The 144,179-nt window shown below is 40.7% G+C and overlaps 1 protein-coding gene and 1 long non-coding RNA gene across 2 annotated transcripts; one reads left to right on the top strand and one right to left on the bottom strand.

Moving 5' to 3' along the window:
• Positions 1–3,369: 3,369 nt before the first annotated feature.
• LOC121902423 lies at positions 3,370–6,464 on the top strand. The gene is made up of 3 exons (XR_006097543.1): positions 3,370–3,509; positions 4,453–4,547; positions 5,638–6,464. It is a non-coding gene; the product is annotated as an uncharacterized LOC121902423 (long non-coding RNA).
• A 19,712-nt stretch (positions 6,465–26,176) lies between these two features.
• Positions 26,177–139,240, bottom strand: LOC121901717 (protocadherin Fat 4). The gene is made up of 17 exons (XM_042418623.1): positions 133,632–139,240; positions 77,420–77,551; positions 71,000–71,261; positions 69,898–70,248; positions 66,650–67,572; positions 64,535–64,709; positions 52,445–52,625; positions 49,796–50,046; positions 45,174–49,523; positions 43,489–43,593; positions 42,861–43,168; positions 38,914–38,999; positions 37,237–37,416; positions 36,654–36,778; positions 34,781–34,998; positions 31,282–31,543; positions 26,177–29,353 (listed from the first exon to the last, which is right to left on the bottom strand). The coding sequence occupies exons 1-17, from the start codon at positions 138,732–138,734 to the stop codon at positions 27,444–27,446; spliced, it is 14,922 nt and encodes a 4,973-aa protein (XP_042274557.1). The 5' UTR covers positions 138,735–139,240; the 3' UTR covers positions 26,177–27,443.
• Positions 139,241–144,179: the final 4,939 nt, after the last annotated feature.

The following is a 144,179-nucleotide window of genomic DNA, read 5'->3' as shown; positions in this document are numbered from 1 at the left end:
GTCGGATCCAGTCCAGGAATAGAAGCTTCCGCATGGCTGCATCTGCGCTGTGAAAGCGAAGGGATTCCCTTATTCGCCATAAAACGTGTTATGAGCTCATGATTATAAAGTGTTCAGCTGTTGTTCCATCATGTATGAGGTAATATGCTTCTTAATCACCACATTTAGATGCATTCAATTAACTGAGGTAACCTCATTGTACCAGATTGGATGTGAAACTTCACATCCTTTTCTTTCAGGTTTTTTTTTTACAACAACAACATCTTATTTGCCCATCTCCCGGGGTGCAGCGGGGTGTGCATTTGCCCGGACATCTGAGCTAATTAGCGCTTTCTTCCGGGATGGAGGGGGGGTTGGGTGGTGGGGGTACGGGTTCTTGATCTATAGCTCGATTCACAAATCTCACCTCTGGGGCTGTCGTGTGTGAGAACCAGCGTTTCAAACTTGTTTTGAGGCAAGTTCAAAGTTATTGAGGAAGGATGGCGCTTTGTGTCCCCTTTCATTGCACTGAAGAGACTGAACGGAGTGAAAAGCGTCACCATGACGAGCTCAGTCATCTGTGAAAATAAGTGCCGGTGTATTTTCACTGTAATTAACATGTAGCCGCACGTTATGATGCAGTAAGGTGTTTACATAGTGTCGGATGATCTTGTCTTGGTCTTATTTTGTCAAAAAAAAGTTGAAAAAGTATAGATTTTATATAACTATACTGTGGGTATAAATGGAGATGTTGGGTAGTTTGACAGCTGGTGACTTTAGGTATTAATGGACCATCTTATTGGATATTACACAACAGGATATTCAGATTAACACCTTCGTGTCAAACTCTTTCCACTAGTTTATTTTGAGTCTTTATGAAAATACAGAGAATTCAGAACAGATTTGGACTGAAAGTATAGCAGAGTGCATGTTACCAATCCAGCTTTCAGTTTTATGATAGAAAACATTTGACACGAAATGAAACAATAACAAAATGACACAAATAACTTGTGCATAATGAAACACTATGGACCCAATCAACTTTTATGCAAGTACAAGCCCTGGTTAAGTAATGTACAAGGCTTCAAAATGAGACTCAAATGCTCACACATGCTGGAGTAACTGTGGTAGCTTTTGATGTCCTGAGCATCTTACAAGCTGATTAAACACAAGCTTTACGAGGCCTGTGAAACACTGGAGATGTCTCTCCACAAACTGAGCGGCATGTGGTGTTGCAGTAATTAAGTTATTAGGTCCTTGAGTTGAATGTCCATTCTCTGCAAGCTGTTGCGAGGCAAATTTATGGCTCAAATTAGATCCACAGCTTATTACAGCCTGAGTGGTATGGAGCTAATTTAGCATGGCGAGCAAGAAGTCGGGAAAGACGTCGACCAAAATCTCAACAAGTGTATTTGTCCATATGGACCTGTTTAAGGCTGAAATGTGTTCCTTACATGGCGCAGCGCTCAAAGAGTTATGAATTAGCCTGTGACATGCAAACAGGTGCACACCGCCAGAAATATCCACCGGCTAAGCTAATGTTTACTCTGAGTGAGTCACACCAGGCGTAATGATTATCATTCCACACCCTGTCCAAGATTCCCCCGTACTGTATTAGCAACATTACCAATCATAATGTCATGCTCCGTGTTGATATCCAATCAGCTCGTTTGAATAGCATCAAGATGTGTTAATCCCAGATGCTGAGAGGGGAAAGAGGTTGAAGGGCCGGGGGCCAAAAAGTGCACCGATATTTGAACTTTTGATTTTACTTTGTCTTATAATTTAGTTCCTCCTCACGGTTTTTCTTTTTCCTTTTATTTAATCAGTTTTATTTTGATCATTATGACCTTACAGTACTTGAAACAGAACTCAGTTTTTTTTTTTTTACGTAAAACAAACTCAGCCTGTCATGCTTCACTATAATTATTGTTAAGTCTTTGCATTGTAAAGAATTGGAAGGTTTTATTTCCATACATCAAATTTTGCAGGTAAATACTGCATGAAATTTATACATTTTGATAATAGATGTAATAATGTATGTGTGCCATGTTGCCCTGTTACTAACTAGGTGATTTGTGTTCACTTTGTTTACACAAAATGGGAGAAACTAGTGAGCTCTGCAGGATAATCATGACACCAAACCAGAAATAATGTGCAGAAACATTTTGGAATCTACACCACAAATGTAAAAACCATGGATAAATGAGTAAGACTGTTTGCTCCCTTTTAAAAATGCGACTGCCAGTAACATTACCACAACAACCAGTCTGGAGTCATCTGAGGTTAGCTTTGACTCAGGTCAAACACTGCACATGAATGGAACAACATCAATAGGCATTGGGTTTCGTTTGTGTTACGTCATTTTTTTTGGAAAGCGGTACAGCCATAATAAGTAGGACAAGTTTATTTTAAAATGCCAAAACAATACATGTGTTTCAATACCAACACTATTTTTAACACCTTAGTTTGGGGAATATAAACAGAAAAGTTTCTGGATTTGAATGAGGAGATATCTGATGACAGAATAAGCAAACAAGCCTAAGAATCAGACAAAGCGTTTAGTACTTGACACCAAGGATGCGCTGATCCAACCCACTGGATCAGTATTTGAGCCAACGCTGACCTTGTTAAGCAGATCAGGTACCAGACAGACATGATGGATCCACATTAAATACAGTTTCCTCATCAAAAGTGTTATTTCCATTGTCTCTATCAGTTACATTCATTAAGTCACAGTGGGCTGACAACTCACTTTTTAGCGCCACAAAATTTCCAGATCTTGTGTTAAATTACATCAAAACTATCCCAATGACTTCTACACATTGTTGTATACAGATTTGGAAAAAAGAGAGCACTAGTATCAGATTGGTAATCAGAATCTGCGGATAATATTTCGCAAGAGAGAAAAAATTGGATCGGCGCGTCCCTATTTGACACGTTTCAGTTGGTAGTAAAAGAGTATCGAGGTTGCTTTCAAGGCAATTCACTCCTCTTCGCTCTGCTGATGATTGCAAGATGGCTTCATGATGCTGTGCAGACATCAAAATGATGAAAATTAAATGGGGTGTCATTCAAGTAATGTTATGACAATTTCCTGCTTTCTGTTAAAGTACCATTAGCATTCTCATGTGCTGACATTATCTCAGAGCAGGCTGACGTGCCAGCTGAGTCGGCGTTTGGCAGGCTGACCCACTAACCCAGACCCGCCCTTGGCACGTCTCTCTCAGCTACTGGTGAGATTTACTACAGCCAGAAACTGGCCGGGGCTTTCCGTTTAAGTAGGAGATCACAGCTCTGGTCAGTGGATACAAAACCTCTGAGTTATGACAAGAAGATAAGTATCTGCTAAAGTCCTTGTATCTTTTAAATCATACATGTTCACATCGAAGTTTTTCAGAGGATTCAAACGCTTGAGGGTCGATGCATATTCAAAGATCAAACTTCAATCGCAAAAACAGTCGGTGTTTACAGTGAAAGCAGCAAGAACACATTCCAAACATAATGGATGCTTCAATATCCATCTGAAGGTAAAGGATACTGGGAGCTGAAGAATGCTGCCATGTGTCCTTCTATTTACTTTTGATCTTATCTGTCATGCCAACATCTTAATTCACGTATGCAGAGCTGGCGGACAATGTTTTTACTACAAGATACTATACAGCTTCCCTGGAGATCCACTCGAGTATGACTTTTTCATGTGAAGTGAGAAAAAACAACTTAAGGATTTAGTTTTAGTGCACAATTACTTGGTTGTCATACAGAAATCTGACAAAATAGGCTTCTGCAGCACAGGAATGTAAAAACAGCACTCTCAACTACATTGGGAAAGCCTTCTGGCAAGCTCCGATAATTTGGTATCACAAGTGTGCTATTTAACTTCACGGGAGTGAGATGTGAATTGTAAAGTGTGTGAAACTGAGGAAATAACAATGATTTATCGTGACATGAAGACTGAGGCGGAGCCATCACTGAAAAATGTGAAGGAAATAAAGTGTTAGGAGTCAAAAACATGTCCAGGTTTGAAGCCAGAGATCCTCCTGTAAATGATCTGTTATCTCTGCAGACTGGTTGACGGAGGGCAGGAGGTTAATCAAGATGATGGAGTTTTAGAGATTGCTGTCCAAACATTAGACTCTTAAACTGATTTGTTTTTATCTCTAGGTGTCTCTGCCCACATACTTTGTGCCTCCCAGAAATTCTGCAGCTAAAAATAAATGTTAAATAAATTGTGCAAAGATGTGCAAGATGGGCTGCGATGTGATTTTACATTTCACAATTTTAAAGTTATTTAAATTGCAAACCACATTTAAGCTGCATATTTGACTCAAATCTAAGGTGATATCACAAAAAAAGCACGTGAATGAAGGCACGTTTTTATCTCTCCCTCAAACTGACTACATATTTTGGACAATCTTAGGGTCATTTTTTTTTTCATACGTTTCCTGACTCCTGCCTGCTCTTCTCACTAAGGTTACCCTTGACATTTGGGAGGGAGGTCATGAAGTTTTTCATGGACTCCTGGGAGAGAGAGCGACACAGCGCTGGACAGGCAGGACTTCTCCAAGGTGAGGGATGTGATGTGTTTTCCAGAAGTGATGAACTTTAAACTGTAAAACAGAGATGCTGACATGCATAAGAAGTAACCTCAGTGAGATAAACAAAGTACCTACAAACTAACTTCAGCCGCAGAGTTACAGCGACACTGTATCTGTGCCATCTTTGATCTTTTCTCTGCTGTATTTGTGGTGTTCTTAGTTCTAGCAGATACTTTGCTGCTGCAGTGACCCAGTTTCCCCTCAGAGATCATTTAAGCTTTATTATGACTAAACTTATCTGCAGATCTGGATAAAAAGAGTGCTTTACTGTATTTTTAGAAATCTTTTTGGTGTAATTTCAGGACATTCATTGTGTTTCTGGTACTGAAATAATAATATTTTAATCCAGTTTTAGTCCATTTAAGATTCTGACAGACGTCGAGTTTTCTGGAGCTTTTTTTTTTTTTTTTTTGGCAACTTTTTGGGATCTGATATGCTGAAACGTCTGCAACAGTGATTTGTACTCTAACACTATCCAATAAAAGAATTATTTGTTATTTCTGTATTTCTGCTGGAGAGAGAACAAAATCTATCAATCTATCACTCGTTAAGTCCTGTAACAGACCTTAGTGGCATTTCAGCGGTACGCCTCATTCACAAGCACTGTATACTGCGTAGAGCAAATTGGGACTTGCCGCCTCTTAAAAATCGCAAAACTTTATATAAACAAGTATATTTTTAAAAGTGTGTCGGATGCACTACGGCCTGTTTTAAGCTCAGTCAGCCAACTGAGATTTTGACATGTCACAGTAGAAAAAGCACAGGTGTAAATAATTATATGAATGATGGCTGAATTCCATTAAGCTGCTGTGGTTTCGGGGGCCTGATATTGTACATGCTGGCCCACTGTCATGGATAAGCCATTGTTAATGTTAAAAGTAACACCGGAGGTTTTCCCATTATGATAAGTCAAAGTGTCTGCTGTGAAAAAGGCATATTATGTAAATGATTGTACAGTGTTAATATTTGGTGACTAGGCTCTGACCTCGTTGCTCCCCACAAGGGAGTAACCTACCTCTTCTTATTTTCTCCTCCATGTCCTCTTTTTTTTTTCTCTCAGGCCTCTCCCTGTTGAACCATCAGCCGTCCTGGGACCGCTCTCCTTCCCTTGGCTGTCGGTGCCATTTCCAGACGTTTTGCATCTGGAACTTCATCGTTCAGGAGACTTTGCCTCTGCCTCTCTCTCTCTCTTCCTTATGTGTATAGTTTCCTTGTCTCTCCCCCTTGTGTGTGTGTGTGTGAATGGTGTGATGTGAGTTTTTCCCTGAGCGTACGTGTAGTCTGTCCTCTTCCCAGGTATCCATGGTGATGGAGGTCATGTGGCTAAGGTCCTATCTCTGCTTGGTGGCACCTGGAAGTTGTTTGAGACGTCCTCCCAGTATATTCTTCATATATGTTATCAATCTATCTATAATTTCGTCATCCTGATTTTCCATACTGTAATTTTTCTATCTGGTCTATTCTATAAAAATATCTATTGCATGTCCATCTGTCTTGGAAGAGGGTTCCCTTCCCTGTTGCTCTTCCTGAAGTTCCTCCCCGCCCCCCAATTAAAAGGGTTTTTGGGGAGTTTTACCTTTTTGGAATCAAGAGTTTAAGGACCAAGGATATTGTATTCTGTACAGCTTGTAAAGCCCCCTGAGGCAAATGTGTGATTTGTGATATTGGACTATACAAATACACATTGACTTGACATGACTTGAACACATCCTGAACCTGAAAGGATGCCATTTCTGTTCATTGATTGGCTAATAATGTCAGCTTCCATTATTAAATCTCATTAGCTGAGATTTGGACATACACTGGAGTTTCCCACTTTTTTTGTGGTAGTTTCAATTTCCAACAGTAGAGATCTGTTAATCTGTTCCCATTAGGAAATAAACTGGAACTTCCCTGTTATGCCTTGGGCTGGCTGAATGAACCTGGAATTAACACAACAGGGATGTAATAGAAAATGTGATTTTACATAAACTTCAAAACTAGGTAACAAATTAGCCTACTTTTGGCAAAAGTATATCAGCCAATACAATGGCCAGTACAGTACGATGGAGGTGAGATGGGATTTTGCTTTATTGGATTTTATTTTATTTTACCAGGTTTTCTGTTGCCAGTTTGTAAAGCTGACAATAAAACCGGCTGTACTTTGCCTTAAGAAGCTGCTAACCCATCTAAAAATTTCATTAGTTTGTTGTTGATAGATTTTCCACCCTCCCAAGAATAAAATTATGGAGGAAATAATGAATCCACTGAATGTCTTTGAAAGTTTATGGCAGAAAGTGGTCAAAATTATACAGAATTTTGGCACCGATTATAAGCATTTGGCAACTTCACTCTTAAACTATCACTGTCAGTATCAGCTTTCAAAGCTATTGGTTTAACAATTACTCAGCCTGGCCTGAACGTACAACTTTCCTGGTAGACTTTTCTGTTTAGTTCCATTATCACAGTTTGGAAGTTGGAAAAAGAGTAGAGCAAGCACATAAATCCTATTGGCTGACGGCAAGAAAGGCCTTGCTGACTGAGTTTTGCCACTATTTCAGCTTCCATTTATAGTGTGGCAGCACTTCCTGCTATTGTGTGCCAGGAAAACCCAGGCCTCTTGGCTGCTCTCTAATGTCCTGCCTCTCTTATCCAGCCTGAAACTTCACACAGACACACACCAACCAACACAACCACACACATACACTGAGTTCTTGGTAGAGTGCCTCTTACCACTAACCAGATTAGCGAAGAGGGCTCTTGCTTGGACACAGCTTACAAAGTGCTTTCTCGAGTCGATAAAAAACTGATGTTGAACTACTCAAAATCAGACCAACGGCCAGAGGTCCTCGACCAGGAAAAGGTTCTGGATCCCCAAAATCACTTGAGACTATAATTGGGACTGGAAAGTTTTTCAGTTGGGAAAACTCCTGGCGCTGGATATCACAAACAGGCAGCGCTGTCAGACACACTATAGAGGAAGCATTTCATTGCTGCACCTCATCAATGAGCTGCACAGAGTGCGGATTACAGATTCAGACTCCAGGCTTCACTCCTTTTCAGCTTCATTCACGTCTCATCCATCTGAGCAAATGGCAGCACAGACTCCTTTTGTCTCCGACGCCAAGGTCCTGGAGTTGGGAAAACCATCAAGACACTGTAAATCATCTCAAGGGCTGAGTGTCAGCCAAAGTATCCGCAATTACTGGACCACATCTTCGTGGATCACAGTTGCGGTCGACCTCTCACTGTAAATGTCTTTTAACATCTCTCTCGTCTCTTAAGTGGAAGGCTAGGCCTCTCAGCTTGAAAATGTGTTTTTGGAGATGATCTAATTACTTTCTCAGACAGCTGATACTGACTGCAGAGTGATGAGCCACAGCCGATGAGATGACATTGGAGGGAGTGTATTTATTTACATCTATGTCCTGCCCCCCTCTTCCTCGGGGAGTAACGTAGTCCTCTAATTTAGCATAGGCACTCCTATAACATTGTCTAGTCTGTCTGTAGTCTGTTTTATTCCAAGCATTCTTCTTCCTTGTTAAAACCTGGTGCCAGTACTTGTAATATGAACAAAAATGATCTGAATTCAAGCTGTTGTTGGACACTTTTAACACATTTAATTTAGTTAAAACCTAGATGGAGCCATTTAGTGTTAATAGTAAGTGGTCCAGTCATGGATAACCAGCTAAACAAGTGTATAAATGTATATAGAGCTGCAACGATTAGTCAATTATTTGATTAGTCGATCGACAGAAAATGTGAGAATTTTATGCTTTCCTTTGTTATGATTGTAAAGTGAATATCTTTGGGTTTGGACTGTTGGTTGGACAAAACATGACATTTGAAGATGCCAAACTGGCATATTTACTGACATTTAACAGACAAAATGATTAATCGAGAAAATAATAGGCAGATTAATCAAAAATGAAAATAATCGTTAGTTGCAGCCCTCGAAGTGTAAATGTCTAACTGCAAAGTTAGTGTCAGTATAACAGATGAATGTTTTAAATGGGTTTCTATAGAAAACTACACATAGGTTCGGCTTTAATGCCTCTTGAGGTATCTTCATCTTGGTCTCCTCAGACCAAAGAGAACTGCAAATACAGCAAAACATCTTTCCTACTGAATGCTGGAATGCAAAGTCAGCAATAGGGTTTTTCACAGTGTGTGTTTTTTTTCAATTTATAACCATCAGAATTTACCTCAACAAATGAAAAAGTAAAAAAAAAAAGGGGAAGGACAGATCTAGAATATCTTAATGGAGCTAAAAAATGTCATGTTTAAAGGGTCAAACAATGCACAGCAGAAACATTGTAGAAGCAGTATAATAAAGCATTATTAGATTTCAGTTACTCCCGGCAGCCAACTCATGTGGAATGGAATAATAGTGTGAATAGTTATCTACAAAGTTGATATTTCGCGTCTAAGCTCTGGCATCATCACTTTCCACAAGCATACATCAAGTTCAGCAGAGCAGAGATTGGGGAACGTTTGAATAAACTTCTCTCCCCGAAAGCCCCATTACACACAACTCAAGATGCCAGCTATTGTGTAGAATGTACTGTGTGTGGGCCGGCAGCACCAAAAAACGACCTAGTAGGCACTGCAGACCACAAAGGGAATGTGAGAGTCAAGCTGCCATGTGGATATTCCCCAACAGATCATCTCCAACTATTGCAGGACAAAATAATATCTGGAGAACTGAAATGGATAAATGTGAAGCCAAACAATCCACATCATATGAAGCAACAGGCTGAGACATGACAGATATGTTTGTGCACAAAAATGAATGGCTTAAAGCAAAAAAAAAAAAAAAAAAGTCTATCAGTACACTGATCACAGTCAGCTTAATGTTGGCAGGATGTAGAATACAGCACAGTGTAGCTGCAGTGTAAAGTGTACAACAGCAGTTTAAATGTAATTATGTCATGAGGAGTAAAGCAAAGTGACACATGAAACCACTGCTTTTGAGTAGAAGTACTTCAACTTAGCTGAACATAAATTGCGTGGAGAAGATGTGAATTTTGACTACATAGCTAATGTGTTAATAGCTATGTTGAGATTTCCAAAAAAGCCAACATCACAGGGAACTCACAGCGTTTAAATATGAGTTTTCATAGCTCAGCATTACTAAACCAACCTCATTAAAGCATTACAATGGAGGTCCAATGCAGCCAGCAAAATAAAATCTGCTTAGTCACATCAAGAAAAGACACAAATCCCAATTAATATCAATGCAAATATATTATAAATACAAATATATTTGCACAAGAGCAAAAATGAGCAAGCAATAGAGGCCGAAATGTGTTATGATGCTCATAATAGTTGCAACCTGAAGTCGAGCAAAGCATATAAAACGCAAAATGAACAGAGCCAACACCAACTCACAACATCAGGTTAGCATAAGCAGAAAATAGACAGCTTACTTTGTGAGGTAGTAGCAGCTCAGCCAGAGAGTAAATCCTTCAGCAAGAGGAAATGCAGTCCTGAGCTGCTAACAAGGCCACACAGAACTCCAGCTTCTGGGTTTGAGTGTGTGTTTGAGGTCGACAGGTTATCACCGCCAACAGTATGGATTATGCCTACACAAAAGATCCTGAAGAAACTTAACCAGACTGTTGGCTAGCAAAGTTTACAGTTAAAGTCTAAATATCAGTCTAAGCTAATGTTAGCAGTATGAATGATCAGTGGGCAGGGCGCTGAAAGTTTAAAGGACCAGTGTGTAGAATTTAGTGGCATCTAGCGGAACGGACTTGGCAGAAATGAAATATAATATTCATAAGTATTCTTTAAATAGTGTATAATCACCTGAAAATAAGAATTGTTGTTTTTTTACGTTAGCTTAGACTGAGCCCTTTATACCTCAATAGAGAGCTGGTCCTCTTCCACAGACCCCGCCATGTTGCAAAGCCATGTTTCTAATTTATTATTTGACATTTATGTTTTTTGTAAATTAACAACCGTGAACCTAAATATAATGAGTGGGTACTTACCAACTAAACCAACAAATCAACACTTTTTTGCATTTTTCTTATAATTTGTACCAAACCGCAACACCCTTTCTGTAAAATTAACTGTTAAATATCTGCAAATTACTCAGAGAGTGTCCTGGAAATTAATATAAAATTAAATGACCAATAAAATAAAGTCTTACAGAGCCTTCTGTCTGACCTAGCTTCCTGGAGTCTTCCCTTTATTGCATTTAAATGAACATTATAATGACTTTTTTTTAAACAACAGCGTACAAGTATAATATAATACAGGAAATAATACAAGTATCAATGAAACATGCATAATGTAGCATGCACAAAACCATGTCCGCTGTCTGTGCTACTGTCCATGTCTGTGTCCATTCTGAACTATATCGGGTCTATTATGCAGTGTGAAAGTAGGTGATAATATGCTTGAAATCATTCAAGTGCATTTCTTAAGGTTTGATTGATTATTGACTCCTACTTGGACGGTAGACACATGTTTGGAAAACTATAGCTCGATAAAATGTCAACCAACTGTGAACATATCTGAATAGACCTTCTGTTTTTGATTTTTCCCTGGTTTAATGGCTCTTTGATTGATTGGGGATAACCATGGTAGTCATCTTTTCCCTCTGATGGCTGTTTTTTCCTACTTTATTTTCTAGTGAAATGATTTATCCAGTATTATCCCTGCCTTTTAAAGACAGCAAAGTTTACCACGGTTTGTTTGATGGAAAGTGGTGAAACAGCGTCCAGGTTGGAAATGGATGGAGTCAGGCGAGATGGTGAATAAAGGGCATGCATGCTAAGCAAAACCCTTTTTGGATCAACGAAGATTATGGCTAAAAGACGGTTCATTCAGTTCCTTGTTCTGCAAATCTTAAAGCGGTAATGCTGACACCGGCATCTACTCTCTCCAACTTTGATTACTTGAATATCTTCATGTCTCTGATGAATTATTTTGTTTTTGCCAGCAGAAGTAGCTTTCCATACTCATAGCCAGAGAAGACTTTGGAGGACCAGTAAACCTATCACGACCCATTATACGTGCCCTTACTCAAGATAATGGCACGAAACGCAGGAATTTAATGCTATCTGTTAACCTCAGAGCCACCTCCGTTTGCAAAGTAGTAAAAACTAAATGTGGACCATCCTGACTGTGGGACAGATGGAAATTTAGGTCTGTGTGAGTTTCTGCATCTATGCTATCCATCTTATCAGATAATGTGTTTGCTGACACTGTACAGCAAAGACAGGAACCATGTGAAGAAAATTTGGTGCCATAAGTCCTTTGAACCGTCTCATAAAAATACCTGAACAGCGTCCAAGATTGACTTGTTCGAGTGGTGGGTACAAAAAAAGCATTAATAGATCCCATAATTGTTGCTATATAGACTGTATGGCTTTCTGTCTCATTCAGAGCTGTAGGAACTCTTTTGACAGACCACACCCTGCTGCCAAATCTTAATAAATCTTTTTTCCAAATGACTCAGAGGGCTGTCTCTGCACCTCACCTCACTATCCCTGAAGACAGTTTTTAAGTATCAGCATGTATTTTATATCTCAAAGAGCTGAAATCAAATAAGAGGAAGATGCAGTGTCCAAAGAAAGCAGATTGCGAGGATAGAATATGAACCAGGTGCAGAGTTTGGAGGGTCTTCACAAGACTCTCACCACTGAATTTAATCGCCTGGAAATATTCAAGCAAAGCCTTCTTAGCTGACCTGGTGAACTCTCAGATGCAGCCTCTTACGCTCTACTCTCAGAGTACTTATGAGCCTATTTGACATACATTTTGTACAGTATGATATAATTATACCATTCCTGTGGCTGCATACTTGTGCACACAATTTAAAATCAATCACTGCACACATATGTTCAGCTGCTGTAAAAAGGAACAATGTGCTGCGTCTTGTTTTTTTATATGTTAATAACTGCCCATCATAGGAACTGGAGCTGGAAATTACCTTTGGCTTTGGCTTAGCACACATGTACAGTGCATTTGCCGTTTTCAGGCCAATACACCAGTATGTAATTTTCATGTTTGACCCTCTCCAAAATTCCTAGCGTTTTGATTTATTACCATTATTGTAGCACACCTGCTTCCGTTGGGAATTTTAGATGTCAAACTTTCTCCAACCATTACGTTTTGGAAGTTTTTGAATCGCTCAAAGGTCAGGAAATTCAACTATCTTGCTACTGGAAGCAAACTATATATACTGCTGCTTCCCCACAAACAAGCCAAAGTTCCTCAAACAAAAGTGATATTAATACGTATATTAATGTTACAAGGGAGAATACAAGCAACATGAGAGTAACACTGCCTTTAGAGTGTAGACATCGCGACATTGTGATGACCCTTGATGAGATTCTGGACATACAACACAAATAGCGCTTCTTCAATGAGGTAAATCATAGTTTTATTTTTTTAGGTCTTTCTGCCATTTGAATATCATGACAGTGGCCATCTGGGAAAACACTGAGGTTGTATTATTTGGCAGTATTTTTTATGTGGAATTGTATCAATTGTTACGAAAGAGTTACAATAAAATTGAATAAGTTGGTTCAGGGGAAAATAAGGATGAACAAAAAACATATTTTCTCCTAGAAATTATGCGTATATACCACTAGTTTGCAACAACAAATACATTTAGACAAAAATGTACTGTAATGCCACCTGGAATACCTTTTTTCATCAACGTAATGAGATAACATTTAACATTCACTGACAACTTTTTATTTTCCCAACAAAAGAATATCTGTGCGTAGCAAGTAAAGCACGATCAAACTTTTTTATGGTTCTGTTTATGCGCTTGCAGCACTTGGTTAAGGAAAAGATTGTGGTCTCGGTTAAAAATCGTAAAAGTTAGTCGATGCACAAGTTTATTTTATTAACATGTAACCAAAACTACACAAATCGCCCCCATGAAACCACACGCAGTACAGAATGAAAAACCCTGGACTTATTATTATCTATTTTCTACATAACACAGAACCACACACATAGACACAAACTGCAACACCACTCTACACTACTAACTCGAGCTTAGTGTATTGTTGGTGAAATATATCCTAACATACAGGCTGTGCATATGTCTGCCTCACCTATCAAGAAACATGGAAAGCAGGTTTTCAAGAAAACATCCCAGAGTTCATCAAATATTTCCCACGTGATTCACTCGTACAACGCGGTATCACGTATCCTGATTTTGTTTACAGAATCTCAACTGTGGACTTATTGTAGCCTCTCATTATAACATTACTCTGGGAACAACTTTTGATTTATGGTTTGCTGTACTTTTGCGGAAGAAAAGTATTCAGTTGCAGGACTTACATGAGACTGATACCTTCTTTCAAACTGTAAAACCTTGTATTATGGAGCCACGGAGGGAGTGAGGCAGGGACTGAGTTGTTTTTTTTTTTCTATTCTGGATGTCATTTTATAGATCTATCCAAAAGCCTCTCTGCTCTTGGAGAGAGGAGTGAGCTTTCCCAGCTGGAGATATAAAGGGCTCAATCTAGCAGGACCTGCAGTAATTGAGCTAAAGCTGTTGTGGCAAACTGTGTGGGCTCCAAGTCAGTGCTCAGCAGAGGTGAGTGTATCAGCGGAAAACCTGGGTGGTACTCTAAAATGGAAGAGGAGTGCTTGTTTAGCATGAATTCCATTAGTTATTGACTCTTCCCTCTCTTGAAGTATCACATGCAGGATAGCATTATCATCCCATGCATAAATAAGAGACTGAAAGCGAACCCTGAAGAGGCATCTGCTTACATTGGCAGTGACTATGAGACAGAAAGGAGAGGTTCAGTGGCGGGTCAGCCATGATAGGAGCTTTTGAGAAGCAGGCTGAACTTCAGCATCTGTCGAGAGAAGAGAATCTTTTCCCATTTATGCATGATTTCATGGTGGCTGATGCGAAGGGAGAACAATGTTTGTTTTTCTTTGATTGATCAACAGGGAGAGGTGGTCTGGATTCAGTGTCCTAGACGCAGACACAATTGACCTCCACACAAACTCCCACTGACTTCAGTTACGGGACATAGACAAAGGCAACTCTCTGCCATCTTTTTTCATTACACACTCTGAAGAGGACGGGTTCCCATAAGGTTCTTTAATCATGTTTTGGTCATAAACGTTGCTAAAACGCTTCTAATTAGAGTCCGTAATCTTTAAATGGATATTTTACTTTTTAAAAATCTTTTGTGCCTTTATTCTTTTTGATCTACTTTGTAAGCTTATACTCATAGCAGAGAGAAGAGGTAGTCAGTGTACAGTAGCCAGATGTGCTGTTTTTGAGACTGATTGCGATAAAATTGCTGCATTTCTGGAGCACCGACATGCATCAAAGATGGACAGTTGTGTATCCTGATGCATAAACATCAACATCCGGACTAGATTCTTGCTTGTGTTGTATCAACTAAGTAAGTACAAGTGTTTTGATGCGTGTGATATGTTGCCAGTGTGTGTGGCTCTAGAAACAGCATAAACATGGTAATTCGGGTGTTGGATACAACAAGCTGAACATTGCACACACATTTGTTATATTATTGCCCGAGAAAGTTGGTACTGCTAGCGTGTTAGCAAACAGTTGCCGACATGTATATACACATACAGCTGACACGGAGCAACATTAGCATCCAATTGGAGTCATTTGTTTTGTCACCTGACAAATGTAAGTCTAATCGTCACTCTCCTTCTAGCTGTGCTTTGGTCTTCATCAACTCCTGAGGGAAATATCTGTCTCTTTAGCTTCTAAATACTCCACTATGTTCACCAGCTAGTTGCTAACTTTGTCTGTCAGTCATGGTGTGCTGGGCAGGTAGTGTATAGTGGGTTTATCAGAGCTTTTACTGCTAAAACAGCCGCTTGCTTCTGCTTGAACTGAGGTTGATGAGAGCAGGACTGAAAAACCAAAATGATGAACTGAAAGACATTAAAACGCTTTGCTGAGCTGAGGAGAACTGCAGAGATGAGAGATAATTCACTTGTTCTATTGTTGATATGAAAACATTGATTAGTGCAGCTGTAAGAGTCAAACATTTCTATCTTTTTTGTCTATTGTTATTGGTCATGATTTTTATTGCACTCAAAGGAATGTTATAATTTCCTGTTTTCATATATAAAATTTTAAAAAAGTAAATTTGCTCCATAACTGTCGTCCATTTGAACTTATCTTTACTTCTGTACTTTATTTAAAAATTAGGAAGTTCAAGAGTCCAAATAGCCTGATAGAAGGTTTATAAGGTTATATGACTGGAGATTTTCAGTGAGCCAGAATAACAAACTGAAACTCTAAATCTTACACAAAAGATGAAAGAAGTAAAATAAAAAAATATATATATATAATTTTGCCATATTTTCCTTTTTATTGTCCACTAGTACCAGAAAAAGTCCTGAGGGCATACTTTCTACAGAAAACCAAACCAGCTAACAAAAAGGACCTTCACTTCTTACCCTTACTTTTTTATAACCACATAACCGACACCACCCAAAACAACCCCATGCACTAATCTATAGGGACACTTATTGGAAATCAGTGTGCTTTCCTTCCGAAACTTGGATGGAAATTAAAATTAAGTCATTTTTTGGCATTTTAATAGCCCAATGACATCAACAGTGACCAAGGAAAACATTGTAAGTCAAGAGAAGTTACAGCTTATTATTGTAACCTTCTATGCCCGAGACTGACAATTATAAATTGGAATTAGATGAATCGGAGTGTGTAATAAAAGCTAAACTAAAAACCACAAGAGAACAAAAGATGTCTTAAAGTCAGATGGCAGGCCAAACGTCTGGTCCAACGTGTTGAAAGTATGTGGGAGAAGACAGTGGAGTATCACTGGGTGTTGAGGTTTTTAACCCTGAGGCAGCAAAAAAGGAAAGCTACTTTTCATATTACATGTCCATGCCATCTTTAAACCACATTATAATGATGCCTTCCTGTTTTGTGAGACGAAACTGTAACCAAGCTGCGCAGGTTTGATTCCCAGCAGGCAATACACTGAATTCCTAGACGTATACTGCAGATAGATGCTGTATAAATGTCCATTAAGGGTTAACGGGGGAGAGGAGCAGGGAAATGTTGTTTCCATTTCTGGAGATCCTGGTTTGTGTGATCAAAAACAATGTTTCAGAAGACGCTGGGAAAGAACCGTGATCCAACCTGATCCTCGCCGTCTTGTTTCTGTATTCCAAAGTGACTTCATAACCCAAACCAGACAGACCAGACAGGCTGCCCTTTATGAGCACCATCATGAAGTCCGACTGGAAAACAAAACCTTTCAGGCAGACGTGTGAAAGTAATTCTGGACAGAGCGCTACAGCACTTTCCCTCGCTCTGTTCCTAATTTTAGAAAAATCAAAATCAATAGCGCTCTAATTTAATTGCCAGCTATGAGTCAATAGAAATTGTTCAGGGCTAAATAATTGCTGATGTTGATCATGACATTAGAGATAAACTAAAGTCATTATTTTGAAATGTCACAGGCGCTGCGTTGACAGTTTCATGATATGGATCAGAATCATACACTGATGATATCAGGATCAACTGTTTCTGAGATAACAAGAAATGTTTCTTTGTGTTTCCAAACAAAAACAGATGTGGATCCTGCGCAAAAGCAAATATTTATGCACCAGTTTTAATTAGCACAGCAATTTAACTATGAAATTAAGCATCTCCATCATAACTCAAGTACTCTAATGCTGGAGTCTATACACACAATACACAAAAAAATCCAGAAAATGGGGAGAAGAAATGATGTAAAAATAGCAACAATGTGGAAGCAATTTATGCTAATTAGGCTTTTATTTATGGTCCAATAATTGGGCACATTTGAATTGTTGATGATGTTTTTTCTCCTTATTTTTCTCCCCCTGTGTTCCCCCATTGCTCCCTCTCTCAGGGAAGATCAAAGAATATGCACTTGAATAGATGTTAATGGTGCATGGCTGTCGTCTTAGTCCTGAGTGGTTGAGATCTCTCCAGCGAAAGAAAAACAGCCAATTTGGGGTCTACGTGGACACAATTAGCACAATTTATGTGTGCCTTTCACGACAGCACTCCCGTTTAACCCGCAAAAGAGGCTCGGCATTCATGTCGTAACTATGATTTTCATAACCTTTACCTCCCTTTGCCTTTTCACTGCATTGGAGGACTATAGATCAAACTGTTGGCATATGCCGCAGAGGCGCTTGAATTGAAAGTGAAGCAAATTCAAAAATAACGTGTATGATACGGTAGCACTGCTGCATGACATGATGAACTGTGTGATAAGTATTGGCATAGAAAACCTATAGTTGATAAATGATGTTTTGTCTAACACAACAGCAATCACATGCAACTCATCCTTCAAAATGTCACACTGGTCAGCCCACCCACAGAAATTTTCCTTCAAAACAGGGAAGAAATCATTTTTTTTTTTCCTTTTTTGTGCAAGTTGCTTTGCTCTGCATCGCCAATGCCTGAGGCATTGCTTTTACAGTCCTTCTCCCTTCTGAATTTGAATGAGCCAAAATGGTGCAGTCCAGACTGAGCGGAGGAAACAAGGTGCATTATGTAGGTGGGAGGTAACCGTGCCATTGAGAGACAATTAGCATGAAGCCCAGACCTTTGGAAATAGCGCGGAGGCTGCCGAGAGCGGGCCTGACAGAATGAAAAGATTAAGACTTGAGAAAAGATAGCAGGGCATGGGAAAATCCAAAGGGAACTGGGCGACTGAAGTAGCCAATGAGAAAAGGAGGGACAATGAGGCAATGAACGTTTTTTTGTTGTTTTTTTTTCCTGAAAATTAATGTGGTCCTATCAGCTGTCAAGTGTGCGCACATTCCTCCATACCTAAAAAGTACCATTTGTTTGTACGTGACTTTTGTTTCACACTGCATATACATGCAAGGCTGTCAACAGGGTGAAAGACAGGCGAAGTGGAGGCTATTGCAAACTATTCAACTACGAAATTCCACCAGGTGTTAGCAAAACCGGGGATCTGTGGATTGGATTGCAGCTAAATGGCTGTCATGTGCCAATGAGAAGCCCATATTGTGCTAATGGTTTTAATGAGCTGTCCTTTCAGATGTTGCAGCGTTTTCTTTTCCGTGTGGAACTGCAGTTTGGTGGGGCAGATAAATTCGATCTGTATAGTTCCATAGTATAACAATGGGCACAGCTCCATCAAAATGCTGCCAACTCCCAAGCCACCCAGCACAGCCAATTTTAAATTTAGGAAACAGATTATCCATGCTGGTGTTGTGGATTGTGACATTTAGCCTTTGCCATTTCCTACAGTCATCATGACTAATAACCATCCAGGGTTACAACAGGCCTGGAAACAAGCATATGAAGAGAAGCAGAAAGGTCAGAAAGAGCAGCTACAGCTGTTTTTGTGTGTTTACTGTACAGTGTGTACGTACACCTGTGTGTGTAAGAGTTCATGTGCGTGCTTCACACACATTCACGCCTTCGCACCAGCATGCAGGCAGAAACACTTTGGTTGCATAAACATCCCAACAGCAGGCTGCGGGGAAATATGTTGTAATTACATGTAGTGTAGAGCAGCTGTTTCTGTGTTTCCTAATATGCTGTCGCTAAGAGCGGACATCGCCACTACATTAGTGTGTGGGTTGTAGTACCCAGGCTATAAAATAACTGGAAAACGAAAAAGTTTACTTAACAACGAGAGAAATTGTAGCTCTGACTGGTTTCTTTAGAAAGACATGAACTGTTTTTAGATCTGTTTATTTGTCTCTTGGCCTTTTATCTCAGTTTGAGTGAGAAAATCAAGGGACGAGAAATATGAGGTTGATCTCAATTAAATATTTAGGCTGACCTTGTATCAAGAGAGTTTATTCTGTAACACCAAGGTTGCAGATTTTATCCCTATGTCTATTATCATCACTATATTTAAAGGTTCCCTGTGGAGTTTTTCACCATTGGTGGTGCTGCAAAGCTGGCTCCCAAAGTCTTTTGCTTGTGACACCTTTATATGAGGAAATGTCAACTTGTGAACTCTCATTACAGGTTGGATATCCATGAGTTGCTCAATCAAAGAGCGATTTTTATTTATTGGGCTGTTTCATCTGAAACCTATACAACATTTCACAAGAAAGAAGCAAAGATTAGAGAAAAGTCTGAAAAGTAAGTGTTATTCTGTGTAGCAGAATTTTGTTCTACCTACCACCAGGTTCTGATGGACGTGTCACTGTATCATTTGAATTGACATTAAGCACAAAGGCAGCTGTACTCGGTTCTGGGTAAATGAAGAAGAAGAATGAAGACTAAAGGGTACAGTCATGCTAGCAGCTCAGTGAGACTGTATTTAGGCACAGCAGTGCTTTGAGCTAAATGCTCCATGCTATCAGTTGAAATAAAGAAAAAGTACAGCTGAGGCTGATGGGAATGCCAGTTTTGCAAGTATTTTGTCATAAACGAAAGTAATGGACAAATTGAAATTTTGAACTTATGATGATTACACAAAAAATCAGGGGATCACTAAAGTTATTACACTTACACCTGAGGGGGACATGAACATGTGCATTAAGTTTAATGAAAATCCATTAAATAGTTGTTTAGATATTTCACCAAAATAAAAAAATGTCAACCTCATGTTGGTGCTAGAAGAAAAGTCAGATGATCACCAAAGTCCAAAGTGTTGATCCTCTGAGGAACATGAATGTTTGTACAGAATTCCTTCCTATTTTCATTCTGGACCAAAGTGGTGGATGGATTGACCAACTGGCATTGGCATCCTAAGGGAAAAACCTTTGACATCTTTGTTTTTTATAGTGTCCTGTCACTCTTTTACATATGTATTGTTTTCTAATGGCAGTCTATGGGGAAAATGTGTTCTGGGCCATAGGTTGTTTTCCTTTGCAGTACTGTGGTTGGCCAATGGGGCAAACTGGTAGCAAGGCTGATGCTGACTGACAACCATATCCATCTATGTGTAATATACAATTCCACCAAGTGCAGGGAAGAAGATGCAAGCCAGTGTAAAGGATGCAGGTAGCAAAATCATAAAATTGGACTCCGTAAGTGTTTTATTAAATAGGAAACGTATTGTTTGTTCAACCTGAAGGACACATACAGTGTGTTTTGGTAAAAAAGCACATTGAGTGTTGTTTGTTTACAATAAAAAAAACTCCATTGGGTGCCTTTAACAAGGAGCTGAATCCCTACTTGCTGCTGCTCCTGCTTGTTTCTGCGCTCTGATCCTCTCAAGTTGAATTCATCTCCATTGTCCCTGTGGGGAAATTCTCCTTGTAGCCAGATGCATAAAAGCATATAACACAAATACATAAGGCGTAACGCAAGACTCCAGAGCCATAAATTCCTGAGTTCAACATCTATAAAACAAAATTAAAAAAAAGTATTAACAATGTCCTTCTAACTAACATAACAAACAAATTTAGTAAAATGAAAATGGAAATAAAGCAACCCAGACTAGATTGAACTAGTCTGTGGGAGTAAACAAACTCAGATGAAAGAAAACTTACATACATATGTGCAGCAGGAGAACTACGAATTCCTATTTACAACATGTGTGACATTGCAGTCGAATTGTTTTGATATTATCTAAATTTGAGGTGAGGTATCCCTGTACCACACTGCTACACATGTGCAAAAAAATAAACTTTTTTTTTTTTTTCTCTTGCTGATGGTTTCTGATTGTGGTTTGGACTGAACAACAACAACCTCCCTCAGTTCATCACGGATGTTTTGCTGAAGTAAGATTTTGGCAGCAAAAGCAGCATTGTTTTCAGTTCTCAGTAATCTTTTCCCTAACTCAGCACAATGAAAGGAACGCTACTGTCCGGACCAAACCTGTGGCACACAAGTCTATTGTAAGCCGCAAAAAATCCTCAGGAAATATGCCATAACCGAGGTAGGAACACACAATTCACCTTTAATGTAGAGAAGTATGGAGGATCATGTGGCACTGATGTTATTTGTCGTCATTAAAGTTATTGCAGTCTTGAAACATTCAGTTTCATTTCCTGAGTGACCCCTGCAGTTCGAAATAATCAAGATGTTGATATAAAATGCAAAAGTTCAATTAAGTAGTCCACCTTCTCAAAGAACAACCTCGACCCGTAATCGCACATAAAGCTTTAAACGTAATTACTACCTGCAAAGTTTTCAAATGAAGTTTTATACGTTGTAAAAAGAAAACAATTTCACACTTTTATGCTCTCCATTAAACTGCAGCTGAGGTCTTCAAAGTGGCTTCAGCTGGTTACAACCAAGCAGTGGCTAAAGGAACAGTAAACATTTAGATAGCCAGTCCATCCACACCACACAAATTTAGCTTCACGGAGACTTCTGTGTGTGTTTGTGTGTGTATGTTATATTATATTGCTAGTCCAGGGGTTTTGGCCCTGCCTGTGTGATTGTGCTTGTTGACCATCATTTATGCAATGTTTTTGTGTATGAGCCACGGATCACGAATGATTTGTAGCAGACCCCTCTGGCCGATTGTTAGCGGGAGTTGTGGTCCAAATGAACTCAGAAACTGCAGTTCAAAACTATGATAAGAGCTGGAATGAAATATCTACCCGCCAGACTAGTGGGCTGTTTATAAGTATAACATTTATTTGTGCAGCACAATTTAAAAACAAATGCACGAACTACTTAATAGAACAGACAAAAAAACATGCCAGAACAATAAAATAACATTAACGATTTGGACAGTATGACCAGTGTGGAAATCTTGACCTTGTAATCCATCCTCAGAGTATTTTTCTGAAAAGTTAAAACAGTTAAAACATCAGAAAAGCATATAAATGTCTTAAATCTGTGCTATATAAAAATGAATTTATAAAAATTTGATTTATTCTGGTCTCATAAAATCTGCATGTCCGGTGGAAATGAAGACTCAAACTCAGACTGTTTGGGAAGCAGGTGTAGATGTTTAAAGGGGACATATCATGCTTTTGTGATTTTCCTTTTATTTTTATACTGCTATAATGTCAGATGTCTTTGTTAAACATGGTCAAAGTTCCAAAACTAAAGGTGAATGTGTGTAAAAATGCACTCTTAAAGTCAAAAGCCCATGACTTCAGCCTGCTGTGAATGCTGCGTTTGCAAAGTTATCTCTTCTTCCCCATCGAACTAATGTTAGATTGTTTGCACATGCCTACAAAAGGGCATCTGTTCTGTAGTGTTGTTGCTAAGGTTGCTCCACGGGTTGTTCATGTCGTCCACTTGCATATTTTGGATCAGATTTTGCCTTGAACACGTACATGTGGATGTATTTGAGCAGTTGACAATTGGCAGAACTGATGGGAACTGCAGAGCTAGGTGATAATTCTCTTTGGGTTCATCACTAATCAAGATTTTTCACATTTTAATCCAGGTCATTGTGAGCAATACTAGGACATCTGCTGCTTTTGAAACCACTGGGACCAGCTGGGAGAATCCTCTTTTTCCCAAAGAGTCCATACAGAGTGAAGGCTTTGCCTGCTGCCAAACGCAGTGAGCTAACCAGCACTTTAGTCAGCAGCATCTCCCCGAATTAGAAAACAAAACAATACTCCAAAATCGCTGAAGCAGCAGAATGTCACACATGGGATCAGAAACAGATGTGTTTCCTCTGTGGAGCCTGACAGAGCTGCTCCCTGGCAGCACAGTGACTCTCGACCCATGGGGTCTCATGATGACGATGTTGTCTGTTTAGCATCCATCATACACTTCTACAAATGTTCTCAAGCTGGTGGCGACCAGGCTCTTCTTAATCCAAGCCCGCAATGCTGTGGAGTAAAACCGCAGAGTTTTACAGTTGCAGAGGAAGAAAGGCGCTTTTCCAGAGAAGGGACACTCGTTGTCTTCTTCACACACTCACTCACTCACACACACACATCTATCTTTCCCTTTCATTTCCCAACAACTCCGACTCTCTGAAGCTTTCATGTGTGTTGAAAGGCATCGGCTGGCTGCAGTACACACGGCATTAAAGAACACTTATCGGAGGCGAGCCTTGCAGCTTTGATGCAGATGTGAAATTGAGAGCGCCCCTAAGATCAGGCGATAATTTGTGGAGTATTAATGTTGTTTCACATGTAAGCCTTCAGAGGATGAACTGGTAATTTGTCCATCAGGATTCGGTGCCATATGAAGACTCTGTTAATGAGTGGAGACATGCTGAGTGATCTGGTGAGAGCTAAGGATGTGGGTGCATACTACACAGGCTGTAGAAGTGTGAGAACTGTGACCCTGACATCTGCCATTTGGTGTTCACGTTCAGCTTTTAATGTATGTTACGTGCACATGTTTTTTTCATCTTGGCAACTGTGTTTTCAAGCAACTGCATGTGCTGGGATATTAGCCCCACATTTTCTGTGAGATAATTCGATTTAACCCAATAATTTAAGAAAATATACAACATATGAGGACAAATTTGAAATAATTAAGGCCTTAAGACTAGATTTGACACTGAGCCTTTTCAAGACAGGGCCAAAAGTTGAGGTAGTAAATCAGCACCCACCTTAGAGCCCAGTTTAAATTGATCCAGAAATGCGTACGTGGACTTTGAGTTAAGATTACTGTTTCCACGGTGAAGAATCAGCAGTTTTTCACCATTTTCTGATATCTGAATCTGAAAATAATTGACAGATTCATTGATAATGAAAACAATCGTTAGTTGCAGGAGTAAATTTTTTTCTAAAAGGATTTTCTAAGGCATTAGACCTTGAATTTGAGAGCTGACAGTACAGAATTAACTGAAACCGAAGGGGAGTGTAAGGAGGGATGACATGGTGCTCAGCCAGAGGTCACCAGGACACCCAAAAAACTACAATAATTAACTCGTAATTTATTATTCAGTACTTATTTGTGTGGGAAATCTCAATTTTACAATTTATTTCAACATTTGTGTTGATATAGAGTTGTTGCTCATGACTCTATATCTCACACACATGCATTTTTTAAAAGTCAAATCAAATCAGTCACCTAACACCAACCAATGAGCAACGTGTTCTTCGTCCCTGCGATGAATGTGCTTTAAATTATGAGTCATTTCAGCCAAATTTAGGGAGGCGCTGAAGCTGCATGAGGACACTGGGACTTAGAATAATCAATCTCTATAGACAAGCTTTTGGGAGGATTTTTGGGGAGGAACTCTATATTTCAAGGAAGTCAATAGCAGCTCAATGCCACATCCTTTTATAAATACCGGGGAGAGTCTTAAGTCAACATGGAAATCTTCTTAACGGGAATTATGTTTTGACGACATTTGTGGATTCAGGAGGGAAAAACAGGCAGCACTCCATGTAATCTCCATGGGAAATTGAAAAGCGCCTCTTTCACACCTTCATTCAAGATGAGTACATTCAGTGGGAAGATCTGCAAAACACATTATGGCAGACTTGTCAGCACAACAGCCAGCGACACTTTTGGAACTCACTTTGTTCCGATCTGAAGTCTGCATCATCATGATTTTATGAAGCAAATACATGATTACTTTGCTGTACGGTTTTCCAAACGGCACTTTATCACGTGTGATTGTGCATGATGCAGTAATATGTTCCTTGTTGTGCCATTACTAACACAAATAGCGTTTTGCTTACTGAAATAGCAGACGTTTGACTCGACAGGAATAACATACGCCGTATTTTCTTAACGGTCATGTCCCTACAATGTAACATGCAATGTTCACACTTAGGATAAATACTGCAATTAATCCTTAAACACATCATAAGCTCCTCTGCCATTTGGTGAAGTCCAGCAGCCATCTGGAAAATTTCCAAAAACAGCACTTGGAGAAAAAAAAGGGAACATTCTTGTCCCCCCCCCCCCCCCAAGAAAATCAGGAAGACAGATTCATGTCAGTCCTCATGAATGTTTTACATCTTACTATAAGGTAGAACAATGTGCCCTTTATGTATACAAGCCTCTCCTGCTTACCTATAGTGAGGAGGAGGTGGTTGGGGGGTTTGCCGCTGAAGTTGCCGTCTCCTCTACCTGATATCTTTCAGACCCTGCCATTTCACACCAGAGGAGATGCTGTGAGGTTTATTTGAATTCATCTCCTATTTACCCGAGATACTTTCCTCCCACCCATGCTCTCATTATCATTGTGAGTGTTATTATTATCTCAGCATCAGCATGGTACAGCCTTCGGTCAACAGAGCTCTCTGCAGGACTGAGCCCCTCTGCGAGCCTGTAGTAATTTACCCAGATTCAGGCTGTCACTCTTCGCCGAGTTCACGGCTCCCTGCGTTTTCTCTTGTGGCCTCTCTCCCCCCGATGACGGAGAAGATAAGCATGTTGCATACCAAATCACTGAGCTATGACAAAAAAGAGGTTCTGCTCAATAAGGCAGATGTAAATAATTGTTGAAAGCAATATAGTGCCCTGCGTCGTGGAGTCCGCTTGATGTTTTGCTTGGCTGTGAGTGTGGGGGCTCAGTTTCATTCGGGTCCTGAAATGCCTTTTTAAATGTTTTGTTCAGACCCGGTATTATTTAAAGACTGCCCACAGTGAGCCTTGAATATAGAATATCTTACCACCCAAATGATTTGGGATGGGAGGTAATCTGAGCTTGAAGGTGACTATTTTTAAAGAATTGCAACGCTTACATGCATCTTAATAAGTCACTGCAGGAAAAAGAAGACGTAGGCAGCTTTTAAATAAATACTTTTTTATTCTGTTATTGGCTTTTTACAGGTACAAAGCATACAGCATGTTATAGTTTTATCAAAAGTGGAAAATACTGATGTTACATATGTAACAAATGTAAAAAATAAGTCTTTAATCTTACTTTCCCCGAAAGTAAGAACATACATTTCAGCATATGAAAATATCCATAAAAACACAGCTTAAGTAATTTAAGTTAATAAACAGTACAAAAATGTAGAAACCATACATGTCAAAATAATGGACAAAGACACCAACAACAAATGACTCCATGATTTCTCATGAATTAACAAAATGTACACAAGTTCATAGTGTTTTAGTTGGGGTCATGTTTATGGGATCCATACATCATCATCATCATCATCATTGTTGCCCGAAAAACACTTGGCAGGTCAGAAAATGCTAACTCGGTTTTGTGACAAACAACACTATCCCCCCCCCCAAAAAACCTCCTCTACTACTGAACTTAGGCCAGAAAAGGAGGAGGAAAAGTCCTCCCCCATACTGAAATCCTCAAATGTCTGTAAGGCAGGGGACTTGATTAATCCTCACTCTTGGAGCATTTAGCCAGTCTTCTGTGAGAAAACACACCAGGGCAAAAAACAGACAGAGGGAAAGGGATCATAACATTAGTGGGGTTTACAATACCGTGCGAGCAAAACGGTGCACTTACTTTCACACCGAGGGCTGCATCCTGTCACCTACAGGTGCAGTCCGATCAAACACACATGCTTCCTTTTAAGTAAATTAAAAATTGACCCCTAAAAAGACAGAGAACGGGAGTTTTCTTTTGCTCTACGGCCCATTGGAATTCTCTTCCTGTGAGTGTTAATTTTATCTATCGTCTTATCTCCCAGCTGTGAATGTGATAGAAGTTTTTGGAAAGGAGAGCCAATATTGGTAATAAAGAACAGAAATGTTTGATCAAGATAACGTGAATGGACCTAAATTGAATAAAGACATGGATTTCTTTTTTTTCTCCTTTTTTGAGCCATTCGGTGTCAATGGATACATTGTAATGAGGCCTCTGAGAGATGAATGCACGATTGTACAGTTGAGTTTGGATCTAGCAGAGACTGGTAAACTATTCCAAGGTGGCTAATGAAAAAATCTGTAATGACACAGGTGCCATTTTTCTGCCTTACTGCATTGAAAGTCGTCTTAAAATTTTGAATAATGTGAAAAACATGTAGTCCAATGTTCTCTTGAAATATACAGTCTTCCTTTTTTTTTTTTTAAACGGAGAACATCACCATATTCTACAACACTGTAATAAATAGTCCTCATACATATTGCTCAGCTTCTCCTTCGTTTAGAATGGTCACAGAGCCATCCCCACTGTTCATTTCAATGTCTCTTGCTGCTGCGTTTTCGGGAAGCAAGGCTAAGTCCTTGAACACATCTACATAATGTCCGAAGCCAGGGCCCCAGTTCAACAGATTGTCCCAGTTGAAGCCCCCAGCTTGTTGGCCCAGTTTGTGGGGCAGGGTGTAGTGCTGCTCAGTAGGGGGCATCTGGGCAACACCAGGCCCTCCTTCTGCCCTCCGGCTTGAGTACCGCCTCTGCTTGAGCCTCCCGCCGTAGTCCTCGTCGTCAGCGTCTGACTCGTTGACTTGCGAGAGCTTGGGAACCCGGGAGCTGTAAGACACAGGTTTCTCCCGGTCGTACTCCATCTCCGAGCAGGTGAAGGAGTCATGTGAGTCACTTTCTGATGAGGACTCTGGTGCAGGGATGCCGTCAGCGGGGTTGCGGACCCGTGACAGCGGCCTGCGGCAGTCCTCTTCTGAGCTGGAGCGCCCATGGTCAGCGCTGCAGATGCTGGGATTGCGTGGACGTGGAGTGTTCAGCCGCTCCACTTCCTCAATGGACAGCCCCACAGGAGGTCCCGTCTCCAGGGGGATCTGCTCAATCGGCTGTTTCAGCCGGCTGCCGGGCCTGGAGGTGTGGCCATGGCTGGCCATGGTCTGTGGACTCTTGCTGCGCCTCCCCAGCCGGGTGGCGTAGTTGAACATGGGTGGTGGCTGGCACATGTCATTGTGCAGGTCCAGCGGGCTGCCCTCACGACGAGCCAGGTTAAGTTCTCTGGTCGGGGTGTTCCGGTAAAAGGAGGAGGGCTTGGTGAATGGGGCTGGGGAGTGTCTGGAGAGAGGGTTCGGGGTGGGGCAGGCTGAGTGGGAGTGGCTGAGCGGTGTGGACCTCAGTGCTTGGGTATACTGAGGCTGGTAGGTGTAGCTCGTTGCCCCCAGGGGTAAGGGGGACTGTCTGGCGAAGCCTAGTGGGCTGTGTCTCTGGATGGAGAACTTGGGCGTGTGGCTACGGAACTGCTTGTAGTGCTGGATGATGTCTGCATCTGAGGGGGCGATACTGCTCGCATTGTCTATGTCATAGTGCTCAATATCTGCCTCTGGGACATTGCAGGGGGCGCAGGGAGCACTGGGGACTGTCTCATTGTTGTGGGGAATGTCTGTTTCATCATAGATCAGATAAGGGTTCTCCCTCTCAATGATGTCAGGTTTGGGGTTCCCTTCTGGTTGTTTCCGTACTGTCATATCATCTCCATATGGTGGGATGTTATCTGGGTCATCAAACGCTACGTTCTCGCTACCCTTCTTCTTTTTCTTTTTCTTCTTCTCCTTGGGCTTCTTCTCCTTGGGTTCTTTTGGCACTTTGGTCTTGTTGCGGTCCTTGCAGTGGTTGCACAGGATCAGGCTGAGCACCACCAATGCCAGGACAGTGGCACAGCTGCCAACAATAGCAGGCACTGCCCAAATAGGGAGGACCATCGCCTCTGTTGTGGGGCTCGGGCTGCAGACAAACCCGCCGTTGTTGGCTGTTTTGCAGATGGTACCTTGAGGGCACTGGACGCCTAGACAGGCCACCAGGGTCTCACAAGTCTTGCCTGTGTAGAACTCAGAGCAGATGCAGGTGAAACCTGAGCGGGGATCCGGCACACAGCTTCCCTGGTTCTGGCAGGGATTAGAAGCGCAGTCTCCAGGCGGGACACACTGGTACGTGTACCACTGGTTGACGCACATTAGGCCGTCCCAGCATGGGCTGCTCTCACACAGGTTGGGACCTCTGCAGCCGATCTTGACAGATGAACTGGTCTTAGTTAAAGTGACGAGACTGTGTTCTCCAGTAAATGGCAGGTTCTCCCCATTGTACTTCACGAAGGCTAGGCAACCATCGAAACCTGCGAATGAATAAGAGAGAAAACTGATTCAGATAACAAGAAGCAGCCATCAGCAGCTACAAGGACATAACAGTGGCCTGGAGGGGAATAATTTCCGATTGCCACCAGACTGATGGGTTTTCAAAATCTCTGCTGATGCTGGATCACTTCCGAGTAAATAACAGGAACTGGGAGCTATAATCAGAGCTAGAGGAATTTTGTTTAGACGGGTAATTGGTTCAAGCTTAGGACAAAAAAACAAGTGAAATTTTCTTGTGGAGAGCACCTCCAAAAAAAAAAAAAAAAAAAAAAAATCTAATTAAAAAAATTGACCAAATCTATCACTGGCCAATTTACGAGAAGAAATATGAAATATTTTCTAAAACAGAAAATCCATCGTCAGAGCCATTATAGCTTCAAGACATACATCTGGGTTGGATGAATGTCTCTGTGTCTAATTCAATCTTTTGCTTTGTGTATTGCCTAACAGCACCGCCTCACCGATGTAAATAGATTTTTATTGAATTTATCCCAGTGCAGATTAAATCCATTTGTGTCTTTTCATTAGCGCTTGAAAAGTGAGTACACAACAGCATACAACTGCTCAGACACACATTGAGGTAAGGGTTGGTTAACAGGCAGTCTGCCACAGATCTGCGTGCTCAGAATATGTTTGTTTTGAAATATGCCCCGGTTCTTGTGTAAAAGAGGTCAACAAATCATTCAAATTGCTCATTTTTACCATATTAGTCCATCGTATTATGTTAGTTTTTCCCTCCCATGAAATCCTGAAATTTACTGTGTTGCATTACCTCCCTCTGGAAACCCTCTGTTTCACCTCTTCCAAACTGTTCTCAACTCATGCTTGAGGATATCTGATCTGTGATTTAAGTCTAAACTAAAATGAGAGTCCATGGAAATAAGATGAAAACACCAAAAGTCCTCTTAAGGCAGTCGCTCCAAGACAAAGTCAAATTAAATTAATATTAGTTATTTTGTCCATAAATGATTCTATGATAAAGAAACATTTATGCAACTACTGTAAATTCATAGTAGGTAAATCTCTGCAGTGTCAAATAGAAACAGATTTCAGGCCAGTTCCACAGAGTCTTGTTGGACAGCCTCCAAATATGGTCAGCAGTTTGAGCAACAGACTATTAATTCATGTGGGAAAAAAAATGTACTAGATTTATAAGGGCTCACAAGCTCATGAGTGCTTTGTCACATGCATATATTGTATGTGAATATGCCCACGCATGCAGTATATAGAATAGGTTTCCATAACATGCTAAAACACTGCTGCATTAGCGATTTACAGAGGGTAAAGAGAGGGTGAGTTTCTTGGTCAAATGCCAGTTTTTGGAGAGCATCAGCATATGTGTTTGACACTGCACGTAAATATACATGTACATTGACACACATACATGTAAATATAATGTACATACAACAAGAATTTGACTTTTATAGTTAGTTTTGGAGAGGGCAATATCTAAACTGAGATGTTTAGACTTAAAATATGACAAATTTCTTGTCTTAACATTTAAAAAAAGTGTTTTCTTATGTTTTTGTTTTTTTCTTGAAATGGTAGGAAAACCTCTGAGACAGCATTTAGATCATCATGGGACAATAAAACTGTCTAATGAAATGTAGAATTATGAAATTCTTTATGGCGGGCTATCCGCTACCAGCTCCTTAAAAGGAACATGACCCATTCTCACCACATACAGTACATAAAATAAAAAACATCACTGAACATTTAAAGAATGTGCATAATGTGCCCCAAAATATCATTTTTGTGGTAATGAGGAAGGGAAAACTCTTTTTCACTGTCCCCACTCAGGTTTTTCCAGGGATGACGTTTTTTGCAGTAGGGGTTTTCCCACTATAATCATAGTTCTGAGTGTCTCTCTGTCTCGTTCCTCCCCGACCCATACAACCTCGAGCCTCACCTGCTGCAGTTTTCTGCTGAGCAGGTCCGGGCGGGATACCTCCCAGGGAAAAGGTTAAAACGCCGAGTCCTCCAAAGTCCTGGGTGGCGTGTTGGATGACCCTGGGGTGGCTGCCGTCCACATGGAGTACAGTGGCTGAGCTGTTCTTGACCAGCTGGAGCGTGTGCCACTGGCCGTCCGACAGAACTACGTCTCCCACGGTTCGTTCCACCTTCCCACTGACACCCGCATCTGAGATGTAGTGGATGTTGCCGTTCCTCAGCTGAGGGAGGGAACAGAAATTGAGGTTTAATACAGAGTTGATGATGGTTTAATGAGTAATTGAACATAATAAAAAATATTAAAGTAGACGGGGGAACTTAAGGTACCAAATTTCATGGTTGTTGAGACATTTCACTAAAAAACAGGGTGGCACTACCAGAAAGGTCAGTAGATTACTAAATTCTCTAAATTTAATGACTAATGATCCAATAGTTGTTGAGATAAATCAGTTTGGATGAAAGTGATGAACCTACTGCTAAAATGTTCATTGGACAATACTTGTACTGTGAGCAGCTCTGCACAGACTGTTTGTGTATAAAGGATTTTATGTTTAGTTAAGTAAGTAAAGTGAATGTAAACATGCACGTTAAACAGCATTTTATGACAGATAAGGGATGGCTGTGCAGACAGATAGCGGATAAGATGCTTGATGAATCGCTCACCCGCTGAATCTGCATACTGTTATAATTCTTAATTTCAAACATATGATAAGGAATGTTTTTGAGGTGAATCTACATAAACTAGGGTTACAAACGCTGTTTTCCAGATTAATGCAGTGACTTATCATGTCAGCATCAATCATGAGTGATGAGAGGAAGTCTCCTCTCAGTTTCCACAAAACTGCCACTGCAGTGCATTCAGTCTCTGGTGTTGAGGTCAGAGATCGAAAACAAAAATGCAGCTTGAAGCTCATAAATCTCTCTCCCAGTGGGACATACTGCAGTTAATCATGGTCTCACGATTTGTGTGTAGCTAATGTTATTCAGCCCGAAGATGATCCACGAGAAAACACGCTCATTCGAATGCCTACTGAAGAAGACTCTCTCCAAAAAAGAAAGGACACAGTGCCGTCTTCAAAAGAAATTAATCAAGCCCACTTTGGCATGAACAACAAATTTGTGGCTTACACTGTGTATGGCAATCTCATATGTGTACTCCCCACTTCGATGGAAAAGTAATCCTCCTTTTTCAAAGACCCCCAAAAATCAGCAATGATAAGTAGCTTCCGGAAGAATTGATTTAAAATGGAAAAAACGGGAAGTCCCCCGAGCAAAAAGTACGGAGTGCTGTAAACCTGGAAAACCAATCACAAGGTTTATCTATTAAACATCTTGTTTTTTATATCTCAGTATATATAGTTCTCCCTCTCAACATATGTACATATACAGTTTGTATTCCCCTGCTGCTCGACTTTTTTTTAGGCGTCATAGCACTTATAATACTTTTCTGGACTGTTTAGGAAGCCGTGATGGTGATTCAATGAGCACCAGAGGCCACTCAGATCCGGAGAACAAAATCATAAGAGAAGAGAGAGGGGGGGGGGGGGGGGAGGCAAAGCATGCCTGATATTAAAAAAAAGTGGGAAGGGGCTGGTGGTGGTGGTGGTGGTGGTGGAGGGAGGGGTTTAAAAGGAAAATTGAAGAGGATGAATGAGTGTTCAGGCCTCTTTGGGAAGCTGCCCAGGATCAGTCGGAGGGAGGGGTGCTGACCAGGATGAGAGAAGAGAAAAAGAGGAATGGGACTAAAGGGAGGTGACTGAGAAAGACCCATAGAGTTTTCTTAAAGTTTATACTAGCAGAGAATGTGGGGGATGATGATTTGATGACAATGTTCAGATATGTAGACATGTTTGTACACCATCCTGTTCAAGCTTGCATACATACAGAATAAAAACTATTCTTGGCATTCGATCCGAATACTCAGTATCAGTGTGTGTGTGCTCCTGCTATGTGCACACACACAGACAGAAACAGACACAAAGCTTTAAGTGATGCAACATATCATCTGGCAGCCATATTGGAGTTCCTCGGCCCTGTCATCTGAAGTCATCATATGCATGAGACAAAGCAGATTTCTATGCTGGCACTGCCTAGAAACTAATCATGATTTGGAAATGGCCAGTGGCTGATGCTAACTTGACACTGGCTGCTTTGCTAAACTAGCTGGCCAGTTGGCTAAATGAAAAAGCCAAACCCGAACTGACTGCCAAACTCAGTTGATTCCTCTGCTGCAATTTGTTGTGCTTTTCCTAGTGATTGATGGTGGATGCATCTCCTGTATCACAGTATCCTAAATTTGGATACGAATCTGAACTTCACACTTCACTTCACATTATTTGCATAGATCTCATTCTTCACTGAACCTCAATGATGTATAAGGTTTAAAGGATATATCCAGCAATTTTCTATATTTTTCCAATTTTCAACAAATCTCATGTGCAGAGCCGAGCCAAGAGTGAATTGATCTAGTTACATATATTGTGTGTGTTTCCAAAGTCTGATCTAATTCCTCAGTGCCGTAGAGCTTTGTTGTTGTCCAGAAACATTTTAAAACATGTCAATGAGCCACACCATTGCACCGGGAGACATGTTCCTTCACCCCGAAGAGTTTGGTCACGTTAGTTTGTTTAGAAACGGCTCCAAAGACTAATAACAGCGATCAGTCTTCAGACAGTAGTTCTGTTAAAAGCAGATGACACTGAGCATGTGCGGGAATGCGGTTTTGCTTAAAGAGCTTGTTGTGCTACATGTCACAACCTCTTGACTTTAGGAAAGTTGAGAGATTAACTAAATTTATCTACCATTTACAATGGAGTAAATTGTAAGACGTGTTTTTAATAGTTTTTGAACAACAATATAGGTCTACCGCACAGAAGAATGGATATAGATATATATATCATATATATATCATATAAATCAGGCTTTGGATAAGCACACAACACTTGTAAGTAGATCAGTTTTTTTTTTGGTTAGGCCTTTGTTAACATTTCTCTTATCTGACAGGTATGTTTTAATATATTTTTGTAGGAAGCCTCCCTATTGTGTGATCTGCTCCAGTTTGCCCTGTTAATTTGCTGTTGTTCTTGTGAGCTGATAATGCAAACTCCAGATTTCCTCCCATGAACACTTTCAGGAATATAAGCCATTCCCTGTTTTTTTTTTAAGGCTTTTCCTGTAAAACCTCTACCGGAGCTCTGTTTTATTAGAAGTACAATCAGTCTGAATTTAGTTTGGTTAAAAGCAGAAAGTTTATGCCTATGATTGTGTTGCTGCTCTGATGGAAATAATGCATGGGGATGTACATTATGATGATTATACCATGTGAGCCAGTATAGTACAGTACAGTCTGTACATTGTGTGTACAGACTGCCATTGTTTGAAAATTTATGTTTCTAATGTATGTGTCCTGCCACATGTCAGCATACACTCTGCTGTCACTTCCTTCCTCTCTCTCTTACCTTAACAGTAGTGTAGTTGCTGCTCTCCTGTACATGCAGCAAAGTGCCGCTCTTGCTGCGAGTCCTGAACTTGACCTCTAAGCTGCTGGGACCAGCGGGGTCAGAGGTCAAGCCCTGCAGTGAATGTCTGAGCAGGACGTCACGTTTCGGGCCCTGCTTCAGCGAGTAGTCCAGGCGGCCGGTGCCATCCAATGACAGGGCAGTGTCTGCTGTCATGTCTGTGGAAGGAAGATAGAGAATATCATCAGTCTAAAGTTGGATGGAAGATCTTCAACCATATATTTCCAATCTGCAGCTGGAGGACAGATAGGCGCAAATGATTTTCCTAATCTGACTGCCATAACCACAAATTGGTCCTTACATTCTCACTAGTGGTTACAAATACCTTCCCATAACTGAAAGATGTAGGTCAATCCCATCCCAAGACCAGCCTTAGTGCCCTTGAGCAGACCGCTGGACCCATACATACACTCTCTTATGGAAGATGGCTTAGGAAAAGAACTTACTTAAATGCCTGAAATATAAGCATGATAAAAGATTTCTGGTTGTTGCTTAATTTAATACAAAGAGTGTGGATTTATTGTTAATTTATTAGCTGTGTAAACCATAAGTTTTGCTAGTAATGCAATATTATTTCATTCTAAAGCAACAATTTAATAATTCGCTATATAAACTAAACATCTTAAACAATTTCTATCTCAAAATAAACTTTACCAAAATCAGGTTAACCTAGTCGCTACCTTAACAAGCACAAAATATGTGAGCAACAAAAATATGAATAAAACAGAGAAACAAAGAAAGATTTTAAGTGTAAAGAAAGATCAAGCTGTAGCCTCAATAAACAGACCCTTAACTGGATTGATGTACAAGTTAAGGGATCTCAATGAGCAACACTGAAGTATTGGATGGAATTCAAATGTTATTTATGATCTTTTACACTGTTAATGCCATCTCCTACCTCCATCAATGCCCCATCAATATACTACACAGAAGAGAGTAGAATACAGTGACATGGAGAAAAATGTTATTGTAATAGAAATTGCGATTGGATTTCAGATGAGCCCCAGACACACCTGCACCTTGAATTTCTGCAGTTTAATCAATTAATTTCGATAAAATCACCACCATCTGTGGATTAACTGAAGGGGGTTAGCAACAGAGCTAGCTAGCTAGCTTCTAACCCTAACCCTAACAACAATATTCAATGTATCCATATCGAATTAATTGTGATACTTTGCTTAAACTACTGCAACCATAAGACCATTGTGAAGATGACTGACAGCCTCTTTAAAACACTGCAATTATTACTGTTGGTGTTTCTCAAAATTTAGACATTTCCTGTAAACTTTTTCTTTCCTTAATATGCAAAACACGATTCAGAGAGGACACGCTCCATTTGTATTTGAAGAGCAGTGCTCTTGTACTTTTCGTGCCATAAAGCAAAACAACAGATTTACCACAAAATCAAACCCGATGGCAAACAGAGTCAAATCCAGTCTTCTCAGTAATGATCTAGTTTGTTTTTTCCAGTAATAGTATAAAAGCTTGAAAATAAATGTGGTATTGATTATTAGTAAAATTGCTAAACATACTGTAGCACCTTACACAGTAGCTACAAGTTTGAGGCAGTTTTTGTGAGCTTCAAAGGTTTCTTCAGTCTGTTTTCGTTCTCTGATGTCGAGTCTGAGTATTTATATAATTAAATACGCAAATGCTTTGAAATAAAGCTCAGAATGCAGCAGTGTGTCCTATATAAAGCTACGTGACGCAGTTCGATGACTCATGAGGGAAGAATCATAAATAATCATGATAGAATATTCCTGAGTAAGTGCAACCTCAGCAATAAAAAGACACTTCAAAGGCATGTACTTACATTTCTCACAGAATTTGCCAGTGAAGCCATCCACGCACTGGCACTGCTGCCAAGACCAGTGGTCCAAACAGGTGCCCCCGTGTCTGCAGGGGCTGGCGGTGCAGGCTCCTTCCAGTCTTGGACATCTACAGACACAACGATACACAAACTGACAATCAGACAGTCAGTTTGACAAGTCATCCGCACAGTCGGTAGACGGGGGGTCAGCTGAAAAAGAAACTCTACAAAAAAGGGGCAGATGAGCTGTGATTTCTCTCCCTGTGCGGCGATACAAAAAAACCCCATAAAGAACCCCAGAGAATTAGCATATTAAAAGATCTGTCCTCACTATTCACCAGCGAGAGTGAAAAGAAAAAAAAATTTCTCCGGAATTCTGCAATTGGTTTCCCCCCGTCAAAAATCTTCCATTTGTATTAAAAAAAGACATCTTTTTAAAAACTCTCGAGAGGGTTTGAGAGTGTGAACAGATGTCCCACAGCGAGAGTCGAGGAGGTTAGAGAAGACGGACAGATGGGAAGAAGAGGGAGAAGATGGAGAGAGAGGGTGAAAGCGGGAGTAGGGGGGTGTGGTTGGGGGCGCGGACCTGTCAAGGATGCCACGCGATGCCAGCGCCTGACTGGGCTCCAGCGGGCGGCCGTTGACGGCGAACTCCATGATGCAGCCGACAAAGTCGTGGGTGGCGACCTGACCGCGCCGATGAAGGACGGGTTCTATTGACCTGACGCCTCCCACCGAGAGCCTGTTGGGCTGCACGTCCAGGATCCTGCACACACACACACACACACAAAGTCACACACAAGACGGATGAACAGAAGCACACAAAGACTAAAATGCCTGCAGACATAAAAAGCACATATGCACGGAAATCCAAATGCTCGCAAACGCATGTATTCAGAGGAATACACACACACACACACACACACACAGTCACACTCACTAACACATACTTACACAGAAAGACACTGCGGGTCAGTGAGTTTCACAATAACATGGTCCCGAGAGACCTTTACAAAATAAACCTTCTGCAGACCTCTGTGGTCCTCATCTGCCAAATCCATCTCTCCCTCTTACTCACGCACTCACATACTGTACACACACACATCAAAATACACACAAAAATACACACATAGTCTCAAGTTTTCATCCCACAAGGCCTGGCACAGGACTGTCTGCGTGTTAAGCCAGTGATCATTGAGTAATTTAATGAAGATTTACGTCATACACATTTACAACAGATGACTTAATTTCAACTTTGAGTCATTTTTGTATTATCATTGTAAAAATATGTATGAGAATTCCATATAAGAATTCAAACAATTGGCACTTATACAGTAAAGCTGCAAACACAGAGAATAAAAGCTGTGCAGAGCGGCATCAGATTCTTTAATCATTTTGTTTTTTGTCATATTGCACACTGGAGTTCATCGTGACAAATATAAAAGTAGAGCTTGAGTAAAGCTTCATTATAGTTAATACAGATCAGAGTTTTTGTGTTTTTAGGAACATTTCTCAGAAACAGTGCTGCTACAGAAGCAAGAATGATGGCTGAGCCAAACAGTGTCAAGAAAACAGTCTTTTTAGTGCAGCTTGGCTACTGTATAACTGGCTGCACTGAATATTAGAACTCTGGTATGGTGTGAGACAGTTAATAGGGCATTTCTGCTTAATAAAATGACATTCATTGGTATTAACTTTCCTCTAATCTTTTCTGTTTTTCTTATTAATCGCTGGATAATTTGATGTCTTTGGACCTATGAAAATAAAACTACTTTATAATCAAAAAAAAAAAAAAAACCTCATTGGTTTAACTGGTCACAATCAGCAGTTCCTGAGAAAAAGTTGAGCAATCACTGCAAACAACTCAATGGGCCCCTCGGGGCTGAAGCGCAAGAAATTCCTTCAAGTCTAGTTTTTCATACACTGGTAAGAAATATGTATTTAATAAAAAAAAAAAAACAAACAAACAAACTGCTGATTCCATAGAGCTGATTCACTGCACAAAATGACTGTTATCAATGCAGGGTGCAGATGTTGATCAATTACTTTGATTTATAGTTTAAGTAAAACAACGTCTGGCAAAGAATTATGAAAATATGATCATAAAAAGTCGATAAAAACTTTTGGTTTACTATTATTTCGCCAGACATGGAAAATGTCATTATTTGTTGAGTTTTCCAGGCACTTGGAACTGAAACTGTCAACACTATTTTAATGTATACATCAGAGAAAAGGAACAGCTGTGTGTGAATTTTTTTCTCACCAGTCAGTGTGAACTGCCACGTTGCTCACAGCACAGTAGCCTGGTTCCTGGTCATCGCCGCACAGGTCCACGGTCAGAGATGCAGCCTGCGTGACGAGAGGAGCGTCAACACATACATGTCACAAGTGATTCTCTTCAAGACCGACTGCTGCTAAGTCACACTGCCTGAGATGATTATTGCTCCTGGAGGAGTCTCAATTTTGAGAATTTTTTGAAGGACTGCGGTTGCAAAACATAAAGTCCAACAAGCTGTGTCAGTCAGTGTTGTTTGAGGCAGATGTTGACCCATCAAACACTTAATCAATGTCAGTCAGTGTGTTTCTTCCTCTCAATAAGTATTGTCATGTGAGTATTGCACTTGTGTTGGTACAGTGCTAACACTGTCAACAGTTAACTGTTTGATTCCCTGTGTAGCTCAGCTGACTGGAGTTTAGTTATATGAATATTTATGCACAATTTCTTTGGCTGCGTTCAATCTCAGTGAGAGGAGCCCGAGTAAACACAATTTATAGTGAGATGAGTAACCTAATGGTGGAGTTTGGTGATGGTGGAGCATTGTTGCTATTAACTCAGTATTTTATTATATTTGAGCTATGTAAATGAGGTAGTTAAATCGCCAATTAAAGATCAAGCAATTAAACATCATAAAAGCAAAAAAGGAATGTCGTGGTTCCTTTTTGCTTGTTTGCCAGTTTAGCATATGGCTTTGATTTTATACTTATTTCACAGTTTAATAAAGAAATTTCCATGCTGGAGTAAGATTCATAACACAGACTGAATCAAACATGTTTAATATTATTAACGGTTGAGAAAGATTTATGAACACGACAACGCCACATGTGTTATATCACATTTTTTGTTTGTCACAGTGATTTTTCACAATTATTGTCCAATAAGTCAAAGTCAAAAAAAGTCAAATAAGTCCAGTGTAGGTTGTATGAGCTACATGTTTACACCATGTACAGTATATATCTAGAGTTTTAAAATCCCAAGAAGCAGACACTGACCATATCTCTAGGACTAAAAATCACATTACTTTTGACAGATTGTTAAATGTGAGTGTCTAAACCAGACATAGACTAAATATATTGTCATGCACTGTAAGCATAACTTTCACTCCACTTCATGGGTCATGGCTCCACCCACAGAGGTTAACTTCTACCTATAAAATTATTTGTATAACTACGTCCTGTTCAATGATTAGTGTCCGCCAAATGAATGTATAGGCCAATTATTTTCCATCATTCCATCACAGTGGTCGATGGGGGGGGTTGCATAAAAATGCCATATTTTACAGTAAACATTTCCTATTTCCCGTTAATGGCGCTAAATCTATTGCCCAGATGTGGGTTATTCTCCTTCTCTGAGAGGGAACGACCCTACAAAGAAGAAAAGAAATGGGCTGGTGAGGAAACTGTCCGGAAAAGTGTGTGAAAGTGTTGAAAAACCAGGGCAATCACGCTCCACCTCTCCTGGATCTTAAGTAAACACGGACCACACTGGCCCGGATCTCCAACACAAATCATCCAGGAGAGCACGACCCCACCAAGCACACACACTCACTCCAGACACACACACACACACTCTTTTTTTTCTTTAGTACACTTGAGTCACGCTTAAGTCTAACTTGGAAACATACACACAACCAAATTACAGTAAAACACAAAGAGAAATACACCAACACGGTGACAAAATGATCTCTCGGACTCATTCGTGACTCCTTCTGAAGCGCCATAAAAAATGTCAGAACCACATGAACATTTTATTAATGTCTTTTCCTGTGATCAAAGGCAGTATAGGCATGCCTTACATGCACTGCACTCACTGTCAAGTGTCTCACACTGTGGTGGGGGGAAAATGTTTTTCAAGAGAACCCCTTGAAAATTAATACCGAATGTAACACGAAAAGATGAGGAGCGTGTTTTTGTGCTTGGCTAACACTGGGGGAAGAAAGGAAGAAAGAGCCACTGGAGATCATTGTTTTCCCCATGACTAATATAATGGAAGGACCATAGCATTGCTCTCTGTTGTGGTGTAGGCACTGAGTAACTGCTGTTACGCATTTGTTTTGTCCTTGTTTCTAGGACAAATAATTCAGCTAATCAAAAGCTTGATGATTTGCTGCTGGTGCTAATCAGCTACAGCGAGACCTAATCTGTCTAAATTTGCATCTATTGAGGGTTTTTTTTTTTTTGTTTGTTTGTTCTGACTTGAGCTCTTGCTCGGATGTTCCTAACAATGATCTTCTCCAGACAATTAGGGGTTACATGATGACACTAATTGTTGTTATATGTGTCATTTCACCCAAATTACATTTATTATTCTCCTACTTACCCCTGTGGTATTTAGCTATGCAGATAGTTGTTGGTCCAGATTTTGAGACTTCCTTATTACAATGGAGGGGAATGGAATTTAACTTTGTTGTGCTCTAAAGCACAGCAAAGCACAGGACCACTTTGCTTTAGCAAGAAGTTTTTTAGCATATAACTTAATGTCAAACTTTTCCTCTTGTGTTAATATTTAAAACATTTTAGGTGTCATAATAACAATACTGACACTGCAGAATTTGATATGTATTCGTCAGCTGATTTCCAACAGTGTCTGACACTTTTGATATATTTGGAGATTGTATCAATGGCATCAATCACTACTGCTACTGTAGTTTAAGACATGAGCTTGAATACTGATCCAATACTGTATGTTTCTCTGAATTCTGATACTGATATTTTGCCTGTTTTGAAGAAGCTAAAATGATGCGTCAAGATCTGTCAGGCTTTAAAAAAAAGCTTTTAAACGCATAACATTGAAACCTATCATAATATAAAAACTTTTCCTTGTGCGTATGTCAGTCTATATGCTCAACTCTTATTATTAGACACACTCAATTATTTGACTGACCTAACATGAGGTTTTGTTAAACTCACCGGACTGGGACAAACTGTGTCACATTTATTGTTTTTGATGATTAAAATGATTAAAATGTGATGTTGATAATCACGATTGTAACAGTATCTGTGAACTTTTTGCTGCCTTTGATTACTTGGTGCCTTCATGATGAAGCAGTGCATGACCATGTCTGTGGTTTCTGTCTGCTTTTTGACACTGGCTCAGAATTCAGGCGTAGCAACTAAGAGCAGACCTCTAGCCTGACCACTGAAATAACCCACAGCATCTATTGCAAACATAGTGATCAGGTTCACTTTACACTGCCTGAGGGAGTTGGCACTTCAGGCATGACACACACATTTTTCTCTCGTTCTTCCAAGACTCCTTACACGGCCATCTCCGCGTAATATTCACAGGGCACGAAATGCATATAGAATCACAGTTCTCAACGTGTGCTATATTCCTTTCCATCCCTTCACTCTGCACCATCTCAAAACTGACAATTTAACGATTTTACCAGCTTCCTATGAAACTCCCAGCGCACGGTGGGAAATGACAGATTTGAAGTCCAGCAGGAGAGCTACATTATAGAAGGTTTGACAAGGCCTGGCTGGATTTTTTCCCTCTTTCCTTGCCACTGCATTGCTGGCAGGGAGAAGCCTCTCATTCAGAGCACAGGAGACAGAATTTCAACCTTCAGGGCCATTTTGGATCCTTGTATTGTAAATCACAACGAGCAATAAAATATAATTACAAACCATGAAAGCCATAAGCTGAGCTACCCGTGATTTGGGAGAGTTTAATTATCATCTGATGGTGCAAAAAAGAATATAAGGCCAATCTGGATGCTGCTTTCAGCTATAAAAGCTCAGGACATAAATGCTCTTGAGAGTGAAGTCCACGTGTAGTCCATATAATGTGGCATTTCTCTGATTTTCCTAAATGTTTTGCTACTAGACCCTTAGGAACTATGAAGATGTTCCATAGAGTTTTTCAAGAATGTATTATGAAAAATATGTAAGACATGAGCTAATTTCTACCATGAAAATAGCCGTTCTTACCATCCCAGCTCTCCTGGCGATGACTGTGTGGAACTGTCCGTCTGAAACTTTTATCATGGTCATCAATTTATAAGTTCCACTTCCCAAGTTAAAGGAGAAGCGCATCCTTCCCTCGAAGATCTCCAGCGCCAGGAACTCCGCCTTGTCTCCGGTTTGGTTATCGTGGTTGTACATGAGCAGTGCGTTGCTCTTCAGGGTTGCAAACTTGATATATATGTAGTTATTGTTGGGATCAAGAGACGGAAACTCCATGAAGGAGAGCTCCTCAAAGCCGTAGCTGTTCAGTTCACAGTGTTTGCCGAAAACCCCTGAGGACAAAAACAGACCAAAAGAGAAATCAGAGAGGAAGCCAATGAATGATTCACAGTGCTGCTGTGATAAAAATATCTACAGATAAAACAGGGTCTCTATTTGGCAATATCATAGAGTATGTTCTGAATATAGCAATATCAAAGCAGAAATTACTGCCATTTGATTATTATCTTCAAAAAAAAAGAGACACAAAATAAAATGACAGTGTCCACATTTGTTTAAGAAATCATGGATTGAGCACGTTTGAAATTGTCCATCTTGCTTTTCAATTTACCGGAGCTCAGTAATACCCTAAAAGTTTCCTACTATTACTTACCAAATGGACAATGACAGTAATATCCATCCACCCGATTCTGACAGGACCCGCCATTAAAACAAGGGTTACACTCACAGTGATTGATGATGGAATCACACGTTTTGCCTGGGTTCACAGAACAACACAAATTAAAATGGATGGGGTGGCAGACAACACAGGAAAACCCAAGGGTAACGCTTTCCCCAAAGGCCAAGTCATGCAGACCTTTCATCACCTCACAGTTGAGAAATGCACTGCAGAAAAAAAAGATCTGGGCTCTAACAAATCATTTAACCTTGCACTGAGTCTTAAAATGTTATTTTTTTTTGTTGGAAAAAAGCATATTGGACATAATAAGACAATGTAATTTCACCTGTTTTTGGTGCAGTTTCACTTTTTCTAATATGTCTTGAAACAAGTGATGCTATTTTCAGATAACGATCTCTTGTCCAAGATGACATCATTTGATCCAAAACAACATCTTGAAACTTTCATAGGAAAAAAGAAATGATCTCACACAATTGGCAGATTCTTCGCACTAAGAATAATCAGATTTTCAAACTCATTGCAAGATCAAATTACACTTGGATAAGGCAATCTTTTTTTGCAGTGCAGAAAGACAAAACGATGTACATGAATTGTACATGAATATAAATAGGCAGTTTAACATCATGAACATGCAAACATAAGGAATGTGACACTGATAATAATAACAGAATCAGACATATGACTTTGATAATAACAATAATGGACAGGGCAGATGGTACAATACAAAAAAAACTGACAATGAAATGTTATAAATATATTTTGGGCTGTAAATCCTAAGAAATGTTGCCTAATGGAGATTGATTCTGCTGCCAAAAACCAGGCGGGGAAAACAGGAAGTTGAGAGTTCACTGTGGGGGCATGCAAACTACTGTAAGTCAATAGGTGCATTTCTTCAGGAGAGTCATTTATCTTGATGAAACCTCAAGATCTGTGGTCATTTTTTATCGTCATAATAAAAAGGGACAGTAATGACTTGACTTGAGGCAAATCGCCTGTTACGGTCCGCTTTGAAAATGTCTTTCAGATGCTGCAGTCAGTGACTGGACAGCATACAGGATTCAAATGACTTGTTTAAGTAATTACACTTAAAATCCACTCCCCTTTTATCAAGGGTAATAATGCAGTGTATTCATTACATTTCCAAACTAAAAGGCCTGATTGGATCTTTTATAAAGCTGCTCATTTGTCATACAACTCAAAACAGAGCCAAATGAGAAATCCTTGATTAAAAAATCCTTCTGTATACAGTTGGATTAGAAATGTATCTGTGTGTGGTCATAGCTGTGTGCACATGAAGGCACACAATGAAATGTGATACTGGTGAACTGTGTGTGGAGTCTACACTCAAGTCCTGAGTGGGGTCAGCTTCACATCATCCTTTTTATTAAAGCAAACATGGCAGGCTGATATGCATCACAGCTGATACCCCCCAACTAGTAATCCAAAAACCAAACTGTTTTTGGCAGTTATGCTTGTATGCTATGGCTACAACACCTCTTGGAAAGATTCAGAAGCAAATATTTTCCTTGGACCAAAAGCTGCTTTTGTGAGTACATTACTGTATGAGTGTCAGTGTGTGTCCCCTCATGCTTTTTTCCGAGCCTAACATCAGTGGCTGTGTGGTCAGACATAAAATGTGACTCCTGTGTGTGTAGTACCTGCAAAGCCGGATTTGCAGAGGCAGTTGAAGCCGCCGGGGAAGTTCTGGCACAGCGCCCCGTTCTTGCAGGGATTGGAAAGGCATTCGTTGACATCTCTCTCACAGGCCATCCCGGTGAAACCTTCAGGACAGGTGCAGGAGAAACCCCCCACCAGATTGTGGCAGGTGCCGCCATTGTGGCAGGGTGAAGGCTGGCACTCGTTGATGTCTGTCTCACACAGAGCTCCTGTGTATCCTGGCCTGCAGCTGCAGGCATAGGGCTGCAGGGGGTGGTTGGAAACAAGGATCACTGGGACACTTTCTTCTGTCTTCATATCAGGCCCGACACTGAGACGCCTCTTGCAGCTGCCTCCATTCTGGCACGGGTTATGTGTGCATGGATCATGGTCCACCGCATCTATTTGCACTCCACTCTGTCTATATAAAATGTCTTTGATACTCTGGAAGAATGTGGCCACACCGCTGGGGTTGACATATTGTCCCTGGCCTCGTTTCACAGCTGCCATCACGAAAGTCTGGTTGTTGAGCTCAAACACACCATAAAGCAGTACCCCTGTGCCTAGTCCTGCTAGCTGAGAGTTGGCAATGCGTAAGAAGCTGAGGTAGTGGTTGGTAAGGAAGTTTGTGACTCCTTGAGAATGAAGTCGGATGAGGATGCTGTTGTCCACTGTGGCATTCGTGAAGCCCATGAAGAGGACTCGAGCTGTATTGCTGACTGACCCGTGGACACCATCACTGCTACGGACTGTTAATTCAAAGGTTCCATCTGTTGAGCGTGCTTTGGAGTTGAGGTTGCATGTTCCACTTGGGATACTGAACAGACCGGAGGAGGGAGGAATAAGAGAGCAGTGGAACCTATCCTGAATGTCAGGGTCTTGGGGTTTGACATCTCCCAAAGAACCGCCAGGAAACATGTTTCCAAAGTAGTGGACAAAGATTTCCATTGACCTCGACTCTGATGGGTTGTCATTCTGATCATTTATTTTGACGTGAATTGTTCCTGTGGAGGACATTTGAGGCACACCAGAGTCCTTGATCACTACAGAGAGGTAGAAGTCGCTGATCTGTTCTCTGTCGATCTCCCGACTGGTGGTAAGAACTCCAGCTGGACTCAGGCTGAAGTAGCTGTTAGCAGAGCCAGAACTGAGGAGACTGTATAAGAAAGGACCTTGGTTGGGTGGTAGATCTGGGTCAGAGGCCGTTAGTGTTGTGACTGCAGTGCCAGCTCTCTGGTTCTCCATTACCTCAGCGTATGCCTTTGTTAAAGTTGGACCGTTGTCATTGATATCTTCCAGATTCACAATCACAGTGGTGCTTCCGGTAGCAGGCGGTGTGCCAGTATCCACAGCAAGAACGGTTAGATTATACACAGGAGTTGTTTCTCTGTCTAGCTCTGCTGCCACAGACACTTGGCCAGTTTTTGGGTTGATAGTGAAAACATTTTTATCAAAATCAGGTGCGATGGAGTATGAAAATCTGCTCCAGCTTGGGACAGAGTCTGAGTCCTCAGCACTCACAAAGGTAACCAGACCACCAGCTGAGAGACCTTCACTAACTTGCACATCATACAGTTCTTGGGTAAAAACAGGAGGATCATTAGCGTCAAGGATTGTGATGTTCACAAACACCTCGTCGATATCTGCCCCGCGGATGCCTCCTGCGTTTTTGGCCAACACTTTAAGTGAAATCTTTTCCTCTTTCTCACGGTCTAGAGTACCTGTGACATAAATCTGGCCCGTTTTCTTGTTGATGCCGAAGCCTTTCTTTCTGCTCTTCCCGAAAATGAGGTAGTAAACCACTCCATCATCTCCTTGGTCTCGATCACTGGCAAACACTTCCCCGACCACTGTGCCTTTTGGAGCAGCTTCAGAGATTTCAAAGTAGTACTGTTTGGAGACAAAGCGGGGTACATATTCATTGGCTCCCTTTAGCTGAATGTTGACATTGGCGAAGCTGCAGCGCTCCTCGTCTGGGACATTGAAGGCTTTTACTGTTAAATGGTAGACCTGCTTAGCCTCGTAATCCAAGAAGCCCTGGGTGGTGATGGTGCCCGTGTTTGGGTCAATAACAAAGAGGTCACTGTCTGATGATTGTATTACATAGGCCATTACAGCGTTAGCTCCTGAATCATGGTCTGTGGCGTTCATTTTGACTACAGTGGTACCACTAGGAACGTTCTCCTGTACAATGGGGAAGTACTCGTCAGGATCAAACACAGGAGGGTTGTCATTCACGTCAGTCACATGAACTATGACAGTGATATAGCTGGTTTTTGAAATCCAACCTCCATCAGTGGCTGAAACTCTAAGCTCATGTTGCTGCTTTTCTTCAAAGTCCAGGGGTTGAGCAAGGGACAACACTCCAGTTTTACTATTAAGTGCAAACAGACTCTTGTCGTTGCCTGAAGTAATATTGTATGTAATAAGGCCATTCATTTCTTTATCTTTGTCTCTGGCAGACAAAGTCCTTATTGCTGTTCCCACAGCAAGGCTTTCAGGTACTGTAGCTGAGATTTGGCTTTGTGAGAACTCCGGTGTGTGGTGGTTTTCCTCTGTGACTGCGATTCGTACTGATGTTCTTGCAGACAAAGGAGGATTTCCTCTGTCACTAGCTGTGATGTCAATGAGGAAAACTTTATTCATATCAGATGTTAGGGATGAGGCAACAGTAATCCACCCACTTGTTTTATCTAATTTGAATTTACTAGAGCTGTTTCCACCTGTTATTAAGTACTCAACCTCAGAGTTAAGGCCAAAGTCTTTTTTGTCATGAGCTACAACCCTAATCAGTCTGGTGCCAACCTTGACACTTTTAGTGACAGGTGTAAAGTAGCTAGGTGAATCAAATTCGGGAGGATTATCATTGCTGTCTACAATGTTTACAATGACTGTTGTTTCACTCATCAAAGGCTTGACTCCCCGGTCTGAGGCCGTGACAATGAAGCTGTGGCGATTGATATTTAAACTACTAGCACCTGTCGAATTCAAATATTTTAGCTGCTGCTTCACAAATATCTCTCCAGAACTGGAGTTAATTCTGAAATACTCTGACTGGGACCGAATGAAATAGAATATTTTGCCATTGAAACCCTCGTCAGGATCTGTGGCAGATACCTGTGTGACCAGAGAGCCCACCTCTGTGAGTTCAGGGTAGTCCAGATAGTAAGATGGACGACTAAATCTAGGGGCATTATCATTGATATCTGTTATGAATATGGTGACATCTGTGCTCACTGTCCAGCCAGAGTCATGAGCAGACACTTTGACAATGTAATGATCAGTGTCTTCTCTGTTGAGTGGCCTACTTATTGTTATATCTCCTGTGTTTGCATTAATACTGAATGGAAGGCTGGTATCTGTGATTGAATATCGGCTAATGGCGTTTGCACCAGCATCCTCATCCGTGGTGGTGACTCTGGTGACAGTGTAACCCACTGGGGCATTCTCAGCCACTGTAGCACTAAAGATCTTGGAAAACCTGGGGGCATTGTCATTTACATCCAGTACATTGATGAGTACTTTGACTGCTGTGCTTTTGGGTGGCAACCCCCTGTCAGTCGCTTTGACTTTCAAAGAGTACTGAGCCACCTTCTCCCGGTCAAGTGGCCTGGTGGTTCGTATCTCACCATTGGCTCGATTGATGGTGAAACTATTCTCCTTATTGCCGTCAATGATGGCATATTCCAGCTGTCCATTAGGTCCATTGTCCAGATCCACTGCAGAGACCATAAGCACCCGCTGTGGTGACAGATTCTCCAGTATCTCAGCATGGAAGGGATCCTTATCAAATACTGGGTGATTGTCATTCACATCCAGCACATTGATGTCAATTTTCTCATAAGAGGAATAAGGTGGCAAGCCCTGATCTCTGGCCTCAATCCAGAGAACATATTTCTGAATGTGTTCATAATCCAGTGGATGCCTGATAGATAATTCACCTGTACGCTGGTCAATATGAAAGGCGTTATCCAGGTTGCCACTGGCAATGTAGTATGACGGAGGTCCACTCCTCATAGAAGATCCGGTCACTGTTGTAACAACATGGTTGGTCGGCTGGCTCTCAGGGAATGTGAATGCACGCTCCTTCAGCTTGATGAGAGGGAAGTTTCCTCCAGTCACAAAGCGGACAGTCACGGTGGTTGTATCCGTTTTGGGGTTAGCACCGCCATCTTTTACTCGAACTGTGAGGGTAACCTCTGAGCTTCCTGTCAGCTTCTCATTGGCAGTGATGGCACCTCTGACAGGGTCGATCTTGAATTTCTCAGAGTTGCGCCCCATCAGGGAGTAGTGCAGCTGAGCGTTCGAACCTGAGTCCTCATCACTGACAGTAACAGCAAACACCAACGACCCTGAAAACAAAAATGATAATAATTAAGCATTGATTCAAATTATTATTTTTTGTGTGTGACTGTTTTCATATTAAAGACAGTGACAATGTGCCATCTGCAAAATTTCATGTAAACATAAATGCAGACAAGTAACATGGCCCCAATCTATAGTAAAATTTTAAAAAATGGAAAAAAATTCTCTTAAAACCTTATTTCAATATGTGATGTACTCAGTACAGTAACAATGAAAATAGCTGCAAAACATGACATTTTTCAGCATGGCATGTACTAACCTGCTGCAGTGGAGGCAGGGATGTGGGTGACGTAGGGGTGGTGGTGGAAGCGGGGAGGGTTATCATTGATGTCGGCCACCGTCACGGACACGGTGGCGGAGCTGGACAAGCCCTGGGGCTGACCTCCATCTGTTGCCACAACCAGCAGCTGGTAATTGGCCCTGTCTTCTCGGTCCAGCAGGGAGCTGGTGATAATCTGTCCCGTAGCTGGGTTGATAGAGAACTGGCCGTGTCCTCCGGTCAAGCTGTAGCTGTAGGAAATATAAAGGAGGACAGGTTTCAGAGAAATTTGATGAACAAGGGACCGTGGTTCATTTCCAGTTGAATATGTATTGGCTCAGTAATAAAGTCTTTCAAAGTAGGTGATATCTTCTATAACTTTCTGTAACCATAAGTGTGTATGGGAAAAGAAAATGCAGACAAGGTGACTTATAGGGCACCTAAGGGGATTTTTTTTCTGCATCTGCATACATTTTCATGCTTTTTGTGTTTCAAATAAGTTAATAAAAAATGTGAAATTACACTTTATTACTCTTTTAGTCCATTTAATCCTCATAGTTACTTCTATTTGGTGGATATGAAGCTCATTCAATTTCTACATCATGAGCAAATCTTATTAGAGCTGTAAATTATGAATATCAGATGCTAAATATGGCATTACCATTATGAATATATCATCCTCTTACAACAATTTCTACATATTATTTGCTGCACTGCCAATTACTGCAAAGCTTTGTTTAGTACTGTCACAATGTGGTCCATAGAGGTCACTGTTTCAAGCTTCAAGAAAGCAGATTTAATAGGAAAAACATGCATAAATATACCCAATAATGGTCACCATATTGTACTGGCATAACATCAGATCAGTAGTTAACTAATTGAGACATTCAGAATCATATTCTATCCAATGCAGCCACTGTTTTCTGCTTTAAAGCTCATAAAAAGTCCCTGTGGTTAAGGTTGCCTTTTCAGCTGAAGCTGGAAAACTCTAGAATCCTTCATTCAATGTATCTTATTCAATTTAATTTACTCTATTGTGGAATATGGTAGTTATTAAAAATCAAACATTAAAAATTGTCATTAAAAACATGATACAGTACAAATAAACACAGACATACAGTACATACACATACACCACCTAAAATAAAACTCATCAGCTCGACTGAGGGGCCGCAATTTTTTCGCTGTCAAACAAATATCATGTTTCAACCTCTATCTCACAAGTCTCCAGCAGGACCCAGACACAAATGTAAACTGACACATACATGTACACATCACTGCATATTTTGAAAAGCTTCTTGAAAAAGCATCCCCCTCCAGAGATGGGACGACAAATTACAGAACAAAGTGTGAATGCAGAGTGGATGCAAAGCTTGTTTAGACATCTGCAGCAACAAACACTGTCCACAGGAACTTGTGGTCTGAACGCAGTTCAGAAACAAGTCCAGGTTTAGGACTTCAAGTTAATGGGCTGTGAGAATTGAAACTAATAACTGACGGTAACCGGTTCTGGTCTCCATTAAGGGCTTCGAACCCCCTGGAACCCCTGATGGGCACAACTCGTACTGTCATAGACAATTAATATCCTCATTACTATGTTTTGGGAAACTGGAGCGCGCTGTGGTACCCCCCAATGTGTAACCAGTGGGGTTACCAAGGAGAGAGGAGGGGTCGGACTTGAGTGAGCGTCCGACTTGAGAGAGGCCGACCAGAAGCTCTTACAAGCTCCCCCATGGAGGAGGCTGTGAGTGTGAAAAAGCTGTCGTCCAGCTTGAGAATCGCAGCCCAAACAATGACTTTGGGTGTCGACTAAAACTCTACACTCGGCTCCTATACTCCTGTCATCAGTTGCTACATCGGCCTGGAATTTCACAAAGCTGGTGATGAGGTAAAACTTTTCCCTAAAGGCATGAAGCAAGCAAAAACCCAGTCTTGTATGGCTCTTGAAAGGGTATTTCACACCAGGGAATCAAATCAAACTAAAACTGACCTGATTACTCACAGTAGTTACTGGAACTGTGCAGTGTGACATAGATCTCTTCTGAATTGTAAAAAATGGCTTCATTAGTCTTGTGCACACAAAATACTTTATAAAAAAATCAAATTTGAAATAAACACCCAGTGCAAACTATTTACTGCTCCCTATAGAGGTTTGTGAATGAAAACTAATTAAACTGTGTATTTAATATGGTATGGGTGTATGATTTTTTTCCTTCTTCTACATTTGCTACTTCTTTGTTTGTCCTGTCATTAAAAATTGAGGCACTTGTAGGGATTTCAGGAGGATTAGATTGCAATTTCAGCACAAACTTTAAGTTTTCTTTGTTTATTAAGCAAACATAAAATGTTGACTTTAGACTTTATTGTATCTGGTGATTTCAGGACACTTATGTATCATATGTGGGTCTTTTGATGGTACTAAATAAATTATAAAGAAGTTCAAACAGTGCTTTTCCACATGAATGAATGAATGAATGACTGACCTGAATAACTAAAGCAGACCTATATAGTTTATACTGTGTGTATATATATATATATATATATATATATATGTATATATATATGTACACACATATACAATATAACAAGGCATTCTCCAGAAACAATTGTTAGTAAATAAATAAAAATAAAATAAAAGCTTTATAGTACCTTATAACCCCATTGACGCTCACATCTGCATCAGAGCTGTTGACCAATAGCACATCTGACCCAGTTGGGGCGTCCTCCATGATAGTAGTGTGGAAGGTGGCGGAGGTGAAAACTGGGACGTTATCGTTCACGTCATCCACCAGAACTGTCACCGTCCCTGTTCCGCTCAGAGACGGAGAACCTGAAGACAGACGATGAGAAAAATAATCATTAGTGATGGTAGCAGTTCACTGTTCTTACAGCTAACACACTAAAAAGAACTGAAGGAGAAACTGCCTCAGTGGACAGAAGCAACTCATTACACTTTCCATTCAGATGACAGACCTGAATGTGGAGAATTTTTTTACTGACAGAATTAGAAGCTACTTATTGTGCCACAGCAAGATGGTAGAAGGGAAACAGTAACATGTGGGCACTATTAAGAGTCCCATTTTGCCCCAACACACGTGGCGACTTATTGTACATGACTTGTCATTCGCAGCAAGATCCACACTGAACCAATTCATGCTCTTGTGATTGCTCAGCCACAGTGTTCCTGCTGAATTTAATTCAAGCCAATGTCTCTGGCCACTGGTTTGGGTTTCCATTGGCCGTACTGCCACATCAACACACATCAGTGCAGAACACATCAAAAGGACTCAATGTCTCTGAAACCAAATCTTTCAGGCGTCCTTCCTGGGGTCTTGGACACTCATAGATTTAATCTCCACAGCGAGGTATCTATTTTAAGGTGCACAGCACAGAGTGAGTTAGTCTGTGGAATTTGAGCAAGGAGAAGTGCTATTTTCAGCAAAAATCTAACCGTTCTTCTCCCAGAGCGGGTGACGAAACGGGGCTCGCTGGGCCCCGGGGGATGGATTTAAATCAATAGCAGATGAAAACGAGCCGCAATGCAGAAAAACCTGAAGAAGAAAAAAGATTCAGACATCTGCCTTGCTTGAGCTGCCCTTTATAATCCTTCCATAAATGGCACAATGAACTGCCTGATCTATATTCCAAACATAAACAGGAGTTCAGCCTCATTACTGAGAGCCACAACATGGGATTCGGGGACATCTTTGAAGGCTTGGAGGTATTTTGAGTTCTTAATGATTTGCATATGTTAACATTGTTTATAAGGGCAGAGAGCACCTGAGGATTGAGAAAAACTGAGATCTGCAAGAGGTATGAGAGACTTTTTCCACCTCTAACATAGTTGTTCCCTCCTGCTGCTCTCTACAGGAATCTATGTGAATGTGTCAACTATAATACACCCAAAATAAAAACATACACAATCCTGAGCTCTTGTCTCCTGTGCCTGTGTACTCAGCTGTTGAAAACATCAGATGCTTGAACTTGCGTACCGTGGGGGCCTGGATTAATAAGAGATAATAAAAAACATTTGGACGGTGGCCACCAAAATTCTCTCTTAATGCGGCGCCGTGAAAAATCAAAACACAAGGACTCTGAGAGAAGAGGGTGTAGTGGGTGGAGGGTCAGGAAAGAAAGCCAGAGGGACATGACAGCTCTGTTGCTCAGCCAGCCTGGATTATCTTATAAATGTGATAAAATCAGGGCAACATGCTCATTATATTTTGTGCCAATTCTTAATTATCTTTTCCCCAGTAAAGCCTCCTGAGATGATATGGTAGAAGTAGACTGAATCTGAGATCACTGAGATTGACACGTCCAGCTTGCTCTAGTGTCAGGAGTCTGTAAACAGATTTTAACATACAGGACAAACAAATCTGACTATTTAATGTCCTACTGAGTGTCACCAAAAGATAGTAGTGAAAAAAGTGACATTAGCACTGTGAATTTGAACTTCTTGTACAGATAGGTATTAGGTATTTCTTGAAATTGTTTAAATTATAATGCCAAAAAGAAATCTGAGGTTCTGTACTGACAAAAAACTATACTTTTTCCAATACTTTCCTTTGAGAAATATGTAATTTTTTCTACAAAACACCTTTTTTCATTTAAAACTCCAACTTTACACATCAGTGTCTTTTTTACAAGTCTTGAGGAATACTACTACATATGTGAAAAAAAGTAGCATAAAGCCTTTTGTGACTCCAGGGGGAGCTCTGTTATTCTGGTAAACTGCCTCAAGTGATGTCACCTGAGTCAAAGTCAGTTGGGGCTACAGATTACAAATTTGAAAATGAAAAAGGTCTAGTGGTGTGGAGTTAGAAAGAGGTCAGGTTACCAGACCTCTGTTAACCTGATGCTTCAGATGGTTTGTCTGAGAGGACGTCCTTGGAAACCGTTTGGAAAAGGGCGGGCACTTTCAAAAAAATACTTGGCACGGGATCGTCCATCTATCACCATCTATGACTACCTTATATGGCGAGGCAGCTGGATTCACGAGATCACACTAGAATCCTCATAGGATGCTGATTGGTGTGAAACATCCAGCTGCCTCGCAAGGTAAGACCTCTGTAGCCCGCTCCTCATCTGCTGCTCAAGGCTACATTAGCGGCTACTAACAAAACAATTCATAATCTCTAACTGATGTGTTGGCTGTTAAGTTGCATTGTGGGTAATGTAGGAAGAACACTGCATGGAATAAAAGACAATGTAATATCTGGTTCTGCTGCATTGATTGTGAAACATGTTTTAATCCATCTATCAGTCTGTAAAGCTACATCGGTGGCGTGTTCTCATTTAACAAAAGAAGGCAAACTCTTCTCAAATGTGAAAGCAGCGCTCCTGCAATTTAGTCCTGCACTTCCATAAAAAGGACTAGCAAGAGACAGACTTAAAGAATAATAATTAACCATTGAGCAAGAAATGAAATCCCCCTACAAGCTCTACAGCTGTTGTTAAATTGCTGATGCTAAAGTCTGACCACCCTGTGGGCAGAGTGGAGAATTTCGTTATGAATATAACAAATTCGAACATTATTGTAGGGTTTGGATACCACCACAGCTTCTTTCAGGAGGGCAGGGGATTCCTCACAAAATGAGATTTGAGATAGTTTACTGTAACATCACTTCACTGCCTGGCTTTATTATAATAAACAGACATTCGACCTTAAGCTTGTCATCTATCCGGGTTTTCTGGTCAGAACAGAAGTGGCTAACATGAGCATTCAGAATAAACAGAGCTGAATTCCAGAAGCAAAATAAATGATACAAACAGAGGTAACGGTAAACAATTTTTTATCCCAGAAGAGGCCCAAAACCATCCAACACTAATCTTTAGTGACTCATTACCAAAGTGAGTCATGTCCTCTGCAGCTCTAGCTAAGACCTTGCTGACTTTTTAAAGATCCTGTGTTTATAACCAAATATAGGCAATGTTGAATTTTGAGGCGATTATGTATTTCCACCTTTACAAATATTTGTGAATACTGCTTATAAACAAGATATTCCAAAATCATGGGCGGTTTATACAGGGACATCCAATGATACATTTGGTGTTAGATGCAAAGAATTAACAGCAGTAGAAACACAACCCAAGCAGAAAATATAAATTGTGGTATGCAATTTAGGTAGCATCCAGTCTATACAGTATTAACATAGAGCTATTATGTAATCAAATAACCACAACATGTGGCTAAGTGCCCAAACAAATGTAGTCAGCAGGATTACTTAATTAACATCATACTTGATTGCGGCTGTCTAATCCGGCTATGCTCAAGCCTGCGGTGTCACACGTTCAATGTGATTGAATTGACATGAGTCATCTTTCAGGAGGTTGTCATGGCAACAGATTAGAGTGGCTCCTGCTCCTCCTGATCTGATCCTCTTAATTGAGGAGCGATCCAAGTCAGCAAGGTGTCTGTATCACTTTGAGTTAACCGGCACAGAGCTGCTGCTGCCAGGCAAAGTGTGCTTGATAGTCAGCAACTCGCTAAGACTGTTGTTGATCAAAGATGTTCTGTGCAGGCTGGAGCTGCTGGGCCGATAAGTGGCTCTTAGAGGCTCAGTGGCTTTGTCTATAAAAGCCATTAGCTTCTACCAAGAGACAGAGAGAATGAAAAATATTTGTTTTTGAATATCAAGCCAGCTGCCATATTTTTCTGAACTCAAATTGCCTTCTGTTCCACAGTGTGTGCGGTTGTTGCATTTCAATAGCATTGTTTCCCCACTAAGAGCGGAAGCGGGCCGAGCTACAAGGATAGCTCTGTGTGTGTGTGTGTGTGTGTTTATTACACTACCCTCCTTCAAGGCATTTCACTTTTGCACAGGATGTGATATCACAACCTGTTTACTGCCTTGGGAGAACAGACAGCCTCATCCGCCAACACTTGTGCCACCTTTGACCTGCAATGCCTCTGTCACCAACGCAACAGGGACTCTGAGGCACAGGACACTGTTACCCCAGCTAATCCTTAGTAAGCATGGAGTAAAGGCTCCCTACCTCCTATGGTAAAGACCTAAACTGTGCTCAAATACTCCCCAAAGCCTCCTGACGCTCCTCTCTGCGACCCTGAACCTCTGCTGACCCCGCCATCGTCAACAGGAGTGTGTTCAACTGGAGCATTTCTCACATCTTTCTCGGTGTATCACTTCTCACAGCATCATGCGTCTCTGTGCAGCCTCAGGACGTGCCTTCTCAGCCTCCTGGAGCTCACTGATATCACATAACCCCTGGCAGCTGTTTCCCCCCAAACCTGCTGTCCGATGTGTAAATAGTTCAGATCTATCTTGTTACATCGCGTGTACTGACAGATATAGTCATCAAAGAACACTATATCTTGGCAGGTATGCAAATGTATGTAAATGACAGTTGTTTCAAATAGTTATGGTTAGGGTGAGACATTCTTAAGATTCATATGACGGCGGCGGCTAAATAACGAGGTCAAAATCGCAGCTGAGCATGTCATCTGTTTCCGATTCTTGAATTTCCCCTGAATACCATACCTGTAATAGTAAGAAAAACAATCCCTGCACACTTTTTTTATGTACAAAATAACCTCCATCGCCTTCTTCTATTTTTGAAGAGAGTGACTCAACAGGAGAGGAATGCTCTCCAAGAGTGCTGAGAAATGCCAGCATCTCCTCCAAACAGTCTTTGCTGGAATCTGGCAAAGCGCAAGGAAGAGTGTCAGGGTCAATGATTTAGAGGACTGCAGGCAAGGCGTGTGTCACCTCATGTGCCGTGGCTCAAGCCGAAGAAGGGGGAGCAGTGGGGATATGGTGAGGAAATATGCCTAAATCTGGCAGTGCACAATCTGTCCCACCGCTATACGACAAATGACATAATTTTGCCATGGAAAGAGAGCTGGTGGAAATTTGCAGAGGGAAGTCAGCTGCCTACCGGTGGCTGCCATGCGCTGTGGTTAGAAAAGTATTTTTTCCATTGGTCTTTATTCCTTTTCTCTCTGCAGTCATTCTGTAACTTTTACACTCTTTGTAAGGCTTCTGCAACCACAGCCTGTTCTTTTGCCTGTTGTATCAGCCCTAATGTCATTAGTCTCCATGAACCATAGCTATACAGTGCAACGTTCTTCAAAATATACGCATCAAAAGATTATGTATGTTCATCAGGAGAGTGTGAGACTCTGAAATATTTACATTCCTGTTCCTGTATGCTTAAATACCTGTAATTTGTAGATCACTTGTTGCCCAAAACAGATCACGGCAATCGAACCACCACTGCACCTCTGTCAGAAGTTTGTGCTATGAGCATAATCTTATTTCAGGGGTTAATCTTAGGTCACTAAGAAAGCAAACCGCCATGAAACTCTCCCAGTGATTACAGCCTCACATCATCACTCATGCCGGTAAGTTATCAACACCATCACTTGAATTTCAAGATAAACTGTGTACTTGTACACAAGTAATTTTGCTGTAGCCAGGAAATTGTTTTGGGAGCAAATGCCACTCATTGCTTACAGTCCAGCCGAGTAAGTGTGTGTGTATATTTGACTTAAATTCGTCTTGGTTATTATTGCACACACAAGGAAATGGGGTTTGGGTCCAGAGAAGCATGCTCCCTCAATCAGTAAAGAAAATAGTGGACCTTGTGGTACCATGTTTCCATGAGGTGGTTTTGCCCATGAGAGCTGTGCTGGAGTCACTGAGCTCTGAAGTGGTATGGATACCATAAAGGATAAGTCCGAGCTAAACCCCGATGATAACCTGTCTCCAAGACTGAGGGTTTTTTTTTAAAACTTTTTACCAAGAGAAGACATCAGACTGATGGTATTCAGATAACTGCTTTTTTATCCTATGAGCAGCCATTACACTGTGGGATAAAGTAGAAAGACACTGGCGTCAGTGCATCTCATTTCACACAAAGCAGCAACTCAATCTGTTGGGGAGCTCAAAGCACTCAAACCACAGGAGGATTCCTCCCTGCTTTAATTTAATCTAGAAACACCATTACCATTTAATTAAACACAGCACATTCCCTTCAGATCTGGGAATGACTAAGTTGGGGCAACCAAAACAGAGCCCTCTGTTTGATATTTCACAATAATCCTGAGGAACTTAAAGTGGTTGTTAAACTAGCGGTGGGAATGACATTCAATTCTGTCTGCTAATATTTCATTGCCGCATCTGAGCTCAGATCTAAGCGGTTCATTTCAGCGTGGATCACGTATGGAGAAAATGGGAGAACCCAAAATAACCCTAAAGAATCAGCGTCCAAAATAACAAGCTTTCAAGACCCTGAGACTAAACTAGACCAGCTGACCATCTGTTGCTTCCTCTTCCTTAAAGATCTACAGACAGTTTTCTCTGTAAGCCTCTCAGCCCAGAAAGCATTGTCTAGCGTAAACATATGGCAGGGTCTAAGCACCTTATTAGTGTACATTACCACTGGACAAATGACATTAACCTCCAAGAAGGTGCCGTGGCCATACTTTCTGAACCTTAGGGGGTACAAATACATGTGTTAATGACGATTAAGCTATCTGTTTTCTGACCACTGCAGCTGCTATGAGGGTGGACACTGCTGTGAGAACCACGCGGGGGGTTGATCTGAAGAAAACAGCAGCACCAATCTCCTGGGAAAGGCTGCAAGTTGCCCTGAGTTGCTCAGTCTAAGCCGTGCTAAGAAGCAGGTTTGAGTGTCTCTGCTGGCACAAGAGATAATCCTTCCCTTCAATATATGATTGACAATTGTTTTATCGAAAACCAGAATAGATTTGAGCTTCACACAGGAAGGATAAAGCTGGGATGTTCAAACAACTGGGTTCATTAAAGTGGAAAGTTCAGGACAGGTTGACTTAGGGAAGACGGATGAATGTGTAAATTTACGAGACAGCCCATCTGTAGCCTGAAGCTTAAGGCTAAACGGTTAATTACGGTTTATGGACTGCGGCTAGATTGTGCTCTTAAGGGACAGCGTAAATAAAACACATCATTACTCAGAAGGGGAGAGAATTGGCCGCCATCGAGGCAAAATTGACATTTTTCTGCCTCTGAGAACCTGTTGCTTTGCGACAAAGCTTCTTTTAATGCGACCCCGTCCAACACCCATGAATGGCCTCGGTGGAGCTGAGTGCAGGGTGCGAGCTGTCCCATTGCACAGTTTGCCAAACATAACAGAGTAAACAGAGGTTTTCTCACAGTTAACAAGCGAAAGAGTGAAAGGGATATCTCAGTAGAACACTCAAAGCTGCTACCCGGTAAGAGGGAGAGAATATTTCTAATAATAATGTCAGGAGCATTCGTCAAATTAAACCTAAAATGTTATACAGCTTCCCAGTTATTTATGGAGTGCTGCGTCTGAATGCTTTTGCATAATTTCTTCCCCATATGTTACAGATAGGGTTTGGCGGTTTGCAAGCAGTCAAGGAAGGCATATCCTCAGACTGAAAGTGCTGTTTTTTTCTCCTATTTTAGGGCCCGTGGTGAAATTTAATGAAGTGATTTGCCTTTTGTGTTTTTATTACAATAGCGCTTTTATTTGCTGTGTTGTTGAATATTTGGAAATCCCTATTTAGCAGTGCATCTGTGGACCATTCAGTGACTGTTTTCCATTTTCTGTTGACACAGCAATACCAACAGATCATAACCAGTGTGAGAGGTGGAAAACATACACTTGGAGTATAACTTTCTCATATAACAGCTCAATAATGTTCATACATGGACCATATAAAGCTGATATATGAGTTTGGAAAATTGTTTAAGTCAAAGTACTGCAACTTATGGGCAGCTACAACTAGTTACAATATAAAATTAGCGTTGTGAGAACATGATGTGCTAACCAGGAGAAACAGAGAGAATAAACATCATTAAAAAGTGTATCTTGCCAGGCTGAAGGACTAATCATCCAACCCACACCACCTTTTTAAAACCTGCTATTACTTACCAAAGCTATTTACATAAACATCCAGATCCAGCAATTGTTAAAGGGTGTACCAGGGAGTGGAAAAGAGAAAACAGGCGATAGGAAAAAACTCTGCAAGACCACATTGTTACTGCAAAGTTTTTAAAGAGCTGATCCAGAATGTTACTGCTCTGTTAAAGTTCATTTGAGGAACCTGATATTTTATTTGGCTAAGTCTTGTGTTGCCACTAGACTGCAGACTGGCTGAAACCTTCAGAAATGGACCCCATTAAAGATTTATTGTGGTGAGCGTTGGACAGTGATCTAGCAATGTTCTGGCCACGTTTTAACACCGTGTTATCAATGTTCGTACAGGACTTAGTTTGTTCCATTTTTCAAACAGAGATGGACGGATATATGTTCAGGTAAAGTTCTACTTGTTGTTCTTATTCGTAACTCAGACTGGAGACTGACATATCCCTATTTAACTTATCAAGTCATTGGAAAAAAAACTCAGGAAAACTGGAGGGTTTACACACCAGATTCATGGGAGCCATTTAAGAGAATAAAAGATCCTGCTTTTAAATAGGGATGGTCATTAAAATTCTTTATCTGCTAAGCGGTCGTTTAGCCCCCCCCCATAGAACACCAAATACTTCCCCTCACCCACCGGCCAAAAGGCCATATACAAACAGTGCGGCACTATGGAGTGATGTGCTGGAGGGATGTGAAAGACATGGGATTTCTATGCGACCGTATCCGCCATAATAGGCATGGGCCAAGGGATTTACTGTGCCTTCGCTTTAATAAATGTGACCAAACGCGGTGCATGTCAATGTGCCCTGAGGACGCTCTCACCACCACACGCAGACTCACACAAACTCTCTCAAGCAAACACAAACACACACAAATACAAATGCATAAACACACACACACAAAAAAAACCAAACAATACATGTGTGTGCATAAATGCTCAGACATGCATGGATAAATACAGAAACACATACAGCGCACACTTACACACCTTTGCATAATCTTTCACACCAACTCATTTAAAAAAAAATCATCTCAGCTCCTCTTAATCTTAATCTAAATTTTCTCAAACTTTGCTTCAATACTTTAATTCTGATTTAATATGTTTTATTCAAGGATTCAACAAAAGACACATAATCCAAAGTTTGTATGTAAGCCAGAGTATGTTAAAGTAAGAAACACAGTCTTAGATGTTAACATGAAATTAAAGAATGAAATCCCTAAAACCTAAATTACACCTGTACAAAACACTCCAGAGATTAATATCCATGTCAAAATGCAAAAATACAACAATAACAACCATACATTGATGACTCAATTCATCTGTAGAATGCAGTTTATACAGGAAAAAGGTGAAGGTGAGCTGTGTCTTAATGTTCATGAACACTGAAAGGAAGAGATTTAGAATCAGAATGGAAACAACGCTAACACACCTTTTTGATGCTCATAAAAGGTTAATCAGCTGCAAGAACACAAAGCCGACCAGCTGGAATACACAAAAATATGTTTTGTACAATCACAGATGCCCACTTAAAGCCATTCCAGCAACACTGCGTGGTTAACTATTTTACTGTGTGACTCTGTTGGAGATCTCATTGATTTACATTCTTCCATGGGGGCATAACTGCTGAGCAGTGGTTTACAAATCTGATTTGCTTGCAGTTGATCCCAGATGTTGGCCCAGCAGTAAGATCAGTCTGAGACACTGCAGCCCCCCAAAAAATCTCCCTCAATCTGCACATCTAGTTAACTCAAAAATGCTGCAAACAGCTTTCCATAAACAAGGAAGAGAAAGAGAAAAAACATAAATATCTCAGGTCTGATCTTTAAGTTTCCTCTCAACAAGACTCCTTGTAAAACACCTTTATACAGCCTGTATGGATGCCACATTACAGGGGCTGTGCTCAATATTTCAGATAATGACAGAAGTCTGCCAAATTTTGCTGTTTGCCTAAGCCAGAACCCATTATGAGAACCAGCACCCAGTAAGCTCTTTTGTTTCCATCCATTTCTTGACAGATTTCAGTCAGCACAGCAAAGAGGGTCTTGAAGCTCTGCTCAGGCTGCGATTAATGAGTTTACCTTCACTGAAAATGCTAAAAAGCCCTTCCCCAGTACATGGAAGTCTGTCTGTCTACTCACAGAACAAGTAAAAAAAAAAAAAAAAAACTAAACTGAGGACTGAGACACATCTGTCGGATCATATTACATGCAGCACTTGTGTTAAAACTCAAAATGATCTTTTCTGCTCATGACTGTGAGTGTTTGTTAGGCACAGAGGCTGCTGCTTGACCACCAAATATGACAATACAACATGCTCTTTGACAGACAGATAGCTTAAGTCCTAGTCTGACGGAATAATACTTTTACAGACTTAAGACTCTGGATGATAAATCCTCTTGAGTCTCTCTTTTTTTTTTTTTCTGTAACATGGTGTTTTGGAATAGAACTAGTCAAATACCAGAAGATAAAGGCAGACTTTAACATGTTAAGATGAATGTCTGCGGTTGAAAATGGGTCATGGTAGACAGCAGACTTGGAGACATGTCTGCACTGTCCACCTTCAACATTTCCTGCCAGATAGCGCCTGGGAGAACCATTTCCCCCACTGTCTCAGCCGAGGCCTCAAAAATGTGAGAAAATGCTGCTGGGTAATTTGGCCTGTACTATGATTATGGGGTTTTTGATATTTTGATATTCTACCCCAAATCCTCCTTTCTGCCTCTTACCAACATTGTACTGAAACGTCTTGTCAAAATATTTTGGAATTGTTGTCAGGGCTCTAAATATGGACTCCTTGTGAAGCGTACAAAAAGGGATCGAATCCTAATTAGTATGTTCGCTTGTTGGGCAACTTTGTCCGTGTGGCACAAACCTCTAAACAGTATATGAAGCAAGAAAATCTAAACATAACATGAAGAAAACATACACTTCATTTTCGCTACTTGGACTTGATCATAATGAAAATTTGTTACACGGTTTATGATAAATGTACTCAATTATAATAAAAAAAATCACCATCTTCCACAAAATTGCACATTATTTAAATTACCTAACATTTTTCAAAAACAAGATACTCTATACAACATTGTCCCAATTCTCACCAAAGCCTGTGCACAGTCAAAAATACACAGCGTTATGAATGGTCACATGGTCAGTCCAGGAATGAAACAGAACCACCCTCAGACCATGACGGCCGTGCCAGAGCAGCTCGGGGAAACATATACTTAACTGGGATACCATGTGATTTGGATGCATCGGGGATACGCATGTACTCCTTTAACTGCACATTAACTGGCCTCTATGCAATAACAAGTTAACCTTTTATCTGGCTATAACAAGCTCTACCACTGTATCCAAATAAACAGAGGATGCTATTCAATCGAACCCGCTGAAAGGACTTCTGGGGAATAGGTCAAAAAACACCCACTATTTTGCAAGCTAAAAACTCCTGAATGTTTAGGTTATTGTGCCACACAAAAAGAGCCCCGTGCACACTGTGAAATCAAAAATGCTGTTTGTTGACATTGCTGTTAGTTTATGAAAATATTCTTTTTCAGTTCGGTTTTGCTGGCTGATTACAAAATATGTTGGAGCTTTGCTAAAATTCAACAATGTCCATGTAAGGACATATTACATGGTACTCAGTCCACACCAGATACGTCAGATCATGGATGATAAGTTGAGCAAGTTTAATGTGGTGCAAGTTCAGACATAAACAACTGATTTTTGGAACGCTATAAACTGAAACATAATACTGCAATACTAAAATCATCTTTTACTTAAAAGCTGTTAACCGTTTCAAGATGGCTCAATCATGACAGATCAAAACCTCCACTGCAGTCATACCTGAGTCGGTGGCTGTGATCAGCAGAATGTATTTCCCCTGAGCCTCGCGGTCCAGAGTCTGGGTCAGGCTCAGTTGGCCGCTAGATGACAGACTGAATGCACCCTCATCGTTCCCACCACTGAGCATGTAGCTCAGCTGACCATTGGCACCTTGGTCGTCGTCTCTGGCAACAACCTGGTAAAAACAGAAATGGGTTATTAAAGATTTTGACTAAACTTTTCTTTTTTGTCTTGCACATAAAATGTGTTTTCCATTTCCAGCACCAGATGAACAGTTTGTCTGGAATTAATAGAAAAACTGGAAAGATACAGTAGCTTCAACTGTGATAGTATGGCAGCATCAGAACTTACAGAAACACAAACCTCATGTCATGTCAGTTTTAAATCCTGATGAATATATTTTTTGACTTTTCCTTACCTAGCTTTACAGAGCATGGATAGAGGATGTCATATGCTGTACAGATTGTTAAAACCCATCGAGACAGAAGTGGAGGACACAGTCAGATCATTTACTTAGCAATAGCCCAATCCACAATGCAACCTAGATTTTACTTAAATGAATTTAAGTAAAGTATAGTTTCATCAGAGAAATATACTTAAATTATCAAGTAGTAAAACAATATTGCAGAATGATCACTTTCAGAGTGTTATATTACTAATTGTATTATTTAATTACTATTATTATTTATGCATTAACATAACATACAGTTGGTCAAGGTGGAGCTAATTTGAACTACTTTATATACTGTTGGGCAGTTAAATATATAATAAGACATCATATTCTATTTGTTTATTATATGTTTTGCATGCAAAATCTGAATCTGCAAATGAACAAGTTAATTATAAATATCAAATAAAGGTAGTGAACAAAAAAGTGCAATATTTCAATATAGTAGAGTATAAAGTAGTATAAAGAAAGTAAGAGGACCTGAGTCTTTCCAGCACTGGAGATAGACTTTGTGTTTTCACAGTATTGACCAAATTGATTAATTGACAGGTGATCTTTGGGAAGGCCATCAAACATATACCATGTACCAAAATCAAACAATTACATTCTTGCAAAGTAGAATTTTGGATTTGTTATTATTCCAGGAGAGGCTTTAGTTGGGCACGCTTGCAAGGAAAATCCTGCTCAGTTCAGACAACCACACTGATTCAAACCTGGCTGAGAGTAGCCCTTTTAAACCGCCATTCCTCACTGAGGCAGCTGAGGGTTAACTACCATCACAGTGTTCAGTGGCACCATGAAGGTAATTGTTGAGGGAAGGAAGATCATTACTTATTCACTTTGTCTAATCAGACTTTCTCAGGAAAAAGAAAACCAGAAAGTCACCAGAAAACCAGAAACGCATCTTCTAGCCTTTAGGCTGCTCTGAGGATTAAGGACAGACGTTCATTTAATGGCTTTCCGAGTATGAAACTATTAGCCTGTCTCATTTTCCCCTCATGCTTCAGCATTAAACTACCCCACTTCACTGGTGTGCCCAAATGCATTGTGGGCTTCCCAGCCCTTCCTGCCGTGCATGCCTCACACCAGCATAGACAGGTTAGCGTACAGATGTGTGTGCTTGTGTGGCAAAACCCACCAGGTCTGGACCTTTTCCCACCACATAACTGTAGCTCTCATTTCCTGACAAGGTACACAAGCAAAAGAAAATGGAATTGCTCTGTCACTGGAAATCAGTCCTTCCCTCAATTTTTTATATATGGCTCATTTAAGTCATCAGGGTGGTTAGCACGTTAATTGCCTCGTCATGCAATTTAGCAAAGTTTCATATTTCAGTGAAATTCTATAAAGCCCTAATTGTGCAGAGCAAATTGCAGTCATATATCATTTCTTTATCGTTTCTGTCAGGTATTTGTCATGGCATTTAGCAAAATAAGACCACCGTGTCAGTGGTTTAGTGCACTGATACCCATCACATACCTACACTTATTAAATTAGTATTACTACAAATTTAGTTAAGGCATTAGCTCATTAAAGGTCTTAGGACTGTCATTCAAAACACTGCTTTCTTTTCACTCTGGAGGTCCTGTCTGTGAATGTTAATGACGTTTTAACTGCTTAAATTTCAATGAATGTCTTGACAAAAGAGAAAAAGCAAACATACTGACCTGCAGAATGTTTTTTGGTAGGTTCTCCAGGTTTTCTTGAACATTTACGGTGTAAGGAGAAAGCTCAAATTCAGGTGAGCAGTCATTGACATCCAGCAACACGATATTGACTGTTGCACGGTCCACCCTCGGGCTGCTGCCACGGTCGGCAGCTTGGACAACCAGCGAATAGGATGACCTCGCCTCACGGTCCAGCTGCTTGGCCACCGAAATCACCCCTGTGACCGAATCGATCCTGAAATCAGAGTTGGTGTTGCCTCCTGAGATAGAAAACCGGATCTGCCCATTTGTGCCTTCGTCTGCATCGCTGGCAAACACCTGGATAACGTCCGTTCCGGTCAAGGTGTTCTCGTCAATCTCAATGTCGTAAATATTCTGTGAGAAGCTTGGCGTGTTGTCGTTGACGTCCAGAACCATCATGGTCACGTCCATGGTTGAAGACAGCCGAGGTTCGCCTTTATCAGTAGCTACAACTGTGAGGGTGTAGTTGGAAAGCTCCTCTCGGTCGAGTTCCCCTACCAGCCTGACATCTCCATCGATTGTACCGATGCTGAACTTGTTACCGAAAGGTCCTCTGAGGGAGTACTCGACGTAGCTGTTGGGGCCACTGTCGGCATCAGTGGCTTGGGCTGTGAAAACTACTGTGTCCACCGGCGTGTTCTCCTGAATGTAGGTCATCTTCTGGGAGGTGAAGGTCGGCGGGCAGTCGTTGACGTCCAGGAGAATGATCGACACCTGGGCAGTGCCGGTGAAGCGGGTCATGGGAGGTGGAGCCAGGTCGTTGACTGTGACCACCAGGTTGTAGAAGGACTGGGTTTCCCTGTCCAAGGTCTTCTTGGTTTGGAGAACTCCCTCTTTGGTGATGACAAAGTGACTCTGGGGATCACCTGATGCAATTTTGTAGAGGAGCTGGGCATTTGGGCCTGGAAAACATGCCAAGAGGTAGATAATCAGAAGACAGTAATGTTTGATGACTAAATTATGTATATGTATTCAAGTTTCATTCATGGTGACCTTTTAAAGCTACACCACGGGCAGGTAACTTCACATGTTGGTTAAATCCAATCTTTTGATCCTCAACTCTCACAAATCTTGTAAACTGTTATCAGCATTTGACAACTCAATCAGTTTAAGGTGCTTTAAATCAAAAGATAAACAACAAAGAGACAGACAGGATGTCTAACATCTATACATAGTGCTAATTCCTGCTCTGTTAAATTAAGTTTGTATTTTGCTCCAATGCCTAAATTTGTTACTTTCCTTGAGTGGAGACTTAACACCTTGTAGAAAAATTTAATTTGTACAAATTGGATAAATCTATGCAGGAGCAGGAGTTTAGTGGGAGCGTCTGTCTTGTTACGTGCGCTACTTTGTAAATTTAGAGAAAGAGTGTATTTATAAATAAAATCTTGGTTGGTGACACAGTGACAAAAAGAAATTAATCTACAAGGACCTTTTAAAAATGACCTCGAATTAAAAAAAAAACCCCAGATAACAAACAGATAATACAATATAATGGAGGTCGAACACTGATTGGCATCCATTGTTCCAGATGAGATTGTTACATATGCTGTATGTGTCTGAATCAGGCACTTATATGCGTTATCAACATCCATTTCCACAAATTGTGCGTGTACAACAGCTGGAGCTCTAGCTGCTACTCTTGTCCTCCAATTGGACGATCCATTCATGTGGCATGACAGATTACTATCAAAAGAGAAACACCACTGCAAACCACTTCCGAAACTGATAGTGCGGCTGTGCAGTTTTGGAAAATTCCTCGCAATTGAAACATTTATTTAAATAACACAACTACACTATGACTGAATGGATGGATGCAGTAAATTATCTAACCCTGAAATCTGGCCTAATCCGCAGTGCTCCTCTAGAACCGGGGGTTAAAATGAGCTTAAATTGAGCGTCTGTAATTCAACTCAACGGGGTATTCATGTGGAAAGCGCCGGCACCTTCCCACACTCCAGCGTTTATTTACAGTACACAAGTAATCCCTTATCAAAAGCATGAGTGCTACTTCCATCCGAGTTTAGGCTACTTCGTCTGCAGACAAAGTCTGGGGGTCACAGGTCAGGGCTTAGGAAGTGCTAACAATGGCGGTGTTTTATTTTGACAGTGGGAAGTAGCAACTATATATCTGAGAGGACGGCGCGGTCAGATTATGTGGACAGTGGAAGAAGAAGCCAGACTCTGGTTGAGAACTAGGCAGCATATTTCCCAGGAATGTAGGTCACAATAACCACATTAGGCCTGGATGAAGCGGTAATTACAGCAGAGGAGAGCAGCGGTGACTGTTCAAATACCACATGGCACTTCACAAACATGAAACCCACCACCTGAAACGTAGAAATAACTCAACCCCACTTAATCATATGGTGAGGATGTTGTATTTCATCAAATCATTCGTGCGTGAAATAAAATATAAATGAAAAATAAAATGTAGGTTTGAAAGCTTCTGTGTAACCAACTGTCATAACAAAATGACAGGCCTACATTAAATTAATCTCCTACAGCTCACTCACACTTGATTTATACGCTACATAAGTACTTTACAGCTTTAAACTTTCTCACAGAACAGTTTCCTTTAAATACTGTGATGCCTCTGGGATATTTAACCCTGATTTAACTTCATTTAACTACAGTCTAAGATAATGGTCTAACTACAACGTTGGCAGTACTGTTGAATGCATATAGCATATAATTTGCCACAGTCATGTTAACATTTTGTCAGTGTTTTGTAAGTGACATGTCATGATTGTCAAACTGTCACATAACGATTACAAAGAAATAAAAATATGACAATCCTTAAAATTTAAAAAAATCATTCAGTCACAAGCTAGTAGTAGGAGAATTAACATGTCTTATGTATTGATCAGAGCCTGATTGATATATTGGCTGACTATTGGTTGATGTGTAAAATAGGAATTGATAGAAAATATTTAATGTTATAGACTGCGTTTTTTTATGTATTTTTTACACTTACATCATTTTATATATTTCAAGTTTTATACATTTTCGTTCCACATATAATTATTTATCTACAAAATAATTTTATTTACAGTTTCTTTTCAAAATGTGCTATTGTCTTATATTCACTGTTGTTTACTATTACTGTTGATCAACTGTAAAATATATGGTCACACTAATTTAATGACAATGCATAGGTTGTGTTTGTGTTATGTGGTTATTTTTAAAATATATATCTAGGATATTTAAATCCCACATGTACATACCATCATCAGCATCACTGGCCCCGACAGTGACAATACTGGATCCAGGCGGTAGGCCCTCCGAGATGGATGTGCTGTACACGGTGGTGTTAAAGATGGGCGGGTTGTCATTCACGTCCAGGATGTTGAAATACACTCTAACCGTGCTGGCCTGCCCCCCGCCATCCTGCGCCTTCGCGGTCAGAATATAATACTGCTGAGTCTCATAGTCCAGTGGACGCGTCACGTTGAAAACTCCCGTCACCGGGTTCAGGAGGAATGTCTCGTCCTCATCGTCCTCCTCCAGCGAGTAGGTGACCTCTCCGTTCACCCCTGAGTCAGAGTCGCTGGCCAGGATCGCCGCCACAATGGAGCCTGCGAGAGTCAGACGGGTTGTAACACAGAGGTGAGAAGTTACATTTTACTGCTATATAGTGTAAATTGACTGTAATATCTCTGCAGGGGGGTTAATACCAGTGAGTCAGTTATCGCTCTGCCAGTTGCTAAAATAACATAATTTTTTGGTCTGTACTATTTTGGAACTGAAATTCTATTCATTGGTGTTTAATGATGGCTTCTATGTGAAGATACTGAGCAAACAGCTAATGATAAAATGTGTTTTATAGTTGATAATAATTTTAAGTCTTTGATTTCTTATGTAATTGAAAAAAATATATATCTTTTTTTGTAACTGAAGCAGCTAGAGGGACGAAGGATCTTAGCCAGACAGTTGTCAGCATTGTTGTAAATCCAGCTGGTTGCTGATGGATTTCCATATAAATCAAATATCAGTTAATGTCCCTTTGATCTCTTAAACTCTTGATCTTCCCCTTAAGGAAGATACGGAGGATTTGGGAGAGCTTCAAGGGTCACATAAAATCTTCAAAAAATGGAAAAAAAAGAAAAAGAAACTCTTAGAAACTACTGCAAAAGATCTGCTCCTAATAATGTGAGGCTCTTGATTACCTTAACAGAGCTGTCTAAGTCTAGTCTAAAGCCTTTTGCAGAGGACAAAATATTCACTGCCTAAAATCTCCTACTGTACGTCTCTGGTTTCTTGTCCGTAAAATACTGTGATTGTGTAGATAGCAGTTGGATGCTTCATTGAGTGACACTAAGACCTTACCTGCCGCCATGTCTTCAGGGATATCAAATGAGTATGTTGCTCGAGAGAACTTTGGCATGTGGTCGTTGACGTCCTTGACGGTGATGTTCAGCCTCATGTCAGACGACTGTTTTCCATCATCCGCACGCACCAGGAGGGAATATTTTGAACGGCGTTCCCGATCCAACTTCTTGGTGGCGATCAGATCACCGGATTCAGGGTCGATCCGGAAACTGTCATCCGCCCCACTGATGATGGTGTATGTCACAAGAGCATTTGGACCCTGAGGAGAAAGACAGAAAATTAAACAGCTGATTATAATACAGTCGGCTACTTTTAGTGGTTATGATATCTAATATGTAGCTTTTTTTGCTTGTAAAACATACAAACTTGAATTCAAAATAATTTGCATAATCAAATCTACAAACATGTTTACGGCACAAAACCGTAAATTGACTGACTTCATGTCAGGCAGCTAACCGAACTCAAATGCAAGTCAGTATTTGGTAGCTAGGCTGTCTAGGACGTTATTCTAAGTCAGGATCTTGGGATACCAAGCAAAAAAGGGTCAGTAGGTTAGATGCACCTTGTTGAACTTTGTCTCAAATGTAAGTTCTAAGGCTACGGAGAGGAAGAGCATCATAATTACAAGCATCAAAGCAACTCTATCTGGTAGGAAATCAGATTGTTTATCACACATGTTGTCACGTGTCAAGTCTCCAGATTAAACTACCAAGTTATCTGGCATGAATGAAACCCTTCACTGCGACTTCTTCACAGACACGGTCCATCAAAAAGACCGTGCAATTGAAAAGAAAAATCAAGATGGTGATGCCAAAAGAAGAGGAAGAAGAAAACAGATGTAAAGGGATGATACTCAACTGACTGAACCGCACGACCATAAGACAAAACACCTGACTACAAACTGTGATAAACTATAAATATAGCCTCCTTTGACCTTTTGGATATAAAATGTCATCATTTCACCATTTTATCCTATTAGACATTTGTGTGAAACTTTGTCATAGTTAGTGTATGAATTTGTGAGGTAAACGGAAAGAAAAAAAATCTATTATTATTATTATTATTGTAATTTATGTCTCTAATTAAGCCCTATGTTATCTTCTCTTAAAATAAGTGAAAGAAAATCTGCTGGTGCAGCAACATTATTTCAATTGTTTTCTGATAAAAAAGATCAATTTATTTTAAGAGTCTGTAGAAAAGGGCGTAAGTATCCTTAAAAGAACACACAATAATGCAAGTTTCTACATTACAGTAACATTAAAACATCACTTAATTCTAAAAACATATTGAAAGGTAATAAGTTGAATTATCTCACCATACTAAAAGCTGAGAATCTCTTAGTCTTTGAACTTGTGAGGGCTATAGTGTTCCTCTATAAATGCAACAAATAGATCCTCTGTTACCTTGGACAAGTACAAGCGCAACAACATATGTGATAGCTATAGCAAGAGGCTTTGGAATAGGAGAGGAGCACTAAATGTGATATGACAACTGAATGAGGCCGGTGACAGAGTTTGACATTTATATTTGTGCCAGGGACAATAGAAGATCAGACAACTGTCTCACCCTGTGTCTTCTGCCAAAAAAAGAAAAAGCAACATCAAATAGCTACTGCTATTCAGTGAGATGAACCCAGGGCTCTAGTTACAGCTGGTTAAAAGCTAAGCTAAAAGAGACTCTTTCAGCTATGCCTGATGTTTGTGTGGTGCTTTTTGATCCTGCCTGGACAATGGAAAGGCTTATAAAGAGAGTTGCATTAAGCTGTTTCTGCATTTATGCATATCAACACATCTACTGCCTTGGTGGGCAATAGCGCTCGCATGACAAAACGTATTTTAAATATAGTATCTGTAGGCGATAGGTAATGAGAGAAAGCCTGAGCTGGCCTGACTGTGCAGTAGCTGTAGCTTTCAGGTATGCATTTGTTGAGCATGTAAGTTACTTTACATATTCAACTCCTACTAGATATAAGGCAGTTTTCTGCTGGGTATTTTTGGTAATATTTTTAGCTTTGCTTGAGTCACAGTTTTCTTAACTCCCTGTTGTTGAGCTGCTAGTTGCCACTTAGCATCTTTACATCTCTGAGGCTAGTGCCTCCTAGCAGGTTTCTATTGAAAATGACTGACTTGCTGCTTCTTGTGTTTTTGTAGCTGCATGTTTAAAGCTGCACTTATCAATATTTTATATAAACACTGGAAAAAATGACTATATGTAAATGTGAATCCATAAATAATACTCATGCTTGCTGTACCTCTCATGTGTTTTAAGGCTTTCACTTTTAGATTAACCACTGTATGCTGTTGTAGCCACAGAAGTCTAAGGTTTTTGACACATCTATGCCTTCTTCTGCCTGGAAAGTGTCTAAGGAGTAGATCAGATATGATGCAAGAGAAAGTTCTATCAGTCACAAAATAAAGTGAAGCATTTCTTCTCCCTTCACTCTTCTACAACAGACTTGTATAAATGCTAATGCACCAAACAGTCTGAACCTGGCAGCCGGTCGCCAAAAGCTTTAGGCGAAGTCAATATTGTAAGGCCAAGTTCATGACTTGCTCTTATCTCTTTCCCATGGCCCGTTTTTACGACAGATAAAACCTCCGTCTTCTTGACCTTGTCTCTCATTGCATTACCAGAGACCCGCTCTGAGATCCAGGCCCAGTAAAAACCGGGGAGAAGAGGAGGACGGAGTGAGGCTCTGCTCATCTAAGGACCCTGCTGTCATCAATCAGTGGTTCCAGATCTGGCAATCCCATCAGCCACCTGGGCCGCAGTCCGGAACCCAACACCCGTGGTTTGCCAATTAATTTTCTGATAGGGTTCAAAGGCAGAGCAAGTAAGGTGGGAGAGGCCGAGCAGGGGGTCCATCTAGGCCGCAGTCCAACACACACACACACACACCTCTAACCATGCAGATAATGAACACGGGCGAGCATTTACACACGTATTAAAATACCTACACTCTCAATTTAATGCATCCATCTTTCTGACTAGTCTCATCTCTCTCTTTACTCAAGCAGCATCAGTGATTAAGATCTTGCATGCCCACAAACACACACTCGCACACCAACAACGGTCGCCCTCTTGACCTCCACTCAAGAGTTTGACTACTTTACAGCTCTCCAAAGACACAGTGGGTTGTTGGGGGGGGAGAAAAAAAAGAGGGCTGACCAATTAAACAGCAGCGTTCCAGGGAGCAAAGAGTACCAGACTGCAGCAGAAGGAAACTCATTTAGCAGATGAGTGGTTTTTGGGAGCACACAGTTCCTATGAGAAGTGAGAGGTGCGAAGCAGACAGCGCCGGCGGGGATAGTGAGCTTCCTGTATGCAACAGCACCGAGTGAGCAAGCCAATCATAACACAGACTCCTGAAAAACAAGAAATGTGTTGTCACTGAGAGCTTAAAAATAAAGCCTTTGAAAGGCGGAGATGGCCAAATCGGCTACGCTGCTGGTGTGTTTCGAATGCATTCACAACTGCAAGAAGTGGCTAGGAGTATGCTTGCAGTAGGTATATGCCTCTGGAACACATTACTGTTCATTTTGAGGCAACGCTTACTTTCAGAGACCGCTCCTAAAACACCCATTGTTCCACTTTTCTTCATTAAGAAAGGTTTTTTTTTTTTTTTACCTGTGACATATTTTCCACATCAGGTCAGAATTCTAATAAAACACTCAAGGTCTTTCCAAAAAAGCACAAAAGGCAGCATATTTCCTTCAGATGAGGTGAGAAACATTTTCAGAGAGGCCTAGCTTGCATTAGAGAGAGCAAATTTTTACATATTGATTTTCTTTCGACCCTAATGCAACCCCTTCCTTCTTTTTGCTGTGGTGATGGCGCAGCAAAAAACGGATGCGTAGAAACAGCATTTTAATACCCTCACACATGAATCCCACATGTAGCACTGTTAAATTGGATGGGATCATAATGATGTCTGAATTCAGCCCATCAGCTGGCCAACAGCTTGCACTCTTGGCTACTCTGCACTGGCTCACACATGTGGCTTTCTCAGCAAGGGCTCCAATGCGTTCCGTACGCTTAGTGTCAGCGTAACTTAAGTTTCCTGCGTAAGGATGTGGGCAAAGACTTGGCTGGCCTTATATCTGGCTCCGAGTGAGAGCTGGAATGAGGTGCAGGCTTCTATTTAGCAACCTATTCATGGCAGCACTGAAGTTTGGAGTAAACATCTCCTGAATCTGTAATTTCTAAAAGACTCCTCTACATTCTCTTTATGTGTCTCTATGTTTTCTGACTAAAAGCAGAATCTTGTCCTTTAGTTTGATCATTTTGCAAGACATATACGCATATGATGTCTGTATATGTGCATGTCAAAATGTGTGCCGCCTCACGGTAAGTTTCAGCTTATGGACCGCAGCTCAGACCGAAGCTCCTCTTAAATTCAGATATGAGGAAAAAGTGAACAACTGAACAGTTTGATTTCAATACCATATGCTAAACCTTTCAAGATCAAAGCTGTGAATACTCTGGCGCTGAAAAAAGAAAATAATCAAATAATGTCCTTAAAAATCTCCCTACTGAAAAGACTGACCTGCCTCCAGGTCTGAGATTTACTGTCAATATTGTGTTCCGATAAAAGAAAAATGGCCAGAAGTGTGACTTTGTCTGACTTTTCTAACATTCGGAGAGAATAGATGGTGGTGAGGCAACAGCTGTGCAATAAAAGACGTGTGGCCTCATAAGTTACCATTATATTTGAGTCAATATTCCCTCATCCTAATCTCTCTCCCCTCAATAGCCTGATTTCTTCCATTCACTTCAACTGTGTCCTTTGGCTTCGGTGTGGGACCGCAGACCTTGGAGATGTCGGCAGGGCCAGCATTTCTCTCACTGCAGGATTTAATGTCAATATCCTGCCTAAAGCAGCTAAAGATGGAGCGTTTAACTAATTGAAAGTGATGCCAGTGATGTAATGTGAACTACGGGGAACGCAGAAGGTCTATCGGAGGCAGCAGGCCGAAAAATCAATCGCTCTCCTCCAGGCTCTGTGACACCAGTGGCCTCAACGCGTCTCAGATAACATCAAAACTTGAGAGACAAAAGGACGAATTCTATATGTGTGTGTGTGTGTGTGTGTGAGTGTGGCTAGGGGAGAGAAATGTAACAAGACAGCTTGATTCAAAGTGTGGGTCCATGTGTTTATGTTACTGGCTAGAGTAAAAGAGACCTTAATCTGTCTTGGCCACTTTGTGTCACTGTGTGTTATCAGGATGTTATAAAGTTCAAGGGTTAAACTAGTGACACAGTACTCTTAAGCAAACTGTACTCTAATGTAAAGCTTTAATTGATGATTATTTTCATTATTCATTGATTTTTTTCAGTTAATAGTTTAGTCTATGAGGTGTCATCTGACAAAATAGTGACAAATTGGTAACCAAGTAGTGAATAATGTCCTCTACAATTTCCAGGAGCCCAAGGTGACATCTTCAATTTGCATTTTTTGTCTGACTAACAGCGAACAACCCAAAGGTGTTTTTGCTTCAATGATTAATTGCTTATCAAGCTAAAACAATGAATTTCCGTCAAAGACTAACTGATTCATCAAGTAATTGTTTCTGCACTACTCTAATGATGTGTTTGACACCATGTACACTTGTCCAACTAATAACTATAACCTCTAAAACTGCTTTATAGCTCTTAAACCCTTTATCTAAAACCCACCATGGACCACCTCTATATACTCTCTAATATTTACTCTATTGCTCATATGCATACATACAAGGCTATGTAAGTAAGGCTGGTATTTATTCATGTGTTTCAATGCAAAGGTCCTATTAAATCAATGACATTTAATGTAGTATTTTGCCTAATTTCAGCATTTTGAATGTGTTGTCTGGTCTCATGCAGTACATGATGAAGCCCCTCAGTATGTCTCTGAATTGTTAGGTCCATTTAGGAATCTGAAGCCGGATGTTAACTGATGCTTTTGCTTTAATCCCATTTTGTTCTTATACTTGTTCCTACACTGTCCTACACAACTCTTTTAATGGTTAACTAATTTAGGAAAGTGCTGTATAAACATATCTGTACTTATTTACCACCCTCTCCTTCATAATAAAGGTAACAGGTTGGCCAAGTTTAGTTAGTTTTCTAACATGGTCTAAATGGCTTTTCTGTCCTGAATATGTGACACTTTTGGCATGAAAATAGTCCAACTCAAAGATACTAAATGTCAGCTTAGGGGGGAGAAGTTTTATTTCAACACTGAAATCTGTATAAGTCTCATAAACCCATTTCAATCTATAGTGGTTTCTACACTGTAGGAACAAAAAATTAGAGCATATCATATTTTTAATTTGAATCACTCCCATGACGTCAATTCTGAAAGCACTGGAGTGGAAAACGGGCGCAGAAAAGTACAAAAACACTGTCAGACAGAATAGAAACTTGGGGAGCCATTACCTCGTCTGCATCCGTGGCTGTTAGCTGCATTATCTTGAAGCCATCTCCAACGTTCTCCTCAATGGTCACATCAAGAATATCATTAGGGAAAACAGGCGGGTTGTCATTGACGTCCTGCAGCGTGATCTCCACCTGCAGAGGAAGAATAAACACCACAGTTTCCGTTAAAGCTCTGCCAAACTGTGCCTGCAACAGATGTTAAGATCGCTGCGAAGAAAAAAAAAAAAAAACGTGTCCATCTTCTTGGATTTCAGATGATGATGAAGCTGCATTAGAAGGGGAAAGTAATCATTCTCTGACTCCAAAAAGAATATAGAGAGGAAAAACTGTGAAACGAAGTGTAGTATATTGATTCTAAAGGCAAAAAAGTAAAGAGACTGAATTATTGTTTTATCCAAAGATCATTTATTTAGACATAACAGTAAAACTAGTCTTCTAGTCTGAAACACAGTACATATTTGGTCATTTGGACTTAAAACAGGAATCTGACTTTTTGATATCTTATCTTCCAATATAATAATTATTGTGCCATAGAAATGTGTAATTTGGGGGAAAAAACAGCAAAATTTGCAAAAACTAGAACAACCAAACTATAATGACTACTCTCTGGCTTGTTAAGGCCAGAAGATTAAGATTAGCTAATTTGCCAACTTTTTCTTGTTTCTTGATGCTCCAGCATCTTTACATTTGAGTTTCTTATGCCGCATAAATAAAACAGAATCTAAATATTATCATTATGGTGAAAAAAATGTAACACTGCATCTCAACAGCCTCTTACTCTAATGGAATTCATGTGATTTGATGTGGTTAAGCTACCTTTAAATTATATGTGTAATACATGTACACATTATATATATATTTAACTTACGATGAATTTATCAAACTAGCTCATTCAAATGGACAAAAAAACAGAAGAAGAAATATTTAGTTTGTAGATGATACGTTGTCCCTGTGCTTTTTATATTGTCCAAACATGGAGTGGAACATATAAATCTATGTTTGGGCTTCATGTAAGGTTTGTGACAATGATTACTAATTAGCCTAACAAGCTAATTAAGGTTTTACAACTAATATAAATGTTACACAGTGTGGTTAAGAACCTTAACATTTCAAAACCCTTTTTTTCTCAACGTCACTGTTTCTGTGGCTCTCTGTCTTTGTAAAACAAAGGAGTAAAGAGAATACCAACATCATCTTACATAAACTGATGTACTTAGAGATCTGCATTGTGGGTCTACCATAGACCTCATATACCCCACTGTCACTAGAGCGGGATGGAAACTGTACAATTTACAAATTGACTTGAGGCTCTTTTCCACAGAGACTTACTGTGAGTGTAACAGTAGAGCAAACTAACTGCAGCTCAGGGATTTTCACTTTCATGTCTTAGAAACCAAAATAAACACATATTACAGTAGACCACAGACCCCCCATGTGGATAAACTTTGTCCCATACAGTGAGATTTGTTCTGATAATCTAAATTTAAGACAGACAGTCGTGCTGAGAGTGAAACCCATGATTAGATTCATTGTTTATAGAAATTCTGTGATTTCAAGCAAATTAAAGTAGCATTTAACTATTTCACAATTCACACAAGACCATTTGGAGCCCACTTAAAGATGGGTTGTCCAGCCACACTTGGAGAACCCTACATCACAGACCTAGCATGTGGCTGATGCACTAAATGGCCAAAAGTACGTGGACATCCTCCTTCCACATACTTGATACTTGTGTGGTTTTGTATTTCATGGTTTGGGCTAGGCCACTGACTTCCACTTGAGGGAAATCAGAATGCTGTGTGCTTCCAACTTCGTGTTAAAAGTTTGGGAAAGGCCCTTTCCTTTTTCAACATGACAGTGTCCCCATACACAAAGCCAGGTTGATTAAAAAATGGTGTTCGGAGGTTGGTGTTGGAGAACTTGACTGGTCTGTAGAGAGACCTGACTTCAACCCCATCCAACACCTTAGGGATGAACAGGAACGCCGACCGCAAGCCAAACCTAATCGCCGAACATCAGCGGGAGACCTCACTAATGCTTTTGTGGCTGAATGGGAGCAAATCCCTGCAACCAGGTTCCAAAATCTTTTGGAAAGGCCAGGAGAATGAAGGCTATTATAAGAGTATATTATTGCCCTTGGTTTTGGAATGACATATTCAACAATCACATATGTAATGTTTGGATGCTCACATACCTTCAGCCATATAGTGTATAACTAAATGTTGGGATCTTTTTATATGCGTAACTGGAAGATGTCCTGTATCTTTTAAGTTTTATCTACAACTGTCTTTTAATCCCATGTGGATGGGCCAAATGTTTAGCATGAAACAGAATTAGGAAGGAAATTAACAAGAACCAATAAATATATTCAAGCAATTCAATGGGAATCAAATCAACCACCTATAGAAAGACAATGACAAGTAGTTACACAAACTCCACTATGCTAATGTGTGAGAGAAAGTGGAAACCCTGGAGACAGTTAGAGTGAGACATTTATGGTTTCAGATTTCTGTGTCTAGTGTGGCAATATTACATTTCCACTCATATCCCACAACTTAAACTGCGATCCCCTCAGCCTCATCCACTAACCCAAATATGCATTTCAAAGTCAGTAAACATGGCTCGCTTTTGAATCATAACAGACATTTTGCTGCGCATTCTCTGTTTATTGCTTCTATAAATATGGAAAAGCCGTGTTTAAATTCTCCAGTGATAGGATCTCCATTAATGTTGACAGTGATTATGGTAATATCTTGTGCCAGGCATCACAAGATGCCCCCACTTCTCTTTCATAACCCCCAAAAACACATACAGACGAAGCTACATTAGATGAAATAGGAAATGGGAAAGGAACAGTTGTCACATGTCCACAATGGGTGCAGTTTTTTAAGGCAGCAAGAGTTTCCCTGTGGGCATTCACAGAGTAGACAATGGGCCTCAAGGCCATAGGACAACCGAAGTGGGGGTGATCCCATACAGCAGTCTATTCATACCCTACTGACAGGAAAAACAGACTTCACATGTCCCGTAACTCTACTTTGCAACCAACAGTAGCAGGAAACTGTTCCTACCAGCTGCCACTGACTCGTTGTGGAAAAAACTTAGTTCATTAAAGATGACCCAGAACAAAAAGCTTGAGGGAGACATGGCTGAAACGGTGTCAGAGTCTGACTGAATTAAACATGCATTGTGCTATTTACCGCTGTGACACCAACTGTAGCAGTCTACATAAGGTCATAATTACAACAAATCTCATCACTGAACACTTATTCATCTGATCTGCTTGTGCCTGGCTGAGGATGTTGTCCACTTATTAAACCGGCTCTCAGTTGGTGTCTGCGTGTCTGCATGAGTGGAGATAATTACAGAAGAACAAGACAGATTATAGCCTGGGCACCAGCGATGCAGAAGTCGCATAAACAAGCCACAATGACAGCGGCTCTCAACTCAACTTGCGCCTGAGCTGAGGGACCGGGGCAAAGTCAACAAACAATGAATATTTATCTCCCACCCTGTGTGTCCCCTTGATGTGTAAATAATGCAAGGCCCACTTCTGAGGAGTGAACTAATTAGGGTAGAAGTGCAGTTTTGAGAAATAATTACGCCTCACGCTTCCAGTTTGCATTACCCATGCTCCCACGGGAAAGGAATATATCAAAGAGCTTTGGTGAAAAATTCATCGGAGGAAGAGGAAGCAAGGTCAAGAGGGGGGAGGCTGATAGAAGAAGGAAGAGAGGTTTTGTTCCTTCCACCTGTCTGCGGCTCAAGGCGGGCAGGCAGCGGATCCAGGCACCCCAGCCGAGGCAGGTGAAACACATTAGTTTACAAGGTAAAAGATTGTGTTTCATGAACTACTGTTTCAAGTTGCAGGTGCTGCTAACTGGCTGCCAGAGTTTTATTATTTATGGGGAGGTATGAATGATTCACGCGTCAAGTGGTTCCTGAGTGCTGTCGATTATGAGACCTTAAGTGATGGAAGGTATTTGTCCAAAAAGTTGATACTGGAGCTCATACAGAGCAGTAATAAATTATATCTTGTTGCAAAATTCCCAGAGCTTATATGATATACGAAGGAATGAAAGGTGGGATAATTTAGACGTCGGAGCTCATGTTATGTAATCACTCAATTCACTCATATTGCAAAAAGACATTTTTCTTCAAGCTTCTATTGGTGTCTTGCAAATATACATTTCTGCAGTGACCCCAGTATGAATGAGGCTGAATGGACTTTTGTCTGTGGTGCATTTGAAAAATTCAAAAAAAGGATTTTCAATACCACTGTGAAGCCTATTTTGCTGTATGGAGCAGAGACTTTGAGAACAACTGTCACTGCCATGAAGTGAATCTAAACATTTACTATCACCTGCCTCAAAAGAATCCTACAAATTCACTAGCCAGATATTATCAGCAACCAAGAACTAAGGCAGCGATAAACACAGCAGCCTGCAGAGGAAAAAAATCCTCTGAAAACGCTGGAGTTGGATTTGTCACACTCCTCACAAGCCTGCATCCAGCACCACGAGACATGCCCTCTTTTGGAATCCACAAGGGAAAAGGAAAAGAGACAGACCAAGAAATACCTGGCGCTGTGACCTGGAGGCAGATCTGAAGAGAGCTGGTCATACACGGGGACAGCTGGAGAAATTGGCCCAGGACCGGGATGCCTGGAGAGCCTTTGCCCAAAGTGGGGTCACGGGTTTTAAGAAAGTAAGTAAATATTTGAATTTGAATTGCTCGTATTGAATAATTGCATTTGAATCGCAATCTGAAACTGATTGTTTAACTTGAATATTTGCATTGAGAAGATGAATCTGAATAGCATTATTTGAACTTGAATTTATTAGTTTGGAACTGAATTCTAATAAACTTGAAACTGACTGCAATATAATGAAATAATTGAATTATTGAATTGAGTTTGCTCTGAGACTGTATTCGATCCTTACTGAAAATTCAGCTCTCTATACTTCCACATTCAGTCCTAGCAGTTCAAATTCAGTTTCACTTTACTGAGACACACATCCGGTCATTAAGGAAGAGCAAACGAGTGCAGATTCACAGAACTCCTTTTAGAAAGAGTTCTGTGAATCTGCACTCGTTTGCTCTTCCTCTCCCCTTTCAGAGCAGCTGAATTCAGTTTCAAGTTTATTGGCATTCACTTCCAAACTAATAAATTCAATTTCAAATTTTGCTATTCAGATTCAATGCAATTATTCAAGTTAAACCATGCAAATTCAAATTATGTGATTCAAATTCAATTTTTTAATGCAATTATTCAAGTTGAGCAATTCAAATTTAAATATAAACGATTCAAATTCAGTTTCTGACACATATTTCTGCCCATACAGAACTTTCAAAGGCGTTGGCACACAATACCAAAACTATTTCCATGGCTAGGCCTAAGTGTGAAAATATGGCTTTTTATAGTTTGAGTGAACCTACCCTTTAAAATCATTAAACCAGTGTTGATGCGTCAAGCACTTGCTGACACTTCACATTTTGGCATCTTTAAAAAGACTTGTGAAAAGCTCGTGGGAGTAAAAGAAGACTGCAGACATCAAAGTACAGACATTTCCTTCAAGAGTAACAGAACATACCAAAATAAGTCTTCCATCCCACCACAGTGTAATATTCAAGGTGAGAAGAAGTAGGAGTTATGGTTACAGCTTAAGGTAAAAAGCATGACCTGCATCCCTCGAGGCACAAACAACTTTTGCCATTTTGCCCACATCTAAAAAGTGGAAGTAGCACAGGATTGCATATGTTTCCCACTTAAATGTCTTATACTTGCAGGTCTGCCAAGTCCTCAGACAGGGGAGGGTAAGGGGGGGGGGGGGGGGGGGGAGTCACTGCAGGAGCAAGAGATCTATTATTTGAGCAAAATCCCATGTAGGCTACACACATATTTTGTCAGTTACAGAGTCAGTTGTTTTTAATAACCGGTAGAGGGTCTGATTAATTAAGTGAACAATGGTTTACATTACAGATGAGTAATACAGTGCATGCTTGCTCCATTGAACATCATGAAACTCTTGAGTGAAAAGTTTAAAATTCACCTCATTAGCACAAACATTTCTTCCAAAGCAGACCTTGCTGAAAAAAAAAAAAAAAAAACAACAAAAAAAACATGTGACCTCTGAATGCATCTGATGCAACAGTTGGCCTGTAAAAGTTGAGCTCATATGATCATAAAACTGGAGCAGGGTGCGCCTAAAGCAGGAAATAATCATTCAAAATGATTAAATATCTCATCAAATGCTGTTGACGACTCAGGGTCAAGGGTTGGGGGAAGCATCGACTTCCAGCTCTCATTATACTTGGCCTCTGAGATTGAATGATTCCACTTTGCATCATCCATTTTTCACTGATGTGCACATGAGCCTAAGTTTGACCAAATGTGTCAAAAACTGGGATCACAAAGCAATTCCAAATATAACACTTCATCATAGAGCCAGAGCCAGAATCATATGCTGTTAAAAGAAATTACTCAGGCTTTGGCGCAGTATAAACAGCTAAACGGCACAAAGGAATTTTTGCAATGCCATAAAAAAAAAGAGTCAACACTAAAAGGCTTTGAAACATGCTGATTCTATTGCCGTATTATAAATAAATAGCCAAAACTAATCCAATCTGACGTATAATGCAATGTTTGTTTACAATGACATGATAGTTATCCAAGGTTGCACTGGTCTAATGCTTCAGCTGGGCCTTGTGTAATGTGAGGACAGTGCTTTGAGACTGAGAAGAAGGGAAGGCTGGTACAGCTTGGGCTGCTTAGCAGAGTATTCCAACAGAAGCAGAAAAATATGAAGGATCCAATTGCTGTGCTTTCCAAAAGGAGTCGGAGAGTCATCACTGAGCTTTCTCATATTCAGGTTACATCCCTTCCAACCGCTGACTGAGAACCCTTCGAAGAACCGCACCCAGGTCAGTAAGGACACCCTAGCTAATTCCCACAACTTCTTCAACAATAGATCAAGCTTCCAGGGGTTTCTAACTAATTCTCTGCAATTCTCTCTTGGAAAATCATACTTTCCCCAAAGTTCCTGTACTATTTAAGAGCCACTGTACTGTATGAAGGAATCTGTCATCCTCTCTACTTTGGAAATGGATTACCGACCGTCTAGAAAAAGCCCAGGCCTGTGTCTGTGTTTGGCTTTCTTAATCTGAAAACCGTATGGCATGATCTGCGCACATCTGATGAATGCTGTGCTATGTAAGAGAAATTGTAAAGTGGGTCCTTGGTGATAAAACGCCACATTCAACATAATTCATTTTCTGCAACTCCGGAGACACACAGACAAAGACCATCGTTATTTCACTTCATCTTCACTTCCCTCTCTACTTCTTCTTGTGGTTGTTTCAACTGTTTAGATGGGAAGTCATAGACTCTTGGCTCCAGATTTATGGGGCTTAAGAACTCATGGGCTCTCTGGGTCAGGGACACTGGTAAAAGTGCCATTGTGGACCTGTCTTTTAACAACAAAAGGAAACACAACTAAATAATTAAGACAAGGTCAAACTGATCTCTTCCATACAGCTTCTTTAACACGTGTGCAATTGCAACTGGCTCGATCTGTCAAACAAATGCCTGCAGCATAATTCATCTTCCAACCGCAGTCATCAGGCTCGGCAAAGTGAGCGCGCGCTCCGGAGACAGGAATTTGAGCGTGCCGGAGATGGGAATGTGCCCGGGAAAAAGCAGACAAAGCTGGATGTCAGCCAAACCTCAACGCACTATGCAAGAGAGAAGTCAGGATACGATCATATCCCCCTCAAGTCCCCCCAAAATCTTCTGCAGCCCCATGGAAAAAAAAGAGTAAGAGTGAGTAAGAGAAAGACAGACAAAACAAAACAAAACAGGAGAGCCTGCAAACGATCACAAAGCACCTTAGCCTTATGTAACCAACAAGGGGAGAGAGAGAGAGAAGAGACAATGTCAGACAAGTGGTTTTAATAAAGGGGATCACTGTCCTCTCGGTGGACCACTTCACCAACTGTTAAAAGATTGTTTGTCTACAGCAGGCCCCTTCAAGCCCCCTGCAAACTCTTGCCAAGCGAGGTTCCCTCTGAGCGTTTCTGGTGGGATATATAATCCAACAAAACGAATAACCCACCAGGTTGTCTGGACCAGCCTATTGTTTCACAGAGGGCCTGGGTTCGTCGAGATCTCTGCACACAGGAGAGTGGAAACAAATCGTGATGGATAGCCATTTTTAATGGTCCTGTATCCGGCCATGAGTGGTACAAACTGGGGTTCTTCTTCACTATAAACAGCCATAACTCTTTCCCCATTATTCTTACCTGGGAGAGTTAGATGGAAAGTTTAATTAGACCTTGTGCAAGATCAGAGTACAGCTAATGGAAGTGAGACAAGATTTAGCTCTCCTTGAAGCCAGAGCACAATTCAAAGCCATCACTGAAATTACCATAGCCTATTAAATGCAGCATGTTCTGTATCCCTGAATTAGGAGGTTAAAAGAACATCAAAACAAGCATTTTCTCCTTCTTGTGAGATGAAAGGTAAAAAACAAAATAATTAGCCTATTTGTGAAAAGTACGCTTTGAAGATGTTAAGAAAAAAATGTATTTTATTTTTATCAGTTGTATGTCTTTTTTAAGGACTTCTTAAAAAATGGAAGGAGACCATAACCGGAGACAGCCGTCTATCGGTCTCCATGTTGGTGCCACTGATTCTGCGTGAGTCTACGGCCTTATCACTCCACTTTCTCCACAATTACCTCCAATTACGGCATTCAAACCTCACAGACCATGGAAAGGAGAGAAACTGACAAACACAGCACATTGTAATTGTTTATAAGACCCTCGAAATACATCAAGACATAAAGATTTGCTGGATTTTTGGCCAACTCTGATACTGAAAACCTACAGAGCTAAGATATAAACAACATCCAGAAGTGGGAGGTCATTAGGTACATTTAGTCAAGTAGTGCACTGTCAAGTACATTATATGAGTATTTCCATTTTTGGAGACTTGACCCTTTTGCTCCACAACATTTTAGAGAAAAAAAGCTTTTCTTCTGCTTCTGTTGGCTGTAATTACCACTAACTTTGCTGAAAAAACACTTCATATTCAACATGAGATAAGCTCATTTAATGCTTTACAAAAGAGAGGTTAGAGAATTTTCCCCGGTGTGTAGTGAAACATGTAATCCGTCAACTGATATGAAAGGGATAAAATCCTCAAAACTGGAAATACAAGCTTCAATTTTCATCTGACAACTGCAAAACAAAACACAGTACTAGAGTGTAAACTCTCCAACAGTATACTGAAGAAGTCAGAGTCAGTATCACCTGGACCACAATTTAGCACTTTAAAATGGACCATTCTTCACCATAAGTACTTACTTTTGCTACATAAGTATATTTTACTGCTAATAGGTCAGTGCAGGACTTTTACTTCTAATGGAGTAGTTTTCCAATGTGGTGTTTCTATATTGACTTAATGCTTCTTCAACCGGTGAGGTCCGAAAAGTAACAGTATTGTCTTCTTTTTTTTTCGATCAGCAATTTATTAATTAGTTGAGCAGCAACAAGGTATACAAATATTTATCTCTTAACATTTTATATACACTATGTTAGCATAGATAAGGAGTTTTCATACTATAATTATGGAAAACCACTTGATGGAATGTTATTAATGAAAAGCATAAATCAAAGAATCAAAGGCAAAAAACCAAATCCACAGAAACCACAGCAACAACAACTACATCAGAAAAAAAGATAAGCAGCTTATAAACTAACAATAACAATTGCAGGAAAAAATAATGAATATAAGCACAAATTATGTATGCCAGTGGATATCAAGGCCCGGGTTTGTCAACTTTAAGAACCATTTATAAGATCAAGGAACTTTTGCCATTTCTTTACATGATAGTTTACTTTGAGTGCCAGACTGTAGGAGAGTCTCTCATAAGAGGTGACTCTACCTACAAGCTGGTACCATGCACACTCGGAAGGAGGTTGCGGTGATTTCCATTCTTTGTTTATTAGTCTCCGACTGATCATAAGTACTGTCTGAATCCAACTGGCATCATGGGTAGCCAAGGACTTGAGGGGGGATGGATCACCTCAGACATAAAGTTTGCTTGAGCATGGGTATTGTGTACCTAAAATCCTCTGGACACAATCATGAATTGTTATCCAGAACTCTTGTATCACTGAACAACATAAGACAGTGCAGCAGAGTGCCCTCCCCCCGGCACCTCCAGCATTGGGAGTTTTCTCTCAGCTTAAGTCTAAATAACTTTCTGGGGGTCCAATAAAAATTTGATGGAGAGTTTCTCAAAATTTCCAAAATAGTGTAAAGGGACTGAGATGGGAAGAGCTTTCAGAATATAATTGAATTTTGGAAGGGTATTCATTTTAATGACATTGGCTTTCCCCCATAATGGTAGATAAAGTGGTGAGCACCTTTCAACATCTGTGCTAAAACACCCTTGGAGAGGTTCTATATTAACTTCAATCAAATCTGATAATTTAAGTGGAAACAAGACTCGAAGAAGAACATATGTGATTCCTTTCTGTGGCCACTGAAAGCCTAAAAAGTATGTTTGGACAGTATGATGTCAAAGGTAAGGCTTCACTCTTGGACCAATGTACCTTACATCCTGATAATTTAGAGAAAGAATCAATAGTTGCTAGGAATGATTTTATTGACACTTCAGGGTCAGATATAAAGACCAGTATGTCATCAGTATATAGTATTAATTTATGAATTGTTGAGTCAATAGTAATTCCTGATATGTATGAATTCTGACAAATAGAAATTGCTAAAGGTTCCCAATGCCAAGGCAAAAAGAAGTGGGGAAAGAGGGCACCCCTGTTGTGTTCCTTACGCCAGGTTGCCATTTGTTATAACAGCTGCTTTGGGCTCGGTATACTGAGGACGAATCCAGTTAATACAGTTATTGCCAAATACAAAGGCTTTTAAAGTCAAGAACAGGTATTGCCACTCCACTCTATCAAATACCTTTTCAGCATCTAGAGAGAGGGCAGCCATAGGATTCTGTTTGTCTTGCACATGCCACATAATATCAATAAATCTTCTAATATTGTCAACTGAATTACGCATAATGAATAGACCCAACCTGGTCTAACCTTTTAGCCAAAATTTTGGCCAATATCTTTGCATCACAAATTTATGAGGCAAATTGGTCTACAACTTTGACAGACTGTTAGATCCTTATTTTTTTTTTAAATTTTCTTTTTATTTGCCGTTTTCACATACATTCTGCTTACAACTGGTACACAATGACGTATTCTTTTCTCCATTCCTAATATTATAATATTATTCATTTAAACATGACAGTCTTCCTTAGTTTTTACTTTGGATCCAGATAGAGAACAACTGTGCCTACTCATACCTATCAAGAGGAAAAGTAAAATAAAATAAAATATAGAATATATTATTCATATACCTCTGGCTATATATCCACACATGGATACATATACACATGTCCAAAGCACAACAGTTATTCACAGTCTTCCATACCTCATGGCCAGTTGAATTAACAGAGTTCTACCATGTAATCGATTATGCAGATATTGTGAAATAGCATAAAATTTTAAAAAAAAGATCCTTATTTTTTTAAGTGTCAGAGTTATGAGTGCCTGAGTCGTTGTTGGCGGCACAGAGCCCCTCCTTTGTAGAAGTCTTCAAAGTACTTTCATTCCCCATAATAGCAGGCATTATACTTAAAGCTTCCTGCTTTTTGATGTAGCTAGCAAGCAGCCTCCTGGCTTTCTCCCTCTCCTCAAAATGTTTCTGCTTTGTCCTAAAGAGGGAGAATTCAGTTTTTAGGGTCAGGAGATTACTGAACTCATATTTTAACTGTGTAAATTGAGGAAGATTCTGATTGGACATATGCTGTGTAAATTTGGCTTATCTTCTCTTCTAACTCCAGCTGTTTTGCAAGGCCAGATCTCTTCTTATAGACAGATTGCTGTATTAACCAGCCTCACAGGAAGGCCTTAAGTGTTTCCCAGGCTACTGCAACAGACGGGGATGTAGACAAATTAGTTTCAGAGTACAGGTTAATCTGGTCTCCAAGTGCTGTTTTAATTGCCTCATCCATGAGAAGGCTTGAATTCAGCCTCCATCTACAAGATTTTGTTGATTGAGTAAACAGATATAAGCTGAGTATAACACTAGCATGATCAGAAATTAATATGTTGTTGGGGGGAGGGATCCCCAGGCAACTTTATAATAAAACGATACCTTAATTGAGGAATCATGAAGAAATCAGGGGCTCCTGAATCCAAATGTTTTTTGAAAACTAAGGTGATGGTGAAGAGCTTCCCCTTCAAGCGGCCATTTTGCAGGTTGCATCACGTGACACCATCACATCCACAAATCTTGGCCAGTATTGTCTTCTTCTAATGTAAACTTGATATGAACTGTCTGGAGCTATCATAAATATATGCAAGATGTGGAGATTCTTCCAAATGGCCCAGTTTGTAACATCAGGCTTTTACATCAGTGGGATTTTAACAGATAAATGCTAAATCTAAGTGATATACAGTACATTTCAGACATCTTTCTCTAAAGCCAATGTTGGTTTCCAAGACCTCTGAATGGGCTTCGAGAGGCTTTAAAGACTATTATGGCATCCATTTCATGCTTTCTGTCAACCAGTGATAAATGCATGAGATTTACAGAAGCTGGTGGGATGAAAAACGCATTAGTGAAAGATCTCTGTCTGTATTTGACCTAATTATTAATAATTCACATCTGTGATGGCATCTCCCCCTTGCAGTAAGCTAATTCTTTAACCAAGAAATCTAGGTTAAACAATTAGCCTACTGTAATGATGTTTGCGACTGATTTCATTAGATCTTATTTCCATCATGGTTAACATTACAGTTGGGAGTCCAGATAGCTTCAAAACCTGTCCCCTTTCAGTTCAGGAAAAAGACGAAAATTAGGCTTGTGCAGGTTTCCACAGTCAGTATATTTGCACATTGCATATTAGGAAAGAATCCTCTGCAAGTCGCAAAAGAATGCCAGTCTCCACTCACATCATAAAGTGCTGTTTTGCATTTAATTTTGAACTAAAGGTGAACTGAATACATCACCGGCTGGCAGAGTTCACCATGGTGAAAACAGGGTTGAGGTGACAATTGAAAAAAGATGATACTTGCTGTTTACTTCATTTAAACAGGCATGAGTGGGGGAGTGGAGGATAATGAGTCAGGAATTATATATGCGTGTATGTGCCAGTATGAGTTGATGTTTGTGTGTGCATGTGTGTGCATGTGTGTGTGTGTGTGTGTGTGTGTGTGTGTGTGTGTGTGTGTGAGGGGTGGTGTAGAAATCAGCTTTAATCCAAAACAGGACTTTGATTGTGTGAAAAGCTCTAGGCACCCCCCCCGCAGCCGCTGTTTATGTGAAAAACCCCTGAAAACATTAACGTAGGGAGGAGCAACAGAGTGGGGGTGGGTAGAGTGTGTGTGTGTGTGTGTGTGTGTGTGAACATGGGGGGGGGGGTGAAGTGATCGAACGTGTGCTCGAGCAGGAACTGCCACCGAAAGCTCCTGCTGACCAAACTAAAAATGAGATAGTAACTTTTGTGATAACTTGGCAAATTAGACAGAAGTTAAGATTTTACATCTGCAATGTGCTGCACTTTTGATAATGTTGGATAAAACTTTCTTCCTGCATGATGCTACAGTTATGCACCATTTTACTGTTCAGGACACTGAAGTTCAGGATGGACAATTAATGAATTGTCATATATGTCAAAAGGAAAAACAGCAAATTCTCACATTTAATTTAAGAAGAGCCTTTAAAATCAACTGACTGAAATATATAATCAATTATCAAAATAGCTGCAGATGAATTTTCTGTCGATTTACTAATTGATTCATCAACTAATTGTTGCAGTTCTAATGCTTCAATACCATACTCATGTCTGTAAGTTAAGTACAGAGCTAGAGCTAACAGGTGGTTAGCTTAGCTTTGCATAAAGACTGAGAACACAAACAGAAATGTAAAAACAAGTCCTTGATAAACAATAGACATTATCCCTTCACCAAGCATTTTGCTAGTTGCCTGGCAACCTCACTGTGACAACAAGACTCCTGGAAGTCACTGTGGTTCACCAAAACATTGTTAGGCCTACAGCATAAAATTTCCCCTAAAACCACAAATTGTCATTTTTATGTTTCTGTTTGTTTATGGATTTCTTTTAAAAATGTCAAGCTATTCCTTCAAATTGAGCTAAATACTGTTACATCCTGTAGATGGTAGCAACAAAACAGGTAAAAATGAAAACTTATTTTAGGATGAAAGTCACCCTGGGGCTTTAAAACTGCATTAATCAATTTTTCATCAATCCAAACATTAAACCGTTTTAGCAACAGCACTGGTAAACTCATTGCATGCTACCTTCCCAACACAAATCACAGACAGACAAAGTAAGCCACTGGTTGGTGAAGAAAGTCGAACAGCTAACATGATAACAAGCTAATAAACAGACATTTTTCTTAGGCAGTAAGGAGGAGGAGGAAGAGGGGGAGATTAAATATTTGACTCACACTCATATGGTGTGCATAAACAGAATTTAAAATGGGTGATAATATTGCCCTTTAACAACTTTACAGGTCAACAGTCTGTCAGCCTGTTCCTCATTTCATCTGCCCCCTAGTGGTCAAAATTTGATTAATGCAATTTTAAAATAGATACAAAAGGAGACCAGTCTAATTAAACCCTTAAAGCCACATAATTCAACTTGGTTAGTCTTGATCAGAGAAATAACCTTTTTCTTTTTGTTTGATCATCATGAAAGCTAATGCTCTTTTTGGTACACCATACATCTGCCGTGGCCATTTAGACCTCAGCAGGAAACAGTTTGCCAAGAAAACCTGATCTGAAGACATTCTGAGGGGCAAAAAAAAAAAAAAAAAAAAATGACAGAGAAATGTTGATGAATTTAACATGAGGTGGTGTAAAAAAGGCTTCTGCCAAATAACTTGACAATGAGGGACAGTTTCCCCCTGCTGAGGCCATTCATGGAAACAGACTGGAGGGCCTTGAGATAGCTGTGCGTCTCTTTTCTCTTTCTCTCACACAGATACAAATGGGTGAAAATGCACCAATCACACCGTGGGCTATGACATGCTCATTCATACGTGTATAAAACCACCCTCCCCCTTCATACCTCACACATACTTCCATATGCACTTCCACACTACAAGGAGGTCTTACAAGGCTTCACATGTTTAACTCTCTCTTATTATCATGAAGATGGGCCTTTTAGATGTACCATCCATCTTAATTAACAAGCCATTTGTATGCACTTCAGCCCCCGAGACAAAATAGCATGGGAAGAAATCCGGTAGCCAAAGACGAATTCTAGGGCTCTAAGACATCATTAGCGGATTAAAAAAACTTCAATGGCCTTCCCATGTTGCCTGCACATTTCATTATCTCTCACTGTTCATAGCAATTCCCAGCTTCATCCTTTGCGTTTAACGGATGCAATCCAGAACTTTCTCCATGGAGCTACAGCCCATTCCTTTAGAGTTCCACATAATTTGAGGCACTCTCTTCATGATTTACTGCCCGGCCGTAACATCAATGCCTCACTGTCTTTAAAGCAAAGACGACTGACGTATAGCATGTCGTTCTGTGGCTACTGAAATGCGTGAATATAATTTCTTGACTTCAGACGTCAAGCATGAAGAAACAAATGTCAGCATCAATATGATCTGTTTTCTCTCACCACTCCTGGGTCTAAACAGCTATCAATAAGAAGAGCTGTTGAAAGATCACTATTTTAAAGTGGGCTCTGTTTTGGCAGATGTCTGGCTTTCAAAAATGGTCACTTCACTGGGTGGTGTACAAGTGAGTGAGTGCACACAAGTGTATGGGGGTCTTCCCAGAGGGCCTGTGTCTGCAAAACAAAAAGGAAATGTTTCAAAAACAGCCGTATGGGTAATTCACCTTCACAGCCACTGCTTTTTTTCTTTCTTTCTTTTATATTTTTTTGTCTGGCGGCACGCTTGAACGCAGCTGAATAGCCAAGAGACAATTCGTCTCAATTCCCCATTCAGGAAACCTACAGAGACTATTAATTGCCGACTCATAAAGGCCCCATAGACGCCCCATGAGAGATGAAGCAACTCATACTCTAAGACTTTTTTTTCTCACTCTCCTCCTTTCTGTCTGTCTCTACTATCATCCATAACACCTTTAGGTTTTCTCCAGGGTTTAGAGGGTCAGCCCGCGAGGTCAAAAGGTGATGATTAATTCCTTGGAGCAGTTGCATTGTAGGAGCCCTCAGTTACTCTGGGGGTCAAAACCCCAGTTTAGCACAAGGGTGTCATTTGTTAGTTGACCTCTCCTGCAGCTCTGACATGCATTTTGTGGATCAGGACAAGAAAAGGAGAGAGAGGGAATGTCTTCTGTTCTTCATTTCTATCACTTCTTGCTTAAAATAAATCCTCCAGACTTTTACCCTGAAAAAGAGACAGACCGCCCAGACAACAGGACTTGTGGGTATTTGGGAATTTGACCGAAAGAAACACTCAGACAACAAAAGAGCGATGCTGTCCTGTCCTCTCCTGACTTGGGAAGTGAAACCAGCAATCAGAAATCACTCAAACAAAGGACTTCTTTAAATGATGAGCACCAAAGTCAGACAAAGTCAGTGTTTACTAGCGAGGAAATAGTTTAGTCTAGCAACATCAGCCACAACAAACTCAAGAGTCATTATCAATATCTGAGGCAAACAATGTGGAGATGAAATATAAGATATACAGTGTATCTTAAGCTCACTCCACACCCAGGCAAACACATAAAACAGACTGCTGACAAATGACATATTAATTCAATATTTACACAACATTTTAAACAACGCTTCCAGGGAAAGGCACATTGTGTTTGGAATCAAAATCTCTATGAAATGTGTTTGGAGTGAACAGCTTTGGATAGCACAAATACACTAATTTCTTGTTGAGAAACACGCAAAGAGACAAGATCTTATCCTTCCTGACTGTGTACATTGTTATAAAATCAGATCTGCTTTTATTTTCCCGTTAGTGTTTGGGACAGTTTTAACAGGATGTCAACGATGAATCCTCGTAACGAAAGCAATATTTACCCACAAACTGTCAGTACCACTTTCATGACACAGTTTCAGAAAAAAAAAAATCTCTATGACCACAAACCGTGCCAGTATCACTACCAGACGACCGGACGTGAACGATATGTCAAAAAATCAAAGCATTGGTTTGACGGTTGCACGTCATCCAGGGCAGTAGGGGGGAAAAAAGCTTCTAAGCCGGAGGACGTCTGGCTGCTGTCAGTCAGTGCAGAGAAGAGGATTTAAGAAGGGCTGCGCCAGAGTAAAAGGGCTTACAGTGTCACATATGATCTAGTCACCGACAGGAACAGTCACCACCTCCACCTCCACTCGTCTACCACCCCCCCACTGCTGCGGCCTGACATGCATGGACGAAACTAACCACTTGGCACGACAGGACAGAGAGAGAGAAGGGGGTTGGAGAGTGGAAAAGGGGAATGAGGGCAGCAATTGAGAGACCAGAAAAAGACAAGTGAGGCCCTAAAGTCAATCGGGCCTCTTGTCTCTCCTCTCTGCTCCTGCTCCTTTTCTCCCTCAACTCTCCCCTCCTCTTAACCTCCCCTTCTTTTCTTGTGAACTCCCCCTTCACACGTTTTTTCAGTCCTTCAGTCAGCTGTCCTGCTGGCTTTGTTCTACAGTGTCCCAGTGAGAGTTAGACCGATATGTTGAGCCGATATCACTGAATATCAGATATCATGCTGCATTTAGTTAATGGTAAACGGACTGTATTTATATGCCATTTTTATCCAAAGCACTTTACAATTTTGCCTCTTATTTACCCACTTGCATACACATGGGCTACAATGCAAAGCGCTGGCATAACCGTTGGGTTCAGTGTCTTGTTCAAGGACACTTTGACATGTGGTCCTAAGGAGCCAACCATGTATTTAGTGAACGACCTGCTCTAACTGCTGAGATACAGCTGCCCACACATATCAATGGTCCAATGCTGATGTGACGAATATTCTCTCTAACGTATTCAGTATGTTTGTGAGGTTAATTCTACACTTTAAAAGCACTGTTCAATCTCCCTCCTCCAACTGTTAAAGTATCTGCTAACCCTTAATAAATTAGTTAGATTTTAAATTAACTTTTTGAAAAATGGTAGCTAACATCTTGATAGTATGTGACCTTATGCCCCACTTAACTAAAAAATCTGACCAATAAAAGCCATTGTATCTTTTTGAACAATCCCACCCCCCTGCCTTCGGTCAAACTCACTGGTTAGTTTTTAAGACTAATTCCTCATTGTGTTACGTCCTGCCCTCACATCCTGTTTCAACGGGAAATGCATCACATTAAGGAAGTAATACCTTTTCTTGTGACCTTTTAAGGGGCGCTGAATTTACACATATTTACTCTTTAGTACTAAGCCTGTGAGAACAGTTTAGTATCAGTAGTATGATGTCTTCTGTGGCTATGGAGAGAGATTTCTAAACCCTAATGATGTCATCAGGGTTATTTTATAACACAGGATGTAGGATCCAGTGTTTTTCAACCTTGAGCCATTCTAGGGAGTTAAAGTCAAGGTATCTCTTGCATCTTTGCTTTTTTAAATCCTGTTTTACGCAAGGCCCTTTACTTTGTAGATGTGCAACACTAAATTGCTTGCTTTAAGAGCCTCACGAGGGTCTAGATGATGCAACAAATGCTTGAAAAGAATTAAGTTCTTAAAGAATCCCTGAATAGAGCATGTTCATGAAAAGAGTTGTTAGGAAATGTAAGCTGTTGGCAATATGAAAATGTTAAAAACAATATGCTCTATCAGTCAAACAATTGTACTATCTCTCCAGTTTTACTTTGTCCAATCCTTACATTACCTTCATAAAAAACAGCCTAAAGGTTACGAAAAAATAGAGATATATTTCTAACTATATACAATAAATGCTACTGTAGTGTATGTCTCCTCTCTGTGAATTATAGCACACCAGACTGTCACAGCGAGAGGTTTATTTTCCATTACGGTGATATAATTTCCATCTGACATAAGCCTCGGTCCGTCAGTGGACCACTGAATTCTCATCTTTCTACCCAGAGAAGAGATTTGCTGAGTACACATTCAAGTAGTCTCCTTCACAGTCATATAGTTACACACATTCACACCTGGGAGCTGCTCAGAGTGAGCGTAGCCATCTACTGTTGGCAGCTAAGAAGCTTTATTTGAGCAGTTGTGGCTTGAATGAGTGGTTAAGTGCCTTTCTCAAGGGCACCTAAATGTTATTTATTGAAGAGGTGTTTTTCATTCAGGTTCTTCTCATGTTTTCCCAGCCGGTCCAGGTTCAAACTGTGGATTTTCTGTTTGCATGCTGTAGTTTGTTGTAGATGTACAAGCATTTTTTATACACTTTGCTGTTTTTTAACATAATTTACTATCTTCTTCAAAATATTTTTTCTCCCTGTTGCTGCACTTCTAGTCTCATATTATTTTGATATCCTAGAAATAAAAAAAAGCTAAAAAGCAAAGCTGAAGAGTCACAGTTCTCCAAGCACAAGTAGCTCACTAGGAAATTTAATCACATACTATCAAAATTTAACTGAAAATGTGAATGTCAAGGCATGTTTTAACTTATTTATAACCAGTGGATATTATACTGCAATAACAGCAAGCTAACTGCCAAATTTACTTTGACAGCTGTAGACTAGAATAGCTTGTTTGAATGTAATGTTCGCAAGCTAGCTAAACTAGCTTAAGAAATAGCTAGAGTGAGTGCAGGCTCTCCTCTGTGTGATTCTTTGTCTCTATTCATAAACTTTCACTCACGCAAAAAAAAAAAAATTATGCTCAGAATGTTTTCATAGTTAAGACTCTAAACTGCCACTCAGAGACAGTCTTTCTAAACTGTTAGCTACCGCCTCTGTGTATGTCTCCACATTGTCTAGGAATGCCTTTGCATAGCATGATAGCCCTAAAACTTGGTAGGCCAAAAAAATTTCTCCAGGCCAGATGGTTTGGCCGGACAGCAGAAGCCTGGATTCCCACGGAGGAAACACTGAAGTTGGAGCTTTTTCAGCTACACTCCGAGCTCCCTGCGGCACTCTGTAATACCATGATTCAAACTCATTGGGCTGCGTGATGTTTAATTGAACCACAAACTGTTAATCCAAGGAAAGAAAATCAACTAATCCAGATTAAGGTCAGCCAGACGGGGAATGGAATTGTCAAAAGCACTCCTGGCCTGCTGGGTACCTTTAAAGACCAGGCTCATTACTAGAAAGCCAAATATGCTCACGTGAAACAAACACCAAATGGACTGGAGGGTTTTTGTTGTGCCGTGAGAAGATTTTGACATAATCTCACACCAATGACTGCTTGTTTGTTTGTTTTCTGCTAAACCAAAGATCTGTGTGAGAAATGTGTGACTGGACTGATCCATGAATGGAATTTTAACAAGAGAGTTGTTAGAGAGTTGTTAGGTGTGAGAGGCAAGCAGACGGAGGGGTTATTTGATAGTGTTAGCAGATGCAGTTGGCAAGCAGTTTCACAGCATCAAATTCACTCTCTCCTTATCTTTTTGCATACAGACAAACACCCTTTCTCACTTTCTCCTATAACCACACACATCAAAATGTTGTCTGCATGTCACCATCTCTCTTTCACCGTCCCTCTTATCTTCTCTCACTTAGTGAATGTTCTTGCCAACAAAGTATCTTAATGAACGCAGCGTTGACAGGCAAAATTCGTAAATAGTTCTCCGTTGCTCTGGTGACAATCCCATTCTCTGAGAAAGTTGCAAGATTATGTCATTTTCCGTTCATCGCATCAATGCAACAGCAGGACATTTAGTCAGGCTCACACAATGCTCTCTGAATACTGATAAAGTGTGTGAAAGTATTAAAAAGTGAATACATTTATACAGCTGGATTGCTCTTATGCACTTGAAGGGGACAAAAAAGGCACAAAATGTCAATTATGTGTAGGCTATGGATGGGAATATTGATCAATAATCTTCCTACCCAACAACATTTCACCTAAACTGGATAAGAAACCCTCTCAAGATGTAATGCAAATCACAAATTAACATTATTTTTTACAGTATTCATTTTTGTTTAGTTTTTAGGAGTTTTACTTAGAGACCTTGGGCTGCTCCTGTTGTTGTTGTTGTTGTTGTTGTGGGCCTGTAAAGCCCACTAAAACATTGGATGTGATATTTAAATATAAAAATAAACTTCACTTATGCATGAAAGTTAAATCTTGACCATGGAAATAATAATTTGACAAAACAACCCCAAATCAGAGTCACCTGTGTGGCTTTTTCAAGGGCTTTCAAGCGTATGAAGACAGTCTTTATCAGCAGATAGTTTTTGTGAAATTGTGAAAAATACTGGCTACTATATTTCTTATTTAGAGCTGTGCAGGAAGAGATAAGTTCAATAAGTGTTGCTGAATTTCCTATTAATGTCAATAGTGAATTAATGTTGATGTTTCTGATGAATAAACTTGGATTACTGCCTCACTGTGTCTGAATCGCTGTGGTCCATTGTAGTTCAGTGAGTATGTCATGCATACTGGGGCAGGTTTGTATAGGTCCCCTGGCACTGTGAGGTACTTTGGATTAATCTCAAACAATGACAAATGGCAGCAAGTGCTACACTGCATTGTTACTAATACTGCCCACCAGGACCAACCAGTAAAAGAATGAAGGTATGGGGCGGTAAACCCATATCAAGGCAATGTAGAGACGACATATACCAAATGTAAATCTAAAGATTCCTCATGTCAGTAATCACAGTACTCTTTTTTTTACTTTATGCAAAACTTGTTTAGATACAAGAAAATTAAGTCTGAAAGTCTACACATAAGCTACAACTATTAAATTATTATTTAGCTGACACATCTACATGTTTTTACATCTCTCTCAGGAAATAATTTAAAGGCTTTAAGGCATGTCAACAGATGGGACTACTGCTTGATAATTTACGGTTGAGGACGGTCAAGCGGTGTTCCAGAGGCGGACATGGATAATGCATCCCACACTGTATCCCACAGGCCTACAGCACCTCTCAATACACTACTGAGTGATTTCAGGTGGGACTGGACACTAACATTTATCCACAATGTCTCCGTTATTCTTGGGGCAGCAGCAAAGGGGGGGAAAAAAAAGGATCCAAATTTGACTAGGCAGCTGTGTTTGGGAAAGGAAACTATTTATCAAAAACGGAGAGTGATATATGCTAGCCTCTCTGCGCTCACCCGAGCTCCATGCACATCGTCTCATCTGCGACCAGTCTCATCTGCAACTGTTCTCAGAGATCCATCACGGCCTTAAAAACAGATACTCAGCGCTCAGAGGCCTCCGCAATTAGTGCATCAACAGCTGGGGAGACCATTAGACACTCCTGGGTGTTTGCTTCATCTCCTCTGTTTAGAATAGCACCGACAAATACTGGATGCTAATGAATGGTGTCTGTCACTGCAAGTGAAAACGCCTGGGTGGGAGCTGGGGAAAGTTTTTAAGGGCACAATGTGAATTTTGGGGCAAAAAAGGCAGGGGAGGGGGCTGAAGTGACGTCAAGTAAAATTGTGGAGAGCCGTTAGGAAAATCTTGTTAAGATGTGTAATTTTTGCAGATGTTCATTATACTTTGGCCAAGGTTAAGAAAGTAAGTGGTATTACAGTTTTGCCATTTGTCTTTGGAGAATAGATCACTGGCTGGGGCCTCGAATATGAGCCATTTGAGGCCATTGTAGCATATGCAAGGCAATCAAACCCAAATGTGAACGTTAGGCTAGACTAATGAATACTGTGTACTCTGTGACCACGCAGGCTCACGTTGGAGAATATAAGTCGCCGACTGGTTACCTTACTGTCCGAGTATTGCTGCTTACTACACTTTTGAGTCCAATTATCTGCAAGGATAGCAAATTCCCATCGCTGACACTAATTCACATGCAGGTAGGATCCAAGGCAGAGAGCATGGAGAAATAGTGAGAGTGTGGGAGTCTGAGAACTGTCCACCTTATCTTAAAGAATTAAGATAACCCAGAAGTGAATCACTCAGCATGGTCTAAACCTAATCTAAGCCCCGGCTGACGTATTCTGCATTATCTCACCTACACTCACACACCAGTCTGCACACACACGCACACGCGCACACACGTATAAAAACAAACACAGATTACAGATGCCATTTATCCTCTATAAGTCAAACATAGGGCAGGGTACAGTATATGCACATATGATATAACCTTTACCCCAAATACCCTAAATGTAGTAAGCCTACTTTTAGGAGGTAGTGAAGGACTTAGGATGCCCTGAGAGATAAGGGCAGAGTGTTTGCACCATGCTGCCATGGCCTCCAAGAGAGTGACAGTGATCCTTTTTTTTTCTTCTTTTTTGGCAGAGTTCAGCAAAGGTTGTAAATGTAATCCATCCCAGAGAGGAGTGAACTCCTCTTTGCAACAGACTCCCCTCGATGTTGTGTTTGGCAAACGCCCGGGTGCTGGCAATCGAAAAGAGTGATGCTATTTTCTGTTAAACACGTTCCCTCTGTCTTTCCTTACTTCTTTTTTCTTTCTTTCTTTTTTTTTTTTTTTTTTGTTTGGTCTCTCTTTTCATCTATTCCTGAAATGTTATACAGTAAATATGTTGATTCTTTGGTCAAGTGTGGGCTAGAAATCGAAGGCCTGTAATCAGTTTTCCAAACCTCTCCACCCTCGCTTGGCCAGGCTGTTTATTTCTATCTTGATGACATTGTCCAAAGTTGGTTCATGCTGAAGTATGAAACATCAGGATTTCCAAATCCAAGCTGCTCTATTATGATTAAAAACTATGTCAGAATAGGCCTGGTTTCTGTTAAAATTAAATATAAAGCAACAAAACTACACAGTATAAAAATGAACTTGCTCCCTGAGTCTGATCAAGATCTATTTGCTGAGTATGGGGATGTCAAATTCTAGGGTACTATATCTTGGTCATTTTCCACACATTCCACAAGTGTAACACAAGTGTATTTATGCAGCGCAGCACGTTGCCCATAACCTATGACATGAAAACGAATGGGATAATTAAACCACTATTGACACTAATTAAACGTTCTCCGGCATCCAGATTTAGAAGATAAACAGAACTGAGCCAGATTTAGTTCAAACTGTAACCGACTGTGGCCATCATGTCTGTAAATCAGCTTTACAACTTGTATGTGGGATTTACTACCAAACCAATGTTACACACCACTGGGAGCTATATACGCTCATATAAGACATGCTATATGTGTGAAGATTAACAGAGGAGAATAAAAGCTTTAACGACGCAATGTTACACTTAATTTTAAAGAAAATATTATTTGAATTTCATGGCAACTTTTGAGACAACAGCTGGCTCAATTATCAATCACATTACTATTTATAATAGACAAAATAAGCCAGTAACTCATCCGTTTATTGTGATGTCAAAGTAATTTAGTCAGAAGTTTTCAAACGGCGGATTTCTTCATCTCAGAAAACGATGCTTCAAAGGAGGAAAAGCTTTTAGCAGACCACTTTTACAAAATAGTTGGAAGAACTCTACATGGAAAAAAGATGCGTCTGACTCAAGTAAGGAAGATCTGAGAATGTACCAAGAGTTTCCAAGTCAAACTCTAGCTCTGCAATAGGAATAAATAGCACACAGAACAGAAAAAAAAGATACCCTGACAAAGACCAGCTGAAGCTGAAACACTGCTAAATAAACTACTAAGCTTGTAACAATCCAGAGTGCAGATATGTTTTCTTTCAGGTTTATTGTCTTTTTTTATCAGGAACTTGTCGAAACACGTAAATTGACTCCTTCTAATACTTTTCCTTCTTTGGTCTTTGCTTCTAAATTAGGCAAATACTTCAGAAACAAACAATCCCTGAGTCACAATGTGATCGAAACAATGCCCAGCACTGCTGCTTAGTGTCAAACCACTGCGGGCCTGGTCTGACCGAGGCGACACGAGGCTGAAGGAGGTCGTAAAGTTAAGTCAGCAGAAGAAGGGAAGGAACGAAACACAAGGGTGGGGATTGTTGGAATTCTCACAGCACAGCCAGCAAGGCTTCCTGTTATTTGTTTTGTAGTAAATGCTGAGTCTCAGGGGGATATGACCGACTGTAATGCTGGACACAAGTCGCCGTCTGTCCTTTGTGTGTGTGTGTGTGTGTGTGCGTGTGAGTGAGTATGTGCGATCTTGAACGCAAGGGTTTGAATGAGAGTTAATTGTGTACGTGTCTGTGTTTGATTTCGTCATGTGTTTGTGTTTCTGATTTGCTCTCTTGTGTTTGTTAGCGGGATGTGTGCAAAATAAGTACTTATGTACAGCTGACAAAGACTGAATTCAGTACTTATTTCTTAAAACTGATATAGTGCCGTCACTTAATGTGTTCTGCATTCTGAAATTTCACCTCCAGACTCCAGTTTGCATACATAGAGACTGAAGAGGTTAAAGATTTTTTTTTTTTTCATTGCACGAAGGAGCTGCTGTAAACTCTCTTGGACTGCATGGTTTCCATTGCAGCTAAACTGGCTGATCAAACTGGTATCAAGGGTGGAAAACAGAAGACATCCAGCCAACACCAATCCCTGCACTAACATTGAAATAAAGATGTATTAGCTGTGGTAACATATTGCATATGTTTTCCTCTTGTTTACTGTGGTATCGTAGAGATACTGAAGTGTTACTGGATGTTTTATATTTGATAACAATCATCTTCATCATCTTCTTTCTTTTCTGTGTTGTCACACAAGCAGCACAGCTGGAGACAAAAGAGCATATTTCCCTCCCTTGAGAAGAAGCTATTTATTCTTTATCTATTCTTTTACTCAAACAAAAACAACTTCCACATAAGATAAACCAAATGAGTAAATATGATTTCAGTACACTCTCTCTACTACAACTACAGCCTTTTCAGGAAACATTGTACTCTAAAAATGTGGAAAATTAGTTGCATGCAGTGCAAAATAAGCAGTGAAACATATTTCAGGCATAAAGAGAAGTAAACAGGCAACAACTTTAAATGAAATCAATTCAGATACATACTGATACTGAAGTTACAGTTCTGGTTCTGTGTAAACACTGGCGTGTGTTTGTGCAGAGTTGCTGTCGTGTCTGTGGCTGAGTCAGTGTATCGATATGTTTACTAGCAAGTGATTTGACTCATATGACTCCACAAAACACAATAAAAACTCAATTTTAACACCATAAAAACACAAGATTTGTGCAACTCTCTCCTCCATCAAACGCCAATGGCCCGAGACCTCTCTTCGCCTCATTATCTGGTTCTGCTCCCTCTCAGCAGAAGGAGAGAAAGGGGGAAAAAAGACCTTAAAAAGACAGAAAAAAGATTATAAAAAGAAAAGTAAACATTAGTGAGAGAAAAGCATGAGAAAAGAAACAAAACAAAACAGAAAAAGAACATAGAGAGGTAAAAAAAAAAAAAAAAGAGAGAGAGGAGAGAATGACAAAGAAAGGACAGACAGAAAAAAATGAGGAAAAAATAAAACGACAAAGAGGTGAGGTGAGAGCAGGCCGGGGAGGAACGAGCAGACTCCATGGCGTGAGTTTTATTGTCTAACTACTTAATTGTAAATAACAGGCCTCAGAGATGTGAACGTCCATTCATTCGCCCAGACAGAGTGATTAATCCATGCTGGGCTTTGGGAGAGTGGGCAGTGTATGTGTGTGTGTCTGTGAAAGAAAGGGAGGGAGAGAGGGAAACAGAGAAGGGTCTTTCTTTTCCTTTCTTGTCTCTATCTCACTACCCTGCAGGTCCTAATTGGTTAATTTCATAAACTTCTCAAAGGGGCGCTTACTGAGGCCCTCCGTTCCTTTTATTGGAAAAAACCGGACCCAGTTTAGCATCGCTACCTGCAGCTCCTCTGGTCTTTGTTGCGGAGGGGGATGAGAGTCAGACGGTGACCACGGGGGTTCCTTCACTGGGAAATACGGCAGGGAGATAATGGGCACAGCGCTTGGGCCAGATAGGGAGGGAGTTCTGTGCCTGGCTTGAAACTGGTCACTTCCCAGTGTTTTGTCCATGGGAAGAGTCTATGACCTGCTCATTATTTCATTCTGGGGTGCCGTGGTGATATTATAGCTAACAAGCTGGTTGGGGAATTGAGTAAATCAGATGCTGTACCTTGCAAAGTGATTTTGAATGCTACACTGACTGTTCTAGGATTATATCTGATATTATTTATCAGTTATGTAAGTATTTCTTTTGCATGCATACACACTCACTGTCTCATCACCCTAAAGTTCAAAGAGTTAGTTGCATTAGCTCTTTGAAAGTTCAAACTTAGCCTACTTAAAACAGTATTTAATGAGCAGATATTCACATATAACTGAGTAAAAAACAGGTTGCACAATTACATCACATTTACAAAGGACTAGCAGTTTAAACAAGGTCCCCTAAAGCTACTTTTGGAAGTTACAACTACAACTTGTGCTGCTAAAGTGATTTTCTGTTTGACTGGCGCTGCACATAACTTTCATTATCTAAGTATTTCCCGGTTAAGTTATTTCTCCAGTTTTATTGATGCAATCTGATATAATATAGATCACTTGAAACCGGCTACTAGTTTACGCACTAGGACTTTCCACACAGATGTAATGCTACAGTAGTAATGATTTTACAAATAGCTGGTGCAGCCCAATCCAGGGTATTCTTGTTCCTGCAGGAGTGCCACCACAAGAAATTATTATCCCGTCTATTTCACTTGGTAACTTAAATGACTCAGATTCTAATTTGGTCTAAGTGCATTATTTTCATGCAAGAGAGTCATTTGGCTTTGTGCACAAAAGTGTTAATGTTTATTTGCCAACCGACCAGGGAAGTTGTTTCTTCTATATGAGGCTGAAAATAGATTTGATACGCTTGAAATAACATTCAATGAATGAACCATAATTGTGCATTACCAAAACAGCCAACTATAATCACTCAATAATAACTGTATTACATGGCCGCCTTCAAAATTGGTGCAGCCAGACATTGAAGCGTCTACATCAGTTATTCTGCCCGCAGGAGTCGCCACGCAAATGCTGCTCTCTTGGAAGAAAGGCATTATGGAAACCTCCCTATCAAAGCTCGGGATCAGAGTTTTTAAAGTGTTTTGCCCCTAAAATGAGCAAGCGAGCCGAGGCTCTGAGGTCGTGTTTACACTCCTCCTCCATGGAAAAGTGGACCCTGCATGTATGTCTGGTCCAGAAAGGAGATACTATCGATACGCTTTTTGTTGCATGCGACGGGCGTACTGCTGCCTTTCCACCCACCTTGACCGATTATTCCTTTCATTTATTTATTTACGTGATTTTGTGCTGCAGTATCAAGCTTTTACGAGTGGAATTCCAGCCTTTGTATGGTGGAGGGCCCTTCACAGCAGATAAAACCCAAAGTATAAACACGCTCCCATTAGGGAACTGGCGGCCAACCAGCCTTTACCTCAAAGGGATCTGTGTTATCTGCAAAGCAGCCTCGGTCTGAGTCCAAGTGATTCACTGCAGGGACCTCTGCAGAGGACTTTGAGATGAGCCAGGTCTAGGTAGAGCCGTAGTCTCAAGGCCAATCTGTCTCCATAAAATTGACTCGTTCGCCCAGAATGAAAGAACAAGGGGTGTTAGCGTGTTTGGATCCATGTGTATCTTCTCTCAAAGCAATCCTACACTTGCTATGTGTGAACTTTGGGTTTTAAGGGTGCATTAAATCAACAAGTATTAGTCTCATGGACCATTAAGAGTGCAGCATTCTCATGAAACAGCAAGAGAAAAATCCTAAAAAGAAGGATTTTCCCACAGGTGGCATTTGTCTTTGGGTTATTTCACTTAAGGGTTGATAAACATCGTCCTTGGTTTGGTATTGAAGGGAATTTTAAATCGACCCCTCCTGTGGTCATATGCAACACTAGAGGTACTGTACTGCTGCTGCCATCCATCAGCATCACCAGAGCAGTTTACAGTTCTATAAAAGTGTTACTGTGTCTTTGCCTATCTGTAAATCAGGTGTGTAGAAGACTGACATCATAAGTAACATTAGACTAATAAACCAGCAACGAAATCTGAAAGACTTTCATAAATAACATATATTAAGAAGGTAGAATGGCAATAAAAATGGAGACTGCTGCACCATGGGAATGCTGTCCTGCTGCTGAGGCAATTTTTTTTACTCCTTATAGAGTCTAACAGAAGGTTATTTTAAGATTTCACTTAAATTCAGAGGCACAGAACTTTATCTAGCCGTTGCTTTGAAAAGAGACAAAGTTTTAGACAAATGGGATGTAAAATGAGCGACTAGAACAAAGTTTGCAGGATGTGTTTCAGTGAGGGAGCAAAAAAAAAAAAAAAAAAAAAAGAAAAAGCAGAAACACAAACATTCGCATCTGCAACTTTCTTTCATCTTAACTTTCCATGCCGTTAGCCATGACCACTGTTCACATTTGCATTTACATATACGACTCTGCAAAAGCCATCTTAATTTTTGCTTATTGAGGCCGCTTATCAGTTGCTGTTCCCAACCCGAGCATAAATCCCGAGGATTAAAGGACTTAAAAAAAAAAGAAGTTTTTGAGGGTGTAGGAGGGTTGGGGGGAAAATTGGGGGTTTTGGGGGGAAAAAGCCGACAGGATGAAAAGAAGTTGGGGGCCCATAGAAATGCTAAGGAAGTGGCCCTCTTTTTTTTCCCCCCAAGTCGCTCAGGGGTAGGAAGTTCCCAGCTCCGCCACTTCATTAATTCATGCTATTTAACAAGCAGGATTGTGGTGGGGCTTCTTCGGCCCCCTTCACACTGGAACCAACAACAGTGCCATCAGTAACTGACAACCCCCCGGGCGGAGGGGCTATGGCCTCCGGGGTCCACGCTGCAAACAGAGCCACGGGAAGCAGAACCTTGCCATTCAAGAGTTCAGCCTTTATTTGTCATCCCTGGTTTCTCCCCACCATACACATCCCCAATCATGGGCCTCCGGGGGTGGACGGCGGATTGGAGGATGAATCTCCCCTGTTTCCTATTAGGACAGAATAGAGTAAGGAGGGGTGGGGGGGGGGAGGTTGCTCATCAGAGGAATCAGTATGCTCATCCATAACTTCTTAACGTTCGCTGACCACAGGGTTTGTGAGAGACGCTGGGAGGGGAGGAGGAGAGTCGAGGTGGCAAGTGCCAAAAAAGAAGAAAGAAAAAATAGCAATGCGCCTGCAGCCCGAATCATCCAAAGTTTTGTGGTGGATTTTGCTATGTTTTTGTGGGTACATGATTCACAGGGTGTTTTCTCTTCCAGACACTGTGAAACAACCAGAGTTGTGTGCAACAGCAGCAGTAGCTCATTTAGACGAATCTTCACAGATAGAAGTGATTATGTCTCACATATTCATCTGCTTAGCAATATTAACTACTGAACTGTTTTCTTAAAGTCTTAGGTTGTTGATATGTTCATGATGGATGGATAGATGGATAGATGGATAGATGAATAGATAGATAGATAGATAGATAGATAGATAGATAGATAGATAGATAGATACTTGAATAAAATATAAAAACAAAGACTAAATTAAAACTAGGACAATACTCAGCCTGGGGGTCCGGACCCTTCAAGGACTCACACAATAAATTGGAGGGATCACAAAATGATTAACAGCATATGAATAAAAAAGGGAAAAAACATAATAGTAGCTTTTTTTTTTCTCATGAAATTGATTAACCTTATGTCAGTTTATGTCTACATCTAAGCTCTTTTAAAAATAATTCAAAAGAAACTATGTAAAAGGGTTTATGAAGGAAAATCATCTTTAGTGAAAATGCTCACAACTGCTAGATATTTGAGGAGTAATTGCAAGTAAACACTGCTTAATTTTAAGGGGACACAAGCCACAAAAGGATGGGAACCATTGCTCTAACTCTAAATATGTACTGAAAATACACTGTTCAATTATAGTGCCTAGTCATATACTGTACATATGTGGATTTCATCCAAAAACAGCTTTGTGCAAACATGCTAAGAACCCCCAGGGGAGCCTTGTATGGACGCTGACAGATCATCGTGGCCGTGAGGGGAGGCTTGTAATTTAGCCTGAAGAAACCTGCACATGTGAGGTTTACTGTGATTATGGAATGAAAGCTGGGTTATCCTCTTGGTAAATTGACAAAATTAAATTGCATTAAGGCTTGTCTGAAAGAATGTTTCCCAGAATCCCTCATGAGATCCTGCCTGGGCCTCACATCACTCACCGAGCTTAAAGGTGTTGAAATCAGGGGTAAATTCCCATATCTGTAACCTCAACCTCTAAATTTCAGTTGCCCTCAGCTGTTCCATAATCTGCTCATTTATTATCTTGCGCAACTGTCGAGGGACGGCGACTGAAAATAAACACAGCGCATGGCGTTATATCGGCAAGTGACATTATCTCGAGTCTGTTATCTATTATGGTGAGACCATAATGAATGAGGGTTAAAGAGTACATGGATGATGTCTTCTCACAGCCCATTAAACCCGGCCGCAGTCGTTATATTGGCGGATATTAAGGAAGGAGGGACAATTTGCGAGGGCGGCTGCAGGCTCCGATTGTGGCTTAGCCTCGTCTCTTAATTGCTAATATAGTTATTAAGGGACGCCAATGGGGAGACCACCGGAGTAGGATTGTCCCTGAATTATCACAGTTGCCTTTCAGGGCCGTGGAAATCCTCTAAAGGCCAGTGATTCAGTGTCACACAAGGCTTTTATCGTTTTCCCACTGGGGCCCAGGAGGATCCCCACTAAGACCCACAAAGCATCACCCCGACCTCGTGCACATACACACACACACACACACACACAGACTTTGCTCACACATACACTGCACACACAATTATAAGAATCCACGTACAGTACCTGTGGTGATCAATGAGTCATTGAGGGTTGCTATAGCTGTCGAGGGACTATTCGATTGACAGAAAAATAATTGGAAACTATTTTGATAATGAAATGCTGAAGTAGTTTTTTCAAGCAGAAAAACAAACATTTTCTGGTTACTGATTCTAAATTATAAGGATTTGCTGCTTTTCTTTTATTTATTATTTTCTTAAATTTATTTGATCCAGTAATTAATTGATCATTATTTACCAAGATCATAATTGTCAGATTAATCTATAATGAAAATAACTGTTAGTCATAGCCCTGAGTGTATTCACACTGGAAAAGTGACAAAGATGTCAGTATACAGACTAAATCTGCTTGATTTTTTAGTGTGCTATTGATGGGCATTATTGTCCCACAATGCAATTCAAAATAGAAATGAAGCTGGTCACATCAAAAAAGTTAAAACTAAGTGTGTATCGTTGTGAGATCTCAGAAAAACAAAGTAGAAACATTAAATCTTAAGAAAACCATGTTGTTTCTCTTCGCTTCTGTTTGAAAGTCATAATTGTGTCACTTACTGTTAGTAAAAGTAGAACAGAAAAGTACATTGATTGCTTGTATACTGTGAAAATGAGTATATAGTACAATCTGTATACTATTATGTACTATAATTAAGACACAGAGTCTGTCTTTTCTCCCCGTGAAAGACGGGGGAATCTGCAAAAGGATAGGGATGTTTAGCTATGAACATAATTACCACAGACATCCAGAACTTTCTAACAGGCCAAACCATCAAAGCTTCAGACAAACAGAACTCTGATACGTCTTTGGAGAAGACAGCTAAAATTAATGGCGCAATTTTATGTAAGAGAGGTCATCTTTTAGCTGAAATAGATCAGAGCAGAATCAAAAGTGCTGTTTATTCTTCAGATGTACACAGAACTGAACGGAAAGACAGACAATTAATACATACACGTCTCCTCCTTGAGTAAACTTTATTCCCATTACGAGACGCTAAATGTATCGTGACAGATGTAAAAAAAAAAAAAAGAATGTACCATTTAGACGACAGGCCTCTTCTATCCCTTTTGCTTCATGTCTGAGTTTTAAAACATTTCCCAGGATGGGACACATCTTTTCTGAATGAAGTAATGAGCTTGCACACAGCGACCTCAATTTCTTCTGTTTTTTTTTTTTTTTTTTTTCTTCAACCGGCTGATGACTTTAACATACACGGATGGGTAGAATGGGTAGACGCTACTTTTTTCCCTTAGCCAAACAAGGGGAAATGCCTGGGAATTACCTGTTGGACCCAAGAGATCTTGGCAAGCCCCATGCCAGGGCAAAAGGGCTGCAGTGAAAACACTCCCTTTAACAAACAAAGACAGAGGCGGCTCGGGCCTCGAGGGTAACATTCGCTCATTAATTCCACTTAGCTCAATTTTTCATGGTTTTCACCGAGCACTGACTGACAGAGTTTCCTACAAAGACAGCATTGAGACATCTTCACTTCTGTGGCGAAAATCATTAAAAGTTTGATAAGGCTACTGTCACGCTGTTGAAGCAGAGAAACGGCGACTTTGACCACCATTTTGGCAGGGAGAAAGTTTCCGATCCGCCTCCCCTTACGACAACTTAAGCTCAAAGAAACGAGTCCTTAACACACTTTTTCCAAATTAAACACAATATGCCGTTACATCTGATTGCTGGAGCAAGCTTTGCTCAGCTGGGTTAAGTTAACCATCAAAACGGGTCAGTGCTTTTTAATGAAACTTCGTTGCCAGGAAGGACAGCAGCCCTCAATTAATTGTCAAAGGGAAAGCGGAAATCCTGCAATAAGAGTTTCTAGGACAGTCCTGTCAATAGGCTGTAAAATGAAATGGAAAAAGAAAGAAGAAAATTTTTGGCTGAGGTGATGTGTCGCAGTTCATGACTCCTTTCCCTCATTTCTACCCTGTATTGTTTCATTTGAGTCAGCGTGTTAACTAATGGTGGAAACGACTGACCAAGCGTCCCTTTGAAGGCCACAAAAGCCCCCTGGGCCTGTGACATCTCGGCCTGGTAACACGTAATCTCAGTGGTCCCAGGCTGTGCCACTATTAGCATGGCGGCAGCAGCAGTGTGCAGAGAGCCGGCCTCTGTGCTTGCTCAAACTTCGGCTAAATCTGTCTGATTCTCATCAAACACCGAGGGGGGAAAGACTGAGGGGGGAAAAAAACTAAGGCCTAGACTCAGTACAGACACTGCACCACACAACTCGCCTGGCAGGCAGAGCTGTCACCATTCAGTTTACTCCAAGTCCTCCAATGAGACAAGCCAGCTACAAAAACAGTCTGGTGGTGCCTTGAATCATGAGAATTAGCGAAGGTACAGAGAGGGGAGAGACAAGAGTGAGGTAATCGCCGATTAATGGAATATGATAAGGAAAAAAGTGTCTTTACCAAAACAAGTCAGGATGACAACTGAAAGAAGGGCAGTTTTAATGGTGTTATCTCAACTTCTTTAATGGTGGAGGCAATGGTGCGTGACATGAATCCTTGACCTCAGTTTCTGGGACGTTTCACTTCTTCTCAAGTGGGACAAGATATTTTTTCCACCTTTCATGTGACCCATTTTACCACCTCTATCCGTCCACTATGCTTGCTCCGGCTGCTTTTGTATTTTTACCCCCCCCCCTCCTCCTCCTCCCCAAGGGTTTAACCTTGGGTCACCACCAACTTCTTAATCAGTTCAGCACATGACCATTCCTTTCAATCCCCACATACCAGGAGAGAAGCACTCCCTGATACAGTAAATTACGATAAAGAGCTCACGACCCAAAATCGAGGGACCATATCCCCATATGAAAGCTGGGGCCCTGATACATCAATAGACAGATTTGGGTGTGGGGAGGTGGGGAGGGGCTGCGAAGCACTTCTCCAGAAAATCCACACTTCAAAAGAAGCTAGTATTAGACTGAGGGGGGGGTGGGTGGAAGGGGGGAGGAGGGTGTGTGGGATGTGGGATGGGGGGTGTGTGGAGGATAGAGTCCCTCTACAAAGTCTGCCATGCCAATCCACTGTGGTCACCAAGAGAAAAGAAAGAAAGAGGGAAAAATCTGAAGGGAACCAAGATGTTAATGTGTGTGTTCTCGAAATTCTTTGAAGGATACAGGCCTGAGTTTCAAATAGCCTAATGGTTACCAGTTGGCTTATCATCATTTTGATGTCTCGAAAAAAAAAAAAATCATGGACTGTGATCTCCCACTGTCAACACTGCATGATTTCAGAGCGTTAGACTCTCCATTGTGTTCTCATTACGGCTCTTTCACCGAACGTCGGAAAGGATGGTACTGAAGGCTGTGTTGACTGGATGTCAAGGGGCCGGGCAATTTCCTGGGTTAGCCAAAGAGCCCAAAGGTTAGAGGTCAAAAAGTGCTCTGAAAGGTTGGATGCAAAGTCAGGAGGGTTAAAGTTCAGCCTCCGTAGTTGTATTTCTTTTTCCTGCTCGTAAAACCTACGGGGTCAACCCCCCTTTTCTGTAATAAACACTAACTGCAAAGACAAGCGGGGTCGCTTTTTGTCTCAAATCATCTTCTCTAATCATATAATTCTTTCTGTTTGGTGTGTTCTTTTAATCCATGTGCAAGATTACAGATTAGGCTGTGACATAAATATGCCTGACTTGCAATCTCAGACCCCAGGATTATGCCAGGTTGATGACAAATGTCTGTTTGTGTCATTTTTACTATCTCAATTTAACCTCGAGTTCTCAATACGCGGGTAGAAACAGCGAGACGATGGCGCTCTGAGGTCGATAACTGTACTGAGTTTGCACCCAGCAATGTAGCACCGCATTCTTCAACATCAAATCAGATTTAAAATTATTTTTGGCAATCCTTGGCAATATATTATTTGCTGTTTTGGAACACATTGAAACACGCACCACCAGAAATTATTCCATCCTTCACACATCCTGGACGTCTGCCCAGACTAAGCCCACATACAGTATTTATCAGGAGGGAAACAGAGCCAGGGCTTACTTCAAAGAGAGGCCTCGATAAGAGCGACCCGATAACCTTAAACCTAGACTAGTGTACTACATCTCTGATGAGTGGCCAGGGCTCTTTGGCTAACATGAACTTGTAAAAACAAGTGCAAGTGCTTGAGAGAGGGACTTCACTAGTGACCCTTACACCACTGTTTTATTCAAATGTTTTTGAACACAGCTGCAGCTATGGTGTCATACTGGATCCATTATTTAGAATGTAGTTGATATTATATTCAGCCAGTATTTAAAATGGAAATTACAGATATTTATATTGTCAAAGGGTTTTTCTTCATCTTTTTCTTAAGATGATCTAAATGCTCTTTCAAAGGTTCAGTGGAGCCTTTAAAATACTTATTTACATGCATCCAATTTCAGTATAATATAGATAATCATATAATATGATTAGGCTAATAAAAGGTTGGTTTGCATTTACTTAAAGCAAAACATGTCAGGCTTTATAGAAGGTTTTGGAGACAGATACTCATGAAGCTGTTGTATCCTCACCTCCATCATCACCAGCAAGTATTGATGACTTTTGATTACTTTATTTCATACTTGATAAGTTGATAAGTTAAATATTTTGTAATCTGTAGTGACTACAGCTGTAAGATAAACGTAGAGTTGAGTGAAAAGTAGTGAAGCAGAAGTATAAAGAAGCATAAAAGCATAAGGTAGTATAAAATGGAGATACTCAAGTGATGTAGGCTATAATTACCCCCAATTACTTGTATTTAACACATCCTTTTAACTACTGTAGATCTGTATTCAATATTACCCTACACCCTGACTTTAGGTATCAGAATCAGTACTGGAAGATAAAAACGAACATAATCACTGATACTGACGAGACAAGTGACATTACAGTAAAAGGCCGATATCAGCCAGTGAGAACACCAGCGAGGCCCCCTGTATGGTCCACGATGGATACAAGTGAAGAGCCTCTTCTACAAATGAAGATGACAAACAACCTCTGCACTCAGAGGCGATGGGACTCAGAGGGAGGGTGTCAGGGGTCAGAGAATGAAACGGCAACACCTCTGCAGCCACTTGACAGAATGAAAAAAGAGCGGGAGACGGGGGTGGTGGGGTGTTTGAGAGAGGGTGGGAGTAGCACTTGAGGCCAGAATGGAAGACACAAGCCTCCCAGCAGCAGCAGTCAGAGGCAAGGGGACACAGGGGCTACTGTTCCCATTGAGGTCTTTGTCTCCCAGGCGCTCTCTTGTTTTTCCTCAGCAAACCGTGGGTACAATGAAGGCGGCATGCTCCCCTCCCCTCGCGCAAAGGGCTGTCAATACTGGACCTATCAGACCCTGAATGGCCGAATCAGCCTTCCCATGAAAATCAAGTCAATGACCTGCTTCCCCTGGCTCTCCTCCTTGTGAAGTGGGTGACAGCTATAATTTCAATAAGTAAAACAGAGGGAGAAAGAGAGAGAGAGCAAGAGGAGAGAGTAATGGGGAGAGAGGGAGTTTTCTCACATGTTGCTGAGAGGACTTTGCCTCAAACTCGGCATCCTCATATAAAATGCATTAATTCCTTCGCTGTGAGCTCACCGTAAATGATTTGATTGTGGCCAATTCGACATAGTTTTCCGAGCTTCCCTGAACGCCATAAAAAAAAAAAAAAAGAAAGGAAAAACATGATGCTGGGAATGCTAAGACAATTTTGAACCAAACATTTAACTTCAGCCTTCTGACCCAATCAAGTGGAAGAGAAGACAGGCTTTGTCCACCTTGGCCCATCCAAGAAAAGTTAGAGAAGGGAGGGGGAGAAAGGAGGAAAAGAAATGTAAAGATTTTGCCAAGCTTTTGTCACGCCTTAAGGACTGGCTTAGTCAATTGCTGTCAGATCAAGAAGACAGAAAGAAAAACAGCCGTGGTTGCCTTATATAAAAAAACACTTTCTCTCGCAGCCAAGTCGGGAGAGTCCCCATAGACAGAATTACACAGTTACTTTTAAAGGATTTGCATTTAAAAGATTGCGTACAGGCCTGAATGCGGGTCGTTTCCCTGTGACCATAGAAACACTAGAAAAGGTGGAAAATTCAGTCCGCTGAACTTTAAACGACTTTATTAAAGTGTCACTAATCAGACGTGAAAGACACAAGGTTTTAGTGTTTGGGCAAACTTACAGAAAAACTAAAAAAAAAAAAAAAAAAAAGCTTAATGACCTGTTAAGAGCATTACTTTGAAAAGCCTTGTTGATGTCCCGCTCCATAATAAAGAAAGGACCGTTGTTCACGTCGGGAAAAAATTAATGCCCAAAATATTCCAAGAATTTCACTTTAAGCATTGTGTTGGGGGAATTCTGCAGAGTTATAATAAGAATCCATTAATACCTGCCTCTCGTCTCATTTTCTAAGCAGTTTTACAGTGATTAAAGTTTTTTGCTCCACACAAAAGAGCATGATATGTTTTTACATGTAAATACAGGGTATCAGCATCTCAATGAAAACAAATATTTTTCACTTCGGATCCAGGAGACAATTGAGGGAGTCATCTAAAAAGTCACCAGCCATGGGAATGTAATTTACAATTTTTACAAATTGCCGATGATAAATGGTTGATTCAAAAACATTCTGGCATGCATTTCCCTCAAGAAAAAGCCAAATTCCTAAGCAGAAAATTGCTACCATTACAGCGTAATGGGATAACAACCCGAAGAATAATCCCTTGCTAACAATGGCGAGGTTTGAAAAGACTCCTGTGAGTCCTGTTTGGTGTCTGCCAGCAGAGCGCTGCATTTTACAGCCACCAACCGGCGATGTAATCTCCGCTCAATGGAGACCTGGAGAGAGAGCCTCCACACTGGGGTCTCTATCCCCTCAATCCATCCATCCACTGATCTATCCATCCCATCCCTAAAGAAATGGGTAGACCTCATTTCCATCCAACACAAACCGTGCAAGGGCGTCGGGGGTCTTATAATCGGAAAGAATAAAACCTCAACAAGACAGGAAGGGATTGAGAGAAGGAGGGGAGTTGGGGTGTTGGGGTGGGGGTTGTTAGATGAATTAACATCGGTGCTACAGAATAAAAAGAGCCTCTGATCTTCCAGGCTGGTCCTAATCATATACACCCTAAATGAATCATCCTGGGACTTCTCCCAAGTTAATTTCGGTGCAAGAATGAATTAAAGCGAGAAGGAACTCATATATGCAGAGCAGCGGAAAAACAACAATGTAAACAACACCAACAATGGGGTAATGATTGCAGGGGCTAATTTGTGTCGTACTGATATGAATCTGATTTCGTGAGACGAGCATGATTAATGAGGGAAACAAAAACACTTTTTTTTGAAGATGAGAGGTTTTCAAATGGTGTGGAAAGGATGTTGATCCTCATTTCGTCTTCTTAGCATAATCCCATAATAACGCACTCCAGATCGTGACACGCTGTACGTTTGCAAGTTTCATCATTTTTTGAAACAGAACTAATATTTTCAAATGTAGCTGTACAGTTGTTGATTTTTGGGTGGATGTTTTTGACTGTTCCAGGCGGCTATCTGGTTTCCATCGATTTCTGTATGATTCTTGAATCTTTCCATTAGTGAACGCCACATTTGCATTAATTTTTGCTCGTGTTTGCACTGAATTACCACACAACAATAATACGGCTTTGGCAAAACCTTGTCCAGACTCGGTGCTCACTGTGATGGATTACACAAATCCAGCAAGTTTCATAATACTTAAGATAATACTTATTTTATATCAATTGGGAAAGTAATAAAAACAAATGGCTGTCTGGACTGCTAGACAAACTACATTCACATTTCTAAAACACACGAGTGATTTGTAATAAATGGGCTGAAACATGAAAACTAATGGCATGGTCCTTTAAATGTAAATACTCATTATTAGGGTCACAATTCATGACAGTATTGTGATATTGAAGGATGAGGTGAGGTGTGTTTCTGTATTGAATTTCCCAGAAATTACTTGTTAATCAAACAGTGTGGGCTGTGCTGTGATTCTTTAAATTTTACTTCTCAGTAGGTGGCACATTGTTCTCTATCTGCTTGTATACGGTGGCTATCAGCTACCAAACCACTTGCTGTTGACAACAAAACACATTCCCTCCCTGTGCGCCAGATAATTTTTCTCAAGGACTCCTTGCACACAAAAAGCAACAAATGTAAACTGACTAATAGTGAAATATACACTTATCTGCATGTAAATTCTGTGGATTATGCTATGATAACAACAGATATGTACCAAGAATTCAAGAAAGAAAGAAAAAAACCTAAAATATTTCCTCAGAATCGGTGTCAAATCCACTTTATATTTCAACACTTGCCCTCTTAATCATCAAACCCTCATGTGGGAGAGAGAGGAAGTCGACATACAATCCCAGCTCTTGTCAAAGACTGGATTCGTTGTTGTGTTAATACCAAAAAGCACCATGTCCACGCAGCCTCCATATGGAAGTGTAAACCGGGGGCAGACGGGGCATTTGACAGTCGGGGGATCAAACTGGTTCCATATGACCACAGCTGGCATTACTGCAGGCCTCGGGCAACCACGATTTCCTCACAGCCAGAGTAAGAGGTCTCATGCAAACCCGACAGCCGGGGTCGCATATAAAAGCTTGAGAATAAATCTTGAGTTTCAAAGACGATTTGAAATCGGACGCCCGTGCCCTATTACGTCTTTGATTCCACCGGGCACGGCGGCGTCTCATTCCGGCTGTGATGCGGTTTCGTTCTGTCCTCCGCACGGCTTCATACCTCGTCGGCAGCGCCGGAGAGAAAAGAGCCACCCGTCCACCTGGAGAGGAAGCCACGGACCGGGGCAGTCATGGCAGCAGCATAAATTCTTATGATTTTTGATTTCCATGTGGGAATTCAAAAAGACAAACCTCTTACTGCAAAAAAAATTAACTTCATGAAAAACTACAACTTTTGGAAGTACTACTAACTGATCTCCTAGCAGTTAGCTTTAAAAAGATCAACATTTCTGCATTCATGTATAGACATGTATTTAAAACAGCATTCATCAGGGGTTGTTTTGGCCTCTTGGTTGCACCTGAACAAGCTGTAAACACAACACTGACATATTATCACCTTATAAAGTTTCTGGCCACCGGATGAATTTAAGTCCGACATTAACTCTCCTTTTAGTAGTTCCGTTGAGGTCATTAGCAACTCCTGTGGTAAATACTATATCTGGCTAAATGCTCCATGATGTTACCCGGCTAGTCGCTAACTTTGTAAGTCTGCCGCTTGGTGCTGGGCAGGTTACATGCAGTGGCTTTATCAGAGGTTTTTTTTATTTCTGAAAACAGCCGCCTGCTGCAACAAGAGATGAGGTCATGAGAGTGAACAAAAACAGTAAAGTTGTGGGCCATAAAGCCAAAACAATGAGCTGAAGGAAACTAAAAGGCTCTTTAGTTTGTTTGTTTGTCTCCAGAATATACTCATTGTTTAAAGAGATACATTTTACTTCACTCAGTACACTTTATTTAAATCTTATTTTTGCTATTGGGAAAAACAGAAAAGACACCTTATATCTGTAAGTATTTCAAAAGTATCCAAGATATATCAAATGTTAAAAAAAAAAGAAGCAGACATGATAATATTTTCATTTTTGACAGTATAGATTGATATTTACTTCACTAACCCCAAAGGGAAATTAAAATATGATTAAATATGATGAAACCAAATATGAGGCCGGAGAGCAGTTTTGTGAACGAGGCTCCATGAGTGTGTCAGTAAGTGTCTCGGTGGAGTGAAAACACTTCATAAAGGAGCAGCAAAGTGCTGGCTTCCATAGGCAGCCGATGAGGGACAGAGAGGATATACTGCACTATTTTAAGGCTCGGCCTGTAGCGAGGCATGATGGGAAGTAATAACCACATCATTACCAACAGTGCCTCAGCCTTGTCAGACGTCAGAGGAATAAAGGAAGCATGCCGAGTTCACGCCCGGGCTGCCAGTCTACCGCGCTGTGGGACTCTGTCACACACACGCACACGCTCACACACAGACAAACATTTATCGGCCTGATGAAACACAATCACATAACACACACACACACACACTTAAGAGACACACATAGCTGGTTGTTTAACAGCCAAGACAAGAGGCAAAGCTTCCGCTCAAGGTCTGCCAACTCAGGTCAAAGGTCACATGATTCATTGGGGAAGTGAGAATGAGAGCGTTGCTTTCCATTGGATAACTCGCTCATTATCAAATAACTGCATCAGATGGCATGAAACCTCTGCAGGATCGTGTGTAAATCTGCAAGAGGAGGGATTAGCACCGAGGCAGCTGGCGTGCCTCAAGACTCCAGCGGTTTTAGGGAAAGATGCAAACACACACACACACACACACAAAGTCACACGCAGCGTACACAAACACACGCCAGCTTTCTTCCTCATGCACATGTAAGGTCTGTCTCTTGTCCTACTGCCTCTCTCACTCAAATTCAGATTCACTTTAGGTTTGACTGGTAATTTAGTAAGGTATTGGCAACGCAGTTGTTTAAAGTCTATGATGTATAAACGTAACAATTCAGACATAACAAAAACAAAATAGATTAAAATGAAAAGCTATGTGATAAGATATGAAGATCTACAGTAATGCTGCACTGCAAAAAAAATTGTTTAAAAAACATCTTTTCCTGTAATTGAGTCCTTCTCCAGCACGTCCATGAAGCTGGCACAGATTATAAAAGAATTGTCCAAATTACAGTAGTAGAGACAGAGATATCCTGACTTTTACTCCCTAGTATTGGTCAAGCTCCAGGAAACTGATCCCAAACCTCCCGTTATGCAACTCATTGTCATCTTTGATTGGATCATCCCTTTCTGGTAAATTTACGACTTTCCAATGAAAATGAAAATGAAAATGCGAGTCTCAGATAACAATGTCAATGACATCACGAGGGTTGATCTTTCTGACTTGACCAGAACAAGAGGAGAGATACGACATTAAAAGTAAATTTTCACAGAGAAGTTAGAGTAGTACTCCCCGTGATGAGTAAAGTGATCTCAGTGTGTTTTCCCTTTAAAAACTTATTTTTGTAAAACAAGGGAAAATATCTGCCCTTGCGGTGAGGATATTTAAACCTGCTTACAATAAAAATCAAGTTGTTTAAAGTATTCATGTTTCATTTTTCTTGATTGTAATCCAGCAACCTGCCTGATTCGTTCTTTTTTTAAATCGCTGACACTAATTGCTAGAAAACATTTGAATTAAGTTAATTTTCTATTGAAAATAACTTGAAATGTTCTTACTGCGCTGGCAGATTTTCTTCACTTGTTTGAAGAAAATAAGGGGGATTTGGGACTGAAATTGTGACTCAAGTCGAGAGGACTTTACAAGATGGAAGATTTCGCAGTGTGAAAAGCATATAAGGAGGCAGATTTTGAGGGAGCTAAGCGAAGGTTTCGTGTATTGTGCTGTTGTTGTTGTTGTACAGCCCTCCTCTCCATCTCTCTCTCTCTCTCTCTCATATATCCACAGGCTTCTGCATGCAGTCTGCAGACCTCAATGTAAGTGAAGCCCCACTAACAGAAGCCCCCTGGAGGAGATAGAGACATAATGTAATATCTGATCACCCTCCATGTAATACCATAAGAACACAATGTCCTAGGAGGGAGTCTTCATTACGTTCTGTCCGTCAACAGCGGGCCAGCCAAGTTTAGACAAAGTTTTGGATGATTCATTTTTCAGTTGGCTGGTTTTTTTTTGTCTTATTTATTTATTTAATTCTATTTTTTTTTCATCTCGGTGAGCTACGTGTCGGTGCCAGAGACGCCAAGAGGGATAACCTCAGAAAGATGAGAAGAGGATGCCAAGATTTGTTAGATTTGTGTGCAAAAAAAGTATGCGAGAACTGTACTGTTTAAGGCTGAAGACATGTACATGAACGAGCAGGCACACATGTACACACATACACAGCCATCCACACATACAAACAAAGTCTAAATATCCCAGTGTTTGAAAGGAAAGACCATAAAGTCGACTTTGAGAACAGCACTTTGTTAAATTACACCTCGACATCCTCGCACAATGGAGCCTGGTGAAATTAGGCCACTTCACTCCATTTGCATAGGAAAATCACAGAGTGGGCAAAAAAAAAAAAAAAAGAAGAAATAAAAAGAGCAAAAATAGCACATTGTCAACGAATGTAATCAAAACCAGAGCCACAGCTTTCTCTTTCGCCTCTTTCAGAGCTCAAAACAGTCAGACTTTCCTCTCCAGCTTGAGATATCACCAACTTTAATAAAAACATGACTTTTGTCTTATGACAGAGCCAGGGAGGGCAGCTCAGGTACCCCAAACGCGAGCGAGAGCCTGAGTCACGTTGACTAGACGCTCCACATCGCTTCCCAGAACCCTCACCAGCTGTTTTCAATTAAACAGGCCCAACTGGAGAGGGGAGAGGAAGGCCACATTCACCAAAATGGCTAGCTATTTCAAGCCAGGAGCTCTTTCTGCTCTCAGTTTCTGACAGGAGATCAGTTGTTCGAGATTTGTGTAAACACAGTGTTTTTGTTTGCTATGGAGGGCCAGCCTTTGGTAGCTGCCATGCTGAGCCGTATACCGTGCAAGATAGAACCGTATGAAGGCAAAAAACCTTGCATCCAGCGTACTCTATGATATTTCAGTGAAAAAGATGCTCTAGGATTATTGCTTTGGAAATACAGAGTAGCCGTGCCAACATCAAGCCGACTGATCCAAGAATCTCCTTGAATGAGATAATAATCCTCCAAAGTGAGGCTCACGCTCAGCAGTTATTGTCTCGGTGACCACAAGCTATTTTCCCGAGACATTCCACCCGGCTATGTGCTCAAACAACCACAGTCTTTCTGAAAAAACAACACACGGGAGGATGATGCGTATGAGCGATGTTACAAATAAGGAAGCTTGTGTGTTCTGGAGGTTTGTAAGCTGCTTCAACTGTGCTGCACAGTGATAAGAAGCACCTGTAAGTTCAATAAAAACTTTAAGGGTGAAAAAGAGAACAAAGCATATTTTCATTTTCCTTTTCCTCTACGAGTACTCACGCAGATTCGGTATCATTTGGCTAGTTTTTGAGATATCTTCCTCATTTGAAACGGGATTGAATATATCAAAATCTAGGAAAATAAAACTCTGCATGGATTGATACGACTAGGTAAGTGAGAAAATGTTTATTTCCCCTTAAGTGACTTTTAAGTTGTAAAAGAAAACCCCCATCTTATTTCATATTGTCTGTCAGTATGATATTATGACAGTCTGACTTACTGTATATACTCGATGATAAGTGCATCATTTTATACACTTTTCCCCAGCCTGACATATTTAGTATCTTTGGAATCGGAACTGAAATGTAAGAAATGAAGCTCCACTTTACGGGTTTGAACAATGCTTGGCTGCGGAGCGCGAGTTTGTAATGACAAAGCATTAAAAAAACCTATAATGACAGCAAAAACCCATTAGCTCACATAAGATAGGTCAATGGATGTTTGAGGTCCGAGACGAGGCCAACAAGCTGTCAAATGAATCGCATGAAGAGAATTACGATTTATGCCGGCCTTACACCAAACGACTTTTCAAGCTTTCACTGTCACAGACAAAATTACGATGTCGGAATAAAATCATGAGGGTTTTGCTAGAGTTGTGGCGGGTTCCCATCATCTCAATCGTTTGGTGTAATGTGGTTATAAAACTCAGTCCGAGCTGTCTCAAGTCAGTCTTTTTCACATCTTGACGTTCTGATATTTCATATTATCAGAAGTTTTTGGTCTTAGCTCATGCAAATACTGAAGTTCAATGACGTGAACATTGTCAACAACCAAACTAAGTAGATAGTAAACATGGCGGGGACTCCAGGGAGGAGCATCCTCGCTGTCCCACATTCTCTCAACCAGGGTTGTGTCCACATTCTGCGGTGTCTTCTCTTTTTCTTTTTTGGCTGTTTTTTTCAGAACAAACCACTGCACACATATGGGCAGCTGTGGCCAAAAAGCTGCTTCTGTTTCTGCTCCATTGTTCGACAGTTGTTCTTCTTGTAAATTTCCACCAGGAGCAGGATAGGAAATAATCTCAAAAGGAATCTAGTTGTAGTCTTGCCAATAGTGATCCTGTAAGATCCCCGGTCTTTGAAAAATTATGACACCTTGTCTTTATATGTGATAGGGTGTCAGTCTTTAAAAGTCTTTTCAAAGTATTTTTAGTGTATGGTAGGCATAACACCCTCTTGCATGATTTCAAAAATCTAGTAACTTGCACAGAAATTAAGTGCTGGAAAAGTCATGCAGGGACATTTTGAAAGCTGAAATATTTCAATTCCGAAATTGAAAACAGCTGCAAATCGACTGTGGCTTGGCTTATTTTTTGAGTTAAGACCTGCGCAGCACAGAGAGCGAGGAAAAGCACAGGATTTTGCAAGCTTGAAAAGAAGTATAATCACAACAACACATCTAGAAAACATAAAAACTAAGTTTTGTACAAATGCTTAATCACAATATGGTTAACCTCTGAATAAAGCTCGAGTGTCTGCTGCACGCAGAGCAGGAGCTACAGTGGATCTCCTGATGGAAAACTCATAAAATAAGAGGGGAGATAACAATAACATGGGCTCTCGCTCTCTGGTGCCAGTCTATCTTTGCTTGTCTCCTGCCTCTGACACTAAAGCCCTACTCCAGCCTTCCCTCCCAGCTCAAACCTTAGTGCTCTCTCCCCCCCCCCCCCCCCCCCCCCCCCCCCCCCCCCCTCCTTTCCTCCCTCTCTCCTTCCCTCCATCTCCCATCTAGCTCCTAAATTATCTGTCCGGCTGTGAGAGATACCCCTTCCTGCCCGGGGTCGCTCGTCTTACCACAAGCTGAGGGAGATGAGGTGTGTGTGTGTGTGTGCATGTGAAAACACTGCATACGATGCAGAAACGCACATCCCCTCTCTCTCTCCTTCTCGTTTGATGTCCCTGGAGGTGGGAGAATCCGTAAAGGAGGCGACTGCACTAAATGTCACTTTGGAGGTGCCGTTGATGGACGGCCAGGGGAAGTGAGATGTGCAAAAGAGCAGGAGCAAAACTCTTTCTTCTTTCTTTTTTTTTTTGAGACAAAAAGCAGAGAGACAGGGCAATGAGGCACCACGGTGAAGTCTGAGCTCTGAAAACAATGGAAATTTGCAGTGTGTACTTCTGCATGTGGATGTGTTCGAGTGTTTGTTGATGCTAGAGCGCTCAGTAAGTCACGTGTAAGAACAAATCATTCTGTAGCTGGGATCCATTATTACCGCGGAGAATATGTGCCAAAATCAACCCTCCGCTCTCCCTCTTTCTCTCTCTAACCCCCTTCGTTTTACAAGTGAAAGTAGTGGAACATTTTTTTTTTTTTTTTTTTTTTCAAAGCTGGACAGACTTGGGCATATTTTATGGTCCCTTCACAGTCAGCGCAATGCAGAGAAAAGTGATGAAGAAATCTCTGAGATGTAGTCATACTCCAGGAAAGATTTATTTCCCTTTTGTAGCACTTGTTCAGGGAAAATGCACGACACCGAATTATAGCTATACCTGATCATTCCCACTTCAGCTACTCCCAATCAACCTTGCTGCGGCTGAGTGACTAGAGAGCTTGGAAACTTTAGATCACAGCTTCTGATGGACCTTTCTGATTGCACTTGAATAAATCCCCCTCCCTCCTCCCCCCCTCCCTCCACCCTCCCCACTACAAAAACGGTAAACGGCTCCCTTTTGATCACGCCTGATTCTGCAGACCAAAGGAGAAAGGCATTCCCGGCGGCGATTAATACTATTTCAGTCGCACATTTGGTCAGAGCATGTGTGCTTAAGACAGAGCAATGACCCCTCCCAAATGAGGCATGACAATCAAAGTCACAGAACAGGAGAAATGTATCTCTGATGTGAAAATAAACCCGATGATGCAAAACTCCACGGAGCATGCACAGTTCTGGCCGCATTCATTTATTATTCTAACCGAAGGTTCAGCGTTGACTTTGCATGAGGCAGAAAAGAGGAAAAAAATGAGAAGAAAAAAAAAAAAAAAAGGCAGCGGACGGTCAACCGCAGCGCTGAAAGAGTTTTCTTTTAATATACATGTATATACCCTTTATAAACAGAATTTAGCGGCAAACCAAGTTTAAAATAGAGTGTTTAAATAATTTTTTTGTTTTAACCTGTTTAGAGTAGCAGCAGGGAGGAGTCACCACACCATGACAATTCAGTTTGCCACAAAAGACAATACAATGAGTGCTACAAAGTCAAAACAATGCCATTGAAATCTCAAGGTGATTTTGTGTATTTCCACTTTTGTACACTTTTACTAGATCTCACAACAATATCTAGAGTTTCCTGAAACCTCAAACAGCTCTAGGGCTGAGTATCAAACCTCAGTACTGTTTGGGTATGGACCAACATGTGTTGAAAACTGCCAAATACCAAAAGCTGGGTTTGGATGTCTAGTCAGATTTATAATCTACTTTACTAATTCTTTAATAGTTTCTAATTTAAATCAAAATTTGGCCAGTTTCAGGTTATTTTATTTTGAAAAAGTAATCTGCTTATGTTCAGACAATATTTAACGTGAGACTTTTCACCTCTTATTTAAATGAATGTTTGTAGAAAAACATGTCTACCCAAGTATTTCTCAAACTAAAGCAGTGGTTTCCCAATCTGGGGATCAGGATCCCCACAAGGGGTCGCAATACAAATCTGAGGGGTCACAAGATGGTTAACAGAATATGAGAGTTGAAAAAACATTTCTGCTGCACCTGCAAATGATGTTTAATCTTTGTTTTTTAAAATGTTTTCAAATAAAACAGTAAAATCGTAATTCTTTGGTTGAAATGGTCACAGATGTTAAAGAAATGCGAGCTGTGACGAAGAGTCCAGACATGCTTCATTCTAACAGGTCACAAGCCCTCTCTCCACTGTTGTTTTTAAAGGCACCATGTATGTTTCTGCATATTATCCATTATTATTTGTGATGTTTAACTCTGTTGTATGCTGTTTTGAAAGCCAACTTTCCAATTAGCTACAAGTAAACCTGAACCTTAAACCTGAAAAATTTGGATTTTAAACAGGTTCAAACAAATGCCAAACATGAGAAACAATCAGACAACACTATCATATAACCTCATATTGCTGGAAAATTATGCCACAGCTCTTGAATTTGTCTGTTCAAACAGATAACCAAGCATGTCTAAAGATCTGAATCTCTTCCAAAAATTTGATTGGTTGGTGATACACTGAAACTGACTGAATTGTAGGATCTAACAGCCTTTGTGGCCTGTGGCCAAAAAAAAAATTTAGTTTTTCTCTTTCATGACTAACTTGAGGCTTGGCTCACAGCAGAAGAATATGACCCCGCTTCTGACCTTTCAGGTCCGAGTTTGACAAATGTGTATAATGAGCTGTGCCAGTCGCTGCTTCCTGATGAGAAAAAAGTCAAATACGGTGAAATGTGAGACAGCTTGTTGTACAAAGTACTCTTAAAACCTTGGAGACTTAAATCTATCCCGGTGAATAAGAACTCTGTAGAAAAACACTGTAACTTTAATATTACTTTGAACTCGTCAAACGAGGTGGAAAGCAGTTTAACACTCTTCCAAACAGGTTACCACAAAATGAAAGGAAAAAGACAAACACTAACAAACAGTCTCATGTAATAAAAAGACGACATAAACTGTTGGCTCTGTTAAAGGGAAACTTTGACGATTTGTATCATTACAATACAAATGAACAATGTTTAACTTCCCTCCATGTTGCCTGCGCCCACTCATTTGCCGGCAAAGTTTGCCAGGTGATGCAAAACTCATCACCTGGTGGACTTTGGAGATCTGCATTAGGCTACAAACTATGTTTCTGCATTTTATGTAGTGGTGCCTTCAAGGACAATAAAATGTGAGTCTCCCGAAACACTCCATCTACCACCAGGAAGCCACAACCAGAGGTACGGTACAGTGGCAGCCCAAAGAGAGGCGCCGCAGTCGGGGAAGCTTTGCAGCATCGACGGGAGACAGACAGAGACTGTGCTGCAACAAACTTTGCAGTGCTTTGGTAAACCTGACTTTGTTTTCTGACAGAATATTATATCAGACTTTGCAAACTCTGAATACAGAACAACAGTGAACAGCTACTGTGTTATCTGTAACTTGTGCCTGCATTCAGCAGCACCGTGCAGCACTCGTTGATCCACATAACATAACTGATTCTAGTGCACCGTTTGTTTTATAATCCTTGCACACCGGTACAATATATCCAGATTTATATCCATATTTGATAAGGAAAAACATTTTGTAAATGAAAATAAGCCTCAGTAAAGTAATGCTCCTTTGTCTCTGCTAGCTTTGTCTTAGGTGCTAGACTGGCTGTGAACACACTGTCAGTAGAGTCAGTCAGTCTGATTGGACGAGACACATGCAATGCATTCTGGTTGTTGTAGGATTCCCCCTTAAGAGTGTTATATAGAATCTACAGCCTTTTTCTCAGTTATCTCTCGTCACAGGGCACTAATTTAAAAAATAATTGCACATTTCTACTGCATGAGTAACCTAGTTTTAAGATATCATCATAAGACTCACTTTCATTCAGCAGAATGTGAATCACAAAGTATCCAGATGATCTTATTTGACAGTAACATAATCATAATAATCTAAGTGAAACTGAATTATTTTGACTGTGGCTACCATTTAAAGTTTCCCTGCTCTTGAGTTTGTGTAAGTTTGAACCTTACTTGTGGTCAGTGTGTGTGCATGTGTGTGCGTGTGTGTGTGTGTGTGTGTGTGTGTTTCTGGCAGCGTTTGCTTGCACACATCTATGCATGAGCGAATGTTTATCCAAGCTTTATGGTGATTGTCTCATAAAAACGGACAGGCAGCGCTCTGAGACAACCAGCACTCCTCAGCACTGGTTCACCCACAGGTTCACCCGGAGCGACCACCTACCAGGAAAGCAGATGCGTCACCTTCCTGGATGACCATATCAAAAACCCGTGTCCGGCCAGATTACTGCATGAATTACAACCGAGGTTATGGCAGAAGAGGACTGATACCACCCTGTGCCTTTCTCAAGCACATGTGCACATGAACAGACACACTCAAAATATTGCAATTAAACCATGAATTACAATACACAAGGATGCAGTTTGTTCTGCATCATTCCTCGTCCAGTTCTTGTAAAATATCCCTTCCGAGGAATATAAAATTATAATACTAAGCTTGTGTATAATTCAAATGTAATCAAATCCTTTTTTCTGTCCAGTTCGATTGGACAAAGAGCGCTAAATGCATCGCTGAAGGGGGTATCTGTAACACTGTTCGACCTTTCTCTGGAATCTGCGGTCATTGATATTTCAGTTTTTATTAATACTCATACACGGACACAAAAACACAGAAACCAGCATCCGGATCATATTGTCCAGCGGTACACGACCTTCTCCTCTCTGCCTCGTTGACCCGACTGGCTTTACAGGTTTTATATTTCAGTGAGGCTCTATCTTTTCCACACAAGCCAACCTCAACACCGCCTCTGATGCCTTAATCACATTTCCCTCAGAGTTCATGTTGGAGGAGGTTCAGCGTCACCAAAACACGGGGAAAGCAAAGAGGTAATGAAAGAGAAAGCCCGACTTTGAAGTTTGTTGCTAACGAGATTTATGAATCAGACTGATCCACAACACAGAGACAGACACAAACAAACAGCCTTCCCAAAGACAGAAAACCGGCTGACAGACACAGAAAGAGATGCAAGGACAGTTTAACGAAGAGGAAGATGAATATAACGCAGCTCAAAACAGAAATCAACACTAATTTCTGTATCTGCCTCAGTCATCTGCATTCCTTGACTGTGGGCTGGCAGAATGAGCGCTCTTGCTCCCACCTGCTCAGGACATGATCCAGAGCCCTGCCATTGCCTCTTCCTTCCCATAATACCTTGCAACACTGCCTGTGTCTGGTACTTTGAGAACCCTCCTAAAAATGTTTCCATCTCGCCCCCCCACCCCCCCTCCTCTTCATTCATTCCCACAACTCCCAATAACACAGTCTGACAAGTCCAGCACCCTCCCAAAACACTCTTTTCTTTCTTTCTTCAATCTCACAACTCCCCGTCAGCTCTACTGTATGTCCCTCACTGGTGAGGAAAGGGGAGGAAGGCTGGCTGACAGGGGCATCCATACACACTCCTAAATCTGCCAAGGCAAGACGCTGGCACAGACAAAAAAATAACAAAAGCCTCCCGAATCGCGGCCGGGGCAGTGCAGCACTTTATCTGCAAAGGCAAAACAAAGGAAGGCCTGTTGAACACTCCGACTGTGTTTACTTTCAAGGGGGGAACAATGACTTTAAGAGGAGGGGGCAAGGACTGATGTGGCACTTGAGGGCCTCTCCAAAAAAACAGCACTTCATTTTGATTCACAGTGAGTTTAAGAAAACAAGTGTAGCAGTCCAGTCTATAGGGGTTGGAGGGTTTGAACGTGAGGAGGAGGCAGATGGAGGGTAAGAGTGTGGAAGATAAGAAACAGAGAGAGTCGAGGTGGAAATGACAGGGAGAAAAAAAATCTTTTCTACTTGTTCTGTGTGATTTCTTTATTATTTTACGAGTTTATTTTCAGAGAGGTGGCTCTGAAAAGTTTGCAGCAACATTTTCTTATGTTGGTAGACAAACGCTAGCCACAAATAAAGCTGTGTAACATAACTGTGCTGCTATTCACTCATGACCCTCTAGGAAGAGCTATAGATCACAACCATGCAGGTATAATGAAAGTCACATTAAAATAAAAACTAGTACAGCATCAGTACAGTCAGCCACATATTTTACATTTATTCATTTGACAGATGCTTTTGTCCAAAGTAACTTACAAATGAGGTTGTGTATCAGTGTTGAAAACATGCTGAGCATACTGACTGACAGGGGAGATGGGAAATGTGCTGCATAAGTAGCTTCAGAACTTAAAAATGACATTTTGATGGACTTCAAATTTTATTTCATTGTTACGGTTGTCATTCCAAGTTGACGAGCTACAGTCTTTTCCAAGGTCACCTTTCAGGACTGCCAGTAATGATTGTGTCAGAGTGTTTTATTCTCAAATTATGGATTTCTGTGGTGGAGAATTCCTTTCCGACCTTCCTATCACACAGGATGTCTCTGGAGCAAGAATATTTGATATGCCTTCTGATTTGAGCTGAAATGATTCGTCAATTATTCAACATTTGCTAATTACAGCTTCTCCAAGGTGAGTATTTGCTGCTTTCTCTGTCTTTTATCATTTTACTGTGTATTTTGGGGTTTTGCACTGTTACACAAAAAAAGCTATCTGAAGACTTGTGTTGGACATGTTTCTGATACTTTATAGACTAAATGGCTAATCAATTAATTGGAAAACTAATCAACAGACTAACTGATAATGAAAATAATAATTAGTTTCAGCCCTGCCTCTGAGTTTGACCTTTGCATTTGTTCTCTTGTTTATCTGGTTAATTAAAGGTGATTAAAGATCATTCTGCTGTTTGAAACCAACATATGAACCCTAAAGTGTCAAAACTGTATGATCTGCAGTATCACTGCATGATTGTTAAGCATGTAAAACCTCCTTTAACATTAGAAAAAAATGAATTCAAGGGTAAATCCCAGCAGAAACCTTCACCTTCTCTCTAACAGTTAAAGCTTTCAAGCACACTTTTGATCACTCTCCAGTCAGTGCAGGTGTTTTGTCTTCCCCAGCTGATAGGAAACACGTGCTGTCACATCACTGATTAGTTTGTGAAAAGTGGAACCAACACTTGAATGTTTCAGCCCATAAAGCGACATCTGCCATATACAAACCAGTGTGGATTGTCTCAGTATGATGGGTGGGGGGATGACCTTCTCTCCACCTCTAAACAAGGACATCACAGGATGTGATGATTCAAAACTTGGAGTGAAGTAAAAAAAACATCCTCCATAAAACTATGAATGGAATTCGGATACTCCAACAATGGATGAATCTGCTACCAAAATTTTTTTTTCTGCATCTTTGTCCCTAACAGCCACGAAGAGGAAGAAACACAAAGATTTCTGGGTAATGAAGTCATTTTCCCAACATTCCAAAACTGCCACTCAGAAGCTGCTGAAGTAGAACAACCAAATATTATTGTCTAACTCTCTGTATGAAAATCCCATTGCACACATACATGGCCCAGATCTGAGACAAAGGGCCCATATAGTCCTGCAATGACAGATCTAAACAACAATCACTAACAATGACACTTTCTAAGATGCCAAGAAGGTCAGGAAAAATCCCAGAATCCCCTCTCTCCACTCTTTCCACAGCAGGCCCAGCAGGGCCCTGAGTTGTTTAAGATAACGATTGTCGATAAAGCATGTCCAGCCAAATTCTCTTTGTTTGAGTGTTTCCAAAACATCACACATGGTGCATAGCAGATGAAAAAAATGCCAGCTTTCCCTCATGTATCCAATCAATGGGGAGAATGGGAAATGGAGAATGTGAAAGGGTCACAACCCCAGGGATGGAAATAATCCCCTAGTTGCTACCGGGTATCTGGTGTATAAACACTGCACTGAAAAAACATTAGTCTAAGTCTGAAGGTTTACACTACTGTACCACACTGTGCTTTGAGGTCACATTGACAGAGTAGAGATACAAAATGTGTGCATTTTTGCTATGAAAATGAAAGCCATAAAGTCGACTGCCCTTTGCTTTGCAGCACAAAATCTATGCTATATTTCTAAATGTGGAAGGTCATTTGAATTCCTGCAAGTTATTAGATCTCACGCTTCTCAAAGAGGAGAGATTGACTACTCAGCCAGGTGGTATGGTAAAGTCATCTCTCTGTGGGGTGAGAAAGTTCAAGCTTAGCATGAAACCAATCTAGAGTTTAAGGTTTGGGAACGGAGCGCCGAAGCACTATATTCTCTCATTAGTCCGACAGTAGAGTCTGCAGGAAAGCTGATTGCCATCTTCGCTTCAGGCAAAGTGACAGAACATTTGATATTCCCATTTGGCCGCAGCAAACCTTTAAGTTAACTTAGCTAACACGATTTTGCCAAGTAATCCTTGATTTCAATAATATGTGAGTTTGTCTCCAAATAACTGATTGCTGTATTGGATTACACTTTCAATATCTGCAGTGGTTGAAAAGGCATCAATAACAACTGTCAAAGGCATCCTTCTAATCTTAAACTTAAATCATTTCACATGAGCTGTTTTTGAAACGCAGTAACACAAAACACATTTCTTTGAAGGAGAGTACTCACACCTTTTTTTTGTTTTTGCTCCGAAAAGTCTAATTTTTATGCAGTATGTGTGTCATCAAGCCTGTAATAACATGGCATTTCAACTCCTGGTTCGAATTTTCAAAACATATATAGAATCACATTTGTTTTTCATTTGACTAGTGGCTAGGCCTTAGCTACCCAAAACTGGGTTTAGGGTTCCTGCATTACACTTCAGAGAATTTAACTCCCTGAAAAAGCCTGAAAAAGGTACATCACATATTGCAAACTCAATGGACAGCTTAAGTTTCACTCCCTCTGCCCTCAGCATCTTTTCACAAGAGTCTTAAGAGGTCACCCAATTTTAATGGTCACTTATTGCCTGTGGAGCAGTTGCTGGTGGTATAAAGGTACCCCAGGACCACCCCAGTGCCAAAATAGCCTCAGGCTCAAAGGCTCAAAGTAATACTGGCACTGATGACGCATACCTGCACTGGAAGACCTTATGAATTACTCTATTTTTCATTTCTACTTGAGACACTGAGAAAACCATTGTGGGCCTTGAACCTGAAACAGCAGCCTGGAATGATTTATGTCTACAGCGGGGAAATTAAAAGTGGCCCTTTTTTGATTTGTACAGCTCATATCCACTGATAAGAATATTTCAGTGCATCAGAAGAGGAGGAGAAGAGCTTGTGCAGAAGACCTGCAACACTTATTTCCCTTTCCCAGACTGCTCAAATATTAGAGAAGGAACATTCAAGATGAATTGTTCTGGTTAGTATGTTTTTGGAAACGAGAACAATAAAGTTATCATGCCAAAGAACAAGGCCTTCTTACTCATGTCCAAGAAAATTATGATTTAATATAGAGCCATGCGTAAAAAAGGAATTTAATTAATGAGCAGACAAATGCAATAGGTGGCTCTGTTTTATGTGTGACTTGGACTGTCTCACTCCCCATTTTTTCCAGTTCAAACCTTGATCTCATTACACTTATTCCATCCAAATGTCTCTAACAAATGCCAGCGTGTGAGTTCATGCCCTCTGCCTGCCAAACAGATCAAATAGACCAATATAGCAAAATATAAGGTGGCTTTCCAGTACCTGTAGAGAATAGAAAAGTCAGCAGTGTACTAACCTCAGCATGCTGTGTTCTGGGCTGACTGGCGTCTGTCTCGATGGCGTACACATCCACCAGGTAGAGGTCGGAGCCTTTCTCTCTGTCCAACTCTGCAGCCGTCTGTATCACTCCAGTGTGGCGGCCGATGGTGAAAAGGCGTCCGACGGCTTTCCCACCGCTGCGCACCGCTACGATGAAATACTCCACTTTGGTCGCAGAGCCCCGCGGGCTCGAGGCATCCAGGGAGATGACGTTGGTGCCTGGCGGCTGGCCCTCTTTCAGGATGGTGATGTATTTGGGCTGGGTGAAAACAGGACCATCGAGTCCTTGGAGGATTATGGTCAGCTCAGTTCTGGAGGTCTTCCTGTTGCTGCCGTGGTCGGTGGCTGACACTGCAAGAGTGTACATAAGTCGAGCCGGTACCAGCTGGGAGGCCAGACGAATATCCCCGCTATACCTGTCCATGATGAAAGTGTCTGAGTCCCCTTCCACAAGCTCATACTCCACTTCCCCGTTTTCCCCCTCGTCAGGGTCAAAAGCCACCACTGTTGTCAGGATGGAGCCGATAACTATGTTTGGCTCAGCCACAAGGGCATTCTGGGATATAAAAGTAGGAACATTATCATTCAGATCTGTGACCCATATTGTGACATTTTTTAGAGCAAAACGGCGGAATTCAACTGGGACTGCCTGGTCGGTGGCTTTGATTGTCAGCTCAAACATGTTGGAAAACTCCCTGTCAATTTCCTTGTTGGTATATATGAGCCCAGTGCTTGGGTTAATGCTGAAGTGGCTTCCTCTGGGGATCTGCTGAACAATGGAGTACTCCAGCTGCCCATTTATGTCTGCGTCTGTGTCATGAGCTGTAATCACCATGACTGAGGCCGAGATGGGGAGATTTTCAGGGATGGATTTAAATATGTCACCAGGGGTAAATATCGGAGGGTTATCATTAAAATCTCTTACATGAATAACCACAGGAATGGATGAAGAGCGGGGTGGTCTGCCATTGTCTTTTGCAGTGATGTTGAGTTTGTAAAATGACTGAGTTTCAAAGTCCAACTTTTTAACCAAAAAGATGCTGCCAGTGTTGGGGCTAATGCTAAAAGTGCCGTGGTTGTTTGTGGCTGTAATGCTGTAAGTTATGTCTGCATTCTGACCTGAATCTGAATCAGTGGCGGTCACAGAGGCCACCAGCTCCCCAATCCTCATGTTCTCAAGGACGTCCACAGACAGTGAAGATTTAGGGAAGGAGGGGGAGTTGTCATTCTCATCCAGAACGCTAATGCTAAGCATACATGAGGAGGACGAGGAAACAGCTCCAGCATCAACAGCTATGATTTTGAGAGAGTAGGAGGATGTAGATTCATAGTCCAACTTTCCAAATAAAGTAACCTGTCCAGAGCTGCTATCAATTGTGAACTGTCTCTCCTCATTACCCTCAGCGATGTGATAATGAACTAGTCCATTTTTGTTCTCATCCACATCGGAGGCAGAGACCCGCAGCAGTTGTGTCATGTTTGGAGCTGACTCTGAGATAGAGGCCTGGTAAATGTCTTTGGTGAATTTAGGCGAGTTGTCGTTGATGTCTTGAATGTAAACTTGCACTTTGGCCTGGTCTCTGAGGGGCTTGGGGAGACCCTGGTCTGACGAGACAACCGTGAAGCTGAACACGGCGGCGCCTCTTTGTCTCATGAGTGACTCGCGGTCCAACTGCAGCGTGCTTGTCAACTCCCCTGTGATGGCGTTCAGCTCAAAGTTGGGCTGCGGTGTCTCAAATGTATATCTGACCTCACTGTTTGGGCCAAAGTCCTTATCCTCAGCAAAAACCCGCCCAACCAGCGACCCCCTCTTCTGCTCTTCCTCAAAACGAAACACATAATTGGTGCTGTTAAAGAGTGGACGGTTATCGTTTACGTCATCTAGAATCACACTGACATTGACAGTGGCACTTAGCGGTTCCACTGCCCTGTCTGTGGCTACAACCACTAAGTTATATCTGTCCTGGATCTCTCGGTCCAGCTCTGCTTTGATGTACAACTGCCCGTCTGGAAAAATGCCAAAGACATCACCTGTGTTGCCACCAGCGATGTCATACATAATCTCCCCATTGAGACCAGAGTCTTTGTCGGTGGCCTCCACTTTGAAAAATCGGCTGTTGACAGGCTCAGACTCTAAGATGATGACCTCGTATGAGAGCTGATCAAACACGGGTGAGTTGTCATTCACGTCATAAACGCTGACAATGAGGATGAGGCTGGAGGTGTGCTGGGGGACCCCCATGTCTGATGCTATGACCTCGACCTCGTAAGAACTGGTGGTGACCTCCAGGGGTCCGGTCAGCGTGATGAGGCCATGCTTCTCATGAATATGAAACAGACCTTTGGGGTTTTGTTTGAGGCTGTAGACCACTACGCCATTTGTCCCTTCATCAGGATCTGAAGCTCTGGCCTGGAATATGACATGACCTGTGCTCCAGTTTTCTACTGCGCTCACATGCTCCACAGCGTGAATAAAATGAGGAGCATTATCATTTAAGTCCTTCACTGTGATGTTAACAAAGGCCTCTCCTGTGATCTCGCCAGCTCTGGCTACAACTTTCAGCTGATAAAATCCCTGCTCCTCTCTGTCAATCTGGCTCGTTGCTGTGATCTGACCTGCGCTGTTTACAGCAAAAAGCCCCCTCTGGTCCCCCGAGGTGATCAGATATGAAATATTTGTGTTCAAATCTACGGTTGTGGCTGACACGGTCCCTATAACTGTCCCGATGCCCACATTTTCAAACATGACAAAGCTGTACACTTTCTGACTGAAGACTGGTGGGTTATCCTGTGTGTCTATGACAGTTACAGTCACAATAGCCTGGGTGTGTGAGCGCAGGCCGCTACCATCTGCTGCTGTCACCTGCAGCTGGTAAGCAGTCTTCTCCTCTCTATCCAGGGGCACAAGCGTGGTAATTTTTCCTGTGTTACTATTGATGCGGAATTTGGATGACTCTCCAGCTGTAATCATATATTTGACTGTGCCATTTCTACCCAAATCGGGGTCTGTGGCTGAAACGGTGGTTACATAAGAGCCTGAGGGCTCATTCTCTTTCACATTGGCAAAATACTGCACAGGGTAGAAAACTGGCCTATTGTCATTGATATCCCTCAGAGTGATGTTGACTTTTCCAACGGAGTGCAAAGGGGGGCTGCCTGCGTCTGCTGCCTGGATGTGGAGTAAGTAGGAGGCCTGATCCTCCCTGTCTAGCTCCACGGCTGTGCTTAATCGCCCTGACACGGCATCCAGGCGAAACAGCTTCTGGACGCTGGCTGGAGTCTCTGCATCAAATGAGAACCGGATAGTTCCATTGGCCCCGAGGTCGTCATCTGAGGCAGACAGCACCACCAGCTCAGTGCCGGCAGGAGCGTGCTCCACCAGGGAAACATGATATGTGCTCTGTGTAAATGTGGGCACTTGGTCATTCACATCAGTGATGTTGACTATCAGTTTTGTGTAAGAAATCTTGGGCTGTAGCCCCTGGTCTTTGGCACTAATGTTGAGCACAATTTCAGATGCTATTTCCCTATCCAGCAAAGCGGCGCTGGTAACCAGACCACTGTTTTCACTGATGGAGAACCAGCCCAAAGCGTTTCCAGACACCAGAGAGTAGCGCAGGTTGGCATTCTGCCCAGAGTCACCATCTGTTGCAGAAACCCCTTTAATGTAGCTGCCTTTTGGTATGTCTTCACTGATATCTACTCTGTACAGTGTTTCCTGGAATATGGGTGGGTGATCATTGATATCATTCACAAAAATAACCAGACTGGCAAATGAGGATCGGGCCATAGGCTTGCCATTGTCTGACACAGACACAGTCAGGTTGTATGAGGAAATTCTCTCCCTGTCTAACACGCTGGCCACTTTGATCAGACTTAAATTGGGCACAGGAGATGTGTGCACTTCAAAGTGTCTCTGCTCGTTGCCTCCTAAGATTGAAACAGATATGTTACCATTAGCTGTAGGGGAGTCTGAATCTGAAACAGTGAGCAAAGCCACAACTGTGCCAATTTGTGCATTTTCATCCACAGAGGCAAATTTAGAGGTGGTTGGAAAATACCTAAACTTTACTACCGGATCATTATCATTCACATCTAAAAGTTTGATAGTGGCTTCTGTTCTGCCTGATAATGAGGGCACCCCATTGTCCACAGCATGAATTGTCAGTGAGTACTCTTTCTTACTTTCATAATCCAAACCCTCTTTTATAATAATAGTACCTGCTTTCGGATCAATTTGAAAAGGTGTTCCTTCATCTAAATAGTACCTGATTTCAGCATTAGCTCCCTCATCCTGATCTGATGCTGTAATCTGCATAATACTAGAACCTACTGCTGCATCCTCAAAAACACTGGTTTGATATTGGTCTTGGTCAAAAATAGGGGGGTTGTCATTTATGTCTTGAATAGTGACGTTTACTTGCAGGTAGCCAAACTTTTTCGGGTCTCCTTTGTCCTCCACTTCTATCAGGAGCTGGTAGAAGGGAGTAACTTCCCTGTCCAAGCCTCCGGTTGAAACAAGGTGCAAGAATGCCCCCTCTCCACTAGGATTGACTGTAATATCCAAGCGGAATTTCCTCTGCTCGTTGCCTTTCACTATTCTGTACGTGGTGTGATCAACTCCGTTACTTCCTATGTCTGAATCTGTAGCAGTGTCCAGGATCACTTGCCTGCCACTGCTGGCGTCCTCCTTAAAAGACACGACAATTGACGCGTCTGGAAACACCGGGGAATTATCATTAATATCCAAAACTACTATCCTGACCTCAGTGGGGTAGGTGGGCTGGCTGGACAGCACCACGACGTTGATGACATCACTTTGCAAAACCTCTCTGTCAATCACCGACGAGGTGTAAATGACTCCCGTGGTGCCGTTAATTGCAAAAAGTTTGTGGTTCTCGCTGAAGCGGTACGTGAAGCTGGGCTTGGTCTCTATTGTGCCCACGTAGGTACCGATGGGCTGCTCCTCCAGGATCTGAAACTCTTGACGGACTTGGCTGGATGCTGAGTATTGCGACAGAGTCCATAACATCAGTAAAACCAAATGAAACCGGCCTAAGCCCCTACCTGTGAGCGCCATGGTCAGATAGCCAGTCCACCTTTCTCAGACAGAGTCCATGCCTATGATGCATCAACTTTACTGAAGTTGGACGTGTCACTAAAGCATTGTATTCCAGCAAAATGTGCAGAGAAAACTCAATGGGAAACCCAACAACGGCTCTCTCCACACTTGTTCGGTGTCCAAAAGTACTCCAGAAGTATTTTATCCTGCGCAGCGCTGCGTTTCAATGCAACGAAATCCTCTGAATGGAGAGAATGATTCCTGCAGATCAGGGAAGTTTCATTTCAACTCCTCAAAAAGCATTTTCAGGACGGAATCTCACAATCCCTTCAAAAACAGAAAACAAAAGAAAAGTTCCCGGCTCCTTGGAGATGCGTAAAAAGTTTATCCAAAGTTAGGGCGCAAGTGAACAGTGTTGTGTGTGTGCAGGCGGCAGAACATACGCACCGTCCCGTGGAATAACGGTGCAGGAGCTTCAGTCATATTGTGCTCAGGAGTCCCAGTAAGTTAGGACAAAGCTGGAGTTCGGCAAACTCCCTCCCATCACTAATCCCATTGGATAGCGGTGCTCCTGCCCGCCCTCCCATCGCCTCCCCCCCCTTCCATTGTGCAGCGCAGCCCGCAGTCTCCTTGTAGAGGAGGATGTCAATCAAATAAGACAGGTAATGATGCCCCGAGCGCTCCTAATTATTTCAATAACACATTAATGTGTGTTAAAACTGTCTTAATGAACTCAGGATCCGAAAATCACTCAGACAACCAAGACAAAAAGAAAAATACAGATCCTTTGATGGAAATACTTCAGAAAATAAGAGAACATGTTCACAAAAACGGAATATTACAGCAATAATTTACAAATAAGCTACTTGGGACAACAGGAGATAAAATTAAACACAAAATATAAATAAGTCACTTTAAAATCACATTTGGGTACTACAAAGTCCTATTGGGAAGGTTTTACAGTATTATAGTGATACCATAAGATATTTAAAATATACTAAAAATATTGTCCTGATAAAGTCTAGATACTATTTTTATGGATATAACTTAGATATAACCTATTATCATATAGATATAACTTATAATCAATGCTACAAGTTGCTGTTGAAACATCCGTGTAATTAAATATAATGGTCCTTTTTTTGTTGGATAATTGAATGCACATGCACTGTAGTAGAAAAGAAAGAAAATATTCTACGAGAAATTAATCTTAACAATCAATTAGTTACTTCCCAAAGCAGATGAGTCAGTCATTTGCTTCCATTTCCTCCAAATTCAGGCCTATTTTCTTTTTTTTTTTGTCTTGTGTTCTATTCACTTTTATACCAAATGCTGTAAAATGAATGTTTCACAATTATAAGTTGTCTAATAAAGCTCCATGTTTGTATCATTTCCAAAATTCATTACAGTAAGTGACATGGATGAACATAATGGAGGTTGAGGAAGCTTCATATATGTGGGTAAGTAGCGCCATCTAGTGGCCGAATGGTGGTATCGTTCCACCAAAACACTTCAAAGTTTTCTGCAGAGTAGGAGGCAGACTTTTAAACGTTTAACTTCACCAGAAAGCACTAAATTCACTCAAATATAATAGCTTTGTAAAATCTGACGTTTTTCTCATGTTTATATGCATGACGTATGTATGACATATAAACATGTAAAAGAATGAAAGCACACAATTATCAGAAAAGCATGCAATCCATGTACTGAAGTGAGAGTATCTTTTTTTCTGGTACGTTTTTTTATTTTAAACTCTACTCATACAAAAAAGATAAATTCATCCATAATACAAATCTGTCTGAGTATAATTTTGTAAGAAAAGAAAAAAGCATCAACATACGATAGATGCTGTTTGTACAGATGCTAAACTACAACTGCATCTGGTATGCACAACATAGCATTTAACTCTGCACAAACGATCTCCTCCTTTATGTTCAGGAGAATAATTGTTTTCTCTGCAGATACATCATATCCTAAACTTATTAAACTTTGCAGATTAACATTAAATGACAGCTGTTTTTAGTTTTAAGTAGTGAAATGTACTTTCTGTAAAGACCAGTGATTAAGTGTTCTAAAAACCCAAGAATATTAAAGCCAATTCTCCCAACTTCATTGGCACCAGGTTAAATTAAATTTAAATACACAACACAATTAGGCTTTACACAGAAAATACATTCAGTGCTGGGATGATATAAATACAAAATAATATAGTATTTAGATAAATGAAGGGTCATGAAAAAGTAAATTATACACAGTCCAGAGAACTGTGATTTTTATATTTATGAACTATAACTTTAATACCAGTAATTACTAACAAAAGTATAACTGGAAACAGCTTGCTGCTGTTGGTGCAGAGACACATTTAGTTTTTGTTTTTTGGGGGGTTTTTTTTCGCCATTTTTGAGCTGACTAAATGGGCTTTTCTGCTTTCTGTTTTAGTAGTCTGGTGCCTATAAGATGTTTTGCCCGCTCTAATCATTCCTCCTGTTCATACGGACCATTAAAAGATCCCTTCCTGTTGCATTTTAAATATATGTGCTGGGGAATAAAATCTATGGACCTCATTATGTGCAAAAATGTGTTTTAAAGTTTATCTGAGGCTAACATGAGGCTTCAGCCATCCAAACGAGTCAAATCAAGTCAATATATTTCAAAGTTAATGTGTTTTTAGTACAAATTTCTCTCTTTTTGTTCCTGTTCTTCCACTGCAGCTTAAGAGGGAAACTGTCTAGACCAACACAGAGAGGGAATTTTGAACTAAAAAGACTTGGAAGATATCCACTTGATCTGACTAATTTTGGTGGCCAAACTGTCAGTTGACTGTGGATTTTGTCCCCCATCACTTACATTCAAAGCACATTAGGAAGGGCTTCTAATGGTCAGTATAAACAGGAGGAATGATTAAAGCAAGCAAAATCTCTTTCATTGTTTAAATGTGCACCTAACGATTGTTGATTAATGACAGACTTTGTGAACCTATCCTTTAATGTTAGTCAACTCACGTAGTATTTTATTATTGTTTTTTATTTTATATTGTATTTAGTGAAGTAAGAAATAAAAAAAAATACATAATTTTTATTTCTGCTGGATGAACATAACATTTTTGGAGTGATGTATTCTTATTTTTATTGGCATAAAAAAGCCATAGCAAATAATGTGTTTTTTTTTAATTCTTAGTCAGTCTTTGTCTTCTACTGCAGGATTGACATTGTAGTTTCACTTTTAATAAAGCAAATTATCGCACTAGTTTCAAGAACATAGTTAATCCAACATGATCAGTGTAACAAGTAAAACAAATACTTTAATTACTTTCTCACAAAAAACTCAAAACAAATTAAGTGCCTGTATGAATGAAGTAATAGGAGAAATAGTATTAACTTTATTGATTGCACTGTGGGAAAAGACATGTTAACAAAGAACAGAAGGGAAGGGATGGATAATTTCCAGAAGCACACTTATAAATGTCTATAGGCTCTGAGATGAGGTTGGGTCCAGGTCAAATGAGTTCATTAAAACTCTTAACTGCAGTAAGAAGGACTGTTTAAATTTCTGTGTAGATGATCAGGGAAGTGAAGCCTGTTACTGAACTCCTGCACTGCACCTCATCTGTCCTGTGAAATAACATTATGGAGGATAATTACAACCCTCCTGGTTTTGAAAGACATAAATGTTAATTCAGGTTTGGTATTTGACAATTTGTGGCTTCCGTAATCAGGCCGTTGGCTGCCTGGATGTTAAGTAGGACATGAGTCAACTAATGTAATTTAATTACAAACTGGGCTGGACTAGTGGTAGCTGCTCAGCCTGCGTTGCCTGACACAGATACAATGTTTTGGTAGCAGACAGAGCATCAAAGTAGATTACTTCCCCACAGGAGACGTTTCGCTAACCTGATTACACCGGCTAAGCCAGGAGCTCTCAGGATGCTTTTGATATAAATATCAAGTTGTTGTTATGTTTGAGTTAATTCCCTTATGCTGACTGATGTTTCCTTGTGCTGTCACTGATCCTAGCATTAATTTTAACACAGAGGAGATGTTGATCCGACGGCCTTCTCCAACATTGGAAACACATGCAAATACAGTAGCAAAATGAAAGTTGAGACGACATCTGTAGGATCCAGTTCTACCGTTCACAAAGCTGTCTGTACATGAGTTTGTAACTTGCCATCATATCATATTATGGAGATGTTGTGATTTTGTGAGTTGGCATTGAACTCAGTCTGTTTTGCTTTGCATCAAATCCCCAGGATGGATTCTCGTCCCTCTTGATTTCTCTGGTTTTGCTTTTTGTCACTGTTCTTATAATTGGCTCTTTGTGAGAAAAATGTTGCATCCTTCCTCATAAATAAAGATTTTTGGCCTGCTAGTGCCTGACAGTTGGTTAGTGAGTCCTGACCATCTGTCCAAAACTTTGGTCAAGAGCAGGATATCTTAAAAACCATAATGACCAAAATGCTATCATATCTGTTATAGATATTCATCGTCCCTAGAGGAGGGTTCTTAATCATTTTGGTGAACCCCATGACCTTTGGCCACCGTCACCTCAAAGGTGCTCTGGAGTATTTTTCTGATAGCAATATATATCTCAATATGGTAAATGTATGCAAAGTGTTGATTCCACTGACAGTCAGTAAACAATAATATTGAATAACTGTCCAATCCTATATTTAACCAACACTTTCTTCCATAAAAAAATGAGATACTCATTATATTTGCAGTGATTTAGGCAAAGGTTCCCAAAAGATAAACCTGAATGTTTTTTTTGATACCCCAGACACTTTTTCTTTTGCACCACGATAAGGTAAATTTCTTCACTCCAGCACGAAAAATATCAAAATCTAATGAGTAGATTGACGTTACCCTAAGGCCAGAATATTAATTTTGCACACAAGATATTTCACAGATTGACATTAAATATTCCAACTACTTATGTGCTCCCAACGGGATAACCTCTATTTTATTTGTATGACCCCATGGCCTTTCATCTGTGAAACCAATGAATTTTAATTGTAACTTTTAGCCTCAATAAATCTCAGAATAACAGAAATGTCAGGATGTTGTGTATTCTGACACTTCTGTATTGTGATGGTGCCTTAATAGGGGCCATTAGTTAGTCTTGCTCTTTCAGTCTGGGAGCCAAAAATGATTTGAGAATGGTTGAAATATAAGAAGCTAACACAAAAGCAGATTCTTATGAATAGCCGGTCCCTATTCCAGGATTTTGCTCTACTACCAATATGTTTAATGGTTCAGAGGAGCAGGATGGAAAGAGAGACCAAACAGATGACCCAGATTTAAACCCCATGTCAGCAGACAACTGACCAACTGAAGTCCCTTTCAACAAGAATTTTTGAGCATCCCTGTCAGCTTTCAGATCTCTGAGAACTAATAAAGTATTTCATTATCACAACTGCATTTAAAACTGCAACAGAGAACCCAGTCAGTCAGTGAACCGCAAAGA

The sequence above is a fragment of the Thunnus maccoyii genome, chromosome 8, assembly GCF_910596095.1.
Source record: "Thunnus maccoyii chromosome 8, fThuMac1.1, whole genome shotgun sequence".
Taxonomy (NCBI): domain Eukaryota; kingdom Metazoa; phylum Chordata; class Actinopteri; order Scombriformes; family Scombridae; genus Thunnus; species Thunnus maccoyii.
Note: the sequence above shows the minus strand (reverse complement) of the source record. Positions and strands in the feature narration are given on the sequence as shown.

Bases quoted from the DNA above. Each gene is read 5' to 3' on its own strand.
- LOC121901717 (XM_042418623.1), bottom strand. From the start codon at position 138,734: ATGGCGCTCACAGGTAGGGGCTTAGGCCGGTTTCATTTGGTTTTACTG. The intron at 71,262-77,419 runs GTAATGGCTCCC...CTTTCTCCTCAG, and splicing joins CAGCCACGGATGCAGACGAG to GGTCCAAATGCTCTTGTGAC. The intron at 29,354-31,281 runs GTGAGGCTCGAG...ATTCATTCGCAG, and splicing joins TCAGCAGAAAACTGCAGCAG to GTTTCGATGGTTGCCTAGCC.